The sequence below is a fragment of the Microtus oregoni genome, unplaced genomic scaffold (genome assembly GCF_018167655.1).
Source record: "Microtus oregoni isolate MIOR12 unplaced genomic scaffold, Mior012 000059F_ref0000304, whole genome shotgun sequence".
Classification (NCBI taxonomy): Eukaryota; Metazoa; Chordata; class Mammalia; order Rodentia; family Cricetidae; genus Microtus; species Microtus oregoni.
In genome coordinates, this window is record NW_024543835.1 from 589,474 (window position 1) to 733,652 (window position 144,179).

Consider the following 144,179-nt stretch of genomic DNA (forward strand, 5'->3'; position numbering starts at 1 on the left):
AGAAAGCCTTGTGACACATAAAATACACCAATAAATACACAGACTTCCTGTGGTCTCCTCCTGGGTGAGCCTGGTGTTTACATCCCTATCTGACATTTTATTTTCTGGCGTAACTAGAATGGTCGAACATCCATTGACCATGACTAGTGTGGCTATGAGTTCCTTGTACTTGATGGCTCTAGGCTTCTGCAGACTCTGGTTCCTCCAACTGACCTTGTCCTAGCCTATTCCTTTGTGCTATATCCAACTTCCATACTCTCAACTTGAACCATTCTACCTTCATTCAATCACAAGTGACATTTAAATGATTAAGCCACCTATCTTTGTCCCTAGACATCCCACATGCTTGGCCTCCAGGGTTTAGCCTAGTGAGTAATAACCAACACAAACATGAATACTTGTTTTTCCACATGCAGCCTGACCTACTAGAACCACATTTGCCTTCCATTTGCGAGCTTTAGGCATCTACAGGTTTGAATGTGTGCAGACAAGCTTAGGCCCAGCAACTTCTACTATGCTTTTGTGAACAGCTAGGCTCCCTCTGCACTCAACGTTCTTGCACACATGCCCAGACTGTCCATATCCTCCTACAAAGACTATAGAGGTATGCACCCTTCTGCAGAGATAATTGTTTTCCCAAACTAGTGGAGTCCAGACAATCTAGTGGCATCCCTAGAATAGTGCTTGTTCTCCCTCGCAATGACTTTCTTATATCTACCTATCTGTCTATCTATCTATCTATCTATCTATCTATCTATCTATCTATTTTTAATTCGAGAGAAGGCTTCTCTACGTAACTTTGAAGTCTATTTTTGCACTAGCTCTGTAGACCAGGTTGGCTTCACACTCACAGAGATCCTCCTGCCTCTGCCTCCCAAGTGCTATGATTAAAGTCATGCACCACCACCACCCATCCTTGTAGTGACTTCTAACTTTTGTCAATGTCCGAAATCCTTTGCTTCATGTTTCTCTTTGCTATAGGTAAGATCTTGGTTCCTGCATGAAGTTCCTGTTACAACACTTAGCCACAGAACACTGTGTGCTGCCTATACAACCCAACTCTGTACTCAGATTCCCCATGACCTCTCCAGAGTCAGGCCTGTTAATTATCCCTAACATACTCATCATAAATGTTTTTGCACATCCTGCTGAATCTATACCAGTACCCCAGCCTAGACAAACAACTTATACTTCAGAGCAGAGGCCTTCAGGCTTCATCATGGTCCCAAATCTCAACACCCCCAATTTCAGTGCTATAAGGAACAATTAGAGTGCCACTAGTACTTGCCCTATCCACAGGCACAGGACTAGATGTTGACTATACTACCCCTCTCTATACACAAACTTTCTGTGTTCTCTTCCAGGGGTAGTCTATTGGATATTCCACATACATCCCAATATTTCTGTTTTCATATCCTGTAGCGTGTAAATCATGAGCCTTAGGCAGTGCCACCATAGTAGCCTGAAATCTTTGCCTTGCGGTAATGATCTCTAACTTCATCAAAGTCCTAAATCCTAGTTCCCAGTTTAGTCCCAGTATTTCATCCTTTGCTCTAGCCTACATGGTGTGCTCCTGGGAGGATCATCAGTCGTCGTACCAAACTAAGAATATTGCATACTATATTAATGAACAACCTAGAAAGATATGTCCATGAATGCAATAGTGGTACAAACTTTCTGGGAATAATCAGCTCCTTAAGAGTGAATTTAAGGTCTACTCTACAGAAAGCAACACATGCCTGCTGCTGTAAGCTTTGTCGAGAACACATGGTTATGGAGATCCAAGGCCCCAGTAATGAACCTCATACTATTATTTTGTTAAATGAATGAAGTATCAAGCTTCACTCTACATTCATACCTCGATAACTACAGATTAGTGCAGTTCTCAGACCTCCTCAGAGACCTTGGTGCAGTAGATTATGTTTAAAAAAGACATTCAAAACTGGTCATCCTGGAAAAAAAATGAGAGTATGTGCAATGGGATATTTGTAGCCCTCTCTTCAAGACTCAGGTACCATTGCAGGGAGCATTTAAAAAGATTTTATGAGTCTGAGGCTGCAGATGCCAAGAGTGAAATTGTGATCTCAAGACATGACAGAGTCATTGCTCTCACAAATACAGAGCCATGGTGATTGCATGCAAAGGCCTGTGTAAGATGAGGCCAGGTCATATTCCAGTATGCTTGGTGACTAAGCACTCAAATATATGCCAGTATGGTTTCCATCCACATTAACTCTCACACTTCTCTAGAAGCCACCAACTGTCAGGAGTTTGCCAGTTAGACTCTCGAGCCCTCCTACAGTGCATCTTTGACTATGGGGGATGGCTCAGAAGTCTGTACCTCTAACTGACAAACTACTGACAGTTGGTGGCTTCTAGAGAAATGTGACAGTTAATGAAAGGGAATGAAAAACAGGCTCTCATGTACTTGAATACTTACTTAGTTACCAAGAAGTGCAACTGTTTGGGAAATTAGGAGGTGTGACCATGCTGGAATGCATATAGCCTTTGTGGATAATATATGTAACTGAGGGTGGGTTTTGAGGTTTACATTCCCACATCAGGCCTCATCTCTCTCTCTCTCTACCTACTACTGATGAATCAGTTGGTATGGACTCAACAACAGGCCCAGTGCCATGTTTGCCTGAATCCTGACATGATGATCATGAATTAATTTCCTAAAATTATAGGCAAGCATCCAATTAACTAGTGATAAAGAGATCCAGAGACCCTTTCAAGTCTCTTGCATCTTGAAGTCCTGAACTGAGATTAGAGTTTAGCTAGAGGGACAGGGTATTGACATATAAGCAGTTGTGGTCAGAGGGGGCATCTACCCTCCCTTAGCTCACCCATCATTGTCTAATTGTTAGTCTTATCTGGCAAGGTGGTTTGATAGTAGGAATTGTGTGAAATCTCTTTAAGGAGACAAGGTTTTCCTTTGGGTAGAGAACATTGCTTTACCTGGCATGAGATTTCTGTAGAAATACTCATTACGTTGAAGTCAATGATTTGACTGTTCTGATCGATCAAGCTACACAATTGTCTCATTAGTATATCCTCATTTCTGCTAGGCCTGTTATGTAAGCAGCCCATTCTAAAAGCCCTATTAAAACACAAATTTTTTATAAAGGATAACCAAGGGTAAACCTGTCACTTCAAATTACCATTCCTTTCACTGAGATGTGATCAGTAGATTTGAGTTTGCTGGGTGATTATTGCTCCTGGGGAGATTTCCTTACTTACATTGGATGGTGACGTATAAAACCAACATTCAAAAAAAGTTGCCAAACAGGAAACATAACAGCTAATTGTGGGGATAACTGTCACTCACACACTTCACCTCAGATAGGTTGAGACATTCATACTGTGAAGTTTTGCCCGGATCTTGCAAAATACATGGATGGTGGAGCACAGTCTTATTCATCCGTATCTATAAGATTAGATAAATGTAGCAATTTGGATTCAATGCTCCATAATTACCTCTATGAGTCTTACAGTGCATGTGTGGTATGACCCTCAAATCTGTGGGAACCAAAGTCCCTTCTTTGTCATATGCTAACCCAAATTTTCTTCTTTTTATATATCAAACCATATTCCTTTTCTGGCCTCTATCCCTATAGTATACAAAATGTCAGATTTTCCATCTTCAACACCAAAGAGTCTTCTGTGTCATATACCCACCTAAATCAATTTTCTAGGCCTCAACTTGAAATTTGAGTTCAAGGTGTGGTTCACACAATACACGCAATCAAATCCATCTTTATCATAAATTCATGAAAATTGTTTATCTGCCATCAAACTTTGAAAAACCATAATCTCTCCCATATCATATACCAACCCAATCTCTCTCTCTCTCTCTCTCTCTCTCTCTCTCTCTCTCTCTCTCTCTCCCCACTGTTGCTGCCTTCATCCTTATGAGACCACATCCCTCCTTTGTCATCTGCCTATCCACACTACCTCTCTTGCCATATAGCCAACATTTCTTCCCTAAAACCTTATCAGACACAAATCTCTCCCTTTCATTCAACCAAGTGAACTCCCTCTCTTGCCATGTACCCACTATTTCTGGACCCATCCTTCCAAGACACTCATTCCTCCTTAGCCATACACCAAACCTAATACTCTCTCTTATAATGTTTCCACCATTTCTTCCCCCAAACGTTGTGATGGCCCAATCTGCCCCATGTCATGTACTCACCCAAACTCCCTCGCTAGCCATATATCCACCATGTCTGCCCCCATCCTGCTGTGACCCAAATCCTTCTCTTGCCATATGCCCACTGAAAATTCTTCTATTTTCATGTAACCACACAATTTCCTGTCTTGTGATGTAACCACCATTTCTTCCCCCAAACATGTCAGACCCAAATATATCCATGTTTATAAGCCCAACAAAACCCCCTCTCTTGACATATACCCACCCAAACTCTGTTTCATGAAATATACCAATTATTTCTGCCCCAAACCTTAAGAGACCCAAACACCCCCTGGTCATACAGCTACCCAAACTCCTCTCTGGGCATATACCCATAATTTTGCCACCAGCTTTGTGAGACCCTAATCTCTCCATTGTCGTATGCCCATCCAAAGTATTTCTCCTGCTACATACTCACCATTGCTGCCCCTAAAGTGTATAAGACCCAAATCCCTCCCTTGTCATCTTCCCACCCAAACTCCCTTTCTTTTCATGCCCTCACCATTACTGCTCCAAAACTTTGGAGACCCAAATCCCTCCCTTGTCTTCTTCCCACCCAAACTCCCCGTCTTCCATGCACCCACCATTGATGCCCAAACCTTTGGAGACACAAATCCCTCCCTTGTCTCCTACCCACCAAAACTCCCTCTCTTTCCATGCTCTCACCGTTAAAGCCACAAAATTTTGGAGACCCTAATCCCTCCCTTGTCTTCTTCCCACACAAACTCGCCTCTTTTATGCACCCACAATTAATGCCCAAACCTTTGTAGACCCAAATCCCTCCCTTGTCTTCTACCAACCCAAACTCCCCCTCTTTCCATGAACCCACTATGACTGTCCCAAACCTAGTGAAGAACAAATCTCTCCATTGCCATTCACCCACCCATCTTCCCTCTCTTCTCCTATAACCATCATTTTTCCTTCCCTTTCCTGGTTTCGCCTTTAGTCACTGTAAAAGACACATAGCTTTTCAACTAAATTGAATTTATTTTCAATTTAAGAAATTTATACCAATGCAATTTTCTTTGTCATATTTGGGCATTCCCCGTCTTCATGATAGCCATCTTATTGGCTCTCCCCCTCATCGGCTGCTGCGACCACGCTTGCTTCTCCAGTAGTGTGCACCTCGGCTTCCTTTTCAGGCTCCTCCTCCTTAGGTTCAGGCATTGCAGTAACAGCTTTCACTTTGATTTTCTTCCGTTTGAGGGCAGCTGCCTCTTCGGCCTCCCTCTTTCTCTTGTTCCTCTTCTATGAGGAGTGCTTCCGGTGTTTGCTTTTCTTGTGGGCCTGGAATGGCAAGAGGTGAACACAAGAATTAGTTAATAGAGGGAGAAGTCAGGAGAGGCAAGTGAAGGACACTTTGTCGGAAGAGGTGAGAATTGATAAGGGATTTATGCCAGGAAGGAGAGAGGTAGTGACTTTAGGTAAGAGTAAATGAGTAGAGGAGGGAGCTCCAGTAGGGTTCGTCAACTCACCTTTCTGCACGACATGTAAGGTGGATACTGCTTTAGAGCTGCCTTTGTCTTCACCATAAGGACTGGCCCATTCGCTGCCATTGGAACATCACTACTGGATGTTGGGAGGTCCATGTCAGACAGTGATTCCTTAGGTTCCTTTGCTAGACTCTCCATCACCAAGTCGCGTGAGCGCGTGTTGTTTCTCCCTCGAGGGGCTGTGAACAACTGGCAGAGTAGGGAAGGCCACACCCTCAGACCTGAGTCATCATCAAGGTCTCGACCAGTAGTAGGTGAGCTTGTGCTCTGACATCACAAAGCCTGGTTCTGACCCACAAGAATGCCTGGGGAAGGAAGGAACAAATAGTGGACTGTACCACTCCTGACACTTTGATGATAGGGGGAAGATATTGAGAAGGCAAAGAGAGTTTGGGTTTAGATGGAGACTTTGTTGAATAACTCCAAGGCAAATTTTCCACCTCAACCTTTTTTACATATCTACCTTTGTTGTGGTAGAACACATGACAGATCATTTGCTTCTCCAAATTCTTCAACAATACTCTCCCTGTCAATGGTTTAGTCCAAAATGTCCGCCTCAATCTTTGGCTAGTATCTTGAATGTCTTCCCTAAAATCATTCCCAAATAACATTCCTACTCCATGGCTTAGCCTGTTGACCGTACACACACACACTCACTCACACATACACACACACACACACACACACACGAATACTTGCATCTCCACATTCCTCTGTACCTAATGAATATACGCAAACCAGTGTCCATATCTTGTCTGGCTGTGTAGCAACAAATCATGGCCTCCAGGCTTCCACCTTATCCCAAGTCAGGTGACCCAGCCTAGCCTCAATATCTCTTTTACTGTGGTGAGCATACAGCCTCCTTTAATATACTCACTCACCTAAGGAGGCTTTCTACAACCAACATAAGCCCAGTCCATAACCAGGGTTCTCCTATCTTCTGGTGTCTAGCCTATTGAGAATATCACACAGTATTAGACACTTGATTTTTAACATTCTGTTATGTATAACCTGGAAACCATAAGAAATGTTCAATCTTGGTCTGGACTCCTTGCCTTATAGTAGTGAATTTTAGGCTTCAACATGTTGCAGCCTATTTAGAACATTTTTCCTATATTATAGAGAACATCTGGGCTACAGCCAGATATAATCCTATTTAGATAAACCAACAGGGGTCTTAGAGTTGCCCATACCTCTTCACACCATACCCAGACTTCCTATGTCCCCCTCCAGGATTTATCCAGGTGAAGATATCCATACTCTGTAATTGGTTTTCCATATTCAGTGGAATTTATCCTAGATTGAATAGTCCCTGTCCCATCAAAGAATGGACCCTTGCACTCTGCAGTAGTGATTTGTGGCATGTTTTAGGGACACAAATCTCAAAACACAGCATGATCCCACCAGCTACTACTATTCTGTAGCCAACACTGAGAGTTCCCCAACACTTATCATACCTGTACTGGCTAATGGAATAACCCCACTCCTTATGAAAAGTTATCGTGTCCTCCTAAAGTTCGAACCTAGTGAATATTTCCTGTTCCAAATACTGTTTTTCCACATCCCTCCAAACATAGCTCATATTGATGTGGGATTCCCTTTTGTATATCTATGTATCATTATGATCCATACCAGTAAGGCTCTCACTGGTAGCTGCTGGTTTTCTCCTTCAGCAGCTACATGGCATCTCCCTGATTCTGCCTACTTTCTCTCTATATCTCTGTTCAGATTTCCTGCCTGGCTATATTCTACTAATCGATTGCCCAAAGCATCTTCTTGAATAACCAATGGTAATAAAACATATTCATAGCATATAGGATTCCTAGTCCCATCAAATCCTCCTGTGCTGTAGACAACATATACATTCCCACTGAGACAACCCCAACCTCATCAAACCACAGGATCTCTGGCTGACTACATAATATCACAGCATGCCAAGACTGTCCAAATCCTTCTACAATGCCAAGAGAACTAAGTGCACCTTTCGAGCAGATAATTCTTTTCCTACTCCAGTAGAGTCCAGACCTGATGAAACATCCAGTGAGAACTCTAAAAGAGCAGTTTTCTCACACTTATAGTGACTTTTAGCTGTTTGCTGAGTTCCAAACCCTAGGCTCCATCTTAGTCCTACCGTGCTTTGATAGATAGTTCTAAGCTTCTGCTGGCACTTTCCCTCCAACTGGCCTTGTCCTAGCACATTCTTTTGTGCTGTATCCAGCATCTACATTCCCAACAGTAACCATCCTACCTGAATCCATCTGCAGGATGATTCCGATGCCTAAACCACTTCATTATATAACCAGACATCCCACAACCACCAGGACCCAACTTTAGCCAATTGAGTAACCCACTACACACAAGTGAATATTTGATTTTCCACATGCTGTCTGACTTACAGCTGCCTCATGTGCCTTGCATTTGCAAATTTTAGGCCTGTGAAGGTTTTCAAAGCCTTCAGCCAAGACTAGGTCCAGCAACTCCTTCTTTGGTATAGTCAACAGTTAGGCTCCCCTAATTTAACACACCTACACGCATGCATGAAATAGTTGCCCTGCTTTCACAACTCCATTTCCAATCCAGACTTTCCATATCTTCCCCAAAGGCCAAGCCCAGAATATTTCCCCTACCAGATAGCGTTTCCCCATATGCCAACAAACAGATCATAAGTCACTACAAGTGTCCAAGTCTAGTTTTTGCCACTGATATTCTTGCATGTTGTAGTAATGCTCACAGGATTCAACAGAGTTCCAAATGCGAGGGCCGAATCCCAGCATCTACTCCTGTCGTCCAACCAACATACATTGTCCTACAAGGACCTGCGCTGCTTGAATCTACATATAGTACTCATTTTGCTATCTTACCCGAAACCAAATTCTGTATTCCTGAGTCCTCCACCATGGTATGGCCTGGTAAGTACTCACTCCCTCACAACCAGATATTTCATATTCTATCTCTACCTGGATCTAGCCTCTTTCCCAAAGTCATTATACAAATTTAGTTTGATAACCTAAGTAGCAATATCTAGGCTTCTATAATTTCGGAAATCCCATGTCTTGGCCTTCCACGTGTGCGATTGCCGACATACATGCAGCAGACAAGTTGCTACCTTCACCCACCCACAGTACCCTCTGTGTTACCTGCAGCACCCTACTCTACCACATTCCTAATGTTCTCCTCCAGGAACTGGCTTCTTATATAAGCCACCAACCAATACTTGTTCTCCATATCCATCTGCATCTAGCTTGGGTTTAACATCTAGCACCCCTGCATAATCTGGCTGTTTGCCTCTTGAGTCAAGGGTCTTCTAGGGAGAATGGTCCCAAATAACTCAGCTCAGACTATTCTCAGGAATCCTCCTTTTCTGTCGTGAACATCTAGGCTTTGCTAGCACTTACCCTGCACCAATATATGCACGGGACACTTTAAGTACAGTATAGAGCGTTATTCCTTATTCAGATTTTCTATGTCTTCCCAGGTTTTAACTTGTTTAGTTTAGTTACCCACTCAGTACTTTGTACATAGAGGGCTTGATCTACCCAAGTTGCAACAACCAGTGTCCTGGTCTTCTCCAGCTTCCTCTATAGCAATCTCCGGCATTCTTAGACCCATCAACTTTTTCTGTGCTGTTGACAGCATCTAGATTCCCACAAAGACTATCAGTCTCTCATAGAACCAGAGGAGTTGTGGCTGCCCTACATGACCATTCTATCCCCAGACTATCAGAATACTCCTCCATCGTCTAGATTTCAGAGCACTGCTCTGCATCCTATCATTGTTTTTCTAATCCAGTGGAGTCCAGACTGGATGGAACATCCAGCGTCATCCCTAGATTTCAATAGTAGTGACTTCTAGCTTTTGGTAGGGTTCCAAATCCTTTGTTCCATCTTAGTCCCACCATGGTCTCTTAGGCTGAATGCAACATATAGTGTCCTGCATGAATCTCCTGAAACAACACTTACACACAGGACACTCTAGGCTACCTATACAACACAACTTAATACCCAGATTACCCAGAATACCCATGTACTCCCCAGAGTCAAGCCTGTAGAGTAACACCAAATGTACCCATCATACATGATTTTCTACAACTTGCTGAATTGATCACAGTACTTTAGCCTACATAGACAACCTATAACACATAACAGGTGCCTCTAGGATTCAGTAGGGTGTAAAATCTCACACCCCAGCACAGCCCCTCCATCTATTCATGTGCTATAGTTAACATTTAGTTTTTCTACAATAGTTGTCCTATCTATGGCCACAGGACTAGATGTTCACTATACCATGGCACTCTATACACAAACTTCCTATCCACTCCCCAGAGTCTAGTTACTGAAACTCCAAACACAACCCAATATTTCTGTTTTCATGTCATGCAAAACATAAATCCCATGCTGCATGCAGTTTGGCACAGATGTCTGGACTCCTAGCCTTGCTGTAATGACCCCTAGAATTCAACAAGGTCCCCATTCCTTGGCCCTAGCCTATGCCAAGCATTTTGTCCTTGGCTGTAGCCTACATCTATGCTCCCATAGGGATGTACCCTAGCCCTGTCTACCCACATCTACTTTCAGAAAGCCTTGTGACACATAAAATACACCAATAAATACACAGACTTCCTGTGGTCTCCTCCTGGGTGAGCCTGGTGTTTACATCCCTATCTGACATTTTATTTTCTGGCGTAACTAGAATGGTCGAACATCCAGTGACCATGACTAGTGTGGCTATGAGTTCCTTGTACTTGATGGCTCTAGGCTTCTGCAGACTCTGGTTCCTCCAACTGACCTTGTCCTAGCCTATTCCTTTGTGCTATATCCAACTTCCATACTCTCAACTTGAACCATTCTACCTTCATTCAATCACAAGTGACATTTAAATGATTAAGCCACCTATCTTTGTCCCTAGACATCCCACATGCTTGGCCTCCAGGGTTTAGCCTAGTGAGTAATAACCAACACAAACATGAATACTTGTTTTTCCACATGCAGCCTGACCTACTAGAACCACATTTGCCTTCCATTTGCGAGCTTTAGGCATCTACAGGTTTGAATGTGTGCAGACAAGCTTAGGCCCAGCAACTTCTACTATGCTTTTGTGAACAGCTAGGCTCCCTCTGCACTCAACGTTCTTGCACACATGCCCAGACTGTCCATATCCTCCTACAAAGACTATAGAGGTATGCACCCTTCTGCAGAGATAATTGTTTTCCCAAACTAGTGGAGTCCAGACAATCTAGTGGCATCCCTAGAATAGTGCTTGTTCTCCCTCGCAATGACTTTCTTATATCTACCTATCTGTCTATCTATCTATCTATCTATCTATCTATCTATCTATCTATCTATTTTTAATTCGAGAGAAGGCTTCTCTACGTAACTTTGAAGTCTATTTTTGCACTAGCTCTGTAGACCAGGTTGGCTTCACACTCACAGAGATCCTCCTGCCTCTGCCTCCCAAGTGCTATGATTAAAGTCATGCACCACCACCACCCATCCTTGTAGTGACTTCTAACTTTTGTCAATGTCCGAAATCCTTTGCTTCATGTTCTTCTTTGCTATAGGTAAGATCTTGGTTCCTGCATGAAGTTCCTGTTACAACACTTAGCCACAGAACACTGTGTGCTGCCTATACAACCCAACTCTGTACTCAGATTCCCCATGACCTCTCCAGAGTCAGGCCTGTTAATTATCCCTAACATACTCATCATAAATGTTTTTGCACATCCTGCTGAATCTATACCAGTACCCCAGCCTAGACAAACAACTTATACTTCAGAGCAGAGTCCTTCAGGCTTCATCATGGTCCCAAATCTCATACACCCCCAATTTCAGTGCTATAAGGAACAATTAGAGTGCCACTAGTACTTGCCCTATCCACAGGCACAGGACTAGATGTTGACTATACTACCCCTCTCTATACACAAACTTTCTGTGTTCTCTTCCAGGGGTAGTCTATTGGATATTCCACATACATCCCAATATTTCTGTTTTCATATCCTGTAGCGTGTAAATCATGAGCCTTAGGCAGTGCCACCATAGTAGCCTGAAATCTTTGCCTTGCGGTAATGATCTCTAACTTCATCAAAGTCCTAAATCCTAGTTCCCAGTTTAGTCCCAGTATTTCATCCTTTGCTCTAGCCTACATGGTGTGCTCCTGGGAGGATCATCAGTCGTCGTACCAAACTAAGAATATTGCATACTATATTAATGAACAACCTAGAAAGATATGTCCATGAATGCAATAGTGGTACAAACTTTCTGGGAATAATCAGCTCCTTAAGAGTGAATTTAAGGTCTACTCTACAGAAAGCAACACATGCCTGCTGCTGTAAGGTTTGTCGAGAACACATGGTTATGGAGATCCAAGGCCCCAGTAATGAACCTCATACTATTATTTTGTTAAATGAATGAAGTATCAAGCTTCACTCTACATTCATACCTCGATAACTACAGATTAGTGCAGTTCTCAGACCTCCTCAGAGACCTTGGTGCAGTAGATTATGTTTAAAAAAGACATTCAAAACTGGTCATCCTGGAAAAAAAATGAGAGTATGTGCAATGGGATATTTGTAGCCCTCTCTTCAAGACTCAGGTACCATTGCAGGGAGCATTTAAAAAGATTTTATGAGTCTGAGGCTGCAGATGCCAAGAGTGAAATTGTGATCTCAAGACATGACAGAGTCATTGCTCTCACCAATACAGAGCCGTCGTGATTGCATGCAAAGGCCTGTGTAAGATGAGGCCAGGTCATATTCCAGTATGCTTGGTGACTAAGCACTCAAATATATGCCAGTATGGTTTCCATCCACATTAACTCTCACACTTCTCTAGAAGCCACCAACTGTCAGGAGTTTGCCAGTTAGACTCTCGAGCCCTCCTACAGTGCATGTTTGACTATGGGGGATGGCTCAGAAGTCTGTACCTCTAACTGACAAACTACTGACAGTTGGTGGCTTCTAGAGAAATGTGACAGTTAATGAAAGGGAATGAAAAACAGGCTCTCATGTACTTGAATACTTACTTAGTTACCAAGAAGTGCAACTGTTTGGGAAATTAGGAGGTGTGACCATGCTGGAATGCATATAGCCTTTGTGGATAATATATGTCACTGAGGGTGGGTTTTGAGGTTTACATTCCCACATCAGGCCTCGTCTCTCTCTCTCTCTACCTACTACTGATGAATCAGTTGGTATGGACTCAACAACAGGCCCAGTGCCATGTTTGCCTGAATCCTGACATGATGATCATGAATTAATTTCCTAAAATTATAGGCAAGCATCCAATTAACTAGTGATAAAGAGATCCAGAGACCCTTTCAAGTCTCTTGCATCTTGAAGTCCTGAACTGAGATTAGAGTTTAGCTAGAGGGACAGGGTATTGACATATAAGCAGTTGTGGTCAGAGGGGGCATCTACCCTCCCTTAGCTCACCCATCATTGTCTAATTGTTAGTCTTATCTGGCAAGGTGGTTTGATAGTAGGAATTGTGTGAAATCTCTTTAAGGAGACAAGGTTTTCCTTTGGGTAGAGAACATTGCTTTACCTGGCATGAGATTTCTGTAGAAATACTCATTACGTTGAAGTCAATGATTTGACTGTTCTGATCGATCAAGCTACACAATTGTCTCATTAGTATATCCTCATTTCTGCTAGGCCTGTTATGTAAGCAGCCCATTCTAAAAGCCCTATTAAAACACAAATTTTTTATAAAGGATAACCAAGGGTAAACCTGTCACTTCAAATTACCATTCCTTTCACTGAGATGTGATCAGTAGATTTGAGTTTGCTGGGTGATTATTGCTCCTGGGGAGATTTCCTTACTTACATTGGATGGTGAGGTATAAAACCAACATTCAAAAAAAGTTGCCAAACAGGAAACATAACAGCTAATTGTGGGGATAACTGTCACTCACACACTTCACCTCAGATAGGTTGAGACATTCATACTGTGAAGTTTTGCCCGGATCTTGCAAAATACATGGATGGTGGAGCACAGTCTTCTTCATCCGTATCTATAAGATTAGATAAATGTAGCAATTTGGATTCATTGCTCCATAATTACCTCTATGAGTCTTACAGTGCATGTGTGGTATGACCCTCAAATCTGTGGGAACCAAAGTCCCTTCTTTGTCATATGCTAACCCAAATTTTCTTCTTTTTATATATCAAACCATATTCCTTTTCTGGCCTCTATCCCTATAGTATACAAAATGTCAGATTTTCCATCTTCAACACCAAAGAGTCTTCTGTGTCATATACCCACCTAAATCAATTTTCTAGGCCTCAACTTGAAATTTGAGTTCAAGGTGTGGTTCACACAATACACGCAATCAAATCCATCTTTATCATAAATTCATGAAAATTGTTTATCTGCCATCAAACTTTGAAAAACCATAATCTCTCCCATATCATATACCAAACAAATCTCTCTCTCTCTCTCTCTCTCTCTCTCTCTCTCTCTCTCTCTCCCCACTGTTGCTGCCTTCATCCTTATGAGACCACATCCCTCCTTTGTCATCTGCCTATCCACACTACCTCTCTTGCCATATAGCCAATATTTCTTCCCTAAAACCTTATCAGACACAAATCTCTCCCTTTCATTCAACCAAGTGAACTCCCTCTCTCGCCATGTACCCACTATTTCTGGACCCATCCTTCCAAGACACTCATTCCTCCTTAGCCATACACCAAACCTAATACTCTCTCTTATAATGTTTCCACCATTTCTTCCCCCAAACGTTGTGATGGCCCAATCTGCCCCATGTCATGTACTCACCCAAACTCCCTCGCTAGCCATATATCCACCATGTCTGCCCCCATCCTGCTGTGACCCAAATCCTTCTCTTGCCATATGCCCACTGAAAATTCTTCTATTTTCATGTAACCACACAATTTCCTGTCTTGTGATGTAACCACCATTTCTTCCCCCAAACATGTCAGACCCAAATATATCCATGTTTATAAGCCCAACAAAACCCCCTCTCTTGACATATACCCACCCAAACTCTGTTTCATGAAATATACCAATTATTTCTGCCCCAAAACTTAAGAGACCCAAACACCCCCTGGTCATACAGCTACCCAAACTCCTCTCTGGGCATATACCCATCATTTTGCCACCAGCTTTGTGAGACCCTAATCTCTCCATTATCGTATGCCCAACCAAAGTATTTCTCCTGCTACATACTCACCATTGCTGCCCCTAAAGTGTATAAGACCCAAATCCCTCCCTTGTCATTTACCCAGCATACTCCCTCTGTTGCTATATATGCACCATTTCTGACCCCATCTTTCTGAGACCCTAATCCCACCCTTCATATAATAACCCAAACTCCTCTCTTAACAGATACTCATGATTTCTGCCACCTGAGTATTTGAGAATCAAATCCTTCCCTTGTCATGTACCCACCCAAATGTCTCTTATCATTTACCCATCATTACACTCTCCAAAGTATATGAGATACAACTCCCTTCCCTGGCATTACCCACCCATATTCCCACTCTTTCCAAGCTCTCACCATTACTGCCCCAAAATTTTGGAGACACAAATCCCTCCCTTGTCTTCTACCCACACAAAATCCCCCTCTTCAAGGCACCCACCATTGATGCCCAAACTTTTGGAGACACAAATCCCTCCCTTTATTCCTACCCACCCAAACTCCCTCTCTTCCATGCACCCACAATTGAGGACCAAACATTTGGAGACCCAAATCCCTCCCGTGTCTTCTACCCACCCAAACTCCCTCTCTTTCCATGCACTCACCATTACTGCTCCAAACATATGGAAACCCAAATCCCTCCCTTGTCTTCTTCCCACCCAAACTCCCCCTCTTCCATGCACCCACCATTGTTTTCCAAACCTTTGGAGACCCAAATCCCATCCTTGTCTTCTTCCCACCCGAACCCCCCCTCTTCCATGCACCCACCATTGTTGCCCAAACCTTTGGAGACCCATATCCCACCCTTGTCTTCTTCCAACCCAAACATCCCCACTTTCATGCACCCACCATTGATGCCCAAACCTTTGGAGACCCAAATCCCTCCCTTGTCTTCTACCCACCCATGCTCCCTTTCTTTTCATGCACTCACCATTACTGCCCCAAAATCCCCCTCATCCTGGCACCCACCAATGATGCCCAAACGTTTGGAGACAAAAATCCCTCCCTTGTCTTCTTCCCACCCAAACTCCCCCTCTTCCATGCACCCATCATTGATGCCCAAACCTTTAAAAAGACAAATCCCTCCCTTGTCTCCTACACACCCAAACTCCCTTTCTTCCATGCACCCACAAGTGATGCCCAAACCTTTGGAGACACAAATCCCTCCCTTGTATTCTACCAACCCAAGTTCCCTTGCTTTTCATGCACTCACCATTACTGCCCAAATCCTTTGGAGAGACATATCCCTTCCTTGTCTTCTATCCACCCTAACTCCCCCTCTTCCATGCACCCTCCATTGATGACCAATTCTTTGGAGACCCAAATCCCTCCCTTGTCATCTTCCCACCCAAACTCCCTTTCTTTTCATGCCCTCACCATTACTGCCCCAAAACTTTGGAGACCCAAATCCCTCCCTTGTCTTCTTCCCACCCAAACTCCCCGTCTTCCATGCACCCACCATTGATGCCCAAACCTTTGGAGACACAAATCCCTCCCTTGTCTCCTACCCACCAAAACTCCCTCTCTTTCCATGCTCTCACCGTTAAAGCCACAAAATTTTGGAGACCCTAATCCCTCCCTTGTCTTCTTCCCACACAAACTCGCCTCTTTTATGCACCCACAATTAATGCCCAAACCTTTGTAGACCCAAATCCCTCCCTTGTCTTCTACCAACCCAAACTCCCCCTCTTTCCATGAACCCACTATGACTGTCCGAAACCTAGTGAAGAACAAATCTCTCCATTGCCATTCACCCACCCATCTTCCCTCTCTTCTCCTATAACCATCATTTTTCCTTCCCTTTCCTGGTTTCGCCTTTAGTCACTGTAAAAGACACATAGCTTTTCAACTAAATTGAATTTATTTTCAATTTAAGAAATTTATACGAATGCAATTTTCTTTGTCATATTTGGGCATTCCCCGTCTTCATGATAGCCATCTTATTAGCTCTCCCCCTCATCGGCTGCTGCGACAATGCTCGCTTCTCCAGTAGTGTGCACCTCGGCTTCATTTCAGGCTCCTCCTCCTTAGGTTCAGGCATTGCAGTAAGAGCTTTCACTTTGATTTTCTTCCGTTTGAGGGCAGCTGCCTCTTCGGCCTCCCTCTTTCTCTTGTTCCTCTTCTTTGAGGAGTGCTTCCGGTGTTTGCTTTTCTTGTGTGCCTGGAATGGCAAGAGGTGAACACAAGAATAAGTTAATAGAGGGAGAAGTCAGGAGAGCCATGTGAAGGACACTTTGTCGGAAGAGGTGAGAATTGATAAGGGATTTATGCCAGGAAGGAGAGAGGTAGTGACTTTAGGTAAGAATAAATGGGTAGAGGAGGGAGCTCCAGTAGGGTTCGTCAACTCACCTTTCCGCACGACATGTAAGGTGGATACTGCTTTAGAGCTGCCTTTGTCTTCACCATAACGACTGGCCCTTTCGCTGCCATCGGAACATCACTACTGGATGTTGGGAGGTCCATGTCGGACAGTGATTCCTTAGGTCCTTTGCTAGACTCTCCATCACCAAGTCGCGTGAGCGCTTGTTGTTTCTCCCTCGAGGGGCTGTGAACAACTGGCAGAGTAGGGAAGGCCACACCCTCAGACCTGAGTCATCATCAAGGTCTCGAACAGTAGTAGGTGAGCTTGTGCTCTGACATCACAAAGCCTGGTTCTGACCCACAAGAATGCCTGGGGAAGGAAGGAACAAATAGTGGACTGTACCACTCCTGACACTTTGATGATAGGGGGAAGATATTGAGAAGGCAAAGAGAGTTTGGGTTTAGATGGAGACTTTGTTTAATAACTCCAAGGCAAATTTTCCACCTCAACCTTTTTTACATATCTACCTTTGTTGTGGTAGAACACATGACAGATCATTTGCTTCTCCAAATTCTTCAACAATACTATCCCTGTCAATGGTTTAGTCCAAAATGTCCGCCTCAATCTTTGGCTAGTATCTTGAATGTCTTCCCTAAAATCATTCCCAAATAACATTCCTACTCCATGGCTTAGCCTGTTGACCGTACACACACACACTCACACACACATACACACACACACACACACACACACACACACGAATACTTGCATCTCCACATTCCTCTGTACCTAATGAATATACGCAAACCAGTGTCCATATCTTATCTGGCTGTGTAGCAACAAATCATGGCCTCCAGGCTTCCACCTTATCCCAAGTCAGGTGACCCAGCCTAGCCTCAATATCTCTTTTACTGTGGTGAGCATACAGCCTCCTTTAATATACTCACTCACCTAAGGAGGCTTTCTACAACCAACATAAGCCCAGTCCATAACCAGGGTTCTCCTATCTTCTGGTGTCTAGCCTATTGAGAATATCACACAGTATTAGACACTTGATTTTTAACATTCTGTTATGTATAACCTGGAAACCATAAGAAATGTTCAATCTTGGTCTGGACTCCTTGCCTTATAGTAGTGAATTTTAGGCTTCAACATGTTGCAGCCTATTTAGAACATTTTTCCTATATTATAGAGAACATGTGGGCTATAGCCAGATATAATCCTATTTAGATAAACCAACAGGGGTCTTAGAGTTGCCCATACCTCTTCACACCATACCCAGATTTCCTATGTCCCCCTCCAGGATTTATCCAGGTGAAGATATCCATACTCTGTAATTGGTTTTCCATATTCAGTGGAATTTATCCTAGATTGAATAGTCCCTGTCCCATCAAAGAATGGACCCTTGCACTCTGCAGTAGTGATTTTTGGCATGTTTTAGGGACACAAATCTCAAAACACAGCATGATCCCACCAGCTACTACTATTCTGTAGCCAACACTGAGAGTTCCCCAACACTTATCGTACCTGTACTGGCTAATGGAATAACCCCACTCCTTATGAAAAGTTATCGTGTCCTCCTAAAGTTCGAACCTAGTGAATATTTCCTGTTCCAAATACTGTTTTTCCACATCCCTCCAAACATAGCTCATATTGATGTGGGATTCCCTTTTGTATATCTATGTATCATTATGATCCATACCAGTAAGGCTCTCACTGGTAGCTGCTGGTTTTCTCCTTCAGCAGCTACATGGCATCTCCCTGACTCTGCCTACTTTCTCTCTATATCTCTGTTCAGATTTCCTGCCTGGCTATATTCTACTAATCGATTGCCCAAAGCATCTTCTTGAATAACCAATGGTAATAAAACATATTCATAGCATATAGGATTCCTAGTCCCATCAAATCCTCCTGTGCTGTAGACAACATATACATTCCCACTGAGACAACCCCAACCTCATCAAACCACAGGATCTCTGGCTGACTACATAATATCACAGCATGCCAAGACTGTCCAAATCCTTCTACAATGCCAAGAGAAGTAAGTGCACCTTTCGAGCAGATAATTCTTTTCCTACTCCAGTAGAGTCCAGACCTGATGAAACATCCAGTGAGAAGTCTAAAAGAGCTGTTTTCTCACACTTACAGTGACTTTTAGCTGTTTGCTGAGTTCCAAACCCTAGGCTCCATCTTAGTCCTACCGTGCTTTGATAGATAGTTCTAAGCTTCTGCTGGCACTTTCCCTCCAACTGGCCTTGTCCTAGCACATTCTTTTGTGCTGTATCCAGCATCTACATTCCCAACAGTAACCATCCTACCTGAATCCATCTGCAGGATGATTCCGATGCCTAAACCACTTCATTATATAACCAGACATCCCACAACCACCAGGACCCAACTTTAGCCAATTGAGTAACCCACTACACACAAATGAATATTTGATTTTCCACTTGCTGTCTGACTTACAGCTGCCTCATGTGCCTTGCATTTGCAAATTTTAGGCCTGTGAAGGTTTTCAAAGCCTTCAGCCAAGACTAGGTCCAGCAACTCCTTCTTTGGTATAGTCAACAGTTAGGCTCCCCTGAATTTAACACACCTACACCCATGCATGAAATAGTTGCCCTGCTTTCACAACTCCATTTCCAATCCAGACTTTCCATATCTTCCCCAAAGACCAAGCCCAGAATATTTCCCCTACCAGATAGCGTTTCCCCATATGCCAACAAACAGATCATAAGTCACTACAAGTGTCCAAGTCTAGTTTTTGCCACTGATATTCTTGCATGTTGTAGTAATGCTCACAGGATTCAACAGAGTTCCAAATGCGAGGGCCGAATCCCAGCATCTACTCCTGTCCTTCAACCAACATACATTGTCCTACAAGGACCTGCGCTGCTTGAATCTACATATAGTACTCATTTTGCTATCTTACCCGAATCCAAATTCTGTATTCCTGAGTCCTCCACCATTGTATGGCCTGGTAAGTACTCACTCCCTCACAACCAGATATTTCATATTCTATCTCTACCTGGATCTAGCCTCTTTCCCAAAGTCATTATACAAATTTAGTTTGATCACCTAAGTAGCAATATCTAGGCTTCTATAATTTCGGAAATCCCATATCTTGGCCTTCCACGTGTGCGATTGCCGACATACATGCAGCAGACAAGTTGCTACCTTCACCCACCCACAGTACCCTCTGTGTTACCTGCAGCACCCTACTCCACCACATTCCTAATGTTCTCCTCCAGGAACTGGCTTCTTATATATGCCACCAACCAATACTTGTTTTCCATATCCATCTGCATCTAGCTTGAGTTTAACAGCCAGCACCCCTGCATAATCTGGCTGTTTGCCTCTTGATTCAAGGGTCTTCTCGGGAGTATGGTCCCAAATAACTCAGCTCAGACTATTCTCAGGAATCCTCCTTTTCTGTCGTGAACATCTAGGCTTTGCTAGCACTTACCCTGCACTAGTACATCCACGGGACACTTTAGGTACAATATAGAACATTATTCCTTATTCAGATTTTCTATGTCTTCCCAGGTTTTAACTTGTTTAGTTTAGTTACCCACTCAGTACTTTGTACATAGAGGGCTTGTTCTACCCAAGTTGCAACAACCAGTGTCCTTGTCTTCTCCAGCTGCCTCCATAGCAATCTCCGGCATTCTTAGACCCATCAACTTTTTCTGTGCTGTTGACAGCATCTAGATTCCCACAAAGACTATCAATCTCTCATAGAACCAGAGGAGTTGTGGCTGCCCTACATGACCATTCTATCCCCAGACTATCAGAATACTCCTCCATCGTCTAGATTTCAGAGCACTGCTCTGCATCCTATCATTGTTTTTCTAATCCAGTGGAGTCCAGACTGGATGGAACATCCAGTGTCATCCCTAGATTTCAATAGTAGTGACTTCTAGCTGTTGGTAGGGTTCCAAATCCTTTGTTCCATCTTAGTCCCACCATGGTCTCTTAGGCTGAATGCAACATATAGTGTCCTACATGAATCTCCTGTAACAACACTTACACACAGGACACTCTAGGCTACCTATACAACACAACTTAATACCCAGATTTCCCAGAATACCCATGTACTCCCCAGAGTCAAGCCTGTAGAGTAACACCAAATGTACTCATCATACATGATTTTCTACAACTTGCTGAATTGATCACAGTACTTTAGCCTACATAGACAACCTATAACACATAACAGGTGCCTCTAGGATTCAGTAGGGTGTAAAATCTCACACCCCAGCACAGCCCCTCCATCTATTCATGTGCTATAGTTAACATTTAGTTTTTCTACAATAGTTGTCCTATCTATGGCCACAGGACTAGATGTTCACTATACCATGGCACTCTATACACAAACTTCCTATCCACTCCCCAGAGTCTAGTTCCTGAAACTCCAAACACAACCCAATATTTCTGTTTTCATGTCATGCAAAACATAAATCCCATGCTGCATGCAGTTTGGCACAGATGTCTGGACTCCTAGCCTTGCTGTAATGACCCCTAGAATTCAACAAGGTCCCCATTCCTTGGCCCTAGCCTATGCCAAGCATTTTGTCCTTGGCTGTAGCCTACATCTATGCTCCCATAGGGATGTACCCTAGCCCTGTCTACCCACATCTACTTTCAGAAAGCCTTGTGACACATAAAATACACCAATAAATACACAGACTTCCTGTGGTCTCCTCCTGGGTGAGCCTGGTGTTTACATCCCTATCTGACATTTTATTTTCTGGCGTAACTAGAATGGTCGAACATCCAGTGACCATGACTAGTGTGGCTATGAGTTCCTTGTAAATGATGGCTCTAGGCTTCTGCAGACTCTGGTTCCTCCAACTGACCTTGTCCTAGCCTATTCCTTTGTGCTATATCCAACTTCCATACTCTCAACTTGAACCATTCTACCTTCATTCAATCACAAGTGACATTTAAATGATTAAGCCACCTATCTTTGTCCCTAGACATCCCACATGCTCGGCCTCCAGGGTTTAGCCTAGTGAGTAATAACCAACACAAACATGAATACTTGTTTTTCCACATGCAGCCTGACCTACTAGAACCACATTTGCCTTCCATTTGCGAGCTTTAGGCATCTACAGGTTTGAATGTGTGCAGACAAGCTTAGGCCCAGCAACTTCTACTATGCTTTAGTGAACAGCTAGGCTCCCTCTGCACTCAACGTTCTTACACACATGCCCAGACTGTCCATATCCTCCTACAAAGACTATAGAGGTATGCACCCTTCTGCAGAGATAATTGTTTTCCCAAACTAGTGGAGTCCAGACAATCTAGTGGCATCCATAGAATAGTGCTTGTTCTCCCTCGCAATGACTTACTTATATCTACCTATCTGTCTATCTATCTATCTATTTTTAATTCGAGAGAAGGCTTCTCTACGTAACTTTGAAGTCTATTTTTGCACTAGCTCTGTAGACCAGGTTGGCTTCACACTCACAGAGATCCTCCTGCCTCTGCCTCCCAAGTGCTATGATTAAAGTCATGCACCACCACCACCCATCCTTGTAGTGACTTCTAACTTTTGTCAATGTCCGAAATCCTTTGCTTCATGTTCTTCTTTGCTATAGGTAAGATCTTGGTTCCTGCATGAAGTTCCTGTTACAACACTTAGCCACAGAACACTGTGTGCGGCCTATACAACCCAACTCTGTACTCAGATTCCCCATGACCTCTCCAGAGTCAGGCCTGTTAATTATCCCTTACATACTCATCATAAATGTTTTTGCACATCCTGCTGAATCTATACCAGTACCCCAGCCTAGACAAACAACTTATACTTCAGAGCAGAGTCCTTCAGGCTTCATCATGGTCCCAAATCTCATACACCCCCAATTTCAGTGCTATAAGGAACAATTAGAGTGCCACTAGTACTTGCCCTATCCACAGGCACAGGACTAGATGTTGACTATACTACCCCTCTCTATACACAAACTTTCTGTGTTCTCTTCCAGGGGTAGTCTATTGGATATTCCACATACATCCCAATATTTCTGTTTTCATATCCTGTAGCGTGTAAATCATGAGCCTTAGGCAGTGCCACCATAGTAGCCTGAAATATTTGCCTTGCGGTAATGATCTCTAACTTCAACAAAGTCCTAAATCCTAGTTCCCAGTTTAGTCCCAGTATTTCATCCTTTGCTCTAGCCTACATGGTGTGCTCCTGGGAGGATCATCAGTCATCGTACCAAAGTAAGAATATTGCATACTATATTAATGAACAACCTAGAAAGATATGTCCATGAATGCAATAGTGGTACAAACTTTCTGGGAATAATCAGCTCCTTAAGAGTGAATTTAAGGTCTACTCTATAGAAAGCAACACATGCCTGCTGCTGTAAGCTTTGTCGAGAACATATGGTTATGGAGATCCGAGGCCCCAGTATTGAACCTCATACTATTATTTTGTTAAATGAATGAAGTATCAAGCTTCACTCTACATTCATATCTCGATAACTACAGATTAGTGCAGTTCTCAGACCTCCTCAGAGACATTGGTGCAGTAGATTATGTTTAAAAAAGACATTCAAAACTGGTCATCCTGGAAAAAAAATGAGAGTATGTGCAATGGGATATTTGTAGCCCTCTCTTCAAGACTCAGGTACCATTGCAGGGAGCATTTAAAAAGATTTTATGAGTCTGAGGCTGCAGATGCCAAGAGTGAAACTGTGATCTCAAGACATGACAGAGTCATTGCTCTCACCAATACAGAGCCATCGTGATTGCATGCAAAGGCCTGTGTAAGATGAGGCCAGGTCATATTCCAGTATGCTTGGTGACTAAGCACTCAAATATATGCCAGTATGGTTTCCATCCACATTAACTCTCACACTTCTCTAGAAGCCACCAACTGTCAGGAGTTTGCCAGTTAGACTCTCGAGCCCTCCTACAGTGCATCTTTGACTATGGGGTATGGCTCAGAAGTCTGTACCTCTAACTGACAAACTATTGACAGTTGCTGGCTTCTAGAGAAATGTGACAGTTAATGAAAGGGAATGAAAAACAGGCTCTCATGTACTTGAATACTTACTTAGTTACCAAGAAGTGCAAATGTTTGTTAAATTAGGAGGTGTGACCATGCTGGAATGCATATAGCCTTTGTGGATAATATATGTCACTGAGGGTGGGTTTTGAGGTTTACATTCCCACATCAGGCCTCGTCTCTCTCTCTCTCTACCTACTACTGATGAATCAGTTGGTATGGACTCAACAACAGGCCCAGTGCCGTGTTTGCCTGAATCCTGCCATGAGGATCATGAATTAATTTCCTAAAATTATAGGCAAGCATCCAATTAACTAGTGATAAAGAGATCCAGAGACCCTTTCAAGTCTCTTGCATCTTGAAGTCCTGAACTGAGATTAGAGTTTAGCTAGAGGGACAGGGTATTGACATATCAGCAGTTGTGGTCAGGAGGTGGCATCTACCCTCCCTTAGCTCACCCATCATTGTCTAATTGTTAGTCTTATGTGGCAAGGTGGTTTGTTAGTAGGAATTTTGTGAAATCTCTTTAATAAGACAAGGTTTTCCTTTGGGTAGAGAACATTGCTTTACATGGCATGAGATTTCTGTAGAAATACTCATTACGTTGAAGTCAATGATTTGACTGTTCTGATCGATCAAGCTACACAATTTCATTTCTGAGGGCCTGTTATGTAAGCAGCCCATTCTAAAAGCCCTATTAAAACACAAATTTTTTATAAAGGATAACCAAGGGTAAACCTGTCACTTCAAATTACCATTCCTTTCACTGAGATGTGATCAGTAGATTTGAGTTTGCTGGGTGATTATTGCTCCTGGGGAGATTTCCTTACTTACATTGGATGGTGAGGTATAAAACCAACATTCAAAAAAAGTTGCCAAACAGGAAACATAACAGCTAATTGTGGGGATAACTGTCACTCACACACTTCACCTCAGATAGGTTGAGACATTCATACTGTGAAGTTTTGCCCGGATCTTGCAAAATACATGGATGGTGGAGCACAGTCTTCTTCATCCGTATCTATGAGATTAGATAAATGTAGCAATTTGGATTCAATGCTCCATAATTACCTCTATGAGTCTTACAGTGCATGTGTGGTATGACCCTCAAATCTGTGGGAACCAAAGTCCCTTCTTTGTCATATGCTAACCCAAATTTTCTTCTTTTTATATATCAAACCATATTCCTTTTCTGGCCTCTATCCCTATAGTATACAAAATGTCAGATTTTCCATCTTCAACACCAAAGAGTCTTCTGTGTCATATACCCACCTAAATCAATTTTCTAGGCCTCAACTTGAAATTTGAGTTCAAGGTGTGGTTCATACAATACACGCAATCAAATCCATCTTTATCGTAAATTCATGAAAATTGTTTATCTGCCATCAAACTTTGAAAAACCATAATCTCCCCATATTATATACCAACCCAATCTCTCTCTCTCTCTCTCTCTCTCTCTCTCTCTCTCTCTCTCTCCCCACTGTTGCTGCCTTCATCCTTATGAGACCACATCCCTCCTTTGTCATCTGCCTATCCACACTACCTCTCTTGCCATATAGCCAATATTTCTTCCCTAAAACCTTATCAGACACAAATCTCTCCCTTTCATTCAACCAAGTGAACTCCCTCTCTCGCCATGTACCCACTATTTCTGGACCCATCCTTCCAAGACACTCATTCCTCCTCAGCCATACACCAAACCTAATACTCTCTCTTATAATGTTTCCACCATTTCTTCCCCCAAACGTTGTGATAGCCCAATCTGCCCCATGTCATGTACTCACCCAAACTCCCTCGCTAGCCATATATCCACCATGTCTGCCCCCATCCTGCTGTGACCCAAATCCTTCTCTTGCCATATGCCCACTGAAAATTCTTCTATTTTCATGTAACCACACAATTTCCTGTCTTGTGATGTAACCACCATTTCTTCCCCCAAACATGTCAGACCCAAATATATCCATGTTTATAAGCCCAACAAAACCCCCTCTCTTGACATATACCCACCCAAACTCTGTTTCATGAAATATACCAATTATTTCTGCCCCAAACCTTAAGAGACCCAAACACCCCCTGGTCATACAGCTACCCAAACTCCTCTCTGGGCATATACCCATCATTTTGCCACCAGCTTTGTGAGACCCTAATCTCTCCATTGTCGTATGCCCATCCAAAGTATTTCTCTTGCTACATACTCACCATTGCTGCCCCTAAAGTGTATAAGACCCAAATCCCTCCCTTGTCATTTACCCAGCATACTCCCTCTGTTGCTATATATCCACCATTTCTGACCCCATCTTTCTGAGACCCTAATCCCACCCTTCATATAATAACCCAAACTCCTCTCTTAACAGATACTCATGATTTCTGCCACCTGAGTATTTGAGAATCAAATCCTTCCCTTGTCATGTACCCACAAAAATGTCTCTTATCATTTACCCATCATTACACTCTCCAAAGTATATGAGATCCAACTCCCTTCCCTGGCATTACCCACCCATATTCCCACTCTTTCCAAGCTCTCACCATTACTGCCCCAAAATTTTGGAGACACAAACCCCTCCCTTGTCTCTACCCACACAAAATCCCCCTCTTCAAGGCACCCACCATTGATGCCCAAACTTTTGGAGACACAAATCCTTCCCATTTTCCTACCCACCCAAACTCCCTCTCTTCCATGCACTCACCATTGATGCCCTAACCTTTGGAGACACAAATCCCTCCCTTGTCTTCTAACCACCCAAACTCCCTCTCTTTCCATGCACTCACCATTACTGCTCCAAACATATGGAGACGCAAATCCCTCCCTTGTCTTCTTCCCACCCAAACTCCCCCTCTTCCATGCACCCACCATTGTTTCACAACACTTTGGAGACCCAAATCCAAAACTTGTCTTCTTCCCACCCGAACTCCCACTCTTCCATGCACCCACCATTGTTGCCCAAACCTTTGGAGACCCAAATCCCACCCTTGTCTTCTTCCAACCCAAACATCCCCACTTTCATGCAACCACCATTGATGCCCAAACCTTTGGAGACCCAAATCCCTCCCTTGTCTTCTACCCACCCATGCTCCCTTTCTTTTCATGCACTCACCATTACTGCCCCAAAATCCCCCTCATCCAGGCACCCACCAATGATGCCCAAACCTTTGGAGACAAAAATCCCTCCCTTGTCTTCTTCTCACCCAAACTCCCCCTCTTACATGCACCCATCATTGATGCCCAAACCTTTAAAAACACAAATCCCTCCCTTGTCTCCTACACACCCAAACTTCCTTTCTTCCATGCACCCACAAGTGATGCCCAAACCTTTGGAGACACAAATCCCTCCCTTGTCTTCTACCAACCCAAGTTCCCTTTCTTTTCATGCACTCACCATTACTGCCCAAATCCTTTGGAGACACAAATCCCTTCCTTGTCTTCGATCCACCCTAACTCCCCCTCTTCCATGCACCCACCATTGATGACCAATTCTTTGGAGACCCAAATCCCTCCCTTGTCATCTTCCCACCCAAACTCCCTTTCTTTTCATGCCCTCACCATTACTGCCCCAAAACTTTGGAGACCCAAATCCCTCCCTTGTCTTCTTCCCACCCAAACTCCCCGTCTTCCATGCACCCACCATTGATGCCCAAACCTTTGGAGACACAAATCCCTCCCTTGTCTCCTACCCACCAAAACTCCCTCTCTTTCCATGCTCTCGCCGTTAAAGCCACAAAATTTTGGAGACCCTAATCCCTCCCTTGTCTTCTTCCCACACAAACTCGCCTCTTTTATGCACCCACAATTAATGCCCAAACCTTTGTAGATCCAAATCCCTCCCTTGTCTTCTACCAACCCAAACTCCCCCTCTTTCCATGAACCCACTATGACTGTCCCAAACCTAGTGAAGAACAAATCTCTCCATTGCCATTCTCCCACCCATCTTCCCTCTCTTCTCCTATAACCATCATTTTTCCTTCCCTTTCCTCGTTTCGCCTTTAGTCACTGTAAAAGACACATAGCTTTTCAACTAAATTGAATTTATTTTCAATTTAAGAAATTTATACCAATGCAATTTTCTTTGCCATATTTGGGCATTCCCCGTCTTCATGATGGCGATCTTATTGGCTCTCCCCCTCATCGCCTGCTCCGACCACGCTTGCTTCTCCAGTAGTGTGCACCTCGGCTTCCTTTTCAGGCTCCTCCTCCTTAGGATCAGGCATTGCAGTAACAGCTTTCACTTTGATTTTCTTCCGTTTGAGGGCAGCTGCCTCTTTGGCCTCCCTCTTTCCCTTGTTCCTCTTCTTTGAGGAGTGCTTCTGGTGTTTGCTTTTCTTGTGTGCCTGGAATGGCAAGAGGTGAACACAAGAATTAGTTAATAGAGGGAGAAGTCAGGAGAGGCATGTGAAGGACACTTTGTCGGAAGATGTGAGAATTGATAAGGGATTTATGCCAGGAAGGAGAGAGGTAGTGACTTTAGGTAAGAGTAAATGAGTAGAGGAGGGAGCTCCAGTAGGGTTCGTCAACTCACCTTTCCGCACGACATGTAAGGTGGATACTGCTTTAGAGCTGCCTTTGTCTTCACCATAAGGACTGGCCCGTTCGCTGCCATCGGAACATCACTACTGGATGTTGGGAGGTCCATGTCGGACAGTGATTCCTTAGGTTCCTTTTCTAGAGTCTCCATCACCAAGTCGCGTGAGCGCGTGTTGTTTCTCCCTCGAGGGGCTGTGAACAACTGGCAGAGTAGGGAAGGCCACACCCTCAGACCTGAGTCATCATCAAGGTCTCGACCAATAGTAGGTGAGCTTGTGTTCTGACATCACAAAGCCTGGTTCTGACCCACAAGAATGCCTGGGGAAGGAAGGAACAAATAGTGGACTGTACCACTCCTGACACTTTGATGATAGGGGGAAGATATTGAGAAGGCAAAGAGAGTTTGGGTTTAGATGGAGACTTTGTTTAATAACTCTAAGGCAAATTTTCCACCTCAACCTTTTTTACATATGTACCTTTGTTGTGGTAGAACACATGACAGATCATTTGCTTCTCCAAATTCTTCAACAATACTATCCCTGTCAATGGTTTAGTCCAAAATGTCCGCCTCAATCTTTGGCTAGTATCTTGAATGTCTTCCCTAAAATCATTCCCAAACAACATTCCTACTCCATGGCTTAGCCTGTTGACCGTACACACACACACTCATACACACATACACACACACACACACACACACACACACACACACGAATACTTGCATCTCCACATTCCTCTGTACCTAATGAATATACGCAAACCAGTGTCCATATCTTGTCTGGCTGTGTAGCAACAAATCATGGCCTCCAGGCTTCCACCTTATCCCAAGTCAGGTGACCCAGCCTAGCCTCAATATCTCTTTTACTGTGGTGAGCATACAGCCTCCTTTAATATACTCACTCACCTAAGGAGGCTTTCTACAACCAACATAAGCCCAGTCCATAACCAGGGTTCTCCTATCTTCTGGTGTCTAGCCTATTGAGAATATCACACAGTATTAGACACTTGATTTTTAACATTCTGTTATGTATAACCTGGAAACCATAAGAAATGTTCAATCTTGGTCTGGACTCCTTGCCTTATAGTAGTGAATTTTAGGCTTCAACATGTTGCAGCCTATTTAGAACATTTTTCCTATATTATAGAGAACATCTGGGCTACAGCCAGATATAATCCTATTTAGATAAACCAACAGGGGTCTTAGAGTTGCCCATACCTCTTCACACCATACCCAGACTTCCTATGTCCCCCTCCAGGATTTATCCAGGTGAAGATATCCATACTCTGTAATTGGTTTTCCATATTCAGTGGAATTTATCCTAGATTGAATAGTCCCTGTCCCATCAAAGAATGGACCCTTGCACTCTGCAGTAGTGATTTTTGGCATGTTTTAGGGACACAAATCTCAAAACACAGCATGATCCCACCAGCTACTACTATTCTGTAGCCAACACTGAGAGTTCCCCAACACTTATCATACCTGTACTGGCTAATGGAATAACCCCACTCCTTATGAAAAGTTATCGTGTCCTCCTAAAGTTCGAACCTAGTGAATATTCCCTGTTCCAAATACTGTTTTTCCACATCCCTCCAAACATAGCTCATATTGATGTGGGATTCCCTTTTGTATATCTATGTATCATTATGATCCATACCAGTAAGGCTCTCACTGGTAGCTGCTGGTTTTCTCCTTCAGCAGCTACATGGCATCTCCCTGACTCTGCCTACTTTCTCTCTATATCTCTGTTCAGATTTCCTGCCTGGCTATATTCTACTAATCGATTGCCCAAAGCATCTTCTTGAATAACCAATGGTAATAAAACATATTCATAGCATATAGGATTCCTAGTCCCATCAAATCCTCCTGTGCTGTAGACAACATATACATTCCCACTGAGACAACCCCAACCTCATCAAACCACAGGATCTCTGGCTGACTACATAATATCACAGCATGCCAAGACTGTCCAAATCCTTCTACAATGCCAAGAGAAGTAAGTGCACCTTTCGAGCAGATAATTCTTTTCCTACTCCAGTAGAGTCCAGACCTGATGAAACATCCAGTGAGAACTCTAAAAGAGCTGTTTTCTCACACTTACAGTGACTTTTAGCTGTTTGCTGAGTTCCAAACCCTAGGCTCCATCTTAGTCATACCGTGCTTTGATAGATAGTTCTAAGCTTCTGCTGGCACTTTCCCTCCAACTGGCCTTGTCCTAGCACATTCTTTTGTGCTGTATCCAGCATCTACATTCCCAACAGTAACCATCCTACCTGAATCCATCTGCAGGATGATTCCGATGCCTAAACCACTTCATTATATAACCAGACATCCCACAACCACCAGGACCCAACTTTAGCCAATTGAGTAACCCACTACACACAAATGAATATTTGATTTTCCACTTGCTGTCTGACTTACAGCTGCCTCATGTGCCTTGCATTTGCAAATTTTAGGCCTGTGAAGGTTTTCAAAGCCTTCAGCCAAGACTAGGTCCAGCAACTCCTTCTTTGGTATAGTCAACAGTTAGGCTCCCCTGAATTTAACACACCTACACCCATGCATGAAATAGTTGCCCTGCTTTCACAACTCCATTTCCAATCCAGACTTTCCATATCTTCCCCAAAGACCAAGCCCAGAATATTTCCCTTACCAGATAGCGTTTCCCCATATGCCAACAAACAGATCATAAGTCACTACAAGTGTCCAAGTCTAGTTTTTGCCACTGATATTCTTGCATGTTGTAGTAATGCTCACAGGATTCAACAGAGTTCCAAATGCGAGGGCCGAATCCCAGCATCTACTCCTGTCCTCCAACCAACATACATTGTCCTACAAGGACCTGCGCTGCTTGAATCTACATATAGTACTCATTTTGCTAACTATCTTACCCGAATCCAAATTCTGTATTCCTGAGTCCTCCACCATGGTATGGCCTGGTAAGTACTCACTCCCTCACAACCAGATATTTCATATTCTATCTCTACCTGGATCTAGCCCCTTTCCCAAAGTCATTATACAAATTTAGTTTGATCACCTAAGTAGCAATATCTAGGCTTCTATAATTTCGGAAATCCCATATCTTGGCCTTCCACGTGTGCGATTGCCGACATACATGCAGCAGACAAGTTGCTACCTTCACCCACCCACAGTACCCTCTGTGTTACCTGCAGCACCCTACTCCACCACATTCCTAATGTTCTCCTCCAGGAACTGGCTTTTTATATATTCCACCAACCAATACTTGTTTTCCATATCCATCTGCATCTAGCTTGAGTTTAACAGCCAGCACCCCTGCATAATCTGGCTGTTTGCCTCTTGATTCAAGGGTCTTCTCGGGAGTATGGTCCCAAATAACTCAGCTCAGACTATTCTCAGGAATCCTCCTTTTCTGTCGTGAACATCTAGGCTTTGCTAGCACTTACCCTGCACTAGTACATCCACGGGATACTTTAGGTACAGTATAGAGCATTATTCCTTATTCAGATTTTCTGTCTTCCCAGGTTTTAACTTGTTTAGTTTAGTTACCCACTCAGTACTTTGTACATAGAGGGCTTGATCTACCCAAGTTGCAACAGCCAGTGTCCTGGTCTTCTCCAGCTGCCTCTATAGCAATCTCCGGCATTCTTAGACCCATCAACTTTTTCTGTGCTGTTGACAGCATCTAGATTCCCACAAAGACTATCAATCTCTCATAGAACCAGAGGAGTTGTGGCTGCCCTATATGACCATTCTATCCCCAGACTATCAGTATCATGGTTATCATTTTCTTGACAACTAGTATCCACTTATAAGTGAGTATATACCATGTTTCTCTTCCTGGGTCTGTGTTACCTCTCTCAGGAAACTTTTTTCTAGTTGCATCCATTTGCCAGCAAAATTTATGATGCAATTTTTAACAGATGATTAATTTTCCATGGTGTAAATGCAACACATTCTCTTAATCCATATCGGCTGTTTCTAGTGTCTGCCTATTATAAATAAAGCTACAATGAAAATGGTTTAACAAGTGTCCTTGTGGTAGGGCTGAGTGTCCTTTGGGTATATGCCCAAGATTAGTAGAGCTGAGTCTTGAAGTAAGTTCTTCTGAGGAAATACTATATTGATTTCCATAGTGACTTCACAGGTTTCTACTCCCACCATCAATTAGGGAGTGATCCCTTGATCCATATCCTCAGCAGCATGAGTTGTCTGTCACTTATTTTACTGATCTTAGCCATTTTGACAAGTGTAAGATGAAATCTCAAAGTAGTTTTGATTTACATTTGTCTGATGGCTAAGTATGTTGAACATTTAGGTGGGTTTTTTCCATTTGAGATTCTTCTATTGAGAATATTCTGTTTACATATATGTCTATTTTAAAATTGGATTATTTGTTGGTTGATATCTGGTTCCACAAGTTCTTCATATATTTTGAATATTAATCCATTAGTAACTTTGCAAATATAATGTTTTGTTACACTCAATATGTTATGTAGCAATATTGTAGCATCTGAGAATCTCATTAATCAGTTGATTCTCAAAAATATTGTTTAGTAAATTATGAAACCCATTAAAATAATTATTTCTAAATTTATTAATGAAATACAAAGAATGTGAATGGAGTCTAACAAAAAAGAAACTGGACTTTTCAAGTTAATTTTTCTTAATATGACAGAACCCTATATAATTTAAAAATCAGAGTACTTATCAGTAGAAGTACATCTACACATATATACATTTCTATGTTCCATTCTGTCAGTAAGCAGGAAGGAAAAGTGAATAGAATGATTATCTTTCTCATAGGGATTGTCCATCACAAATAGGAGTAATTACATATATGTTTTGTAAGCTTTAATGAAACATTATACACAATTTTCTATTCTTGTTGTATAACTTATAAAATTTTAAGACATTAAAACTACATTAATTTATTATCAAGCAGACCTGAAGCTCAGAAATCCAAACTGAATTCATGTGAGCAGAGACACAGGTGCCCTCTATACATATTCTGAGGGAGAACCTCTTCCTTTACTGTACTTTCTAGGTATTTTGTACATTCCTCAGGTCCGACTACCTTCTTCATCCTCCAAACAGCAGAGCATAGTCATGATCTTCCCATGATGCTATCTCTGGTTTGCTTTGTCAGGCCAAGTAGTTTTCTGTTTAAGAGCCCTGGTGATTTTATTTGTTTCACTGGAAAATTCAGGATAGTCTTCTTATCAAGAGTTGACTGATTATCAAGTCAAATTCCATACATACCGCCAATTCCCCATTTTTATGTAACATGATTTATTCAGAGATGTTAGGGATCTGGCTGTGAATGACTTTGGGAGAGATCCACTATTCTTTTTACTACAACTTAATAGAATTAATATCTGCAGAGGAGAAAAATAAGAAGTGAAAAGTAAATATGGATTTTATCATCTTAAACATCTTTATTTGGCATCAGATGTAAATTATTCTATACAAAATATGAGAAATGTAGTTCTTGTCTGGACAGCTACTGTCTTGAAAATGAGAAAGGATATAATGTTTTATGAACAACTCTAATTGCGTAATGAGTGGTAAAAAATGCATTACATTGATTACAGAGTGAATGACAAATGAGGGACCTCTTTGACACTACATTTTTTTTCTCTCCTTTGTGTGTGAGTTTAATTAGTTTAGGCCTCCTCATTATAAACTGACTACCAATGCCACTTTATGCCCTCAAAATCTAAAATTCTAAGATCAAAGGCTATTACTCAGGTTTAATGGAAAATGTTTTTATATCATTTTTCAGTCTAACCTTTGACTTGACATTGCCATTTTGTATCATTAATAACATGACAAATCTATTTTGTATATATGTCCTGAGTTTGTAGCCTTCCTTTATAATGAGTCCAAGTATTGCATAGCCTTATCTAATATTTATCATTATTTTTCATAGTTCTTATGTCTTTATCTTCCCCTCCTCCCTACTAGGAATATAGAATAATCTGCAATATTAATTGCTTTTCCACTTGACTTCATATTTCTCTTTAAATAAAATAAAATCATGTCTCTTTGTCATTGTTCACTATGTGTGTTTCTGAATCATTACTTTTTAACATCCTCTCCTATGTCTAAGTTTTATAATGTGTCACATAAATGATAGGCATTTTTGATTAATGCATTAAACAATAAACCTGTTGAATATAAATATTTTCCAGCACTAACAAGATGACTACTGAAGGGGGATATCAGTAGGAGAAGGACAGGAAAGAGGGAAGACAATAGAGGACAAATATGTTACAGATATGAAAATATTACAAGGAAACTTACTATTTTTTTACCATAAATTAAGCAATAGAAATAAACCAAATACATATAAAATGACTAACAAGGCACTCGGACACTCACACACACACATTTCTTGGCACAAAGTTTTATCTCATTGCTTTAGCATTGGGCTTAATCATGTTTGCAGAATTGTTTATTTTCTCTGTGATATTAGGTACTATTTTAGTCAGTGTTTTATTATTGTAAAAATCATCAGGAAATGTCCAGCTTTATGACTTTATCTGGTAGCAAACAAAAGGTCAGGTTATAGAGAGATCCTCCTCTATGAATTTATCATAGCATCTTGCAACTTAAGCCACTTAATTTCCCTGTTTATGAGTTTGAGTGAGTCAACATAAAATTTCATTGAATGAAGAGCATGACTTTTGATTTCTTACGGTTCTCTTCTTTGTTTTCCACTTACCAAAATTCATCATTTTCTCCCTAACATTTTCTTTTGTGTTTTCACACATTCAGCGAGACTCAAATTGAATGTCTCCTTGTCTACAATGCCTCTTCCAGTGCACGAGTAGCTCAATATCCTTTTCTCTGTACCCCCGTTAATTTCTCAGAATTATCAATTCTTGCTCTTGTAAACACTTCATTTATTTATAGTTTCTATTAGGTTGTGAACTTTGACAAAGATTGACTGTCATTTGTATTCTCAAAAACTACTGAAGAATTATGTACATTCTGTATATGACTCTCATAGAATTAAATACACGAATCATTACACAAAGTTACAGCAATGGGTCGATGATATAAAAAATAATGTCCTTATTTCAAAGGAAAACAGAGTGAGGACTCGTAAATACAAGGCCAAAATTCTAGACTATCTTTTAGTAGAAATGGAAGGTAGGTCTCCACACCTAATGCTCTTTCAGTGTGCCTCTTAGTAACACTTTCCTGCAGTAATTTTTCTTGTGAATCATGAATATTACATTGAATCTATCCGACATTTATATTCCTGAGGTTTTCAAGAATATAAAAGTTAATAACAGGTTAAAGGTTGATGCACTAATCTCAGAAGATACAAAATGCTAGATATATTGAATAAAAATGACTACTAGAAGTGTTTAATTGTGAGAAGATGTACATGTTTTATGTCATGGTAGGAAGATACTTTTATGTGAAATTTTCCCATAGAGAGAATAAAATAAAATATTGATCACTTTTAGCAATTTATGAAGTAGTAGTTCTTCACTCTCTGACATCCCCAGAGAACAGTACTCAAGTAAATTTTTTAAGAGAGATTTTCTTCTTTGCCTCTCAAATTAATATGCTCAGAAATATTTTTATGAGTGAGAGGAAGCTAGTTATAAAACTCTCAAAAGAAAAATGAGAAAAAAAATTGTTATTTGAAATGACTGAGCAGGAATGTGCACAATTACTTTTCAATAACATATTTTACTTAATTATCTTCACATTTGCTTTGTTCCTGATTTTACATTTTTATTATAGACAATATGGCAATAATCTAATAATTTTAAAATTGTATATTATAAAAATTCAGGATGCTTTCATGCAACTACAACATGCATAGAAGTTTGGGTAGCTTAAATTGAGTATCTAACTTGTGATTGTTTTGAATTAGTGTGCATCTGTTCAATTTTTTTTCTTTGATTATTACAAACTATTCTTTACAATTTGCTAACAAATTATGTTAAAAAGGTATATCTAGTCAAAATGAAAACCATGTGTAGTAGGAGCGGCAGGCTGTGTTCCTGCCGGCCCCAGCTCCCGGCTGCCTGGCTAGATTATGCCCCGAAATAATTACAGGGAAACTGTATTCTTTTAAACACTGCTTGTCCCATTAGCTCTAGCCTCTTACTGGCTAATTCTCACATCTTGATTAACCCATCTCTAATATTGTGTGTAGCACCACGAGGTGGTAGCTTACCAGAAAGGTTCTAACCTGTGTCCATCTCTGAGAGGAGAGCTATGGCGACTGCATTCTGTTCTTCTTTTCTTTTCTTTTCTTTTTTTTTTTTTGAGACAGGGTTTCTCTGTGGCTTTGGAGCCTGTCCAGGAACTAGCTCTGTAGACCAGGCTGGTCTCTCCAACTCACAGAGATCCGCCTGCCTCTGCCTCCCGAGTGCTGGGATTAAAGGCCTGCGCCACCATCGCCCATCTCCCAGCACTCTGTTCTGTCTACTCTGCCTACCTATGTTCTTTACCTATCAGCCAAGCAGTTTTCTTTATTAATTAACCAATAGACAGATGACCCTCCTCCATCAACTATGGACTTTGATTCAAATGATCATTGTCTAATTGATTTTTTATAATACCAGCTTTATTCATTCAGAATTTATCTTCCAATGTAAAAGTATTAAATAGCATGCAAATTGATTGAAATATTATTAAAAACAGTTATTGAGCAATAAGACACTAATAATCATTCACATTTTGTAGTTATAACAAAATGAATTATAATATTTATCACATTGAAAAAGCTACAATTCCAAAGTAAACCATTTGCAAGAAATTCATTGCAGATATATTTTTCTGCTACAAAAGATGATAATTGAAACAGGATATTTCCTGAAGATGTTTGTATGTTGAACCTCACACTTACTGCTATTTTTACAGTAGGTACATAACATTTTGCTCATAATGTCAAGGTTTCTGTGCTGACTCCAGTGCTTTGTATATGGAGTTGGAAATTAATTGAAAATGAAATCACAATTCTATTTTCACCTAAAAGCCTTTGGCATAACTATCATCAAATGACATATTTTAGAGATCATTTGTTATGTTTTAAAACATCTGAGTGTTCTTGTGTACTTTTGGTACATTTTCTATTGCTATAACAAAATGTATGGGATTAGGCTAGTTATTCAGAAGGACATTTATTTTTACTCATGCTTCTAAAAGTTCATCAAGTTTCTAGATTCTTTTAGCTTCTGGTGAAGGATCCATTGCAGAAATGCAAAGGCCTAACAGGTACTTTCCGAGATTGCACATAGAAGGAGTAACCTTTTTTATCATTGATGAATTGCTGCTTCTTTGGGGCATCATCATTGCTCAACCAATCACTGTTTTTGTAATCAGTGCTATAAGATCTTAACAGCATAGTAGTCATACAGCAAAGAGAAGATGTGTCTTTTGTGTATAAAATATATTTAGTGAGCAACAAAATTTATGTTGGAACATAATACATTCATGTGGCTATAGTTGGAAATGGGTTATTTTGGGGGGTGCGTTCATCTTCTCACATGGAAGGGTTATAAAGGCTCACTGAGCTATTGAACCTTCTTCTATGGATATATCAGAGGTTCTCTCACTTCTAGATGTTACAGAAGAGGTAAAAAAATGATTGCTTATGGAAACACTTCAGTGGTGTGGTTCCCCATAAATCGTGCAACGGACTCTTTAGTGGTACAGCTTATTACAATGCAGCTGTGACTCTTACTGAGGAAGCTACCATAAATTGTTTAGACAACTTCTCGGTGGTACAGCTAGCTAGCTACCTTTCAATTTCTAATGTTCATGTAATTAACCCTCTAAAACTTACTGGCTCACCAATGTGTACTAGGACAAAATCGTTTCTTTGATCTTCTAGTGACATCTGTTTCTCTAGCGTGAATAAGAACCATGGAAAGCCAGCTCTTAATGACATATTTGGTTGTTAACCTAGTTCTGTGAGAGCAAGAACCCACACCGATTAGATGGCATTGGTCAATTCGGGCAGTCTCTGTAACTTTCTTTAATCACCTCCCCCTTAAATCTCAATTCCAAATATAGCCACAAGATGTATTAAGCTCCAACATGATTTTTGTTGTGGACAAAATATATTCACTATATAGCATACTCATCTTCTCTCTGGTATGTGGCATAGAATACTCATGGATTTGAATGAAAAAAGAAATTGGAATTTCAAATAAGTTCATTTACTTTTAGGGAGGAATAGCTCTATATAACACTGAGAGATATTTGTTTAGACTTTCACGCCAAGCCAATTAAAATCTGGCATTTAAAATATTCCATTTCTTATTTTCTTGATTTTCAAGGAATGGTATATAATTGGTGGTGATAGGAATTGTTAGGTTTGAAAATATCACTCTAATTTATTCAAATATGTCAACAAAAGAGAGGTATCCACATTGTTTATTTCTGATTTGTGTGTTATCATATGGATAATGCTGAAATTGACCATATGTATAGTAGCCTATGGGAATAACATAATTAAGTAAGAATGTATTTTATGAAGGAAAATAAAATTTTCCCCTCAAGAGCTATCTGCTGCTATTTTACATATAAGTATAAAAGCTTTGTTGTGCATCTGTATTTCAATTTAAAGATAGCTATTATTTTAGTATATGAATGCATTTGTTATGAAAAAAAAATCTTTGCAATATTCTAAATATTTGAAGAAATGAATGGAAGTTTACTATTGAAAATTTTATGAGAAGAAATGTGTACACTTTGAGGTATTTTCATAACAATTATTTTGACCTATAACATAAGTAAATAATATCTGAAATATTTAGTTCTTACATATTATATAGATATACTGGTTATTGACTATTAACTAATACCAAACATTGAAGAAAATATTTTAGTAATGAAGATGGAATTTTTTTCTGTCAATTTAACTCAATAGTAATTTCAAGCTTAGAAAAGCAAATAATTCTGTAATGATGGCTTTTATAAACCTGTTTCTTTATAATTTCTCAACCTAATCCCTTGATATAAATCTGTAGAAATTTTCCCTCTGAGTTTTCATTTACAAGCCAAGAACTGCCATTTGCTTTTACAATTCCTTACTTTAAACACAATGAAACATAAGAAATTTTAGCCTTGTAGGATTGGCCCTCCCTTAAGTCATTTATGTTTGTCAAATAATGTTTTCTGAGTTCTTAGTTTGTGTAGAAAATAAAATACAAAGGTAAGTAAGCCATGCTCCTGGTAGTTAAAGAGCCTTTGTAATATGAAGTTTTTTTTTTCTGTATTAGAGGATTTAGTGGTTGTGAATGAATAAATAATCCTTTATTCATAAATGGGAAAGAAAGTACATGGAAAGGCCCAGCGTTATATTTGCTAAATAAATACTACCAAATAGTTTCCTTTAATTCCACTAGCATGACTAGAATATTAAGGGATGAATAATATCCCATTTATTCAATGAGACTGATTTAGTCAATGCTGTTGTATTTGAAAGACTATGGACATGACCACATCAATTAATTTTAGATATACTTTTCCATCAAATACCCAATACCAACATCACTTAATTCAACTTCATTTATGAATGACATTAACACTAAATTTAAAATAAAATTAGTATGTGTTACTTGAAAGTTATTTTGGTTGCAAAATATACCTATAGTTAGTTTTAACTTTTAATTTTGTTTATTTTACAAAATAGATGAAAGAGAAGATGTTCAAAAGAAAACATTCACAAAATGGATAAATGCACAATTTTCTAAGGTAAGAATTTTATGTTATATTTATTTGAAAATGAAATATTTGTTGAACTTTTAATATGTGTTCTGAAAGTAAATATTTCAAATGTTCATATTATTTTTCTTATGTTTCAAATTTTGACTGTTTAAATCTGCATATGTTACACTTTGTTTTGATTCAGTAAAATGCAGGAGAGCATATGATAAAGAGATGTGATTTAATTTACAAATGATATCTGTTTGATTTTTATATCAGCAAGTTATTACAGTAAATTCTGTCAATTATCTTTTCTATTTCAAATATTAAAATGCATGAGGAACCTTATTGTTGATAAAACTTATATTTTGTCTTCTTACTTATTTAACAAAAGCTAAAATAGCTGAATTTTGGATTATTAAGTGTCTGTAACTAGAACATATTTTAAAATTATATAAAATAATAAATTATCACTTTTTCTATAGCCATAAATATATACCCTAATTAATTTATGCCTCAATTTATATCATAATTCATAGTGTAACCCCAGATAATTATACACATAAACACCAAGGAAGATTCTAACCATAAAAAGAAGCATTTTAAGTGCAATTTAAAGGGGTCTATTTAAATGTCAAGAGTAGAAAACTTGAATTTAGATTTAATCATACTAGATTTGAGCAAATAAACCAAATGGTTTTATTTAGTTTTCTTACCTTCCATCATGTATATGTAAGTACATAAATCCCAAGGGTCTATTTAATACACCAAACTCAGAAAATGGGCATATAGAAAGATCTCTGTATGAAAATGTTTTAGGAGTGACAAAACTCTGATAATGGACGCTTTACATTTTATTAAGAAGATATGGAAGATTCTTAAGCGAAAACTTTTAGTAGATTGCATTGCCACTGTTAATAAATATGGCCTACCCTCTCCATGGATCTTTCTCCTCTTGTAAACAGTTTAGTGTTAGAACCGACATAATGTAATAGAAAGTAAAAGACCAAAATTTCTTTTCTTGCTTTTACAAAATGCTTTCAAGTATCATTATGGTATTTAAAAGCAAAACATTGAAAACTTCACTTGATCATGTAGGAAGAGAAGCAAGTTCTTGAGTTTGCACTGATGGTTCTTAAAATGTTCTCACTAAATTAAGAGTTAATTAAATTCCATTACAGAACTTTAGGAAAGAAATATAAATTAGAATATGTGTTTTAAAAGACCAAGTTTTTTAACTAAGTGAAATGCAAATGCAATACTAAACATGGAAGGCAGAGATGTAGAGGGTTATTTGAACTATGGGGGCCTGACTTAAGATGTGTCATAGGAAAAGAATTTTAATATTTGGCCTAGAAACTTTTCTTGTGATATTTTGGGAAAAAAGGTGGCTGCTATTTGCCCTTCTCCAAAAAGTCTGCATGAGGCTAAAGTGAAGAGATTTGTATTAATTCCATTGGTAGAGGAAATCTCAAAACAACCTAGTATTGACTTTGTTGTGTGGTTAGTAGTGATCTATAATGGAAAGATGCAAGCTGAGCAAGGGAAAATACAAAATTTGCAATTTGAGGAGAAAAGGAGCACCAGGAAGTAGAATAGAGCTAAGTCCTGTGTCCAAGGAGATACCATATCAAGAAATAGAATAAAGGTAGTAGTGATCTTAGGGCAAGAACCTACCCAGTTAAACTTCCAACGAGTGGGAAGGAATTAAGATAAGCTTATATCCAGGTATGGTGGTGCACTCTTTCAATCCCAGCACTACAGAGGCAGGAGGCCAGTCTGGTCCATTGATCCTGTTTTAGGATCAATAATCAGACACTTAAGGCAGTGAAGAAGCCATTGAAAACAGAAAGCTGATGAAGATGTAATTAGCAAGCGGTCCATGCTCCATCCCCAAATGTAGCAGGACTTGGCAACTTCAGCCACATTGGTATGGCTTTAGAATCAAAGATACAAGAAAAGGGGTATTGAATCTTCCTCTGTGACTAAGGAAAGCTGATGCAGCCAGAAATGTGTCAGGGTTAACCCTGAGTGGAGGCCCAGAGTCTATTGCATGAAACTGTGAAACTGAAGCTTGGATTGCCTTGGAGAAACCAAGATGTTGGAGTTACCAGAGTCATGAGATACCTGCAGAGGAAAGCTGTTAACAGGGAATATAAACAGCAAAAGACAAAGAAGTGTGTGGCAGTCAACATAGCTGAAAGGAGCTATAGATTTGACGAGCACTTTGACATCAGATATGGGTATGCAGATTTTAGAGTTTGCTCACTTGGTTTTTGGCCTCCTACTTTGATGCATCCAGTACTCCCACAATGTGCTCCCTTCTCTATGTTCTGGAAATATATATATATATATATATATATATATATATATATATATATGATGACACTATATATATACATTTATATATATATATATATAAATGTATATATATAGTGTCATCATATATTGGAAATATGTGATCTGTTCTTTTTTAATTTTGATTTCATGGAGGATTACAGTTAAGTGATTTCTTGAATCTCAGAAAAAAACTTTGAACTTTTGTCTTTTAAACATTGTAGAGACTGTGATAGACTATGGGGACTTTTGAAGTTGGACTAAATGCGTGATATGGCTACAAGCATATGCGGACCAGGAAGTATAATGTGGTAGTCTAAATAGATATGTCCCCCATAGTCTCATGTGTTTGAGTGCTTGATCCTAAATGCTGATAGAGAAATGGAAATATCATGTGAGTTATTTAAGAAAGCAGTTTTCTAACCTAGAGGAAAACTTTTAACAAATGGATAAAATATGAGTCTATTCAAGAATACATATTTTTCCTGTAATCTCAGTGTTAAATATTAGTATCCTAAATGACCAGATACTATTGCTCATTACTACAGATAATTAGTTCTATGGTAAGTTTTAAAAAATAGAAAAAATAAATAAATAAAAAATTAGCCGATGGATAGTTTGAAAACAAAAAATGGAAAATAATTGTTTCCTGTGTGTTAAATTAAATACAGTCCTGTAAATATACAGCGATACAATGAATAGAGATGCAAAGTTTCATCACTAAGGCATAGAAGTACATTTACGGGATATTAGTAAATTTTAGAATCATAACAAAGTATATCTTTGTTACTTTGTAAAGCCACAGACAGGCTGTTTTAAAGAAATACATGTGGTCAAAGATATCTTTATCATTTTGGTGTCACTAGAAGCCAGATATGTGTTTGCGGTACATCCCACATATTTTCCACTTCTTCAGTACAATTTTAAACTAAGTCCTATCTCTTTTTCTAAATAGCTCTTATATTAACCTTCGATTCCAAAAATTTCTACTAGAATGTCATTTATCGCATCCATTCTATATAGATAAGCAAACAATATTTATCCTAACAGAAACACAAAGCCATTTCAAGATAAGATTAATTCAAGGTAAATATTCTTCCCGTGTAATTTGTAGATATGTTATAATCCCAAAGAAATGTCTGGTGTTTACCCATGACAAATATAATTTATATTATAAAAAATGTGTTCATTTACCTAGGCTTATAAAAAGAAAGCACAGATTTAATGTCATCACCAAATGCAATTTTTCACAATATATGCTTTTATGCATGTGAGGACAAAAATATGGGAATAAAAAATGTTTATTATTAGGTCAATTGTAAAATATAATGGTTATCTCCCAATGAGTTACATAATAATTTTGGTTTTTCACTGTGTATAATGGCTGTCATGATATGTATGTTTTCGTTACATCTTTCTGTTTGGTTTTTCCAGGTTTAATATGCACCTTTACTTTTCACTAACACAAGCTGGGTGTATATAATTATTTTTGTCTATAAATATTTAACAGCCTGTGGAACGATAACACATTTATATCATAATTGCTGACATGGATGTCTACACTAAAAAGATATGATTCATCTTACCAGGGTAACAATATGGTGAAGTAGCATTCACTGACTTAACACGGTTCCCATGGAGATGCTTCATGATTTACCTTCTAGCCAGTATGGAGGGCATGACACATTAAAAATAACATGAAGATTGTGAATATTGGCATGGTTAAGAAGGTTCAGTAGATAAATGAGCTGTTGTCTAAGGGCACGAGCTTAAGCCAATGCAATCAATCCTCAGATCCCACGTGAAGGTAGAAGGTCAGAACTGACTTCACAAATTGACATCCACATTTTTGTGTATCAGATATTCCCTCAAAAAACACAACTATTTACTAAAATTTATATTGACAATCTACAACGGGGCTTTCACATGATGTGCTGAGGCAAAATTTTATGCGCAACTGATATTCAAGAGAAATACATACAATTTAAACTTCATTAATATTATATTCTTTATAACTTCACATCTACTAAAAATAAAACATATACGAAAAGAACATTGTAAATAATAAAACAGAAATGGTGCCACTTTCTTATTGCTGGAACAATTTTCTGAATTGAAAGAATTATATTTATGTGATTTATGTACTGACCTCGCCCATGTATTTACTTTATTTTTCCAATGCTATCATCTTGCCCTCGGGAAAACATGACATTTAAATTGTAATCATTATCCTCATAATTTTGTCATGCTCATAAAATAAGCATAAATTTTAGTTCTACATCATACTGTGTAGTGAATTCTACTTATTTGTTTCTTTAACTACAACAGTTAGTATCTCTTCCACTTTTAGTCCCACCCCAAATTGGAAAAGCACTTTGCATTGTTCTCCTTGCTTCCATTTCTAACAGAGCTCAAAACAATACTGTCCTCTTATTTATTCTTCTCACAGGAAATATGCGTAAGTTCAAACGATCGTGTCTACACATCTGATCCACATGCAATATTTTGCTCAGGAACAAAAGGTTTTGCTGTGGTTGAAAACTAAGTCCTTGGTGTCTGTTTTAGACAGACATTTTGCAGGGATGTTTTAACACATACTGTGTCAGAACAGGGTGCTGAAGTTCACACTGGAGGTTCCACACTCTTTGAGTAAGGTCATCAAATCACTCTTTTGTCTGGCTGACCTGACAGCCTTTCTTTCCTTGTTTACATTGGGAAAATTTATAACACTTCCAGAGGCAGGTGCTCCTGATCCCTGAGATGATATTCAAAATATTTCTTGGGCTTTGGAGACTTTCATTTCAAATTTTTAGATGTGAAATTGTCAACCAGTAGGATCTATAGAAACATTCCAGAATGGTAAAAATTGAGAACTTTGAAATACTTTTGATCCCAAACGTTTTGATGAAAGAGATTGAAACTCTCTGAACCTAGATTTTCATAGTTAGCAGTTTTAATTGAGAGTTGCTTAGATGTGTTATCATCTCTTTTGCTGGGTTTTATATATTTTCTTGTCATAAAATAGGTAAAATTGAATAGTTATTTATGTTTTATTATCTTGCTATCCTCTGTGTACCAATCTGTGCCCCATGTATTTATTATATGTTGCCCAAACACTAAGTTTGAATGAGTTCAAAATATATGATCAGTAAATCTACATATAAGTGCTATACAAAATATTTCTTAGGTCCAAAGTGGGCCCCCCAAACAGTAGTGCTGCTGATAATACCGTAAATGATGACGTGAGTGTAATCCAGGAAGGATTGATTGGGTAAACAGAAGCCTAAACTCAGCATTCCTCAGAGTTTCTCAAGGCTGGTTTCTGTTTACCAGAAAAACCAATACCCCCCTTATCTGCTCCCATTACTCAGCTATGTGGGGCAGGGGCATCTAGTTCCTGACTAATCCTAACAGACTGTTTCAGCTCAATGATCCCCATCTTGCTGACAGTCATATAAAATCCACTCACTTTTCCAACAAGCTGCAACGCTCTATTCTTGTAGGCAGACCAACAATTTGATTTCTTCCAGGAAACCCTATTTTCCACCCACAGAGTGGTCCAGTTCAGTGGTTTCACTGCACCCTCATTTACAATACCTAAGTTGGTAGAATTACTAGGGCAGAGTTGTTGTGTCGTGCAATGATTACCTAAGTTATAAACTAGCTTTTCTGCCCCTAGCTTCCTGTTTCTTCCTATTCTTCGTTATTGAGAAAAATCAGATCTTAAGAGAAGATGAAGGATACTAAAATGTGTACCAGGCTTTGGCAATACTTGAATATGGTCCAGTGTTTTAGGGTGAATAGTATTGGTACAGGAAGCAGAAATTCTGAGAATTCAGAACATTTTATTTCTGGATAGCTCCATATAAATGATACTGAGAGTTATATTTTTGTGGTGAACTTTTCCAGTGACCTAATGAGATGAATACTAAAGCAAAGAAAAGTGAACAATTAGGTGGCTTGTTGAACGTTTGTTGCTAGGAAGAACAAACCAAGAACTAGACTCCTGAAATCCATGATACTTCCACATAATCTGTTTTTCTGATATCTTCTCTATTATTGCAACATTGCACTTTTCTTAATGCATTATAAAAATAGTAAGATCAATGAAAACTGAGAACATGGTTAGAAGACATTGAAAACATTTTAAAGAAGATATTGAATGCTTGTAACTACTACTTTGACCCACTTTTCATTATTTAACTATTACCAAGACACAAATATTCTTCATAAGGCTTTTCTGTCGAGTACATGTGTTTGAATTTCAATATATTCAAATTAATATCAATAGAGTGATATCATTTTTCCATGCTAGTGTTTGATGAGAGAAGTAATGTAGTTTTCAGTTAAATAACTCAAGCCAAATATTTTTATGTGAATATTACATCTGATTTCTAATAGTCCCCAACAAGTTATTGTATGTGAGATTATTTTATTAATTAATATGAGTTTTATGATAAATTCAAAATTGGGCTTTTGTGTGTGCAGAGCCCACAACTGCAGTACTTATTGTTATGAACACTTGGAGAATGTGTCCAGATTTTGAATCTAGATATTGTGTTAATGGTTCAGTTCACTGAGAACCATTCCCTTTTGTATGTTCCTAAGTCTCATTTTTTTTTGCAATGCAGATAACAAACCAGAAAGTTAATTCAGTTAATTAAATAAAATAGAATTTTATAGGTCTCACTGTTTTCACTGAAAGTCTAATCTTTCTTAGAAGTATTTTTGTTATCATTTAACTGACTTTTACTGTGATCTCAATACTTTAGTTAATTGTAAAAGGGGCATAAATTTTACTTTCTGTGTTATACGTCCCGAAGTATCTTTTTTTTTCTTTTTTTATTGAGAAAAGGAGAAAAAAAAACAAGTTTCCACCTCCTCCCAGCCTCCCATTTCCCTCCCCCTCCTCCCCCCTTACGCCCCCTCCTCCCACCCTTCTCCCTCTCCTCCCACCCTTCTCCCCCTCCCCCCACTCCTTTCCCCCTCCCTCTCCAGTCCAAAGAGCTGTCAGGGTTTTCTGCCCTGTGGTAAGACCTAGGACCTCCCACCTCCGTCCATATCTAGGAAGGTGAACATCCAAACTGGCTGGGCTCCCACAAAGCCATCACATTACGTAGGATCAAACCCCCGTGCCATTGTCCTTTGCGTCTCATCAGCTCTCATTGTTCGCCATGTTCAGAGAGTCCAGTTTTATCCCATGCTTTTTCAGTCACAGTCCAGCCGGTCTTGGTGAGCTCTCAATAGATCAGCTCCACTGTCTCAGTGGGTGGGTGCATCCCTCGTGGTCCCGACTTCTTTGCTCATGTTCTCCCTCCTTCTGCTCCTCATTGGGACTTTGGGAGCTCAGTCCAGTGCTCCAGTGTGGGTCTCTGTCTCTATCTCCATCCATCACCAGATGAAGGTTCTATGATGATATGCAAGATATTCGTCAGTATTGCTCAAGGATAGGGTCATTTCAGGTTCCCTATTCTCAACTGCCCAAGGAACTTACTGGGGACCTCAGCTTGGGCACCTGGGAGCCCCTCTAGGGTCAGGTCTCTTGACAACCGAAGTATCTTAATAGAGATTTGAAATTGGCAGTTGCTATTTCTGTATAGTATGTAGTGGTATCAGTGGTAAGCCCATTTAACTTGAAAATGTAATTATTGACCAATTAGCAATATTATTGCCAACAAAGTGGGAAAAAAACATACTACTTACAGCTGATGGGTAAATGTATTGTTTATTGTGTTTATTCTTCCTTGGGGCCATATATAGCTTTCTAATTGAGAAACACAAAATTGGACATGGTGAAGATTCCTCAGTGGGTTAAAGCATTTGTTGCCAGGCTGGATGACCTGAATTGAATCACCATATCCCCCACAGTAAAAGAAGATAACTATTGCAAGTTGTCTCTTTCCTCTTACGTTATGTGCCTGTGCAATGTGTGTATTGAAACACATGCACATATAAATAAACATATCCAAACACAATAAATAAACATTTAAATTATAAAAAATAAGACAAGTTCACTTTTGTTATTTATTTTCATTTTGTATAGGATAGTTGGCACCTATGTCTCCAGAAGTATATAGTTGCTAAAATAATCCTTAATTGAGTACCATCTATGTGTGCCTGGCCTAGTATCTTATACTGATAAAGGTATAATAATATAAGATGGGCTTCCTTTAAGAGTTGCCATTAAGCAAGAGATGATTCTAGTTAATAATTAATAATAATTAATTGATAATAACTAATAATAACTGAAGAAATGTTTAAAAGGAGTAGTTTATTTTTAATATAGTAGAAGTACTGTGGGGGTACACATGAATTGCTTCGAGAGGTGGGTGACTTTGGAAATTAAAGTTACACTTGACATTGTGCGTGCAGAAGCAAAAGGAAAAGAAATGAAGGCAGATGGAAGTGTATGTAGAAAGGTATAATGATTAAAACTTTTCAGGTTAGTGGTGATGATGAAAGTTTATATGGCCAACCATTTTATATTATTTTGGGTGAAACAAAATCACAGAAGTTTTAAAGCACTAAGGCCTGATGGATTATTGAGGCATTTTTTGTTTGTTTGTTTGTTTTGTTTTTTGATGCAGCGTTTCATTGTAGCTTTGGAGTCTATCCTGAAACTAGCTCTTATAGTCCAGTCTGGCCTTGAACTCACAGAGTTCTGCCTGTCTCTGCTTCCTGAGTGCTTGGATTAAAGGCCTGTGCCACCACCACCTGCTCAGCACTAAATGAAAAATTTAGTTGGAAGCCTTCAGTTTCCATGTAAGAAATATGTGCATGCATGTACAATAAAGGGGCAAGTGGGATATATATGCTATGTAGATATATTTGATAAAATACACACTTCAGAATAATGCAACGTATGAGTCATTCCAAGAGTATTTTATAGGGTGGATTCCTGGAATTCACAGATAGGATTTCCAATTCCAGTATGGTAGCAAGTCTAGGCATTTGCATTTCTAGCAAATTTCTAGGTGATTCTGATAGAGCATGTCTAAGAACCATGCTTTGAAAACCATAGTCATTAAATCTGAGTTATTTAATCAGCTCTACAGAAGATGTTTAAAGAAATGCCACTGAGAAACTAGTGAGTCCTCAGAGGGAAGGGCCTTTCCTCGTGTTTCTGGTTGGCTGAAAACCCTACACTTGTTTGAGTTTCAGGTTTCTTTTGTTGCTTTCTTTCCATGAGTACATAAAAGATGAGTAGAAAAATTAAAATACTTATGCAAAAGGTGTGGAAAAAAGTTCAACTTATTATCAATATTGATTTAATTTGACTTATTCTGTCACTAAAATTATCTAATCTATAACAATATGATTCTTGTCAACTATTTTTTTTTACTTCGTGGCAGCAGTATCATCTCATTCAGGGACAATCCGTGGTCCTTCCAGTGTACTCTGCTTATTGAGCAGTTTATTATTGGTTTTATTTTTACCTTGTGAAGAGTTCCTTGACTTCCTCGATGCTCTATAAAATTATGATTGAATTTGCCAGAACCACAACCCACGGTTATAAATTCACGCATAGAAATATCTCACAAAGTAGGGAGAGGCCAGTTTTGTGAAGTTTTTGGTAGCCAAATGCAGCCTGTGGTTTGAAGAATGGCTTTGCTTATTCTTGGCCTAATTTAAACTAGATTTCACTACCCAAATTCTGTTTTAGGGAAAAATGACAAAATTGTGACTCATTGATGAAAGGAGACTAGTAGATTCCTTAATTTGAAGTGCTAGTGAGGACATTCCAAGGCTTATTTTTAGCTAGCAGTAATGAGAGTGAGTGAGAATTGTTTTCGTTCCAAAAGAAAAGCAGTTATGTCAATCTATATGATTCATCAAGTGTAGGTTTTCAAAGAGCTGTTTCAAAGTCACTCATACCTTCTATGTCATAAAGTGAGTATTTTAAATATGTATGACACTATTATCTTTCTTAAATAACCATTTATATTTATTCAAAATGTTTTGGTAGGTAAAGTGGCATATACTTTCAGTTCCAACCCTTGGGAGGCAGAGAGAGGTGTACCTTTGAGTTTGAGGTCAATCTGGTCTACATAGCAATTTCCAGGTCAGTTGGAGCCAGGTGGTGAGACTCTAGGTAAAAAAGAAGGAAAAGCAACAGAGAAGAAGAAAGCATATTTTAACACAAATATGTGTAAATTATACAACACCATGTAATCTGCTTTGTAACTGCTACATCTCAGGTGTTCTATCTTTTATTGAAAGAAGTTTTCATGCAATATATTTAATCATGTTTTTCCCCTTGCTCCTTTAGTTTTTCCCCAAACACTCAACTTTATGGCTTTTTTCTTTTCTCTCTTTAAAATACATAAAGCAAAAACAAAACTAATATAAACAGAATCACACAGGCAAAAGCCCCACAAAACCATAAAAAATGAAAATCAAAATAAATAAACAAAAGACAAAAAGAGGGGGGCAAACAATACTATTGAGTTCATTTGGTGATGGCCAACTACTTCTTGATTTGGGGTCTGCCCTGCCCTGTCATTTGGTTAAAATACCCTGTAAATCTATATAGAAAAAAAATGATTTCTTTTACTAGTGAGTATTAATTGCAGATAGCTTAATGGTTGGGTTGGAAACTAAGTCCAGTTCCTTCTTTCAATGTTGGGATCTGTTCTTCCTTGAACCTTTACAGGTCTTGTGTGTTGCCACAGTCTCTCTGAATTCATATTTGCTTCAATCCTGCTATGTCTCAAGGGCATTGTTTCCTTGGAGTCAATCACAATCTCTGGCTTTTATACCATATCTGCTTCCTCTTCCACATAGATGCCTTAATCATGATGGGGAGGGTTTTAATAAAGATATCTCATTTTGGACTGAGTCTCTCACTTCATATTTTCCAATTGTGGATGTCCGTGTTTAATTTCCATTTACGGCAAGAAAAACCTTTTCTGATATAAGGGCAAACAGAGATACTGAACTATGAGTAGAGCAGTGTGTCATTAGGGATCGTTTCTTTGCTTTACTGTCCTAGTCACACATTGGGGCGACATCTGTCAGCGTCCAACCTCAATGGGTTCATACATTCCAAGGTAGGGGCTTGTGGAAAAGAAATGTTAGGCAGAATAAACAGAGATACAAAAGAAATACAGAGACATAGGATACTGCTGGACTGCATCTCAGTGAATGCTGAAATCTGCCCATATTTATTTCTTGTGATCTTTAAATATCCCAATCCAAAAAAATGTGAATAAAGCAAAGGACATTTTTTATCACAATACAAGGAACAGACAAAGTGATTGCCATCTTAATACTCAAAACATCAAATACTTGACCTTAGGTCAAGATATCTTTGTTAGTAGTCACACCCTAAGTTACATCTACTCTCTATAACCTTGAAGGAGCAAGAATAAACATTAACTCTCTGACCTTTAGTCAAGGTGAAACAGATCCATTTCTGTGGGCCCCCATAGTTTATCAGTTCTCAACATGTGGGTTATGACCCCTTTGGGTTCGATAGACCCTTTCACAGAGTCACCTAACACCAACAGAAAAGGAGATATTTACATTATGATTCATAACAGTAGCAATATTACAGTTATGAAGTAAGAATGAAAATAATTTTGTGGTTGAGGGTCACCACAGCATACTAAACTATATTAAAACTTTGCAGCATTAGGAATGTGAGAACCATTGCTTTAGCAGAATAATAGTATTAGGTTTTCCTCTATTCCCCTGTCTTCATAAGCTGTCTAGTTCAGGTTCTTGGCCACTTTAGCAGTATTAGATAGAGGCTCCATCTCATGGCTTGAGCCTTAAATTCAATCAGAAAGCAAGGAACTCAGGACCGCAAGGGGTGCACCCACACACTGAGACAATGGGGATGTTCTACTGGGAACTCACCAAGACCAGCTGGCCTGGGTCTGGAAAAGCTTGGGATAAAACCGGACTCTCTGAACATAGTCGACAATGAGGACTACTGAGAACTCAAGAACAATGGCAATGGGTTTCTGATCCTACTGCACGCACTGGCTTTGTGGGAGCCTAGGCAGTTTGGATGCTCAACTTACTAGACCTGGATGGAGGTGGGGGTTCCTTGGACTTCCCACAGGACAGGGAACCCTGATTGCTTTTCGGGCTGAGGAGGGGGGGGACTTAATTGGGGGAGGGGGAGGGAAATGGGAGGCGGTGGTGGGGAAGAGACAAAAATCTTTAATAAATAAATAAATTAAAAAAAAGAAAAAAAAACGAATGTTTAACAAATTCAAATGTAAAAATTAAAAAAAGAAAGTGCTTAATTACTCCTATAACATTTGTAAAACTATTTCACCAGTATATGTTCTAGACATATCAGTGACAGGAGATCTTGATGATTAACTTTCTCTGCCTCTTCCTGTAGCTTTCAGGGTACCTCCAGTGTCATGAGCATTGGCTGGTAGTGGTTAAGCTTTTAAGTTATTTTCATAGTAGGCTCAGTCTAGTTCTGAGGACCTTGGAGTCTGGGAAGATGATTCAAATTTTAGTTAAACAACAAAAGACAGAAAGTTCAAAAGGTCATTTATGTAAAACCTACAATACTATATAGCCCAAAAGCCTAAGGTATCAGAACAAGTTGTCCCAGCTCTTGGGGAAGACAGGCAAATTAGTCTGCTGTGTGTGTTCTCACTTGGTTCGCAGGTGATTGCATTAGACTGACCCACATAAAGGGAGGATTGTTCCCAACTTAATTCATTCAGACTCAAATACTTTTCATTGTTGGAAAGTCTGTGACTCTAAGTATTTGTTTCTTAATATCATCAATCTGGCATCTAAAATTAAGTACCACAAGGTCTGTGATCCATTTTGAATTATGCTTTGTAAAAATTGAAAAAAACTACACCTGGATAATTTTTCTTTTTGAATAAGGATATCCAGTTGTTCAAGCACAATATTTTTTTGCTTAAGTCTGATGCTGTCGTCCTTTTGTCAAAGATCAGCTAACTGTTCATATAGGTCTGTTTTTTTTTGCTTCCTATTCTGTAACGTTGATCTATCTGTCTGTTGTTTACCAATATCACAGTGCTTTGATTATTTCATGGTAATACTTTAAGTCAACTCCTGTAAGCCTCCCAGCTTTGTTTTCTTTCATTATTATGTGTGCTATTCTGAGTCTCTTACCCTCTCTCTCTATAAACTTGAAAACCATGAATAATATATTAGCCTTTTGACTGGGGCTGTGCTTATTCATTAATTTGAAGATAACATGTTGAAAATATTGAGTCTACATTTCCATGGAAATGGAACAAGGGCCATTTATTTTATTCTTTGTTTTCTTTTACTGTAATCTTCTAATTGCCTCAATCATATCTAATTTATTTCATTTGTATCTATAGTAGCTCATACTGATATCTTTAAATTCCGATTTCACTTGTTTACTGTTGACATGTACGAAAGTGACTTACATGATTATACATATTAGCTCATATTGTAAAGCTTCTACTGTTTTCATGAGGTGTTTTATTGTTAGTCATTTCAAATTTTCTATGGTTATAATCATGTCATCAGTGAATAAAACGTATTAACTGCTTTAACATTAACATATGTGTTCTCTTTTTTCCTATTGTGTTAAGGTTTAAAAGTCTTAGTGAAAGACAACATTGTTACCTTCTTCCAAATATTGATATTGTCAGTAGGTATGCTGGTTAGTTTGTGTCAACTTGCAACAAACTGGAATCACCTAGGAAGGGGGAACCTCCACTGATGAATTGCCTCCATTGTATTTTCTGTGGGCATACCTAGGGGAATTTTTCTTAAAAAATGATTGATGTTGGAGGATGCTGTCCACTGTGGACAGTACCACACTGGAAGTGTATGAGAAAGCAGGCTGACCAAGCTACTGGTATCAAGCCACTAAGTAACATTCCTCCACAGACTCTATTTCAGATATTGCCTTCTGGTTACTATCTTAGGTCCTTACCTGACTTCCCTCATTTATGGACTATGACATGTAAGGTGAAATAAATTATTTCCCTTCCAAGATACTTTTGGTCAGTGTTTTACCATAGCAATAGAAAAGTAAGCTAGAACAGTATGCTTCTCTTGTCTCACCATTTAATATGACATTGAGTCAAGAATATGTATTAAATAATTACGTACTCATCATCTTGTTTGGAATTCTGCAGTCACTCTTCTTTGCTTTTTGTAGATTTTTCAATAATTGATGGCATTTATTGCTGTTTTATTTTACAAGTGAATGGCAATTTGTTCATTCAGTTGCTAGTTAATAAAACATTGAGCTGTTTTCAAGTTAGAGCTGTTACAAATTTAGCAGAAGTGAAAATTTGCAGTCAAATTTTAGAGTGAACTTGTTCTCTACTTTTTTTTCCTTTATTTATTTTTATTCATTAGCCTTAGTTGACAGTCTCTTACATGTATATATAACATGCTGATTATTCTCTGCTCTTCCCTTCTTTATCTTCCCCCCTCTTTTTATCTCTCTTTTATTCCTATATGTACCTTCCCTAGATTTATGTCATTTTCTTTGCTGACTCACTGAGGTTAGCCAGGCCATGCTCACATTTTAATTCCACCAGCAATTCTGCATAACTCTTGCATTGGATATATTATCTAAATTTCATCTTTCTTGTGTATTTTTGTGTTATTTTCAGGAACTACTTTCATGTTGTGTGTTATTCCCCAAATCATCTAGTAGTCATAGACTTTTGGTTACTTTCAACTGTGAAGTATTAATTTTTGACACAATGAATCAACGTTTCATGTTTAAAAAAAACACCATAATAAAAAAGAAGCCCTGACCACTTTAATTTAGCATAGTATAATTTGTATTACATTTAAGATTAAAAATAGGTTCAATGTCCTTTATTTATTTATGGCTAGAAACCAATTATAAGTGAGTACATCCCATGTTCCTCTTTTTGGGTCTGGCTTACCTCACTCAGGATAGTGTTTTCTATTTCCATCCGTTTGCATGCAAAATTCAAGAAGTCATTGTTTTTTTTTTACTGCTGAGTAGTACTCTAATATATATATATATATATATATATATATATATATATATATATATATTATACTTTCTTCATCCATTCTTCCATTGAAGGGCAACTAGGTTGTTTCCAGGTTCTGGCTATTACAAACAATGCTGCTTTGAACATAGTTGAGCATATACTTTTGTTGTATGATAGGGCTGTACCCACACACTGAGACAATGGGGATGTTCTATCGGTAACTCACCAAGGCCAGCTGGCCTGGGTCTGAAAAAGCCTGGGATAAAACCAGACTCGCTGAACGTAGCGGACAATGAGGACTACTGAGAACTCAAGAACAATGGCACTGGGTTTTTGATCCTATTGCACGCACTATCTTTGTGGGAGCCTAGGCAGTTTGGATGCTCAACTTACTAGACCTGGATGGAGGTGGGGGTTCCTTGGACTTCCCACAGGACAGGGAACCCTGATTGCTCTTTGGGCTGATGAGGGAAGGGGACTTGATTGGGGGAGGGGGAGGGAAATGGGAGGCGGTGGCGGGGAAGAGACAGAAATCTTTAATAAATAAATAAACAAAAAAAGATTAAAAATAATCTCGTTTTTGAATGAAGGCACAGATAATATTTTTATACTATAAATAAAAAAGCAAATTAATCCTCTAGTTGTGTTTGCTTTTATATACCATTGTTCTAGATATACTAGAAATAGCAACCTGATAAAGTACAGTAATACTGCAGAAGATAATTGCAGAGAGAAGTAGCAGTATTCCAATCACCATGTATGATATTTTTACCGTAGACAAAAAGAAATCCTAACATTAAAAATATATACATTAGTAGAAATTAATATCAGTGAGATGCCTCAGTAAATTAGTTGAATACAAAATTTCTATATTCTATGCATACAAAATAAAGAACATTTTTGCATATAACTTATAGGGAACATGAAGTAATTAGCTAAGTATAGTAACACTCACAGAACAACAAAAGCAAGAAACAAGCTTAACTAGGATTTTTCTTTTCTACCTGTGTGTATGTGTGTAGCATATCATCTCTGCGAATAAGCATTTGTATGTGTTTGCACATTAGCGCACACAAGTATCTGCACACATGAATTTTGATTTCCAGAGATCAATATTAGGTTTTTAAATCAGTCTTTAGTTTCTTGAGACAGAGTCTTTCACTGAATTCAAAGCCCATGGCTTCAGCTACATTGGCTGGCCAATAAACTTTAGCTATTTGTCACCTCTGACTCCCTCCCTGCTGCCCAATATCACTAGAGTTACAGACACATGCCACCATTCTCAGCTTTTACATGGGAAACCCTGTCTTAAAAAAACAAAAAAGAGCACCAAAAGATACAGGAAATATGCTACTTGTTTTAAAAGAGCATGGCATCGTACTATATAGTCAGATAGTATTAAATGGCGAAAGATCTAAGAAAAGAGTGTGAAATATTTTCATGAACCTCATTTAGGAAAAGAGATATAATAAAAAGAATAGTATATAAGTTTAAAACCATGTACCTGTTAGTTGCCAAATCTTTAAAGAAAACTCTTCAAACCTTGTACCTATTAGTTGCCAAGTCCATAAAGAAAACTCTTCTTCTCTGGACTGTAATCAAGTATGAATAGCTCCTCAGCCTGGGTTGGAGCAGTGTGCCCCATTCCCATACTGGGAGTTTGCTTTCAGCCTTTGCAGGTCTGTGTGTGCTGACACAACATCCACCGTGGGGTCATAAGTACAAGTGCCTCTCTGTGTCTGGAAAACAGGTCCATTGTATTAATCCACTACTTCTGGCTCTTAAACCCATCTGACCCTCTTTCTTGATGATCCCTAATCTGTGAATGGAGGGGATGTTACATGGAAGTCCCATTTAAGATCGAACACTCTGCAGCCTCTTATATTCTGCACCTGATGCCGTTATCAACCTCAGTTTGTATAACTATTTACTCAAGACAAAATGGAGGCTTAAACTTTGTTAAAATACCTAAGTTTTCAGCACGGGACTAGATAAAGTAGACAGTGTAATCCTTGTAATACTTGAGAGGCTAAACTGAAACCCGAAATCCTAAGTTCAAGGCTGGCCCGGATACACAAAGTGATTAAGGGGAGCTGGAACTACATACTCAAGACCCCATCTTAAACAAAATAGATCAAACACAGAAATCAGCACATATTTTCCCCAAATCTGGAAATAATGGACATTATTGGACAAGAACACAAGCAATGAGAAACAACAGAAGCTATTCGTTCACACTATTCATAATTTGGGGGGAAGAATTTCATATTTTCACTTATGGGATAACAATTCAATAAACATATTTGGTCAAGGAAAAGAAAATAAATTTCTCTCTGTTCTTTTTTATTGTTTTTATTGACCTATATACAATTTTCCACTCCCTTTACTTCTTCCCAGCTCCTCTTCTGCCCAGATCCCCATGCTCCCAGTTTACTCAGCAGATCTTGTCTTTTTCTACTTCCCATGTAGATTAGTTAAATCCATGTATGTCTCTCTTAGGGTTCTCTTTGTTGTGAATTGTAGGCTGGCTTTCTTTTGCTTTATGTCCAAAAGCCACTTATGAGTGAGTGCATATTTTATTTGTCTGTCACGGTCTGGGATACCTCACTCAGTATGGTCTTTTCTAGATCAATCCATTTGCCTGAAAATTTCAAGATGTCATTATTTTTTCGCTCTGTAATACTCCATCATGTAAATGTACTACATTTTTTTTATCCATTCTTTGGAGGATGGGCATTGGCATCATTATTTGTAATACCCAGATCATGGAAACAACATAAATGCTTCTCTTTGGTCTTAATTCTTACCTGGCAACCTTATAACCGAAGCTGGGATGACAAGTGCAAAACAGAACAAAAGCTCATTAATATTACTAGAACTGTGCAAAATTCAAAGAGGTACATTAGAGCTACAACTTAAATACTATCTTCTATGGAAAACCATGTTTTCCATGAATGAAACAGTATATGGAGCTTGACTCTATAATGGTGGCAAATAGAAGGAAACCTGAGAGAGTACGGTGGATGGGAGCTAGATGGTTCAGTTTATTAAGTACACTATTCTTGTGTCATCTCCAGGCACAAAAGGAGTGAGCATTTTTCTCTGGTAACCAGACTGTCCTTTCCTGTAGAAAGGAAGAACACCTTGTAAACTTATGTCTAGCATCTAGACAAATAAGAGAATGGCTCCTTCTGAATTGCTTTTGGCTCAAACCAACCTTTGCCTTGGTGGCATATTTTAGAATGACATATTCCAGTATTCTATCGTTAGATGACAACCTGATAATTTATTTTATTAATTTGTTATTTATGATTGTTTGAAAAATTGGTTTTGATGCTTTGGAAAACAACCTTAAGTTTTTCTAAATTAATAAAATGTTGATTTAGTTATATTGATTAGAAAAGCATGGTTCACTGTTGTTTCTTTCTGTTAGGAATCTGTCAAATATTTGTCATTGATCTTTGAACAGATTTCCTCATTATTTTATCCGAGAATTTCTCCTGAAAGCTTTTTAAAACTCATTTTGGAACATCATGTAAAATGTGAATTTATGCTCCTTGTCATTATTTAATCTTTGAAATGATACTTTATCATTGCTGAAATCAGTGTGGGTACATTGAACAAGTTTTGAGAGCCACTCTGTAGGACTGAATCATTAACTGGTAATTTTACAGTGGATCAAGTACTATATTTTCATTACTTTGAAAAAAATAATGACCTTGCAATTGACTCTTGCATTTAACATTTTTATCTTAGCTTTCCTACTATTAAATGCAACTGTTTGCATTGACCACATAAGTCAGAAAAATCAGTGGGTGAGAGTTTAAACTAATTCAGTTTAATTCCAACAATGATAGCCGTAACTGGCAATTTACCAAATCAAAGGCCAGAGTTGCAGTCAAAACTCTGTTGGTTTGTAGCAATTGGCCTTCAAATTTAGAGTATTATTTTGGGCTTGCTATAGCGCTCATAAGAACTCATTAATATGGTGTTGGTAAAAAAAAAATCAGTTCTCAGTGATTTAGGAAGTCAAAACAGCTGTGTAAAAACCAGTACTGTCATTCTACCTACTGTACAATTTTCTATGAATAGTTATTTTATCATTTACTGATTAGAGCATTTGAGTAACAGTTTTCTTCAATGGGAAAAAATATTCTCGTCTTGTATGATCACACAGAACTCCTTAGTTCTCAATGGCCACATACCCATCTTATTTCTATTGAAAATAACTACATATCTTAGAAGCAGATCAACACTGAATTGTCTGTGGCATTTCTAGAATACAACTTTCCATATTAGAAAAATGAACAATTAGGGATTGCTGCTCTGTGATGATGAAGTTGCAGAAACCAGACCGATGACTTAGGCAATGAACATTTGCTAGTAAAGCTGACTGGACAGAATGGTATACTATGTGGTGAACCAAGGCCCCCAATAGCACCAGGATGATTGAAGAGGAGTTGAAGAGGTGGAAAACATAGAGAAGCAAAGGGATGATATGGTGGGACAAGGAGGTGAACAGAATTAGGGTGGATGATGTGAGATTCCCAAACAATAAAGAATTATGATAAGTAGAAAAGTGTTAGCTTCATGAAAATAGTCCTATTAAGGAAAAAAATCATCATGCAACTAGGCATTTTGATAATGCTGACATGCTCACTTTCTCAAAACACAGATCTTCATATAGAATTTAATCTAAACACAAAGACAGTTTATTAAATCATTGAACCTAAAATCTAAAGTAGCTCAAAGACTGAAAGTACAAATGAATACTAATAACTAGCATTTATTAATGTCAGGCATTATCATAACAGATTTGCATGGATTATTTAATTCATTATTTTAATTTAGTTACTTTTAGTTGACAAGTAATAATTGTGTGTATTTATGAAGTGCACTGTGATATTTTGATCTGTTTTACATTGTGTGATGATTAAATAAAGCTAATTAGTGTATTTATCACCAATATATCTTTCTTTTGTGATAAGAACTTAGACACTCTAGTAGGAAAGAAAGTTAGGAATCATTTTGGAAATTGAGCTGGTTTCTCAAAATTAAAAATACAATTATCATATCATCCAGTAATTAATTGCTCTAGAGGATGTCTCTTTACTGTCTCTCTGTCTTGTCTCTATCTATGTATTCATATATCTCTATATCTTTCTATGTATCCCTCTATGTATGTACATAAGTATGTATCAATATATCTCTCTATGTATACATGTATATACATACATATGTACATATATCTCATCTGTGTATTAATGTGTGTATGTATCATCCATGAATCTATATGTCCAGCTATCATCTATCTATCTATCTATCTATCTATCTATCTATCTATCTATCAATCTATCTATCCATCCATCTATCTAACTAATTATCTAACCACCCACCCAAATTAAAATGTCGAGCAGATATAATAACTTTCATTTAATTCCTAAAGAAACATTTTGACCTAGACATTATATTGTCATTTTCTGAATAAGAGGAAATAATAGGCAAATAACTCTTTCAAAGATTAAACCAGAACAGATTCTAAATTCTTTCAATGGTTATAAGGGACCAAGATACACATTAATATATAATCTATTGTTTCATTAAGCTAGGAAATTTTACTTGTTTTTTCTATATTATTGATGATGTTCAAGTTATATTATGGGCTACCCAATGCATTAAAGAAAATCATGGAGGCAATAACATCCACCTGACCTTTCCTATTTATCTCCCATGAAGCACTTTATAAGATATTTTGACCTTAATGATAATATGCACTTTATCTTCAGAAATGACTAGGCTGAAACAACACTACAAAATATTTTAAAATCATTTAAATTATATATGCAGACATATTCACAAGCAAATCTGGGTCACCAACCATTTCCATGTACGTGAGAGACATATAACAGTATTTATTATATTTATCATAGTTTTGAAGGCATCAGGTTGTCTTGTTTCCAACTGTTTGGACTTTTAAACTGATAGCTAAATCCATTGTCATTACTGCTGTTTGTATTATAGATCCTCAAGGCAATAAGTTTCTATTAGAGCAGTATATTAAATAACTTGAAAAATATTTCTACCAATCAAATCGTTCTAAAGCTTTTGATTGTTTCTTTCTCATTATTAGATTGACATAAGTTGTTTTAATGGCAAATAAACCATGCTGAGTTTCAAAAGGATGCCAAATGAGACCATATTCTGGTTATAATTTGTAATAAAGTTCCAAAGAAGAAAACAAATAATACCACTAACAACAGGCAATTCCAAGCTGTTTAATAGCACAGGAAAACTAAGGGTGAAGGTATTTTTGTAGTTTATCTTTGAAAAAACAATTCTGATCTTGCATAAGTATCTAATTATTTGGATATAGTGGATATCTTGTCCAAATTATATTTTCAAATTATACTAATAGATGCCAGGGTTCCTATTATTCACTGAAATGACCATATTTGTGTTACTTTGAGATTGAAGAAAGTTTGATTTGGAATTTTAGTCAGCAATAAGTGGCCATTTCTATGTACAGAAGTATGTACTCAATAGTTGTTAGCCTAGACATTGTGGCTACAGAACATTTTAAGATCACATAAAATTGTAATGTCATTCTATTTCATCAATACTGTGAATTGGACTTTAGAAACATTTGGGTTTTGATCAACACAAACTTAAGATGTTCTTAAAGCTCAGGTCATGTTATGAAGAAACACAGTTCATTTTTATACACAGTGAAAATACTTGCTTTATTTCCTAAGCAAAAGCCAAGAATCTAAAATGAATTATTTAATGAAGCTTGTGTCATACAAACATCTTTAAAGAAAAACAGACTAGGTAAGCCACAATTTCTAAACAAGAAGAAAATGGGAGTATGCGCATTACATTTGTACTGTTTGTCAATTTCATAGATAAATTAAATGAATAATGCATTTTAACAAATGGATAATTACATCAGGCTTCACAAATCCCCTCAAATTGATTAATGAAATACAAAATGCTGTGATCTTCATTGGTTTTTTTTTCATACAGTATATTCTGATTGTTTTTCCCCTATCCCAATTGTTCCTATCTCTTTCCCACGTTCCCACCCACCCAACTTCATACCTTCTTTCTATTTTAGAAAACAAAAAAGGCAAACACAATAGCAAATAAACCAGAATAAATAACAACAACCAAAACAGAGAAAGTGGGAGCTGGAGAGATGGCTCAGAGGTTAAAAACACTGGCTGCTCCGAGTTCAATTCTCATCAACGATGGCTCACAAAGATCCGTAATGAGATCTGGTGCCCTCTTCCTGCCTGCAGGCAGACAGCAGGCAGACATCCAGATAGAAATCTGTATACATAATAAGTAAACAAATTTTAAAAAACAGAAAAAGCTCAAAAAACCACACATGAAAATAAAAAAAAAATGGAACCAAAATACACTAACAAAGACTAGTAAGATAAAAATGCTCAAACAAAATGATAAAAAAAAAGTTTACAAAAATACCAGTGAGTTCTTTCTGGGCTGACCATCTACTGCTGGACATAGGACTTGCCCTTAAGTGTGGTTAATGTACCCAGTGAAACTCCACTGGAGAAATTAATTTTTTTTCTTTTGCAGGCAGATGCATGTTGTTTTAAGCAATCCATTCTGAAATGTCTAGATCATTCTAGCCTAGCAAATAGGATCAAGATGGGTAGTTTCTGTTACTTTTACTGCATTGGCTTGTAGAACAAAGACATAAATTTTCTCCTTTTTATTTACTATATGAAGCTTTTAGTCACACTTTCAAACTGCATGTAGCTCTAGCTAAAAGCCTTCTCTGTAGGTATTCCTGAATACCCAGGGTTAGAGCCATAGGCTAGGAGCTCCTGTGCAGATGTCTAAGTGATATGATGTGTTTATAGGTAATGGCTGCAGTGATGAATTATGTCTTATGTAATGAATGCTTTGGATGATCACTTTCTAAAATTAATGTTATTTATAACGCTAGCAAATTGCAGTTCTGAAACTGAATAAATGCACCTTAACATTCACCCCAGATGTGGTGGTTCAACAAAGTTCAAGGCCTGTCTGAGAAATATAAAACCCTCTCTCAGACAGGCAGTGGTGGCACATGCCTTTAATCCCAGCACTTGGAAGGCAGAGAAGTGAATCTCTGTGAGTTCGAGGCCAGCTCTGGTCTATAAGAGAAACTTTGTCTTGAAAAAAAAAAAAAGACCTTTTTAAGAACTTTTCTGAAAACAACAAAAGCAGCCACAGAATTACACAGCATTTGCTCAGTTACATTCATTATTTTAGATCAGTATTTTCAGCTACTCCCCTCCTTTTTTGAAAAGAAAAAAAGAGTTATTGGAAACAATTGAGTCAGTCCTAAATAAATCTAGAATATGATTTTATCAATGGCTGATGAATTACACTTCAGTGTGTTGATAAGGATATCTGTCTTCTAAGGAGCTATGCATTTTCCTTTCACTAATTGCACTAGAGGAAAGTCTTTTTCCGAAGAGAGTAATGGTTTATAAGAAGACATTTTTAATTCCCCCAAGTGTTGAAAGGAAAAAGAAATACCTCAAACTCTTAACAAGAAAGAAGATACTTTCAAACAATTTAGTATATGTTCAGAAATAATAGCTAAATTGGTGATTTTTTTGTTTTGTTTTTTTTTGTTTGTTTGTTTGTTTTTATTTGGAATCTTAGTGATTCCATGCTTGGCAATGGGCTCTTCAATCAAGGAGTTAAATCTCTGGGCGCAGTATCATTGCACATATCCAATTACTGTAAAAACAAATGTGTACATACACACATATTAATTGATGACAGATGTTCTTATTTTCACACAGAATTATGAAATCTTCAGGCTATGAAAAATAATAGCTAAAAATTAGACAACCATTAATAATAGAATTAATTAGATTCTGGTCCTATAGTTAAGAAAATGAAGTGAGAGTTGGAATACCACCCGAAGTTTTGTCATTGTCCAAGTAGCAAAATGCATCTAATTAATACTAATAAGCTGAATAGAATACTAACTAGATGCTATTTATATGCTACTTTACACATATGAGCCAAAAAAGAAGAAAGGATATGGCCTTTCAGAACTGTATTAAAAAATTCAGTGTCATTACCCATAATACATGATTTAAAAGATACTTGTACCATCTGAAAATATTGACCTTCATCATAAATACATAACATTTTCTCTAAACTGAATATATTCTATAACAGGACTTTGGAAGAGGAATGGCTTTGTTTTCATACGTTTTCTGTGAAAAACAAATCAGTTTATTAACTACAGAAATTAGACTTCTGTTCTTTTGCCACAGTAATTGTGATCTTTTCTGGTCCATGTTGAGACTCTGCATATCTCCTTAGGGCATCTGTGCTATCAAGATGAAAGTAGATCATTTTCCTGCATTTACTTTGATGTTAATCAGAGTGGTCATTCATGTTGCTTCATGATTCTCAGAGAGAACTTTCAAAATGAAATTGGTGGCTGGTTCCCAGCCCAAATCAGAATAGTAGTGTCAGATGAGAGGTATTTTTTAGTGTTTTGTCACATTTCATTTTGATTTTTACTTCTTTGTCTATTTGACATATGTTCTTAACTGGAATACTATAAAATTTTTATCACAGCAAGTTTGAAATGACCACATTACTCATGAGCTTGAGAGTCAGAAGTGAGATTTTAGCTTCTCTCAAAGCTGTGAAAATGGAACTTTATAGTACTCTACCCTGGTATATGTTGTTTTATGAGGCACATTTTATTCCACTTTACTCTTTTTTTCATTCCCATTCATTATTTTCATCCTGCATTATAGAATTTGTATTATAGATTTTCTAGTATATAATACTTTGATTTAAGCTCTAATTTTGTGATAGCTTCTGCAATTTTTCCAACTGATAATGTCTAATTTTTAATTACCATATTTTTCTGTATGGTATTATTTTTCAAACTGTACATGCTTGTATGTATCAATATACTTGCATACACTAGCATGTGTGTGGATGACAAAACCCCCAAGTATCAGTCCTCACATTCTGCTTTGTTTTAATCAGGGCCTCTTCTTTGTCATTTTGTACACTAGGCTTGCTAGTCTCCAGGCTTCGAGGAAGCATCCTGTGTCTTCCATCCTTCTCATAATACAAGTACTGGGATTTTAGACTTGAGCTACGGCATCTGGCTTTATCTAGATGCTTGAAATGTGAACTCAGATCCTCACACTTATATGGAAGATACTTTAGTGACAAGGACATGCTACAAGCCCCTTTTCTAAGTTTCAAATTGACTATTTAAAAACATTGTTTATTATAGTAAACTGTTGCATTTCATTGCAAAAGAGACAATATTGGATTTCAGAACAAGCCGAAACTATTGCTTGATTGAAATATGAAAAAGAAACATTTGGTACTTCTTTAAAAAGTGATTAAAACATTTTTTTTTAAATTTATTTATTTATTAAAGATTTCTGTCTCTTCCCAGCCACCGCCTCCCATTTCCCTCGCCCTCCCCTAAATAAGTCCCCCCCCCCGTCAGCCCGAAAAGCAATCAGGGTTCCCTGTCCTGTGGGAAGTCCAAGGAACCCCCCACCTCCATCCAGGTCTAGTAAGTTGAGCATCCAAACTGCCTAGGCTCCCACAAAGCCAGTATGTGCAGTAGGATCAGAAACCCAGTGCCATTGTTCTTGAGTTGTCAGTAGTCCTCATTGTCCGTTATGTTCAGAGAGTCCGGTTTTATCCCAGGCTTTTCCAGACCCAGGCCAGCTGGTCTTGGTGAGTTCCCAGTAGAACATCCCCATTGTCTCAGTGTGTGGGTGCACCCCTCATGGTCCTGAGTTCCTTGCTCGTGCTCTCTCTCCTTCTGCTCCTGATTTGGACCTTGAGAATTCAGTCCTGTGCTCCAATGTGGGTCTCTGTCTCTGTCTCCTTTCATCGCTTGCTGAAGGTTAATATTCAGGAGGATGCCTATATGTTTTACTTTGGGTTCTCCTTATTTAGCTTCTCTAGGATCACTAATTATAGGCTCAATGTCCTTGGTTTATGGCTAGAAACCAAATATGAGTGAGTACATCCCATGTTCCTCTTTTTGTGTCTGGCTTACCTCACCCAGGATAGTGTTTTCTATTTCCATCCATTTGTATGCAAAATTCAAGAAGTCCTTGTTTCTTACTGCTGAGTAATACTCTAATATGTATATATTCCATACTTTCTTCATCCATTCTTCCATTGAAGGGCATCTAGAGAGGCCTTATCATACAACAAAAGTATATGCTCTACTATGTTCATAGCAGCATTGTTTGTCATAGCCAGAACCTGGAAACAACCTAGAGGTCCTTCAGTGATTAAAACTTTTAACATATCCATAGTCATGGTGGACACTTTATATAGCACATACATATTAGTTGAGCTTGAGTCTTTCTTTTTTTTATTAATTTATTTATTTATTAAAGATTTCTGTCTCTTCCCGGCCACCGCCTCCCATTTCCCTCCCCCTCCTCCAATTAAGTCCCCTCTCCAGCCCAAAAAGCAATCAGAGTTCCCTGTCCTGTGGGAAGTCCAAGGAACCCCCACCTCCATCCAGGTCTAGTAAGTTGAGCATCCAAACTGCCTAGGCTCCCACAAAGCCAGTGCGTGCAGTAGGATCAAAAACCCATTGCCATTGTTCTTGAGTTGTCAGTAGTCCTCATTGTCCGCTATGTTCAGAGAGTCCGGTTTTATCACAGGCTTTTCCAGACCCAGGCCAGCTGGTCTTGGTGAGTTCCCAGTAGAACATCCCCATTGTCTCAGTGTGTGGGTGCACCCCTCGAGGTCCTGAGTTCCTTGCTCGTGCTCTCTCTCCTTCTGCTCCTGATTTGGACCTTGAGAATTCAGTCCTGTGCTCCAATGTGGGTCTCTGTCTCTGTCTACTTACATCGCTTGCTGAAGGTTAATATTCAGGAGGATGCCTATATGTTTTTCTTTGGATTCTCCTTATTAGCTTCTCAAGGATCACTAATTATAGGCTCAATGTCCTTGGTTTATGGCTAGAAACCAAATATGAGTGAGTACATCCCATGTTCCTATTTTTGGGTCTGGCTTACCTCACTCAGGATAGTGTTTTCTATTTCCATCCATTAGCATGCAAAATTCAAGAAGTCCTTGTTTTTTATTGCTGAGTAGTACTCTAATATGGATATATTCCATACTTTCTTCATCCATTCATCCATTGAAGCACATCTAGGTTATTTCCAGGTTTCTGGCTATCACAAACAATGCTGCTATGAACATCGTAGAGCATATACTTTTGTTGTATGATAAGGCCTCTCTTGGGTATATTCCCAAGAGTGGTACTGCTGGGTCCAGGGATAAGTTGATCCCGAATTTCCTGAGAAACCGCCATACTGCTTTCCAAAGTGGTTGCACAAGTTTGCATTCCCACCAGCAATGGATGAGTGTACCCCTTTCTCCACCACCTCTCCAACAAAGGCTATCATTGGTGTTTTTTTTTTATTTTAGCCATTCTGACAGGTGTAAGATGGTATCTTAAAGTTGTCTTGATTTGCATTTCCCTGATCGCTAAGGTAGTTGAGCATGACCTTATGTGTCTTTTGGCCATTTGAAGTTCTTCTATTGAGAATTCTCTGTTCAACTCAATGCCCCATTTTATAATTGGGATGGTTAGCCTTCTAAGGTCTAGTTTCTTGAGATCTTTATATATTTTGGAGATCAGACCTTTGTCAGTTGCGGGGTTGGTGAAGATCTTCTCCCAGTTAGTGGGTTGCCTTTGTGTCTTAGCGACAGTGTCCTTTGTTTTACAGAAGCTTCTCAGTCTCAGGAGGTCCCATTTATTCAATGAGGTCCTTAATGTCTGTGCTGCTGGGGTTATACGTAAGAAGTGGTCTCCTGTGCCCATGTGCTTTGCCATGTTATTCAAGCCAGCTTCAGTACAGAAAGAAGAATACAAACTAAAAAGTGATTCTAGAATTAGTTTATATAATTGCATCATATTCCCCTTCTCCCCCGCCAAGTTTTCACATATACCTCTCATTGCTCTCTGTAAAGTTCATGGCTTCTTTTTTCATTAATTGTTGTTACATACGTGTGTGTGTGTGCGTGTGTGTGTGTGTGTGCATTAAACAATGACACGCTTTAAAAATCTCTTATTTTAGTCAAAAGACTGACATCTCAGTGATTAAAGTCAAAGACATATCTACATGGCTGGCTTTCACTGAAAACATTTTAGTTCCTTTTGTAATACTTTTTTTTTGTTTTTTTTTTCTTTTTTTTTTTTTTCGAGACAGGGTTTCTCTGTGGTTTTGGAGCCTGTCCTCTAACTAGCTCTTGTAGACCAGGCTGGCCTCGAACTCACAGAGATCCGCCTGCCTCTGCCTCCTGAGTGCTAGGATTAAAGGCCTGTGCCACCACAGCCCGGCTCCTTTTGTAATACTTTAAAGATGTAAATAATTAGGGTTAGGGTTAGAGTTAGAAAAAAAAATAAAGATGTAAATAAGCAAAACTTAAAATTACTTCTGAAGTACTCAAGCAATTTTATTCATCCATGATTTTAGGGTCAAAAATATAGCCTCTTCAAAAATACGGGAAAAAATTACTGAATATGATGGAGAAAAAAAATCCTATTTTTTAGAATGTGGCAGGGAAATGACAATGAAGATATTACTGTGATTTAACATGGAATAAAATCAACTCAATAAGACCAAACATGCATAGGTGCATAGGTGTGGAAAAGAGTCACCAAAAACTGTAACTCTCTTAACAGAGTTCTGAATCTGCCTTTGTTTTGTCTGGCTGCTAAGCCCGGTATGTGAGCCATCTGGCTCCTAGTTGAGGTTAATGTTTGCACACTCACACATCAATCAGAACTAGTGCAGGGTCTATTAGGAAGCACCAGCCAGTTAACTGACATGCCAGGACTACAAAATAAGCAAGCAAGAATGCCAAGTGGGAATCTCGCAGATTTGGCAATGATAAGGGCATGGGGTATCTTCTCATTCATCTGACTATGCAATTGATGTCATGGTTCAGGTATAGAAGACCTGTAGATATCAGGTCCCATAAGGCTTTAATTATATCATTTATTTTGCTTGCATAATTCAAATGGAGCAAAAAACAAAACATAAAATGATTTTAAGCCTTAGTTCTCATGCCTTTTGGACATAGAAGGGTTGTTGGCCTGAACTTGTCACACATTCTTGACTAGTAGAAAATATCAGAATCGGCTTAGCCTATCTTGATCCAAGATCTGTTTGACAGTATTAGGTTTTCACAGCAATAGTAGCCATTTCAGAAAGAACTACTTAATAATTTCACATACACAGAGACTTGCGATAAAATATATTCCAATTCCCTATGACTTTTCACATGTGTTTGTTTACCTTAAAAATTTATAGGGTAAAGTGATCTTTAAAATGAATTGTACACCCTCTCTTAGTACACTGAAATGAAATAGAAGACATGGATATATTTCTCTTTGGAAGTCCTAGCATTCAGTTATGTAAACTAATGGATACTACCATTGTTCAGACTGGGCAGTGAATCTAAACCTTCTTCATGCTTCGCTTGTTGTGTACTATGGAACCATTCACCTAAACCTCTTACTATTTTTCTTGAAAATTGTTTGCATTCACCTATTACAAATCACACAGTATTTGTTTCAATGCTGAAACTAGGGGAAATTAAGTGAATATTGAAACAACACCTAGAGGATTCTTTATTGTTTTCTTCCCCCAAGAACTTGAGTTACTTTGATGATGCTTGCTTGACTGAGAAGCTATGCCATTACATGTTCATCATCTTAAACATTGATGTGACTGTAATGTGTTGTGCATAAACAAGATTCCTTGCCAGGGAGCAGAACTACTGTTCACCTAGAAAGTTCTTTAAAGTGACAATGAGAGGTTTCCTCTTTGAAAATTATTTCTTGCTCTCAAAGCTCCAAAATTATCAAATATTGAAAGTGGTATTTTATATTTCAAACCTATTCACCAAATTAAATTTCTAAATACTTGCTCTAATTAAACAAATGTCTAATAAAGATCTGTGGATAAGCCTTAAAGTAATTTGATTTAGCTATCTTGGTGTAATCCTAGAAATATTAATGGTATAATAATAATTTTAAGTAAATACTTAAATAATTCAGCTTCAATATTGCTGAATATTTGAAAATATTTATTATATCACATGCTATGATTTTACCTGTTTACCTTAAACTAGTACTAGCTGGCTCCGTTGTTCAGAGAGAAAAAATTAAGGCATAAAAGGGACAATCACAACTTACAAATTTATAGGAATTAACTATTTATATTGCAGTGTCTATTTGTGCATGCATATGTTTTTTATAGTTATGTGAATGTACAGGTATATGTGTGGACACCAGAGCAGGCTGCCAGTCATGTTCTTCTACTGTTCTCAACATTATTGACTTGAGACAAGGTCTCTTACTGAACTGAAACTTTCTTTTATCTGCTAGAATGAGTGTCCAGGGAGCTCCTATGATTTCACCTGCCATTAGTGGCTTTTTACTCAGGTGCTGCGGATTCAAAATGAGATGTATGTGCTTAGACATTCTTGCCACACAGCCATCAACCCAGCCAAACTACAGCTTTTAATAATAAATAAATAAAAACTTGCTCTATGCTGGAGGAACGGCACAGGTTCCTGGTATACATTGCTTTTCTTTTTTTTTTTTCTCTGGGAGGGAGGTTGTTTTGGTTTTTCAAGACAGGGTTTCTCTGTGTAATCTTGGCTATCCTGGAACATACTCTGTGAACCAGGCTAGCTTTGAACTCACAGAGTTCAACCTGCCTCTGCCTGCTGAGTGCTGGAATTGAAGCTGTGTGCCACCACTACCCAGAACAATTTTACATACAATAGTACGGTATGTTTTTTTTTTTCTTTTGGTTTTTTGAGACAGGGTTTCTCTGTGGCTTTGGAGCCTGTCCTGGAACTAGCTCTGTAGACCAGGCTGGTCTCGAACTCACAGAGATCCGCCTGCCTCTGCCTCCCGAGTGCTGGGATTAAAGGCGTGCGCCACCATCGCCCGGCAATAGTACAGTATTAATATATGTTTCCAAGAACAACAATATTAAAAACAAATCGATGGTGCCTTTTGTATACAAGACAATTCTGTTGTCAAATGCAGGAAGCATTTGACCTTTATACGATTCAACAAACAACCCATGAAGAGACAGAAATCTTTAATAAATAAATTAATTAATTAAAAAAACAATCAACCCAAAGGGGGTATTTCTCTGCTTTGGGATCTACCTCTTTGGCAAGTCCCACCCCAATGGTATTGGCAGCTCCACAGTTGCAGCCACCTCTGGTTTTGCCACAGTAACTCCCTAGAGCTCATCTCCATGGACTGCCTTATTATTCTAAAAAATTGTTTTCCTCAACTCTAACAAAGATAGTTTAATAGGAATTGAGAATTTCCTTGATATTTGTTTTAGAAACGTCAACAACTGGTAAAGGTTTCTCATGGTAAACAGATATTTATTAAGCATGTATGTTTTCTTAACAAGTAAATCTATGTATCATGGTAGATATTAAGGAATGCCACCATTTATGGCAGTTCTTCATTGTAGCAATTATAGTATTTTTAATCACTTCTATTTTGAGATGAAAAATAGGCCAAAATTCAGAATGTATTGTATATAATTAGGTATGTGTAATGTCTAAAATATTAAAAAACCACATGGTTTTAAGCAAGAAGCATAATAGAGTTTAAGGGATTCATTTTATAAGGTCATAAAATGATTAAAAATTAACCATTTATATTTGTATGTAGCTGTGCATAGGCACACTCACATCAGAGCGCAAAATGTATATATCCAGATGCTTGTATACCAAAATGCTATCTCCTTAAAGGATGTAGAGCTTAGTATTTCCTTATCATTGTAAGCTAGAAATCACTAAAGCATAAAAATGAAATGAAGCAGACTTCCTTCATTCACTTATCACCACTTTTCAGAATTAGTTGCCCTATGGGCACCTTTTTAATTATATTGCACATCTTTCCATTAGATATTGGGAGGTTGAAAATTAAGTGACAAATCTAATGTTTTCTGCAGAAGACCTGAAGCTATGCTTTTTAAATAGCTAGTAAAAGAAAAAGAATGCTATTTCCTTATCCATGGAATTAATTATACTAGTACACTACATAAATTCTATGGGAAATAGTGACATAAATGCTACTTTAAAGGTTTATAGTGATAAGCAATCATTTATATTAAGAGGGAATTCAAACTGCTGCCTCCTTTGCTCCTACAAACTGTAATGAAATTAGATTCATGTTCTTTGCAAAATAATAATATTTATGAAAGTGCTTAGTTTATGCCTGGGCCTGTATTTAGGGCTATACAAATTACATAAAATTGCCGCCGCCTTAATTTGAAGGAGCTATTATCTCTTCTCTTTAAATACATAGGAAGACTAAAGCACAGAGATTAAATAGCTTTCCAGTACTTATTCATTTGTGCCTTTAGTGATCAATAGACTCAACTTATCTCGCTTATCCTCTTCATATAAGAGTGTTTTAGCATTTTGAAGCCAGCATGCTATTGGACTGTTTGTACCAAATATTATCCTGAGTCAACTTATATAACAATTTGGAATTTTTACTAGTTGTTTGTAAAGGAATATATCCAGTTTCAAAGAAAAATAAGAATCCCAGAACTATAAATAGAAAGGACACTTTCAAGGTTATCTCACTTTTGTAAAATAAGGTCCATTCGAATAAGACAGAAAATGGCTCTTAAATTCATATCATTTGACATGCTTTTTCCTCTAAGAATGTTGGTGACAATTGAGCTTTCTCTGAATAAACACACAAATGCAGGATCCTCAGTTATCTAATGAATAAAATAAATAAATGCAACCATCTGATTGAATTGAAACAAAAAGAGCGAATCAAAATTATATTGATTAACAACTAAATTACTTACTGAAATAATTTTAAACGTACACACAGTTAAAAGAAACAATATAGCGATGTCGATGTGTTCTTATCCTATTTTTCCCAGTGGTAATAATTTATACAAGTCTAGTACAATATCACAACCAGAATAGACAATGGTGTAGCGCTCAGAGTATTTTCAGGTTAGTACGGTTTTATTGAAAGTGTAGGTTTGTGGATTATAAGACGAAACTTAGGCCCATCTTGACAGGTAATTCACCTGCCTATTATTGCGTTTATAATTCCTATCATTATCTACTCATTGTTATCTGTTATCTAGATTGTTGTCAATTCATTTTGACTTAGCAAAAAAAAAGACCTTGATGAATTTGTCTCCTATTAGTCCTTGATTGGACATATCGGATCCAGGTCACTTTCTTCTATTGGGTAAAGAGAAATAAATGTTCTAAACTCTGTACAACAAACGTCTGTTATCAGGTATATACTGCCATACAGAGGAGTCTTTCATCGTTATTGTTTGCTGCTGGTGTGTATTGTTAAGTTAATAAAGATGAAGTAGGCATTGTCTAACCTAGCTTATCATGATGAGAAATTTCCAAATTGAGTTATCATGAGGAAAGTATTTTTGAAATATTTATTTGTAAAACTTACCATTTTTACATTTCAATCCTTCGAATTTCTTAGAAGTTTGATAGCAGTTATAATAAAACTATTATTTATGAAAGTGTTCTATCATTAACTTGGTAGGTCTCTCTAGGCCTCTCTTCTGCAGCAACAGGGGTAGCATGATACTAAATTGCATTTGATGCTATAATGTTATGGGGGAAACCAAGTATTATATGTACGTATCTGTGAGAAATCAAACACGTCTCATTAGAGAGGTAACATAGTTATAAAATCAGCTGTTATTACTAATAGTTGATACTTAGTGACAAATATTTTCAAATAATATGCACAGTTTGGCTTTCCATAAAAAAACATGACTTTTACCTACCGTGAATATTTTCATTTAAATAATAATCTGTAGGTAGATTTCTATGTATTAGATTTTTAAAAATGTAAATCCTCTTTAATTGCTTCCATCAACCTGAGTTTCTGATTGTGCTCTAATACCAATGAAATCTGTTAAAGAAATAGCTAGAACATTGCTTCAATTATTAACTCACTTTGTGCCTATTTTATATTTTTTAAGATTTATTTAGTATTATTTCACATGCATAGGTATTTTGCCTACATGTATGTCTTGTGCCATGTGTTTATAGTGCTTATGGAGGTCAGAAAACGGTGCCAGTTTCTTCGAAGCTAAATTACAGATGGTTGTAAGCCACTACATAGGTACTTGGAATGCCAACATGGTTTCTCTGGAAGAGTATCCTGTGGTCTTAAGCACTGACACATGTCTCTAGTACCTCTTTGCATATTTTACTTTAAATTGAAAGGAAAACATCTATTCAAGAAGTTTTCTTTTTACAATAACATTTATTTGTATGCACATAAACATTATTTTCAACTGATAAGGCTTAGAGTCATTGGTACTTTAGTATATGTTGCTGTAGTTTTAAAGATCTTTTAGTAAATACAATCAGTTAAAGGAAACATCTAGTTATAATAATAAAATAGTGAATGGTAATTGTATTCATAAACTATATCTTAAAATGTTATGCAAATAACCCCTGAAATTTTGTCTTGGTCTCTTATCAGTGAAGAGAGGATTAGTATGAATGAGGTCATTGTCCATAGAGATTTCTAAAATAATTTTTATTAGCTAGCAAAGCAAAGAATTAGGATTTCTGAGTGCCTAAATGTTATTTTGCAGTAAAAAATCACAATAGGTAAAATGGCTATGCCTAATAATTCCCATAATATGAAAATTTTCTCAAAATCTTTCAGATAATTATGTCAACCTTGGTTAGCTATAGCTATAGAAAAAAGCAAAAGGCAATAATAACACATTTTCCTATAGTTCTTTACTTTTGATATGGACTGTCACTCAAGCCCATGCTGGCCTTAATACACAGTTATCTTTCTTCCTCAGTCACCTGGGTGCTGGCATTACAAATATGAAGCCCTCACCTGGTTTATAGGAAGCAAAAAAAAATAGACAGCACAAGGGAAACAATAGAAAAGAGACTTCCTGATGAAATGGCTGAATGTTTGCTTAGCAAACTCTTTTGGACATTGAGAATAAGATAAAAAAAGTTCAAGTTCCAGATAATTAAATTTTGGTATCCTCATCACCTGGGGATGCCTATAGCCATTGTCCAGGAAGTCTCTTTTGTCATGTAGTCTAATATATCATATTCTTTCCAACCTTGTTTCCCCTCGGTTATCCATGTATTATCAAACCATTGCATGAAAATACATAGTCCTCCCTGGAGCTCCAATCTCAAGTTTAGTTTCCTAGATCATATAAAATTATTATCAAACTTTTTTTATGTTTTCCTCTTCTTAACCTCTTATATAAGTCAGTAGGTATAGCCATTTAGAACTGGCATAGAAAGGGTTCATTGCCACTTTCTGCCCTTGTTCTTGAGACTGGGCTGGTTAGAACTAAAAATCTCCCCATGGAAGCTGTTTTGGTAGACAAGAAGCTGAGAGTGCGGGTGAAAACTGAAAATATTGCACTAGAACAAGGTATTTGATAAGATTATAAATTGTTGATATTTTACATTCTTGGATAAAACTTCTATTTGTCTATCATATTATATCTTTTTCATAGTTATAGCCCTCTGTATTTATTTTCATTATTTTGTATAGAAACTTTCCACAACTTTTACTTGTTTATAATTTTTCATATCTGTCTATTGGTTTAATGTGTATATAAAAATCTTAATATGACTAATGGCGCTCATTATAACTTTCTTATTCTTTAACAATCCGACTTCTATATTCCAGTGATTCTTATCTTTTTTTAACAAAAAGTAATGATCCACTGTCTTTTAAGTAAGGGCTTACTGTTTCAAGAAATGAACATTCTCCAAATAAGAGACTGACTCTCTTACTATGTATCCTCAGAGCATCTTGTACTTCCATTTACAGCTAGTACCATGGATCAATACTATTTGTTGGTAAAAGGAGGGAAACATCTATAAAGTTTATTCTTATCATTGTCTCTATGACTGTTTATTTTTCTATTTTCATTAACAGTCCGGTCATATCTATATATTTCCCCATAAACACCCTAGTCTTCTGCTTGTTCTTGTCCTCGTGTGTCAGGACAATGATAACTATATTCTTTTAAGAACATTTTTACCTTCAGTAGTTTTCATGGAATTTTGGACAAAAGGAAAAATTGGTTTAAGTGCCAAGAGGGTTACCACAAACAAACATATATATATATATGTATTTGACTAGACAAACAAGCTTCGATTACTTAGTATTAGAATTGCTTCAATAATATCAGGGGGATATGTTGAGTGGATTAGTTTCAGGACTCTGGTAAATTCGCCTTTGTTTCTCTGTAAAGTGACTCTAATTCAGGAAATTAAGCTTCCTCCTGTTGACTCAAACCATAATTCTCACCTCAAAGGGCATAAGAGAGAGTTTCTAATGCCATATTTGAATGAACATGATCCAGGAACAGAGATTTAGAGTACTCCAAGATGCATGTTCTGCTATAAAAGCAGTTTCATGGTGTTTTTCTGATAATGGAACAACAGATGTCATAAATAAAGGTGTTTTTCAAATACTCGGTGGAAACTTTAAGTTGGCAGTTGCAATGAAGTGGAAAGTTTACTGCTGCATATCTCAGATGCTATCTGATGGCTCTTTGCCTTTTGGCCTGTGGAAGCTGGTTTTGTTCAGTTAATACAGTCTAAAAGGTTTATATCTACTAGTCACAATATATTAGGTTTGAGCCAAATGTGGGGAAACAATGACTATTTAGAGGGCTAATGATAAGCCAGAATTATTATAATTAGGACTTTCCGTATTGCAACCTCTGTACACCACTGAGGTTCTAATCAGGCAACAAGCCTTTGTAGACACCGATTCCTTACAGGAACTCTTGTTTATAGTATCTGTATCCCTGCTCTGAATGCGTAGATCATTTCCTCATTTTTGCAAATCCAGCTCTACTTGAAATGGGATAAAACTGTCATTTTTAATTTTAAATAGGATGGAAAATAGCTCCTGATATAAGACTTGGTAACCCCCCCCATATACACTTGTACAAAATTGCAAAATGATTCTCCAAGACAATATAAATTACAAAATCTTTGTTAGCTCACTGACTTTAGTCTAATCCAGAATTTTTGTATAGAAGAAATATTTTTCAAAGTGTATTCTACCAGTAATCTCAATATCAAACTGGAAGACTTCTCCCTGAGACTGTTCAAAATACTGGTTCAGTCTTGCTGCAGTTAAAATAAGCAAAATTCTTTGTGGGTCATGTATTTGTGAAAAGTACTTGGGTGGTAACAGATGGACATTTAAAAGCAACCGAAATGATAAAACTGCCTCTGACACCTTGTAAAACAAATTGTACAAAAAGCATGCCAGTTGTGGGAGAGAACATAAGCTTCTTATTCACTCAGAATTTCCTGAGATAAAGGGAGAAATGGACTTGGAACAAAATTTAATATGAATCTGAAAAGATAAGGCATTTGTCTACAAGGAAGTTTCTAAACAAGGAAGGTACAGAGAAAATAGAGTATGAATCCCTGCCTACCCTTGGCACAGACCACAGATTCGACAGGGTCTGTACTGGCCCCAAAGTTTTTCAAAGATAATTGTGCTCTTGCAGCATCTCTCTGTATAAATGCACTCTTCCTGCCCTATAGCAGCCTGCCTGGTCTGGGAACACCATAGGAATTGACCCTTTGAAGATATTTCTTTTAAAGAGGTTTGTTCTGTTTATACAAGTTTTTCTGAGTAAAGGTCGGCTTTAAGTGGTAATTGTTTTGTCAATGTTTCCATACTATGGAACAAAGTGTGTTCTACTTTTACTGTACATGTGGATAATGTTTTCATGCAGAGTTTTTCTGTGTTCCTTATAGGTATTAGGATGCCTTTAGTTTGGGATATTTGATATTTTATTTGCAAAACACAGGTTGACAAAGTAGCTATTTGTTTATTGCTGCAATAACTGTAAAGAACTAGTCAGCTGTTACTCAGCTTGACATTTTGATTTTTTTTTATCACACCTTACACATATATACATTATATTAGTCATCTAAACAATTCTTTTAGAGCTGGGCAGTGGTGGCACACGCCTTTAATCCCAGCAGTTAGAAGGCAGAAGCAGGCAGAACCAGGATGGTGTTCGAGGCCATCCTGGTCTGCAAGAGCTAGTTTCCCAGACAGGCTCCAAAGCTACAGAGAAACCCTGTCTTAAAAATAAATAAATAAATAAATAAATAAATAAATAAATAAACCGAAAAGATCCGTCTCAGGCTTTTATTTATTTTCAGAATACAAAGCCCTATAAGTATATCTGTGCACATTAAGGTACAATAACCAAACCAAGGGGTACAGGAAATGGGAAGGGCTATACGGAGAAAAGGGAAGGGTCAAGTGATGTAATAAAATGTATCTTGAAAGTTTTAAAATAAAAATATCATATAAATAAACTTGACAGAAAAAAGTAGAGTGATATTTTTGGAAGTTATCATGATTCCATTTGTAATTTTTAAAATTTGATTTTACAGATCAGTTGTTGATACTTTTGGATGACTATTTCATTGTTGGGTTTATTAGGTATTAGAGAGTATCCATTATAGTAGCAACCACCACTATATGTATCCAGGAAGAAATTTCCAGAAAAAGTCATGTTTTAAGATCCAGATAAGCATGTTTGCTACCAATTTGATTCCTCATTGTGCTAAATGTGACTTTGGGCCCATTGTTTATATTTTAAAGGCATTAAGGAAGGTGCCTGAAAACCATGTCATATTGAGTTAATGTTTAGAGTACTTATCTTTCCTGTGTTCCATTTATCTCTTTTTATTCGGATAAATATTCATTATCATATTTATCATTAAGTCATTAGTATATGACAACCTTCGCCAGAAGCTTATGTTAAATTCAGAATTGCTATCTTAAGAGGCAAGAAAAAGTAAAGGATGTTTGTCTTCTGTGAACCACATATTTTTGACCCACAAATGCTTACTTAACACATTCACATGACTGTAAACAAGGAGGAAAACTAATGCTTACCATCTGCACATGAAAACCTGTCCAATCATGGGAAATTGGAAATAATACATTTCAAAGATTCAATTGAAGAAATACTACAGAGGATTTGGAAGCAGGGTTAATACAACATCCAAAATAAAATAACAAAATAAAGCTAGCCCAAAATTCTTCCAAAATGCCTGAGCACAACAAAACAAAGTGGAAAAGTTCTTCTGAAGACTCTTAGGTGTATGTGCCATGCTTTGAAAGAAAATGGTTCTCAAAGGCTTACAGGGAGTAACACTATTAGATGTAGACTCATTGGAGTTGGTGTGACTTTGTTGGAGGAAGTGTGTCATAGGGGATGGGCTTTAAGGTCTCAGATGCTCACAGTCTTTTCCTATTTCCTTTGGATCTGGATATAGAACTCTAAGTTATCTCTCCAGCACTATGTATGCCTGTGTGTCATCATGCTTCCCACCATGATGACAGTGGACTAAATTTCTGAACTGTAAGCCAGTTCCAGTTAAATGCTTTCTTTTATAACAGTTGCCATGGCCATGGTGTCTCTTCACAGCAATAAAAATCCTAAGTAAGATGGGGGAGTTACATGTTGATTCAGAAGCAGAATATCATGAGGGGGGTAACAGTGGAAATATAATTTAATATATAATAAATAGAGTAAAAATGGAATTATTATTCATCTACCATAAGAGCCATCTTTCATAATTTAGTGTTTCCATCGTCCCAAAAGAAACGTTACAAATTACAGTCCTATTCTTGTTTTTCTCCTTCTATCCCCTGCCGTCTACTAATCTTTCTTTTTCTATGAATATATCTGTTTTGAACATTACACAAAGTAGTCTGGTTAACTAAACTAGCCTTTAGTTTCTATTTACTTGGTTTATATAAAATGGTTTTAAGGTTCATGTATGTTGTAAACTCATCACTGCTGATTAAAATTTCATTGTACATGCATACACACCCCACACACTTTTATATGTCCTTTAGATCATGATTATTTATTCATTTCATATTTTGTTTCTAAGAGATTCTTCATGTGTGGGAAAGAGCCATTGCTATGTTTATACCATAAATAAAATATAATTGTCATTCTATTAGTGCACATGTCTTCTTTTCTGGAATAAGATTATATTTTCTCATTAAATAACTAATACTTGACAGCATAAGATGATTTTTATGATGTTCATGGATGCTGAAAGTCCATATAGTACATAACAGAAATGACTTGTCTGCTATGATCTGAGGTATCTAGAACTCTATGCCTAAAGTTTTGAAAACAGCTAGATAAAATTCTAAAAAACTACATATAGCTGTTTTGTCATTTGACATTCTCATTTCATAGGGTCTTGGAGTAACTACACTTCTTATACGATACTTCCTGATTGTGAGCAAAAGGTATTGTAGCAAAAAGAAAAAGTTGCCTGTTGTTTTATGATCCAGCCATAGAAAGTGCAGAGTATCACTTCTGTGATCTTGACTTCACTGAAAGCTTTTAAACTCATAGTGTAGACAAAACAAAAAGCTTCCATTTTTAAGTGTCAAAGAGTTTTGAGACTGATTTCAAAACCATCATAATACAAAGGTTTATTTTGTTATGGGTGTAAACTTGCATCTTGAAATTTATTAGTAATGATTAACAGAAGTGCTTCCTGGTTATGGATATTTCTTCTTAACTTTGGTTGTTGCTAACTGTTGATTAAAAGACATTGTAATAACTGTCATTTTAACAAGTGAGAATTTATATGTAGCAAACCATAGTCCTTATCCCCAGAAAAGAACATTCTGCTTCTCATTCCTTTGTTGTCATATTTCTATAGATAACTGTCACAACAGTTGCTTTAACTACTACGCAAGGATTTATATATTTTTTCACTAAATCTTACTTTTCCTTCCCTGAGCCTCTAAATATATAAGCCAAATGAAATTCCTTTAACATATCCCAAGACTTCATTGATTGTTGATAAATTAAATATTTTTGATAAGTAATTTTGTCCAATCAAATTGATATTATATTTCATTAACTGTTTACATAAATATATACAAATACACACGTACATACACACACGCTAATGCACACAAATATGCACACAGAAAAACACATGATTCCTAAAGTATTATTTAAAAAAATCCAGAATATAACAAATGAGAATGAAAGTTTAACAGTGCATCAAAATACTGTGAGAATGGGAAAATAAGGTTTATTGGGCTGAAAAAAGAAATCATGAACAGCTTGTTGAAGAACGTAATTCACATAATGTATATTCACAATTTATGCTTACTGAATTTAGTAGTTAGCATAGAATTTCAAAATTATTATTTTCATATAATTTTAATTTTTTCATTCACCACCCACCCATATATACACTCTTTTTTTTCTCTCTCATTAGAAAACAAACAGGAAACTAAAACAAAACAAATGAGAGAAGGACAAAACAAACAAACAGGAAAAAGAGCCAAAAAATAAAGCACAATGAAAAGATACAGGTACATGGACACACACTTTTGCACACAGCAATCTCATAAAAACAAAAAAAAATGAAAAAAAAAATATATATATATATGCAAAAGATCAGTGAGGTAAAACAAAGAACAAAAACAAAGAAGAAGAATTGCAAACAAAGCATTATGAGAGAAAAAATACACTCCAAAAATGCCATTGAATACATTTTGTGTTGACATCTACTGCTGGGATTGGGTCCTGTCTCTAAGGGGGGTTTGTATCCCCGGTAAGATTCCTTCAGATAAAATAAACACTTCCTCCGGTGGTAGGTCAACTGGCAAGAGCTCCTGGATGAGGGATGAGGTTTGGATCCACTTCCAGTCTCAGTGCTGCCATCCCATCCAATATGGACCTGTGCGTGCCCTGTGCATACTGACATGCATTAGTCCTGCGGTGTCCAGTAAACCTTGTTTCCTTGGTGTTCTCCATCCACTCTAGATTTTACAATCTCTCCACATTCACCACTTCTGGGTTCTCTGACCCCAGGCAGGAGGAATTTGATGGAAATATTCCATTTAATACTGAGTGTTTTTTGGCTATTTGAACTTCTTCTGTTGAGAATTCTCTGTTCAGCTCAGTGCCCCATTTTATAATTGGGTTGATTAGCATTTTACGGTCTAGTTTCTTGAGATCTTTATATATTTTGGAGATCAGACCTTTGTCAGTTGCGGAGTTGGTAAAGATCTTCTCCCAGTCATTGGGTTGCCTTTGTGTCTTAGCGACAGTGTCCTTTGCTTTACAGAAGCTTCTCAGTCTCAGGAGGTCCCATTTCTTCAATGAGGTTCTTAATGTCTGTGCTGCTGGGGTTATATGTAGGAAGTGGTCTCCTGTGCCCATGTATTGTAGAGTACTTCCCACTTTCTCTTCTATCAGGTTCAGTGTGTTTGGATTGATATTGAGGTCTTTAATCCATTTGGACTTGAGTTTTGTGCATGGTGATAGATATGGATCTATTTTCCTTCTTCTACAGGTTGACATCCAGTTTTGCCAGCAAATTTGCTGAAGATGCTCTCTTTTTCCCATTGTATACTTTTAGCTCCTTTATCGAAAATCAGCTGTTCATAGGTTTGTGGGTTAATGTCAGGGTCTTCTATTCGATTCCATTGGTCGACTTCTCTGTTTTTATGCCGATACCAAGCTGTTTTCAATACTGTAGCTCTGTGGGAGAGTTTGAAGTCAGGGATGGTAATGGTTCCAGACGATCTTTCGTTGTATAAGATTGTTTTGGCTATCCTGGGTTTTTTGTTTTTCCATATAAAGTTGATTATTGTCTTCTCCAGATCTGTGAAGAATTTTAATGGGATTTTGATGGGGATTGCATTGAATCTATAGATTGCTTTTGGTAGAATTGCCATTTTTACTATGTTGATCCTCCCAATCCAGGAGCAAGGGAGATCCTTCCATTTTCTGGTGTCCTCTTCAATTTCTTTCTTCAAAGACTTAATGTTCTTGTCAAATAGATCTTTCACATCCTTGGTCAGAGTTACCCCAAGATATTTTATGCTATTTGTGACTATCGTGAAAGGTGATGCTTCTCTAATTTCCCTCTCTGTTTCCTTATCCTTAGTGTATACGAAGGCCACTGATTTTTTGGAGTTGATCTTGTATCCTGCCACATTAGTAAAGGTGTTTATCAGCTGTAGGAGTTCTTTGGTAGAGTTTTTGGGGTCGCTTATGCATACTACCATATCATCTGCAAATAACGAGAGCTTAACTTCTTCTTTTCCGATACGAATCCCCTTGATCCCCTTATGTTGACTTATTGCTAAGGTCATGCTCAACTTCCTTAGCGATCAGGGAAATGCAAATCAAGACAACTTTGAGATACCATCTTACACCTGTCAGAATGGCTAAAATAAAAAACACCAATGATAACCTTTGTTGGAGAGGTTGTGGAGAAAGGGGTACACTCATCCATTGCTGGTGGGAATGCAAACTTGTGCAACCACTTTGGAAAGCAGTGTGGCGGTTTCTCAGGAAATTCGGGATCAACTTACACCTGGACCCAGCAATACCACTCTTGGGAATATAACCAAGAGAGGCCTTTTCATACAACAAAAGTATATGCTCTACTATGTTCATAGCAGCATTGTTTGTAATAGCCAGAACCTGGAAACAACTTAGATGCCCTTCAACGGAAAAATGGATGAAGAAAGTATGGAATATATACATATTAGAGTACTACTCAGCAGTAAAAAACAAGGGCTTCTTGAATTTTGCATGCAAATGGATGGAAATAGAAAACACTATCCTGAGTGAGGTAAGCCAGACCCAAAAAGACGAGCATGGGATGTACTCAATCATATTTGGTTTCTAGCCATAAACCAAGGACATTGAGCCTATTATTAGTGATCCTAGAGAAGCTAAATAAGGAGAACCCAAAGAAAAACATATAGGCATCCTCCTGAATATTAACCTTCATCAGGCGATGAAAGGAGACAGAGGCCCACATTGGAGCACCGGACATAAATCTCAAGGTCCAAATCAGGAGCAGAAGGAAAGAGAGCACGAGCATGGAACTCAGGACCTCGAGGGGTGCACCCACACACTGAGACAATGGGGATGTTCTATTGGGAACTCACCAAGGCCTGCTGGCCTGGGTCTGAAAAAGCCTGGGATAAAACCAGACTCTCTGAACATAGCGGACAATGAGGACTACTGAGAACTCAAGAACAATGGCAATGGGTTTTTGATCCTACTGCACTTACTGGTTTTGTAGGAGCCTAGGCAGTTTGGATGCTCAACTTACTAGACCTGGATGGAGGTGGGGGTTCCTTGGACTTCCCACAGGGCAGGGAACCCTGATTGCTCTTCGGGCTGAGGAGGGAGGGGGACTTGATTGGGGGAGGGGGAGTTAAATGTGAGGCGGTGGCGGGGAAGAGACAGAAATCTTTAATAAATAAATAAATTAATTAAAAAAATACTGAGTGTTCCTAGGTCTCTCAATCTCTGTACATTGCCTAATTTTGGTTCTCTGTATTTTCACTCATTTCCTGAAGGAGGAACCTTCTCTGAAAAGGGTTGTGCTAGTAATAAAGCAGAATGTCATTGCAAGTCATTTTACTGCTATGTTTCTTTAGCAAAACAGAATTTTGTATCCTAGTTTGATGGGTGATCTGGTCTCTGGTTCTCAGCTACCTGAGCACTGTCAGGCATGGGTTCAGTCTAATGGTGTGAGCCTTAAATACAAATAGTAAAAACAAGAAATAATTTAGTACTATTTTTTAAATCTAATAATATTTTAATTGATAAATTACTTTCCTTTGAAATTTGCCGCACAAAGAATAAGTTCTTTTCTCAGATACCACTTTGTATAAGTAAGTCTTAAATGAGTTTTAAATGAGAATATCAGACACATGTTCAATGAAATATGATTATCTCATCCCAGCTGAATGCCCATTATCATGAACACAAAAAAATATAGCACAGATGTGGTGAACTACCATTTATATTGTTAAAATGCCCATTTGATTTTAATATTATTGATACCTTCAGCAAAACATTCTTCTAAAGAGTATTCCTTACACCACTAAAATAATGTCAAACAATGTCATTTAAAAATAGTATGAAGATGAGCTTCATAATCATAATCATCTCATCTCCTCCGAGTTATTTATAGTTGAATGTTATTTTTACCTCTGAGGGAATTAAAGAATTTCTTTGGGAATTAAATGTACTGAGGAAGCAATAATCCTGTAAAGTAGGCTACTAAATTAGTTAGCATTAGCTTGCGTTTTATAGTTCAATATGGCACTCAAGAACTGAGCAATATACATATTTGAGGATATACATAACAACAGTAGCAGATAATACATAATGCTCTGGAAAATTTAGCCTATATATAAAATTAACTGATTGAAGCAAGTAAAGCCAAGTATCTTTAGAATTTTAAAGATTCAACAAATATTCTATGGAAAATACCATTTTATTAATTGATAATAGTTTACTAGCATATCACCTTGTTATTTAAAGCATTAACAATTTTTCTAAAATTGGCAGCATTAATACTAGCATTCTCATTTTGCCACAAAGCAAAAATAAAAATTTTTCTGTAAGGTCCTGAGTTCAATTCCCAGCAACCACACTCACAAGCATGCATAATGAGATCTGATGCCTTCTTCTGGCCTGCAGACATACCCGCACACAGAATACTGTATGCATAATAAATAAATAATTCTCAAAATAAAATTGCTTATTAAAAATCTTTTCTTTAAATCTGATAGTTAAGCAATAGAGAAAATACCATTTTGTTTTACAAACTTTGTAAACTGTTTGCAACAAAATTTAGAACTTTTGAATACTATGATTTAAAAGTTAGTGAAAAATTGGTAGAAAACTATGTAAAATAGAGAGTATAAGAAAAAAGATAATATATATTTTGCTAAGAAAATAATTGTTCAGGAATTTAAATTATCAGTTTCAGCAACTTAAGAGGTGGCAGGGGTGCAGAAACTGAAGCAAGGTCCTGGAGCAGTTTGCTGGCTTGCTCTCCATGGCTATCTCAGACTTCTTATAGCATTTAGTACCACCAGCCCAGAGATGGCACTGCTCACGGTGAGTTGGGCACTTCCACATCTATTATCACTCAAGAGAATACTCCACGGGTTTGCCTAGAAGCCAATCTGGTGGGGCATTTTCTTAATTCAAGGATATCTCTTCCTATCTCTTCCCAGAAAAGTCCATCTTATGCCAAGTAGATGTAAACTAGTCAGCACACCTCTTTTGACCTCCTTTTCAAAATTAAAGGTAAAGTCACATGTGTATGTGCATATTCTTCAAGAAGTGTGTCCTTAAAGAAAAATAATGAAAAGTAGAAGTGTGTTCTTTACAAATGTTTTCACTGTAACACACACACACACACACACACACACACACACACACACACACACCCTATATCTAGGAAGTGGGAAAGCAAGAAAATGGAAGAAAGGTAATCTAAGTGTACATAGGTAGATGGTAATACATAATACAAAATTTCATATATTTTAAAGTATCCCATATTGAAATGTGGCCACTCTGCACCATATATTGCTTTAAAAGTAGAAGATGTATGGACATGTAGATTTTAAAAATATGTGTAAACTGTCTATTAGTATTAAAATCCTATAAATCAGTCAATACATAAATGAATAAAGCAATGCATGCTTGAGCTGAAAAACATAAGACTGTCTTGCTTGGTTTTGTATATGCTGTTTAGTAGTTTCATATATAGGCAGTAAAGTTTCAAGGCAGTTTCAAAATCTATCAAGTACATGAATCCATTCAAGCACATGAATGTATTTTCATTTTGAAGTTTGTGTATACCGTTTCATCTTAAGAACCAATGAGCTAAATGTAGAACATACCAATATTTATGAGTATTCATTTATATATATATATATATATATATATATATATATATATATATAGTAAAATCAAGTAGCTTCTATACAACATAAAGTTCTACCATCCAAGAACTAGATTTTTTGAGGTTATGTGTGTGGTATGCCTGCTTTCCCTTGACAATAGTCTTTTTGTTGTTGTGTCCACACAGAAGAAAGGGCATTCTCTCTCTCTCTCTCTCTCTCTCTCTCTCTCTCTCTCTCTCTCTCTCTCTCTCTCTCATCTATCCCTGGCTAATATTAAATTCATGATTCTCCTGCCTTAGCCTTAAGGGTGTCCAGTGCATGGGGTATCTATTATACTGGTATTATTCCATTCTCAGGGGTCATGCTTTCAGTATCTAATCACTTCTTTAAGCCCTCACATTTTAGTGTTGATTTGGTGGTTAGGAATCTGGGGATTTTTAACATAAGAATTGGAGAGAGGTATATTCATTCTGCATCAGTGACCATTTCCTGTTCACAAATGGCATTATTTTCAAAATATTTGCTCACTGAATATAGTATTATCTCTATAGCACACGGAGGTTAATAATATCTCTTGAAGTAATATCTGGGGAACTCTCTAGCTATTAAGGGTTTCATTCCTCCTCATGCAGAAGCAATTTGATTCACTCAAAACCCAAATTAATGAGGATTTTCTTCTCGTCATTATTTCTTTTAATCAGAAATAGCTTCTTCTTTTTAAAATAATGCAAAGGCATCTGAAGAACAAAATAACTGTCAGAAAACAAACTCTCTTTCAAAATCTGAAGAAAATTAAGTAGAGGCATTTAAACTGACTAGTAGAAGAAGATTCTGCAGGTAGCATTGAACAGAATGATTAATGTCAATGAAAATATTGATATATATTCAACAAATAGGCATTTGATGGGTATTTAATGAGTCTGGTAGGTAATAAGTAATACCTAAAATAAAGATAGTCAATTATGGTTCACAATAAAGTGATAATATGTTATAAATCATATCTTTTATGAAATTAATTGTACTGAGATGTTTGAAGAATGACACAGCAGTAAAATACTCAAACTACTAAGGGGACACAAAAATAGGGAAGTAAAAGCTAACTTGGCAAGTATGAACAGGTCACAAGGCACCATCTTAAAACATGCATAAAAGTCTCATCTAATTAGGAACTTCTTATTCCCTTTACACATCTCCATGTTGCTCATTCAAACTAGTTCACATTTTCAACTTTATTTCTAAAACAATGTAAAAAGATGAGGCACTAGCTAAGGAAGAAAAAGCAACAAAATTGTAACAACTGTGGTAGACAGGAAAAGGGGCCCTTAGGATTGGTATAGAGTAATCAACATCCATCTAGCAGACTGTCAATGTTCCTTCTGATGTCCCATTTTGCAGGATGTTTTCTACTTGTAAGCACTGATACATATGAAACATATGTCTTCCCTGATACATATGAAACTATGGGAGAAGGTTATACATTGAAATGTTGAATTGATAGTGATTTTCTTTGGTTATTGATAGATGAGAATGTAAAAATAAAGCTGCTGAAATTTATCCTCCAAAAAGGACTAACGTGGTGGTCATTTTCAGAGGTCACAAGTATCTTTGAGTCCCAGCTTTCCATATTCAATACTTTCTCATTGTTGTGCCTTGTCTTGCTATCCCCCGCTTCTCGATCTTTCTACTTCCTTGTTGATGGTTTCTATGATCACTGAGACATTATTGTCCATAGATTTAAATTTTTACCACATATCTGATCCTGGACAATCCAATATAAGACATTAAGTAATTCACTACCTTTAAAAGAAATAATAGGGTTTTATGTTGTTGATTAAAGAGATACGGATCAGAGAATCATTCCTTAATAAATAATGCATTAACTTTTATTTGTTTAGGGATTGTTTTTAGTAAAAACATGGAAAAAGCCAGTTTCTGAATAGTTCATGAATGTTATCATGCTACCTGCATTTGGCATTCAAAGCCTGTATATAGGTTATGTTGGCTTCAGCGCTGTAATTTTGATAGCTTGTTAGCATTTCCGTGTGTATCTGTAAGATCCTGGCAGCAATCACCTACTTCCCGATCCACTTTGTTTCATTGTCTCTGTAGGACTTCTATCATTCATGCAATATCTCATTTGAATTGATACTCAAATCCCTTAATTCTGCTGTTGCCTGCTGACATCAGGGCCTTTTACATCTCTGTCGGTTATACTACAGATACTCTACACTAGATAGTTGCTACACTAGATAGGAACTTCACCTCAGTCCTGTATCCTGCACCACCAGCAACCTCTATGCCACTATCTGCTCCTTTTCCTACTCATTTTCATGGGATAGCAATAGAGCCATGCCATCTTTTTTGTCATATTGTGTTATAAGAAAGGAATAGAAAAAAAAAACTCAGTCTCAAAAAATGAGAACGGTTTTAATAAGGCTACTGCAAACTTATACATGGATCTTGTTCCCCAAGAGTCAAATGTGATACCAAAGTAGCTGCTTTCTTGGGTTTTAATGCAAATTCCACATAGTACTGAACTTCTGCTATAAACACTTCAGCTGCTTGCTCTATAGGAAATCCTTTTAATCATGCCCACTGAAGCTGTTGCCAGTCCAAGAATAATAATATAAGCACTGTATTTTTATGTCCTAAAAATGTTTCAAAGGTCATTCTATTGTATTCACCTCCCCCGTTTCTCATTTTTTCCTTTTTCTTCTTTTTGCTCGATGTCTTCTTACTTCTGTTTGTTTCCTCTCATTCAAATTACTATTGACGAAATAGGATCTTCTAAGTTGTGTTCATTGTATCCATATGGCACTACTGAACATGGCATTGTATTTACTATACTGATATTTATTGGGAATTAACAAGGAAACAGAAAATATTAACATGTCTATATTTGTGCTAAAAGTTAATCAAAACAACATTTATTGATAATTTAATATGGAGCTAATGCAATTTAAGATAGGTACGCAGTAATGAAAAAGGAGATTAAACAAGATGCTAAATCCGAACCTATTTTGTATCTGAAGAAAAATTTTAATTCTGAAAATTTTGGTGTCTAAGTTGTCCTCATTAGAACTTTCACAATTATTGAATGATCATATATTAAATGGAAATGAACTATGACAAATTTACTTACCCTTAGGTAGTTGAAGTTACATTAACAATGAATATGTCCAATCATTCCCAGATAAAAAAGACAAAATCATATGCCTTGTGGTCTATCATCATAATTTATCATCATCCTTATTTTCCACTTGTGTATCTTTATAAAACTGTGTTGATGCTCTTATGTGTCAACTGTCTTCACTTTTGACACAGATTTTTTAGTGTGTATGTAAATTTCAAAGTATAGTGAACATATATGTATTTTTAGTAGTATGTGCTGTGTGTAGTCATATATATATATACATACATACACACACACACACACATATATATGTATATATATATATATATATATATATATATATATATATATATTCTAAGTTTGGTCCAATATAGCAGTATAATTGTTTTAAACCTCCTTAAAAATGCTATATAAATACATGTTCTAAGAACACTGATTTCTTTTTTTGGAAGAATGTCTTTTCAGAGATGTTATTAATCAATGGAGGACAACTGACAGACTATATACCATGTCATTACCATTCCCTTCTCACTCAGGTCTTAGGTTAAACTCCTTAGAATACTGTATAAAAGATTCATTGGTTCTAATACATTTTGTCATCTAGGATTACTTTTTACACTAACTCAACCATAGTGGAACTGTTGCTGGCTGCTACTGAAGTAATATTGCCTTCAAGTATATCTAACACAGGAAATTAATTCTGATTTGTTAATAATGGATATGACTAATATCTGCTAAACAGTGTTGTAAGATGTGTTTTGTTTGAATAAAGTAATAAGTTTATAAAGTTTTCAACCTTATTGTATGAGTAAACAACTAATATTTTCCTACTATGAACCACCATATTTCCCTGGTAGTAAAACATTTTATTTGATATCTGTTATAGTCTAGTATTTTCTGAAGCTCAAGTGATAAACAGGGTAATTTGCACTATCTTTCTAAAAATAATTCTCATTTAAAATATGATAATTAAAATTATTGTCATTATAAATTACTCGCAAAAGCACTAATATAAGACCAAAGGCTAACTTTTTGTGCATAAAGAACAAATAAAGCATTAAATATTATCTGCAAATTAAGTAAAATGTAAGTATGAAATACAATACAATGTACCACATTAGTGTACTCAACAAAATTGTTTAAGAGAAATTGTGTTCTATGTAATGTAAATATAAACTATCTGCAGTTGTACATGGATTTAGAACAATGACATACTTTTACTTTCAGTAAATTTGTGTTATAAATCCACTGTGAGAACTTAATTATTCCACTGATTTTCTGTATTAAAACTTCACAAAACACTAACGTGTTAATTATAATCATACATTTTCCTTCATCTTTGCTAAGTTATCAGCATTTTCCAATTGCAAAAATATAGAAATCTGTTGTAAACAACCTGTTTTCATTATTTATTTTTCCAAATCACAAATTATTCAGTATATAAAAAGCACCTGTAGTCTAAAATTTTATTGCCATAAATTATGCACCCACCCACTGAGACAGTGGAGCTGATCTATTGAGAGCTCACCAAGACCAGCTGGACTGTGACTGAAAAAGCATGGGATAAAACTGGACTCTCTGAACATGGCGAACAATGAGGGCTGATGAGACGCAAAGGACAATGGCACGGGGGTTTGATCCTACGTAATGTGCTGGCTTTGTGGGAGCCTAGCCAGTTTGGATGTTCACCTTCCTAGATATGGACGGAGGGGGGAGGTCCTAGGTCTTACCACAGGGCAGAAAACCCTGACTGCTCTTTGGACTGGAGAGGGAGGGGGAAAGGAGTGGGGGGAGGGGGAGAAAGGTGGGAGGAGGGGAGGAGGGGGAGAAGGTTGGGAGGAGGGGGAGGGAAATGGGAGGCTGGGAGGAGGTGGAAACTTGTTTTTTTGTTTTTTTTTCTCCTTTTCTCAATAAAAAAAAAATCAGAAAAATGTGGCCTTCTAAAGATGAACAACTACTAATCCAAGTAAATTTTCACACTTACAATGGCTTTCTTCTTTTCAAACATTACAGGCATGTTTTAACAGCTGAGGGATTTTAGACACAGATGTAAATGAGCCTGGAAATTATTAACAGTCAAGGTACATGTGTTAGTCCATTTTGTATTGCTATGAAAAATTACCATCTGTTGTATAAATTAAAAAGAAAATAAGTGTATTTTTTCAGAATTCGTGTAATGGAAAGTTCAAACAGCAATGCATCTAAAGCGTAAAAATGTTCTTCTGATTGTATCACCAAATTGTATATAGCATTTCATGCTTATGCAGAGGGAAGAAGGAAAAATGCTAGGAGAAGAGATGGGGAGAGACTAGGGGACAGAGAAGTATGACAAATAATGAAAGCAGAAGGAGATATGGCAGGGATTGTGCTGCTCTTTTATCATAATTCGTAGTTAGGAGATTTTATCCATTCTTTCAAGATCTACGTCATTCTAAGTGATCAATTTTAATCTTCTCTCGGCAACCACGTTCCTTCCAATCATTTTTCACTATGTCCCAGATCATAGTAGTTCCCCTAGCTTTCAATATCATTAAACTGAGAGCTACTCCTTTAGTCATGAACCTTTGGGGAACATGCTATATGTATACCATTCCATTTGTATATTCATATAATTCGAAAGTGACTCTAAATAATAAACAAGAGAACATGTCAATTGTAGAGCCATTATAACATGACTCACTCTTTATTATAAATAAAAAAAACAGGGCTCCTGAGAGTCTTCAACTGAGAAAGTACTTGCTTCACAATCCTGAAGACCTATATTCAATTCCTGAATCCAGTTGACTCAGATAAATGTAGAAGAACAGAATCATCTCCACAAAGCTCTCCTCTGACTTCTCCATGGATTTTGTGGCACATTTACCTACACAGACACATGATGAGCACATATACAATATTACAAACAAAAAATAAACTAACAGCAATCTATGTTCCATAGTCTGATATTACATGTGTGTGTTAACATTTCATTCTATAATTAACAGAGATTCATAACTTCTATAAGACAAGCATTGCCCCATTGTTTTTTTGCCTTATCAGAATTTTCTAATGGACTTAAAATGTCAAAATGTTGATCAGAACATAAAGTGTTTTAGGCATGCTTAACATATGGCAATGAGTGCTCAATGAAAGTAGACTGGGTGAAGCAGCTACACCATCAAGAACTTTTATTAGGTAGATAAAAAATTCAACACACACACACACACATGCACACACGCACACACATATAGTTTCCTTATATACAAAACTTTTCTTATAACAAAACTTTCCTTATAAGAAGAAAACATGAGGCATAAAGTAAATAAGTAATTAAGTAAATGAGTATCTCCCATGCTCCCATGAAAGATAAAATAGAGCAATAATAAGAAAAGTCACAAACTAAGGAAACCAAACTAAAAATAAATAAATCTGAGATGGAATAACTTATGTTTACACTGGATTTTTGAAGAAGAGAGGTGAATTGCAATCTATTTTACTTTGTGTAGTTTCCTACATTTGTTATTATTACAAGTAATTTCATGAAAGAAGTTGTGTTATTTAAGAAATACATGAGGTTCAGTTATATGCACTTAAACAAAAGGAAGCATTGAAATAAAATGTCATATTTCCCTGTGGCATGCATGCTTATTGTATTTGGTATGCAGGATTTATATGCCATGGCATTTGGAGTCCACACAATAGATAAATAAATGTAACTCTGAAAGAAAGATTCAGCTGTACTCCTGTCACTGATTGAGATCATTGATGAACTCGAAGGAAAAGTCTATAAATGCATTTGTCTAACCTGAGTGGAACCCGGGGGAAACTGCCTATTTAGTAAAATAAATGAAAAAGATTTGTGTGGGGGTATGGTGCCAAAGGTTAGGTTAAAAGATTTATGAGGAAGTTTGTCAAAATGGAGAAAAGGTAATTGAGTCTTAATCCCATTACTTCGAATGTAGTCTGTGTATTCAAGCAGCTCAAACTCTACATTTGTGGGAATAACACCTAGAGTAAAACGATCAAAAACATCTGTAAGTTATGAATGCACCCAGCCCATATGCTGTATTTTAAATCCAGACTCATAGAATATTGGTGTATTTATCAGTCTTACCACATTTCTCAAAATTGTGACTTCTGAGTATTTATTACTTTTCTCTATTTGAGTATAATGAGAACTGATCAATAATATCTTTAAAAGATATTTTGCTTGTTTTTAATGGACATGTGGCCCATCATTCTGTTCCTTTAAAATAAATTGACTAAGCAATGTAGTAACCATATAAACTGTGGCATTTTTTTCCAGCCCTTGACTCATAAAAGGTAGTAAAACTTGCCCTACTATTTAAAAAGGTATTTAATAAAACATGCTATATTCTAGAAAAGATGAATAGATAAATTGGTTACAGCTAGGGTCTTGAGAAATGAGTGCTGATAATCCTGCAATCTTGACAACCTGAAACCAAGTAAGTCGGCTACAAATTAAGGACCAACTGCATGGGAACATCAGTTAAACTAGTGAGACCAGATTTCACTCAGTCATATTAGCCCAGTATGGAAACAGAGGCCAAAGCGGAGTGAATTCTACTTCACTTTGTAAGGATGGCATGGTGTTTTAAAGGGAGAATGAAGGATCAGGTCTGAGTGGGGATCATTAGTGTTATGGAATTAGGGATGTCCTGTTTGTTCTCACTACCTGATACTTCAAGATCCAGGGCATTGTTTTGGTTGCCTTTACTTTATTCAACATGCTACCTAACATCATTCTTTATCATTTACAAAAAATAAAAGAAAATTGATAAAAAACAAAACTCAACTTTGCTCCTCAGTCTTTCCTGCCTCATATATATATACTTTGTTGTAATGGCTTTGGGAGCTACAGTTTGTTACACAGTATATTCACTTGCTCAAACAGCTTTCCTTGTACACATTCATTACAATGAGTTGTTGGTCTTATTCAAGGGCTCTGGCTTCTGGTACAACATCAATATTAGACCCTCACCAAAACTCCTCTTGGATATCCTATTGTTGCTCCCAGTCATGAGAATATTGTAGCTATGATTCCACAGTACCTTCATACTCTCCAGTAGATAATAGGTTGTATGTTGAGGTGGGTCAACTCAAAATCATGGATGTTGGCCTAGGTGGTAATTAAATTTGTTAACCTCAGACTATTGTAAAGAGGGGCAAACCCATAGAATTGTGGTTGACTTATATTACTTGATTGGTTTTCCAGAAATGGAAAATATAGAATGAGATAATATTGCTTTTTATATATTTGGCACAATGCTCATTTTTAACTAAATGATGAATTCACTAGAACCTTGTTTGGTAAAAGAAAAAATTCATTGTTTGCTTGTAAATATGACCATTTATTCTGAAACAATTACTTTACCTTTTAAGTTTGAACTAGAAATCTTTACTGGTGTAGTACCATGAAATTTCAAAGCTTTTTAAGAAGATTATCTTTCTGAAACTTAATGTATAGTGAAAAAGTAAAGGTTTTCCAAGACTGGGATTTGTAGCCAGAATTGACAGTCTGAAAAGTACATGAATTCACTTATAAAAGTTTGATTTTTAAACTCATATGTCCAAATTTTAGAAAGACAATGCTGATTGTTTTTCTTTCATATAGAAGATGCAATCATGGGAAAGTGAATTACGGGTTGTGAAAAATATTCCAGCCTCTTAGGAGACTAAGGCTTTTGACTGAATGTGGGATAAAATTGATCTGAACTTTAACTCAGACACTTGAAACATATGATGACCTGACATTTCTCTGAAGTAAGCTGAAGACACAGAACACACATAAGCCTCCATAAGTGACTTCAGCAGTACCTCTTCCTCATTTAGAGGAAAGTCTGTTATTGAATACTCTCTCGCCACAGAAGAGTGCCTTGGGAAAATGGTTTATCCTAACACATTCTGAAAATTTTCCTAAAGGCTATTTATTCTGCATCAATATTTGGATGGAGGTGGTTTCAAATGCAAACATGCAAGATGTTCCAAGAGCTTAGCATCTTTTTTTGTGTTAACGTTTCTCATAAATAATTTTATTTTGGGCATATAGGTTCTGCTACATATGTAATAAATGTGACTCTTTTTAATATCAGAGTTACCCTTAGGGCAGTAAGTACATTTATTTCAAAGAAATATAAAAATAAAATGAATAGAATACATCAGGTACCTCTCAGATCATTACAAATGAGTCATCAAGCCTTTCTAAATTTCCTTGGGTTATATGAATAATGCCTTGAGATAGACTGCAACTCACTAAACTGTCTTTCTGAGGACTGGGGGTGGGAAAGGTTTTAGAAAGGGGAAACCCCTGGGAAGAATTGTTCTAGTAACTGTCACGTAATTCATCTCAACAGAAGAGAAGCTGATTTTCAATCAGTCTAAGGTAATAGAAGATGTCAGAATTCTAGAGATTATTTTGTCGTCAGTAGTCCACTTACCCTGCTTGAGAACACCCTAGGAATAACAAATGAATCATAAGGTAGAATCACATACAAGCACATTTATTTTCTTCAAATATTGATATTTTCCCCTTTGAGTTATATGTCTAGAGAAATTTGTTCTGTAAAGTAATCCATTAGGGTCAGAGACACGAATGTGTCAAATATGAAGTTTGATGGCCTTCTAAGATTTTAGTATGTCCTGGACTGGGAAAACTTTTGATTATCCATCTGTGTTCCACCTGAAAGAAGATGGGGTATAGTCTAAAGCTGCAGATTAGTGGAAATGCTTGTAGCCGTTTTACCTCATTGCCTGTCAGCTAAATCTTGCTGACAATATAGGAATTCTTCACTACTGAAGGAACGAGCCTCCCTGGACTGATAATTTTCTCAGTTTATGGTGTGTGTGATGTTTTTGTAAAGTGGGAAATAGTTGAGAGTGTGAGTGTGATAATCCTAGAAGGTAAATTTAGGCGATTCAACCAACCGAATACCACCTGAAAATTGGATAGAATTTAACGGACAAAAGCAAACTCAATTGTATGCTCACTTCTCTTGTATTCCCAGGATTTAGCTTATAGTGTATGGCTAATAAGAGACTATATAAATGATTATTAAATGTATGAATAAATGAAAGTGGGCACAAATGAATATTTTCCTGGGATTTTGATGGACATCTGGGTTCTTTTATCATAATCATAGATGTCTTTAGTCATTATCATTCCTAATACATGATAGCTTTATTTATTTTCTTAAATGTTTGATCCTATAAAACTGGGATAAGTAATTACAATAAAGAGAAAATACAATGGATGTATGAAGAATGATTCATTTTTAATAAATTATTTTATTACTTTAAATAATACCAATCCAAATTCCCATTCCCTCCCCTCCTCCCTCTCCCTCCACAGACCCTCCCCCCACCCCTCCAACCCTAAGAAAGTAGTACCATGAACCCTGCCCTGTGGAAAGTCCAAGGCCCTCCCTACTATGTCTAGGTTTAGCAAGGTTTACATCCAAAGAAAATAGGATCCCATGAAGCTGGTATATGCAAGTAGAGACACATCCCAGTGTCACTATCAGTGGCCCCTCAGTCTTCCCCAGCTGTCAACCCCATTCAGAAGGGCTTAGTTGTTTCCATGGTCGTTCATTCCCAGTCCAGTTGGAGTTGGTGAGCTGACATTAGCTTAAGCAAACTGTCTCAGTGGATGACCCCCTCATGGTCCTGAATTCCTTGCTCATACTCTCACTTCCTCCACTCTTCAACTGGATCTTTGGAAGGAGCTCAGTCTAGTGTTCCTATATGGGTCATTGCCTCTGTTCCCGTCTGTTGTTGGACGAAGGTTCTATAGTGATATTTAAGGTAAGGTCAGTTCAGACACCCTCTCTATTTTTTAGGGTCTCAGCTGGGTTCATCCCTGTGGGTTCTTGGGCATTTTTCTTTTTTAAAATTTATTTTTCCATTCAAAAATTTCCACTTCCTCCCCTCCTCTCATTCCTCTCCCACCTCCCCACTCACCCTCCTCCCTCCCCTCCAGTCTTAAGAGAGGGCAGGGTACCCTGCCCTGTGGGAAGTTCAAGGCCCTCTCCCCTCCATCCAGGCCTAGGTAGGTGTGCATCCAAACAGGCTAGGGCCCTTGGGCATTTTTCTAGAGGTAGGCTTTTGCTAACTCCATAATGGCTCCCTCAATCAGAAAACTGGGAATCAACCTACCTCAGGTTTCACTCTTGGGAATATATCCAAAATATGCTCAATCATACTACAAGAGTATTTGTTCAACTATGTCCATAGCAGCATTATTTGTAATAGCCAGAAATAACCTAGATGCTCCTCAATGGAAGAATGGATAAAGAAAGTGTGGCACATCTACACATTAGAATACTACTTAGCAATAAAAATTAAAGACATGCAAATGGACAAAATTAAACATCATCCCGAGTAAGGTAATCCAGACTCAAAAGAGCAAATATGGTATGTACTCACCCATAAGTGAATACTAATCATAAACAAAGGCCAACGAACCTATAGTTCAGGGTCCTAGAGAAACTAAGTAATAAGGTGAACCCAAAGAAAAACATATACAGACCCACCTGGAAATTGGAATCAGACAAAAATTTGCGAGCAGGGGGGCAGGGGGGCAGGGGGTAGAGGGAGGAGAAGGGGAGTTGAGGAGAATTTGAGGGAATGGGATGGTCGAAATGGGGGAAGGAGAGATATGAGAGCAAGGAGAGAGATATCTTGATTGAGGGAATGATTCATATGCCTGAATTTCTTCGGTGAAGGAAACCTTCACCAACAGCTCCATCAAGCAATAGAACTTGGCAGCTTCAGACACGTGGTGCTTCTAACTTCAGAGCCAAGGATATAAGAAAGGGTTTTTGGAATCTCCCCTTGTGTCAAAGGAAAGCCACTGAGGCCAGATGTATATCTGAGATGTCACTACATAGAGGTCTGGACAGGCCATTGCCTGGAACTATGAAGGTGATAAGTGGATTGTCTTGGAAACTCAAAGATGTTGGAGGTGGCAGAGTCATGGGATACTTGCCAAGGAAAGCTGCAGACCAGGTGTGAATCAGTCCAAGAGAAAGAACTATATTGCAGTCAGCAAAGGTGAAAGGACTTGGAAATCTGAAGAGCTATTTGCTATCAGATGGAGATGCAGAATTTAGAGTTTGTAGTGCTAGTTGTTCTTACTTTGGTGCAGTATTTCCTCACTGTGTACCCTTTCCTGCATTGTGAGATGGTGACATAAGTTCTGTACCATTGCATGTGGGAAGTATGTGACATTCTTTTTGATTCTTATTTTATGGGGGATTACACTTAACAGATTGCCATATATCCCAGAAGAGCCTCTGGACTGGAAAACAGTGTTGAGATGGTTACAAACTATAGGGACTTTTGAAGCGGACTGAATGCATCTTTGAATTATGATATGGCTACACGCCTATGAACATGAGGAATACAATGTTGTAGTTTGAAAGAGAATAGCCCCCATAGGCTCAGATATCTGAACGCTTGGTCATTAGTCAGTGGTGCTACTAGACAGGGATTAAAGGTGTGGCCTTATTGGAGTAGGTGAGGCATTGCTGGAAGAAGTGTGCTATTGTGGGTACAATTTGAAGTTTCAAAATCCTATGCCAGGCTCATCCTCTCTGCCAGCAAATCACGATGTAGCTCTCAGCTACTGTTCCAACACATGTGTGTTACTATGCTCCCTGCCATGATGGTAACGGACTAAGCCTCTGAAATGGTAAGCAAGTCACCACTTAAATGATTTCTTTTATAAGCGTCCCTTCATAGCAATAGAACAATGCTTAAAACATACTTTCATAGTTTACTTAATGTGGCTTTTGCAATAGAAACATGTCTGAAAGTATTATTTATATATATGCACAAAAATACACTAAAGTCCAATTATTACTACATTTTTAGATGAGTGTATCCATCCTGTTTAGCTCTTAAATTCCAGTAAGTATGGTAATAGGCCAGAGACATAGGATTTACTTTCATAAATAGCAGATAAATTGTACCATGTAATGTCTCAAATTCATTACACTAAAATTTAGAGATGTTAGTTTGCCCTCTTCATCTTCCTGGGAAAGATTGCTTTTTCGTTTGTTTTGGTTTTCAAGACAGGTTTCTCTGTGTATCCTGGCTGTCCTGGCTACACAGAGAAACCTTGCAGACTGGGTTGGCCTTGAATTCACAAAGGTCCACCTGCCTCTGCCTCTCTCATGCTGGGAATGAAAGCATGGGTTACCAATGCACAGCAAGATTGCTTTTTTTTTTCATTTCCTCTACCTGGATCTTCTGTAGCCTTCATATTCCTCTTAGCTTGGAATCCTCTTTATAGGACCAGGATTATATTGATTTTCTAGTTGTACAGGGTACTTAAAAATGCTATAGTAATATATGAAAAATGCATGGCTTTTACTTGTGAAAAGATTAATAACAATTGCTTTTATCTTTTGACAAATAAGTTTTGACAAATTAGTAATAGACTAGTTTTTAATTCAATATCTAAATAACACTAAATTGGATCGTCATTATTTTAATGCTGAAGTAAACATTCCTGGGCAACTCAACCAATTTTTTTAAAGTTATGACTCCATGAATAAGTAAATGCAGAGTGTGAATGAAAACAACTTTAAATTATGCTATGCAGACAACTTTAAAAGAATTTTAGAAGAAAAGGAGAAGATAATGAACGAGCAGAATTTAATTTTGAGGGTTTTTATTTCAATTCTGCATTGGGCTGGAGGCCAGATTCCTAATTACTTCTGTATATACAGTATAAAAATTGCTTAAGGGATGCTGGATGAATTTTCCAAAAGACAATTAAAGATTCTCAGTTGAATAAAATAATTTTTTTCCTGATAAATTTTGTGAGTGTGGTGGTTTCCCTGAATGGGTGACATTCTGGACAATCTATTGAGAGGTGCAGTTCATGACAAAAGTAAATGTGCTTTTTGAAGATACTGGGATTAACTTATTTAATTATTTGTTCAATTAGCTACATTTGCAAGATTTATAAACCTTAAATGTTAATCTTAAAGCCTTCCCTTTCTGCATATTTTAATGGCTCTGGTGTTCCTGTGGCTTTGCTGAACTCCTCAGCTATTGCGACTTCATAAGAGCCTTTAAAATGCACAGTTGCCCAGGTCCTGCCTGAGAAGATTCTGATTTAATTGGTTCAAGAAGCATTCTGATCATTGAGATGTTTAAAAGCTCCCCAGGTAATTATAATGTCAAGGTAAGGTTGCAAACCACTGGATTTGGGGGAAAAATACCAGCTCCTATAGAAGAGTCAGTAAATTCAAATTAAATCAGAGTGAAGCAAAGGCAAAAAGGAGAGAAAAGTCCATGAAGCATGCACTTTAAAAGCATGTATTGTCAGTAACACATCACTGAGCAAGACTGCTAAACTCACTAACCTGTTTTTGTTACAATGTTCCTGGTGCAAAAAAAATGAATTATATTGTAATAAGAACAGAAATCCATTTTACAAATTTTGAGATTTTTAATAAGTAGATATTATATAATCATATGATTCTCTGAGAGCATAAGAAACTATTGATTTATATTAGATTGGCCAGCTGTAAGTCAGCAGCAGGTTTTTTTTTTTCTTTTCTTTGTCATTTTCTTTTTGAAAATGCGTTATTTCGACTTCTTTTTTTTTATTGCGAAAAGAAGAAAAAAAAACATAAACAAAAAACAAGTTTCCACCTCCTCCCAGCCTCCCATTTCCCTTCCCCTCCTCCCACCCTTCTCCCCCTCCCCCCACTCCTCTCCCCCTCCCTCTCCAGTCCACAGAGCAGTCCTGGTTCCCTGCCCTGTGTTAAGTCCTAGGTCCTCCCCCCTCCGTCCATATCTAGGAAGGTGAGCATCCAAACTGGCTAGGCTCCCACAAAGCCAGCACATTAAGTAGGATCAAAACCCCCTGCCATTGTCCTTGGTGTCTCATCAGCCCTCGTTCGCCATGTTCAGAGAGTCCGGTTTTATCCCATGCTTTTTCGGTCACAGTCCAGCTGGCCTTGGTGAGCTCCCCGTAGATCAGCTCCACTGTCTCAGTGGGTGGATGCACGCCTCGTGGTCCCGAATTCTTTGCTCATGTTCTCCCTCCTTCTGCTCCTCCTTGGGACCTTGGGAGCTCAGTCCAGTGCTCCTGTGTGGGTCTCTGTCTCTATCTCTATCCATCACCAGATGAAGATTCTATGATGACATGCAAGATATTCGTCAGTATTGCTCTAGGATAGGGTCATTTCAGGTTCCCAATCCTCAGCTGCCCAAGGAACTAACTGGGAACCTCATCTTGGGCACTAGGGAGCCCCTCTAGGGTCAAGTCTCTTGCCCACCCTAAAGTGGCTCCCTTTACTAAGAATTGTGTTTCCGTGCTCCCCTATCCACCTTTCCTTTATCCCAATTCTCATGTTTCCCAGGTCCCCCCTCCTTCCCTTCTATTAGTGGTTTTAATTCAGTTTCTTTCTCTTTCATTTTTTACTTTAACTGATTATTTGTGGATTTTCACATCATGCATTTTGTTACCACTTACCTCCAAGTCCCCTCACATCTGCCTTCTGCCCTTGCACCCTCCCCCTAAAACAAAACCAAATTTAAAAGAAAAACCAAAACAAAACAAAGAAGCAAAACAAAAAACAAAAGAACAATTTTGTGGAAGATGCAATGTAGCCTGTTAAAACTCACAGTTGACCCTTTAGTCCAATCATCTTTAACTGCAAATGGTCATTGCCAGGAGTAATTGGTCTGACTCCAGGCTTCTGCTTTCTGCTACACAACAGATAATGGTATTTCACTTCCGCTCCTCTGGGATATTCTGTTATCCCATGTCATGGAGAGCCTGCTGTTTTGGATCTGTAGGTAACTCTCCTTCACATGTTCCAGCAGTTCATAGGTTCAGGGGATGCCAGGATGGACCAACTCATAGCCCTGGTTCTGGCCCTGGCTGGTAATTAGGTTGGTCAGCTCACTAGCTTTCTCTCCTAGTCAGTTACTACCAGGATGAGCTCTCCAGCACTGCCTTGATTAGCTCACCCAATACAGCCTACATCAAGGAGCTGGGCCAGTTCTCTTGTTCTCGGGCCCTCATATCCAGGTCCCCCCGACTCACATTGCCAGGAACAGATCGACTGTTTAGCCCAGGCAGGGTTCAGGACCCTCTCTCCTGATTACTGCAGGGAGAATATGAGAGGGACAGGGGCAGGGCGGGACGGGACGAGCAGAGTCTGCTGTCCTGCTCTCAAATCCTCAGGCCTGGCTCACCTGTGGACCTGACAACTAGTTCAGCTCTACTGAACTGCATCTAGTGTAGGGCAGGGCTAGTTCTCACCCTTTTGACCTCTGGGCCAGCTCTCTTGCTTGCCACAGGTAGCAAGTGATAGAGGGGGAGGGTGTCTTTCCCTTGCCCATGCCACCAAATGGCAGATTAAGGGGACAGTTAAACTCTGTTGTTCTCACACCCTCAGGGCTGGCTCCCTGGCATCACAGACAACAGGGTCAGTTCTATTGTGCTGCTCAGGCAGGAAGCAAAGTTTGCTTTCTCATGCACTGCAGCCAGTGAAGGTCAGGGCCCAGATCTCCTACTCTTGTGACCCCAGGGTCAGCTCCTTCACCCACTGAAGGTGGTAATAGATGGGGGACATTTTTCCTTTACCAATGCCACCACATGGCAGACAAGAGGGACAGGGTCAGCTCTCCTGCTCTCATGCCCTCAGGGTCCACTCACCTGTGTCCTAGACCACAGGATCAGCTCTAATGTGCCTGCCTGGTAACATGCATGCCTATGGAGAGGGGGCAAACTCTCTCCTGAGGGGTTGGGCCAGCTCCCTGTTGCAATATCCAGTGAGGAACAGGACCAGCCATTCCAGGCCAGTGATTGGCTCAACACAGCATGGTTCCAATGATCCCTGTGCTAACACTGGTCATGGACATCCACACAGACGTGGACCCAGAAATGGTCCTCAGCAGCAGCTCAGGTCCAGATGCCACCATGGCCCCAGTAGCAGCTCTGGCAGCAGCATGTCCCCCAGGGAATCAGCATAGTCCCAGGTGGCTAGCCAGAACCCTGGCATCCTCAGAGCCCTTGGTGGCAACCGGAGTCACGGACAGGACCACAGACCAAGACATGACTCTAGGTAGCAGTCATGTCCTGGACATCCCCATGGCTTGAGGTGGCAATACCAACAACACAGATCAGCATGGCCTTGGGTGCCCCATGGTCTGTGAATACAGACATGGTCAGAGGTAGATGAACAGACCGTGGTCCTCCAAATTGGCCCTGGGTGTTGACAACAACTCAGATCAGTACTGCTGTAGGGCAACATTGATTCTAGTTTTTGGTTATATGTATATATATATGTTATTTCTTAAACAAAAAGAGTCTATCTAAAAATTAATGATTTCAGAAAGCAAATTTTAAATATCTGGGAAAACAAAGCTGCAATAAAAGAAGATTCATGGTTTTTTACTAGACATAAGGAAAACTAGGAGAACAGATACTTAGCTTCATGATATATTTTTTAAAGAGTAAGAGAAATACCATTAAGAATATTAGACAGATGCTACGTGTGGTGGTGAAAGCCTTTAATCCCAGCACTTGAGAGAGACAGAGGCAAGCAGATATCTGTGTATTGGAGGGCAGCCTGGTCTATATAGTGAGTTCCAGAACAGCCAGGGCTGTTATGAAGAGAAATTCTGTCTTACAAAACAAAAGCAAAAAGAAAGAAAGAAAAAAGTATTAGCTAAGTTCTTTCAAATATCAAATTATGAATTGTTTCTAAAATTTCGAAACCACAAACATAGATTCAGAGCTTCTACATTGGTATTCAAAAGCCCATATATATCTTATTATGATACTAAATATCTCATAAACAAAAATAATGACTAATAATAAGAATGTACATGTCTAAGCGCTATGATAAATTAAACCAACAAGAGGCCACTAAATCTTCATGCTGAAATTAGATTTGTCTTATGAAAATAGTCAACTGTCTAAAGTCTTATCTCCAAGGTGGAGTAGAGACATCAAGAGATACCAAACCAAAAGTAAAAGTTCTCTGCAGCAAAAAAAATAATAGTCATAATAATCTATCCCATGCATGTAAGGAGGGGTCATAAAATATTAAAGTAATAAAATATAAAATATTTCTATATTATGAAAAATATTGGTGAAATTAAAAGAACTCATTCACAATTTAGAAGGTTGAAATTTCATTTAAGGTGGAAGAGAAGAGAAGTTAAAAATATGGCAAATAGTCTATTTAAACCTAAAAAGAAGTCTATTAACATCAGAAAAAAAAGTAGAGTGCTCAAACATAGTACTCTTAAAAATGCCATCCTTTGTAGTCCAAATGCAAAAATATGCCAAATATTATAAAAAGTCTTACAGAATGCATGTCCAAAACCAATACTATTATCCAATTGATATTAAGAAAGATCACCTGTGACAACAATATAACTTATTCTTGCAAACCTCATATTAAAAGTGACAGAAATAATGATACTAATAAAATATAACCACTGCTCCAGCCTATCACTCTTTAAGTACCTGGTTAGAAAGCAAAGCTCTCATTATCCAGAGATGTTCAAAATCAGAAATTTCTGTGAACTAACTTAGCAGGAAAGTCAATGAATAAACAAAAAAGATATTTAAGTATATTTTTAGATACCTAAATTTTGGAAGGAAATTTTACTTGGGTATGTATGTTCTTCTATAACCTATGGTATAATCAAACATAAAAATTAACTAGAGGGCATATAGTTGTGAGAGATATTAATCTGAAGTTAACCTGATAGCAGTATAGATGGTAGTGTTTAAGAAATATTGAATAACTTGTCCTTTCTCCTTGTATAGTTATGACAGGCAGACTTATGGTCTTTTGTCCATTAGATTCTAAATGTGCAATGCTTCTACCCAGATAATACACATTTCCTTTTTTTTTTCCTGAGGAGAATGAGCTATTATAGCTGTGCATTTTTATGCTATAGGATAAACAATAGTAAACTCTCTTGGCAATGGTTTGTTTCAAGCTGTAAAATGTTTACATTCTTAGTTCTTTGCTGTTCATTATTACTGTTACAGAGCCAGGGAGCCATACTGAGCCAGAAGAATTTTTGGAGGACATTTAAAATACACATGTTCTATTCTGAGACATGGAACCCTTATTGTCGTTAGAGTAAACTCTCTAAGGATAAACAACAAATAACCCTTTGTCAATGTAACTTATATCACAATCAGACAGATCTGTGGAAGGGGAGAGTATACCAAAGTAGAACTTAAAAGCAGTATCTGAAATGAGAGAGTTAAGTTGCATTTTGAAAAAAATAGTTTTGATAATTATATTAAAAAGTAAAAATCCAACTTCACATAACACAAGATATTAAAATTTAGCTTTATATAATGTTCCAGTGTAAGCAATTTCAAAAAACTCAAAGAGTAATATTAATGCTATTTCTTTTATTATTATTATTATTATTATTATTTTATTACTTTAAAAAATACCAATCCAAATTCCCACTTCCTCCTTTCCTCTTACTTCCCTCCCACTCCCTCCACACAACCTTTCGCTAATCCCCCTCCAATTTTAAGAGAGGGCAAGGCACCCTGCTCTGTGGGAAGTCCAAGGCCCTCCCCACTACATCCAGGTTGATCAAGTTATATATCCAAAGAGAATAGGATCCCAAAAGGCCAGTACATGCAGTAGAGACAAATCCCAGTGCCATTGTCATTGGTCCCTCAGTCTGCCCCAACTGTCAGTTACATTCAGAGGGAGTAGTTTGATTCCATGCTTGTTGATTCCCAGTCCAGTTGGAGTTGGTGAGCTTTCATTATCTCAGGCACACTGTCTCAGTGAGTGAACCCCTCATGGCCTTGACTTCCTTGCTCATACTCTCCTTCCTTTCACTCTTCAACTGGACCTTAGTAGCTCAGTCCAGTGCTCCGATGTGGGTCTCTGTCTCTGTTTCCGTCTGTTTTAGATGAAGGTTCTATGGTGATATTTAAGATAATAATCAGTCTGACTACAGGGTAAGGCCTGTTCAGGCTCCTTCTCTATTGCTTAAGGTGTTAGCTGGGGTCATCCTTGTGGATTCCTGAGAATTTTTCTAGAGCCAGGTTTCTTGCTAACCCCAAAATGGCTCCCTCAATCAAGACATCTCTTTCCTTGCTCTTATATCTGTCCTTTCTATTAATGCTATTTCTACAATGCACGTGATGGCAAAGGCCTTTGCCATGTCCAACAGAGAAAAATTATTAAGGTATCCCTCATGTGTATTTCCCCCATTGACTAATTTTTTTTTATTTTCAATGCAATTTTTTTTGAAGTTTAGTGGAAAAGTAAAGCCATTTCAGTAAAATGCAATAATAAGTTTGTAAAGAAATGCCTTAACTGTACTCTAAGTCTCATGGAGAACACCTATAGAAAGAATAAAATTAAATCATGCTTTTTCTACAAAGTGTGAACAGTAGCTCCTAAACCTTTATGTGCAGAAATGGGGATTTTAATGGGTTTCCATGTATCTTAATTTCTCCTATCAACTTTCTTCTCCAAAATTCTATAAATTCTATTTTTAATTTTATGCGGACATATTTTTCTTTGTTCTCTATATATAATTAGGTTTCTAATATTTTGTCAAAGATTATTTCTAAAATGTGAAAACATAAAGACCATGTATATTATTATAAAATTATAAGTATATTTTACTGTAGAACCAACTATGATGTTGGATTTACATTTAATTTCATATTTGTTCACCCACAAGGTACCTCTGCTACATTAAAGGAGAGTGTTCTGGTTTAATATTCAAATGCATTCTCTTTTCTTATGTTCCACTGATGTCTTAACTTCAAATAACAATATAAAAATTAATAAATTTCTTGAGTTTTCAGTCATTTCTTAAATCTCTTCCTAATGTAAAGATCTGTTTATACCCCCCCCATGTGAACACATAGCCCCTCCAAATGTAGTAGAAGGCAGTTCAATCTGACTGGTAGAAAAAATGAGAAACTTCTCTGCGAAGGATCAAACTTCATTAATGTTTTTCTTTATTCATTTACTTTATATTTTATATAAACTTATATACCCTGTGCTTTACTTATATTCCCTTCATGAGAATCTTTTGATAGATTTGAGATTTTTGTTTTGCTTCGTTTGTTTTCTGGAGGTCTTTGGTACAGAAAAAAAGTAAGGGGAACAAGCAACTTGGAACACTAAATTCCAGTTGAAAGAAATATTGGAATGACAGAATGCAAAAGGAAAGCGAGAGTAAATTTAGATATCAAGTATATTGCTGCTACCGACACAGGTGAAAGGCCAATATAGTATAAATAGCTACTCAAAAATATTTCATTTATTTTAGCAAAATGCTTACATGTACATGGGAGAAACTAATAAAAGATCAATTTCACCATAGAAAAAGGCAAAGCTGAGATTTTATAGGATAAAGCAGATAGAGAGTGTTTGAAAAGGAAAGATATTTTAAATTTTTTCTTAAAGATATTGCTTAATCAAATGGCAGCAAGATGGGTGGTATTGATGTCTAGTAACTGAAGAGAACCACAATTGGGGCAAAAAAAAAACCCACAAACACTCACAATTATAAATGTACACAAAAGAAACTTTACAATTTGGCAGGGATAACTGTGGGTTCTTTCACTTAAAGAAAACATATGTGTGGCCAAGAAAATAAAAATTGAGATGGTCTTCTGGAATTCTAGTAAGGGCTTAGGAAAGCAGAAGCTAATTCTGAATCCTATGTTATCCATAGACAGATAAAATGCAGTAATTCGCTATTTAATTTTTATTTGCAGGGAAAAGGAGAGTAAAAGGAAGCTGGACATGCCATTGTCTAAGCAGAAGTGATAAATCCTATCCATCAAAAAAAAGTGAACAGAGAATATCTTAAGGGGAAAAGAGGGCTTTGTGACTAATGTTCTTAATTTCCTATCGACCTAGGCATGTGTAGCAAATAAGATATGAATCTTCAGTAGGCCGTGTCTTGGTTTTCAATTGATAGCTAAAGAACTCAGACACACTGAGAGTAGCTATTCAAATCATAATGCTTAGCTATTTTTGTAAATGAAAATGAGTTTTACCTTTCTACCATATGAAATTTGAATGACAATGATGATTGAGGTTGAAAACGAAGCAGAGAAATGTGTTTGAATTTTTTTTTCAATAAAATACTCAAGTTAATATCTTAAGCCAGGCATGAGTGGCTTGACTTACCTTTGATGACCCTCGCTTCATATACATCTTGTGTTAGAATTCTCAGCATGTTCATAGTGGATTCTAAATGTCAAAGACCTTACAGCTACTATTATACACATTTTACAGCCAAACAAAGTAATCAAAGATAGAAATGTTTAGAAGGAAATGAACTGATAGTCCTGCCATCATCCTGGAAGTTTTTCCATTTTTCAAACTCAGAGAACAGGAATTGAACTGAACCTATTCTGTGATCATCTAGGTCTCAGAACTTGAACTCCATTTCTGAACTTGTAGAAGCCCTCAGCAAGTGCATCTTTCCACAGATCAATACCACTCTTGGTCTAGTAATGAGAATGTAACAAAGAAAGATGAGAGACTAGATTTGTTCTCTTCCTATTGACACTGAGTAGGCTATGCACTGTCTTGGCGAAGCTGCTGTCTCTCTCTCTCTCTCTTTTTTTTTATCAGAAATAAAGCTTTGGTTCTCGTGGAAAGCATGTCTTTTCACAGTTGTCTATGTTATACACACTTTTGGCTTGTATGGAGTCTCTGGTGATTCCAATAGAGTTATGTGCTGAAATAGGAATGGATTACAAATATTGATATCTATATCTTCCATATATATATGGAATCGTATCGTATGTATTGCTCCTTTACATGTCCCATTGCCTCATATGACTTTACATATGAAGCTCAAATTCAGCAATGAAACTACTTAAATTTTGCACAACTTGGATACTGTAGTATTGAAATGAGGATGTGATTTTTTTGAACTCAGAAAGTTGTGTGGTGGGACATGACTCATGCTGATAAAGCTGGTCTGTTGGACATGTCTAATTCTATATGTGAAATCTGATCAGTAAAAACAAAAGAAGAAAGAAAAGCTTTTCAGGTCTTAGGCCTAAATGCTTTAGAATCAATAGGAGTAAGAATACGTGCAGGGCGGTCCTCTCCCCTAGTTAATGTTTTAGCTTTGTCAATATATACAGCCGGAATGCAGGCAAAGAGTTTATATTCATCTATCTTCATTTAAAAATCACAGTATATGAAGGTTTTCTATTGGTTAGAAATTTTGTTCTTCAGAATAGCAAGTTATACCTACCTCTTCTACACGTGCCCCCCCCCCCCCCAACACACACGTGTGCTTGTGAGAGAGATGTTTGACTTCCTCAGTGGATATTGAAATTATTTTTATCAAGTTATTTGGTGAATATATCATCAAAACAAGTGAAGAAAAATATTTATATCGGGTCAGAGTATTCCCCAACTCAGAAGCACGATGGCTAATAGATTATTATATTAAATTACCATATGCTTATTATAGACATTATGATAGATATAAAAACCACCAATAACCACACCCCTTTCTCTGCTCTGTAATAACCATTTCATTTTTATTGCAATGTTTTAAGTGTTAACACTTAATATTTTTATAGGAGTAATATGATATTCTCTTATTTTGGTAAGATTCAATTTTGCAAAATCATCTATTACTATAAGAAGAAAATAATTACTTAAGCAAAAAAGTACCCTAGAAAGTATTTATTTCCTGGCCTATGATCTGCTTTGGAGCTACATTGTGATCATGAATGAAAATCAAAATAAATAAATAAATGAATAAATAAATAAATAGTCTACCAATTTTTGAAAGCTTTGAGTATTGCTTAAAAGAAAACCCTCCTTGCTGTTTTTTATTTTAATTGTCGTGTAATTGACTAATTCTACAGTAACTAGGATTGGGAGTAACTAAAAACCCGCTATGTTCCTAATGATGTTCAATGAGGCACAGGAAATGAATAGATGGATATGGTCCAGTTGCTAGAAAATAGTTGTTTGTTACTGACTTGTCTGAGAGGAAATGAACACTTTCATTTTTCAGTGACAGAGTATAAAGTGTTCCTCACTAGGGCTGTTCTAAAAGCTCCATGCCCCTTTGAATTCTGATAAGGAGGCAGTAAAGGAAAGCATTCAAATAATCTCAACTAACACAGGTTATTTTACAAGCTGGGTGTTTTTTTATTCCTTTATATGTAAATTTTCCCCAGACTTCAAACCAAAGAATTTCTGCAATCTGTATCACATATAACATTATCAGCAAGGTGGCATTTAGCTTCCTTTAAATGTTAATTACTAGGGGGACTAGAAAATTTGTGGACTTTGTAGGGATAGATCTCAGGGAGAGCAAATCAGTAGTTCTCAAACTTGGCTGTGCTTTGGAACTTTGACAAATAGTCCCCCCTCCCCCGGGTCCTGTTTTCAGGAGTTCTGACTTAAGTGGCCTGTGGTCCCAGTATCTCAATTTAAAAGTCTGCTTAATGACTCTATTATGCATTCGTGGTTATGGTCACAGAAAAGGAAAGGAATTATGGAGATGCAGTAAAGCAAACAGTTCCATTTCTTTCCCTGTTTTTCATTTTAAATAACTATTATAATACCCCTATTCAAATTATAAAGACTTGAACTATAACTGTTTGCTACCAATGTCAATATGAAATCTACTGCTTCAGTGTTGGCCCTTGCCCCCCCCCATAGTACAAAGATAAAGAGAGACTTCATGTTCAAGTATGTATTTATGATAATATAGAAAGTTGGCTGACTTCTTCCACCTACTAACAATCTGTCAATACATCCATCTGTCTATCCATCCATCTACCAACCATCTACTAGCTTGCTCAAGGTATCAGGACTCATGGAGAAATTTACTAACTCCTTGGTAGTATTATTAATAGATATCAATAGATTTATTTTACTAAAGAGGCAACAAGCAACATACTAGCTAACACGAAAGGCAAGTGTTTACTCTTAAACTATCTCCTTCTGTATTATCAGATCTCCTCTCCATTCTTTTCCACCTTGCTTTGTGTCTTAGCTTAGGAATTCCAATTGAGAGAGAAGGGAACAGGTGCTGAGAGGAAAAGAAATGATAGTATTTATTTCCTTCCTTTTTGTAAGACCCCACTGATTGCCACTGTCCCTTTGCAAAGACCACATTTTTTTTCTTGCTCTCTCTGGTCTTTCTTTTGGTTTTCTAGTTTTGGTAAATGAACCTCCTTTCCCCTGATCCTTAGGGCTAAGTGAGCTCTGTATTTCTCATAATCTTCTCTGGATTTTCATAATGCTGACCACATCTCTGTTAATGATTTATTTAATAAACTGTACTTATATATTCCAGATAGGAAAATATATCCTTTCTTGGCAAGGAGAGTTGAAGTTAAATTGGTAGATCATGATTCTAAGCAAACTTAGCCAGGCAGAAAGACAGTATCACACTCAGATTTTGGAGTTTCTCTTTTTAAAGATAGGAAAGTAGAAGGGGGTGCTCTTTGAGATATCTGAAGCATAATAAAGGGATCATAAGGGTAACGGGAGGATGATTATAGAGGGTAATGGGAGGATGAATATGTATTAAAGTGTACTATCTACATGTTGTGATGATTAATATTGATTATCACCTCCACAGGGTCTAGAATTCCTAGGAGACAAGCCTCTGGGTATACCTGAGAGGCACCGTCAGTATTTGGTTGGCTTATGGGTATGCCTGTAAAAGATTATCTAGATTAGGTTCATCGAGAAAGGAAGACCCACCTTATCTTTGGGCAGTACTATTCTGTGTGCTGACATCCTGCGCTGAATAACAGAAAGTATGCTGAGTATCACCATTCATAGCTGTTTCCTGACTATGGATGCAACGTGATCAGTCATCATGAGTTTTTGCCACCAAGATATTCCTGGTATAACAGATTGTGACATCAGATTAGGAGCCCAAATAATATTTTTCTCTTTTTTCTTCCTTTTGCTACGTCATTTTATCTATATCCCAGAAACCAGAAAGGTAATTAATACATGTGTGACAATATCTCTTTATGAAATTCACTATTCTATACAATGAGTACATGATAACAAAATAGCTAATAATAGAAAACTGTGCTATGCTCATTGGTGATATGCGATTAAAGAATTCATATAAATGTGTGAAATCACCTGTAGTCCCTAGAGAGATCTTTTTCACAATCTTAAATAGACTGTATATGCTAAAAATTCGTAAATTTTTCAAGGACGTAATAAAGTGATTTAATCTTGCTACTTCCTCTTGATTACTATTACTACCTGCCTCCACACCCCACTGATTATTTATGTCTAATGATTCCTAAACTAGCAGTTCACTTATGATGGACAGGACGTATAAAGAAGTAGAGGAGATAGTGATCCATTCATTTTTATTTTAAATGAGGAATTTCAAAGGTGAAAAGTTAAAAGACCTAGCACAATTAACTCTGGTGATCTAGGAAGCAATGATATTGATTTTCCTTCGGTATGCTACATAGTTCTTTACTGTTTTAATGAGTATCTATAAATTTAAAGTTCATCAAAAACACATTATAAAACTAAATTAGGAAATTGATTTATTTGGAATCCTTCGTGCCAGGGTAAGGGGACCAAGTTTTTCAAGCTACAATGAATTTTCATTATCTGAGAGATAGGTACCTAATGTTGTTCACCCAAAAAAAGTGTCCCTCAACACCACTGCCACACTGCTCTAAGTACATACCCATGAATGCACACAGAACTCATATGCATGAACATGCTCTTGCATGGGAATCAGGCTCTGACTTCATCTTCATTTCTTGTTGGTCTGAGCAGTACCAATTTAACATTGGTTTGCCCTGGAAGCAAAGCATAGCTAATTGAGACTCAGAGACATTGTTTTCAGGAGGGGAGAAGTTCAAAATTCTGAGCTTCCTAGCCTTGCCACCCTGAGAGCTTTTGCAGAAGGTTAAGCTTTGTGTTCCTCTAAGGAACCTGGGCTCCTTATTGCTCTAGGCAGCTATGACCAGTCCCAGTGTGGACAGACTAATGCTTGTGTTTACAAAGATGATCTCACTCTTGAATCATCTCTTTGAGGTAAGCATGCGAAGTGGTGTGGTCTTTATGCAGATCTTGTCTAGGCTACAATAGTGGGTGGAACTCCCCGATCATGCCTAAAGACATTATTTAACAGCACACATTCTGATCCTCTGGCTCTTAAAATCTTTCCTTTCTTTCTTGAATGACCTCCCTGAGCCTTAAGATATATAGGGGTTGTGTTGTAGTTAGGCTAAATGGAGTTGGACACAATAGGGTCACTTATCCTTTACATTTTGACCAGGTTTGAGTCTCTGTGGTAACTTCTCCATCTGCTACAAAAAGAAGTTTCCTTGATGAGGTCTCTGAACTATAGTTAAATGTTGTATTGACTTAGATTTTGAAAATGGCAGTACTAGATTGTTCTCTAGGATCCATGTTCTGTCAAACCATTGGTAGTTGGCTATATTTACAGTACCATGCATGAATTCTTCCCTATTGAATGTAGCTTAATATATATATATATATGTATATGCCACATTTACACAATTAGGAATGCATTATTAGGCTAGCAACTGTTGTGATTCACAAGCTTTACACTACTTTTCTCCCTTAGTACCTTGCCCAGTTTCTTCTGATACTATGAGAGTTTGCCCTCAAGAGGCGGCTTCTAAGCAGTACCTGCTAGAGTCCTCCAAGTTCTGTGTCTCTATCTACATGTCTTCAGCAACAGTGTCTTATCTTTAAGTTATGTGAGACCAACAAGAACAAAAGCAATAGTTTATATTGCTTAGAGGGTTTCTAATCTACAACTCAAAAGGTTTACCTTGCTTAGCGTTGGAGTTATTGTTAGTCTCTGGTTCCTGGAGGGGGATCATTATGAACTTGTATCACATAACTCAAACTACACACACACACACACACACACACACACACACACACACACACACCTATGTTTTAAGAAAAACCATGAGATATTATTTCCCTATGCCTTTAACAAAAATCTTTAGTGTTACTTAGCTCTCTTTGCTCCTTTCCTCTCTGTATTACACTCCTTCCAAACTCAATCAAGCTCATTTAAGTATACTAATTTTGGTACCAAACCATCCATAACTAATAACATAGATCACCATGAGTGAGCTAGCTGCATTTGAGTCTAAAAATATGTTGTTTAACAAACATATGATCTGGCCCATTTGTTGTAGCTTGTAGATTTCACATCAATGGCATCACTGAAAAAGAAAGTATAAAAGAACCAAAGGAAAATATCATTTGAAGTAAAAATAAACAGGCTATACAAAATAAATATCAACAAAGCCACAGAAATGATAGGGTGGTGGTTTGAATAGGTATGGCCCCAATAGACTCATATTTTTGAATGCTTGATCCATACATAGGAATTGTTTTAGCTAGGGTTTCTATTGCTGTGAAGAGACACCACGACCATGGAAATTCTTGTACAATAAAATATTTAATTGAGGCTGGCTCACAGTTTCAAAATTTTAGTCTTTATCGTCATGACGAAACATGGTGGCATGCAGGCAGACATGTGCTGGAGAAGAAGCTGAGGGTTCTACTTCTTGATCTGCAGGCAACAAGAAGCAATCTGCCTCCACAGTGACATAATTCCTTCAAGAATGCCACAACACACAAAAAAAAAATCCAACAAAGCAACACCTTCACATAGTGCCGCTCCCTATGGGTCAAGCATTCATACACATAAATCTATGGGTGCCAAACCAATTGAAACCGCCACAGAGGATGGCTATAATAGAAGATGTGACAAATAGGAAGTCATTACAATCCCCAGATTCTGTGGGAAAAGGAGCACTCAATTGAGGCGATATGCAGCAAAGTGAAAGAGACAAATAAATGACTAAGATAAATTTCTTGCTAATATTGAGTTCTCGGTAAATATTTTTATTGTGATAGTAGTATAATTATTTCAGGTATGTAATTTATATGTTGCATTCATTATTTTAACCATAAAATATTACATCAGGAAAAGGAATAGAATGATTGAAGTTTAGTTGTTAAAAAAAGAAAAAAGAAAAACCAGAAACAAGCACAGGACTTGAGTCATAGTAGAGCATGGTTTCTCTAACCTTATTAAATGCATCTTGGAAGCTCAGTGTTGAGTACTGCTTTTCTGAAACTTGTTAATCTATTTAAATTGTATTTATAATGTGTTATAAAGGATGCATTGGTTTTACTAAATCTGTGAGCTTATCAGTGTCCTAATAGCTTCCACTATTCCTTAATTCGCTAGTAAGATTTATGATGCCTGTCCTACTTTGTTTTTCTATAGTGAGATAAAATAGACAAACACCAACTTGAAGAGGAAATGGTTGGTTTTATATTACAACTTCAGGGGTGCCTAATCCATCACTGAGAGATGTCAGGACAGGAACTCAAGCAGGAGCAGAAGCAGGAATCATAGAGAAATACTTTGTGCTCAGTTGATTCTCATGGCTTGCTCAGCCCGCTTTCTTATAAAACCCAAGACCAACTTCCTAAAATGACACCACCCACAGTGGTTTGGATCTTCTCACTGCAATCATAAATCAAGAGAATGACCTCACAGACTTGCTTGTAATCCACTCTGATGGAGATATTTTCTCAGTTGCGGTTCCCTCTTCCCAAATATCATAACTTGTGTCAATTTGACAAACTACCAACCAGGTAATGGCGCTGAATGCTACACAGAGTGTAAGATGAAGCTTACACTGCATCTGCATTTTAAAGTGGATGTAATTATTCATCTGTCTTTCAATAGTGACAGAATCAGTCTCAAGTACATTCCACCCAGAGAAATAAGGCAAAATGAATCAAAGTAAGGCAGGTGTCTTAGGCTTCTATTATCGTGAAGATACACCGTGACCACGGCAGCTTTTATAACTGAAAACATTTAATTGGGGATAGCTTACAGTTCAGAGGTTTAGTCCATTATTGTCATGGTGGGAAATGATGGCATGCAGGCCAACATGGTGCTGGAGAAGGAGCTAAGAGTGCTACATATTGATCTGCAGTCCTCAGAATTAACTATGTCACTGTGCATAATTTAAGCATGTATGAGACCTCAAAGCCCACCCCCACATTTCTTCCAACAGGCCATACTTCCTAATAGTGTCACTCCCTATAAGGGTCATTTTCTTACAAACCACCACAGGACAAAGAAAGCATGCTGAGTAAGAGTACACCTAAAGCTATTTATATCAGCACCCAAATCCTGACTCACCCCTCTTTGTTCTGGTGATATGCCCCACTGCTGTTCTCCTCCCTAACTTGATGTGCATCTATCTCCTTGACACCAGAGAGGTATTTACCCTGTAGTGGGTTTTCTGGCAACATGCCTCATTTAAGCTGCTTCAATTATCAGGATAAGATCCTCATCACTGCCTCTCAAATGGTTCCCCATTCTGAAGCACTTCTTTAATCTCTTTTCTTCAGTTCCTCCTTTGTGTAATTAAGTCTCTCTCTCCCTCTGCCTCACCAATCTCTCTCTGCCTTTCCAGTCTCTCTTTCTCTGTCTCTGTCTCTCTCCCCCTCTCTCATGCATACACACACACACACACACACACACACAAACACACACACACACACAGACCACCCCTCCTGAAAAGATCCATTTGTGGCAGACCTCTTCTGCTGCCTGCTGAAGTTAGCACCATTCAGTTATTTTTAGTGTTATCTCTTTCCTTTAATTAGCACAGCCCTAAATTGCATATTTTGTTCTTAAGTTTTACACAGATTAAGATCTCCCAGTTCCTTAGTCATTGATTTTGGATGTTGCCCCGAGTTTCCTGCAGTTCATTTAAATTCAGTTCACTACAATATGCCAAAAATAAATAAAGCACAGTTTTCTAACATCTAATCACCCAGCTCCACCTGTGAACCTTTTGAGGATTCTAAACCTCTGAGAAAAGGGGGTGGGAGGTAAAGGCAAAGTTAGCATACATTTTCTTGGTAACCCTATTCCATACTACTGCTTCCCTGTCATTATGATCCCCATAATTCTTTCAAGAGAATGTTTGCTATGCATCCATGAACCCCTTTATTTTTGCATCTATACATTTAAGTAAATATTTTTATAAGGATGTGGAAGTGTCTATAACCAGTCATTTTTTCTTTCTTTAAAACACATTTTCATTTCAACACAATTATCTCCAATTAAATGGAAGAGATGGGCATGTTGCCCTTCATGGAAACTTTACTCGTCTGTTTGGATAAAATTCATTTTTAAGTACTGGAAATGGGTTAGAGTGCTGAGAGGTTGCATCCGGAAGGATCACAGTTGCTTGTTCCACTCTCCCACTCTCTCTCCCTTCCTTTGATGTCAACTTGGTTCTCTTGATAAATTAAAGGGTTGGGAATCCCCTATTTCAACTGTCAGGAAATCACTTTGCTTGGCGTTTTGCATTTTAAAAGATACTTTCTTTCTCAGTTCACCAGTTGTTTTTCTCCTCAGTTCCAGAACTGGAAGATTCCAGCATCCAAATTCTACATAATGTAAAGTGGTTTTCAAAGTTTCTTTTCTTTAGATTCAACCATTTATTTTACTATTGCTCTCAATGTGTGCCCACAGCTCACTGTTTTGATTCCTGTAACATTATACAAATATTTTGTCTTTTCCTCCTTATTTCCTCCTGTAGTTAAAATACCTTGGGTTCCAATATAGAAACTAGTTGTATATCCCGTATTTTTTTAACCACACAGGATGGAAATGTTGATGAGTTAAGATTGTTTTCTGAAACTGGAATATTACGACCCTTTTAGCATCATTCCTTTTAAGAGATAAGTTCTCATTTTTTTTTCAAACACAAGCCTGTATATTTGTGTGTTTCAAATCAGTTGTCATCAGTAGTATCTGAGTATTAAATAGATCTAAATTGGAGATCATGCCTTAGAAAATATAATTCCTTATTCTAACTGAATTTCCTTTAAACATTCTGTTTGAGCTATCGCAATAAGATACTTGAAATATCAGATAAGCTAGAAAAAATAGGAAGTTCCTTTCTTTCTAAGAAACTGGGTGGTCTAGAAATTTGAAACCTTTTTTGTTTGTTTTGTTTTGTTTTGTTTGAGACAGGGTCCCAAAGTGTACCTCAAACCTGTCTGGCATGAAACTGTCTATGTAAACCAGAATTGCCTTCAACTCACAGAGATCTGGTTGCCTCTATCCACTGAGTGCAGGAATTAAAGCCATATACCACCAGACATTCATTTCTGCACTACTAATGACTGAGCCTAAATAGACTTTTGAATTGAACCCAATAGTTACAATCAAATTTGTAACAGCAACCACTGGAACCATTCACCTTATGAATTCTATTTGCATTGATATTGCAGGCATCTTAGTGTCAAATTTTAATATGAACCACATCTTTACGATGGAAGAGAAATTGATATGTGAGCAAATATATAACTTCTCAATTGGCCAATTGGTCCATATTATAGCAATTGGTTGCTACTTATTCACATTTGAGTACTTACACGTTTAATAATATGTAGTCTATTTTTCATTAAATTAGAGTGAAATATTTTAATATATTAGCATATAAGAATATGCCTATGTAAATATACAGACACATACATATATACTTAAATCACAGTTGTTTCAATCTATTGCTTGAGAAGTGAGAATATAATTATAATGATAATATTTTCCTACTCCTCTTGCTTGGGAATGGATTAAACATCTTAAAATAATACAATTTCTTTATCTATTTATACTAAATTTAAAGTATCTTTACAATATGCATATTGCAATGTGTGTATATGTTGCTTATATAATATATAATGAGTATTATACAATAAATAATAAAAAACATGCATTATCCCCACAGCAAGTAGAAAACAGTTCATTTGACTACATGTCTGACTATAATAAATTTAGGATGATATCCTTGTTAGGATTCCATTAGCATTTTTAAAGAGAATTATTTGTATTTTATGTGTATGAGTATATGCTTGAATTTAATAAAGTGTGCTCTTCTCACGCCAATTGTCCAAGGAGACAAAAAGAGGATAAGCAGACACCTTGGAACTAGACTTACTGAGGGTTTGAACTGCTATGTGAGTGCAGGGAAGTAAACCTTGCTTCTCTGCAAGACCAATAATTGCCAATAACCTTTGAGCCATCTCTTCAGTCCCTCCATTTGCTTTCTTCACACATCATATTTATATCATCATAGATAATTATTAAAGTTTAGTATTACATTGTCCTCAAAACTGATGGTTTAACCATTCACTTAAGAAACTTCTATTAGTCACCTATTGTATGCCTGTGTTTGAATTAGGTGTGGAGATAGGAAAATGATAAAACAGATAAAACATTTCATGAGCTCATAATCTAGTATAGTATGCAGTATAAAACATTGAATATCCTACTTGCAGTAGTAAGTAACCTTTACAAATTGGATTGTGCTTACTGATCTAAACTGGAAAGTCTGTCATTTAAGGAAAGGAACAGCTTTCCGTATAGTAGGAAGTAAGTGGGTAATGTTTCAATGATTAACAATAGGGTTGATGGTAGTGAAGAGTAGGGTTTACATTGCAGTTGAAAGGGATTAGTATGTGCTAAAGTTTAAAGGGATGCAGCTGAAAGATGACTTGATAAATACTAGGGCAGTTTTATATTTCTGAAATGTTCAATGCTTAAGGGAAAATTCCAAAATTCGGGCCAGAAAAGTAGCTTATGATTGAATTATGTGAGTATTTAAAAAATCAATCCCCAGGAATCTAATTTTTCTATTATCTTAGCTACATATGTACTCAAGGCTCTTTTTTACTCAGGGATTTAGCAGAAGTTCATGTTTTTGAAAGTTGTAACATCACAGAATCATCCATTTTTTTCAACAATTTTCAATCTTCTATTAATCACAAAGTTGCAAAGAGAAAGACCACTGACCCAAATCATCATGACCAAATTAATTCAAGCAAGCAATTAATTAAAGCAAACATTTTTATTCGGGTACATGGACTGTCTTACACTAGAAGCAGTGTTCAATAGATCAACACTGGACAAAGAAGACAGGGATATTTTGGTTTGTTTTTGTTTTTTTTTTTGTTGTTGTTGTTTAGGTGTAGGTAATTTCTAAATGAAGAATTTGGTGGTCAAAAAAATTGGTGTTACTGGAGGAAAAGAAGTTAGCCATAATGGCCTGCTGTAACAAAGACATGATTGTAAAGTGATCATAACAAGGTACACATAAAAAGAGAAAGAACAACCTTTTGAAACAAAGGTAGTGTTGTTATAATAACTTTTTGAAACCGAGAAATGGTCGCCATTTCCTGGAACAGGAGTACAGATCTATTTGTATTTAAGATTACAGGTGGGGCATAGTCTAATCCTTCAGAAACAGAGGTTTGATCATAAATGGGAATGACCATAGTTTGTTCTTGATATAATACAGCTTTTAAATCTAAGATGGGGGCAGACTGGTTCATCACTTCCAACTGCTTTCATGTCTATGATGTATTTTAATATCTGTAGTTACCATAATAAATCACTTGCACATGAAACAGTCTCATCAATTTGTAGAATGAGAGCCACAAGAACAGTGAGACAAATATGAGCGAGAACTCATGTACAGCCTGATTCTGCTATGTCATCCTTCATATTTTTCACCAAAGCAAACAAATAAATTATAGTTGAAAGAGAGGTTAGGCACATGCTTGTCCATTACACTGCACATCAGCTATGCACCCAAGCAATCAATATGGTTTGGACACAGCTGATATAATTTGGCGGAGTTATAATTGAATTTTTCCCTCTTAATATCATTACACCTACAGAACATCTCCCATTATGTGTCCCTCCCCATCATTCTCCAAATTACATGTTCCAAATGGAACTAATTATCTACTCCCATATAAAGCATCTCCTCATGACTGCTATCCCTTCTCTATTATAGGCACCAGTGCTTTCATGCTCCTAAATTTGCTTTCGCTGCAGTATGTTTCTTTTATTCATTCTCTTATTCCTTCCTAAATATAATCACTGAATGTTTATTTTTTGAAATTACTTGTATGTATAAGTCCATTTATATTACAGATATACATTGTAGAGTTCATTTGAATATAATAAAGACTCAGTGAGCAAATGAATGAAATATGAATAAGTGTATGAATAGACAACTGTTCTACCTCAAGTAACTTAAAGCTATAGTAATGAAAGATATCTCTTCTTATATGAGAGAATGTCTTTAAAAAGTCTCTTTAATTATATTATAACATTTCTTAATTTAAAAAAAATATTCTCAGCTGATTGCTTTGAATGATGTTTGGTGGAGATATACCTGGTAGTTGTAGATCTATGAGATCACCTAAAGATATTAATGGACAAATTGAAGGAACACATTGACTAAGGTACTTCTTGAAACAGGATTTTGGATTTTTGATATTTGTTGGATGTTATTGTCAATGAGAGTTTTATAGTTCAGACGTATACATATACATGCATAAAATATTACAGAGTCATGTTATTAAATTGACAAATCGCATATAAACAACAAGGGGGAAATAAAAACAGCAGTTTTCTTACTAGCAAGCAAATAAGTATAGCATAGGATAAAATTTTAATGAATAATATAAATAATCAAGGTCCTTTATCTCAAATCCTGTAAGTGGAAATAGAGATGGTGTGTTCTAAAGTGAGATATTAGATAATGTAAACATATTTTTAAAACAAAGAAGAAAATGGCATCTCAACTATTTAAAAAAGAATGACTACAGTTATTTCATAAACAGAAAAACCCTCTTCATTTCTAATATTTTTAGCTACAATTTATCACATGTAAAAATAGCTTGAAATTTCTTATCATGTCATAAAAGCATTTTTGTTTTGTTGACATAAGGTCCGAAAGTTTTATGTATCCACATTTGTCCTTCAAACTTTCCTTGGCCGTGCAAGCAGTATATTTTCTCTTTGGGAAAATGGGGAATAACTGAATTCCTAGGTTAATTTTATAGGTCATAGTACTGTATTTTAACACCCATGATCCCTTTTATGAGGAATCAGGGAAATAAATATGTGTGTGTACATATATATGTATAAATCTGTGTATATATATTGTTTCTAAACCAAATAATATCATTTCTGCACCTTGCTGCTGTGAATATCAGATTTATTGTCCTAATTAGGGAGATAAAGGCTCTAGAAGGATATAAGAACAAATTTTCAGGAAGATTAATGTGGAAATTAAGGATTGAAAGGATGTGTTGATTAGGTCCAAATTCAGCTTCTGGGGATTGGTAACCCAATTAAGAAATCAACATAATTACCTGAATACCCCAAATTATATTCATTTGACTGATAGTCATTTTTTTTCTACAATTTGTGTGTGGCAGGGTAAAGACTGAAGTTACCCTTCAGTTAACAAGGAATATTTTCGTCATTTCTTCCTAATGTAGTAAACAAATAATAATTAAACATCTATCATGTGCATAGTAAAAGAAACAAGTGTTCTTCTAAGCCAGAATACTTGTAGAGCAGACTAGAATGTTTACAGAGAAGGCATTTGACAAAGGATAAATGAGCTGAATATTTCTCTCACATAAGCAGATTGTCCAAATAGAAATAGAGACTCATGTAATTTCCTGATGGGTTCTGCAATATACATAACTTAATGATTTCATTTATAAATAATTAAAAATTAATCTTGTGGAAGTATTATGACATGGCAAACATTAAGCCAAGAATTTTCCATACGGTATCACATTTAGACTTTAGATGTGAATTTTGATGCACATTATTAAATAAAATAAGATAACAAAACATTCCTGCTAATAGGGGCACATCTTCTGATATAGTCATCCCATTTCCCCAAAATAAAATACTGAAAATGGTACAGACTATGTACCATATGCCACAATTATGACACTAATTCATTTCATTAAAGGAGTAAGTAAAGAACTCAAAAGGCCTGCTACTGGGAAATGTTTAGACTATGAAACTACAATTTGTGCATCTGTAATGATGCAAATATCATCAAGCTGTTGACTTAGAGTTACTTTTTATTTCAAATTCCCAAATTAATGTCATATTTGTCTGTTTTTAATATATGGGATAGATTTCTCCATCTCATCTTGATAAGCAAATTTTGCAAACATATTTTTGATGTTTAAAAATGATTGCACATATGATAATGAACTTTGGGGGGTTGGGTTTTGACTACTGATATGCTTTTTGCAGTATTTCATTTTGTGCAGTAATGTGTGTAGCCTATCACTTTCGTCACAGCCTATATACAGATTCCCCTGACAAATTATTCACATCCATTTCACAGGGTGTAGTATATATTTTGTATCACTGAAATTTTATTTTTTAGATTTTCATTGGCTGATGAAAAGTTTTAATAAAATAAAACTCCTCAGTCCAACCACTTTGGAGCTATCTATGCAAGCAGCTTGTAACAGGTTTTAATCCATTGGATGAACTCAGGAAAAACTAGCAAGCTGGCTAACATTGCATTATCCTAATTTTTATTTCATAAAGCAGAGATTTACTTTAAAATCAAAAATATATGAACATATTGAGTCCAGATGTCTGAAGGGATTGCTTCTGTTTTCCAATGCCAAAAGAGTCTTCTGTAGGTCCTACTTTGATAATTTCCGTATTTCTCTTTTGACAGTTCTCCTAACCCTTCATGCCAGCAAACCGCAGTACTGATATATACATAAAAGTACTCTGGTATTTGGGTATTTAAATATGTCTATAGATAATTTTAAAAGCATCATTTTGTAAAACAAAAACTCACTTTTTAATCTAATGAACTTCTAATCTGAATGTATTTTCCAATCAAATTTTAAGTTTAGTGTTAATACGAGATTATATAACCTCATTATATTTTAATAAAACAAATAAATCCAAGAAATCCTTACAACTACTGTAAAAAATTATTTTAAAATACATAACAAATACACAGGAAGAACAACTATACTTTCCTTTAATCATATGGTAAATTTTCAGTTTTTCTTCTTTAAAAATTAATTTGAATGAATTTATTCATGCAGTACCAAAGACAATTATTGTTAACATCAGCAGAAAACAGTATTTTGCTTTATCTTTGTCTCATTCTTGTAATGAAATTTGACCTTTACATCTTATAGCATTAGTCAAGTGTTAGTGAACAAAATATATTTCCTAGCAATTATTGGAAATTACAACTTAAAATGGTGAAATTGGTTATGAAATAATAACAATTATTGTCTGGACAGAAGCAACATAGACATAGAACTATTTATCTACGTGAAATTTCATACAAAGCGTGTTGAAAATACTTTAAAATTTTATTTGGTTTTCATGCAAATTATATACTAGTATTTCTGATTTATTTTTGTAATTCAACTATGAGAAATTCCTTCATAAAATGCAAAATAGGTTAGTGTGTTGTATGTGTGTATTTGTGTGTGGTTGTTGTATGGAAGCAGAACTCAGTGCCTCAAGCATATTTGTCTGGTGATCTATCGCTGAGCAGCACCCACAGATCCAGTATTATCATTGAGACTACAATGTGATGTATAGTTTCCAAAACAGAAAAAATCAGGAGCAAGCTTAAAAATGTCTTTTTGTTTTCCTTCCTTCCTTCCTTCCTTCCTTCCTTTGTTTCTTCCTCCTCTCTCTCTCCATTCCTCTACACCCCCATTTGCCTCACTTTTCTTTCCTTGTGTGTGTCTGGCAGCTAAACCCAGGGCATCAATAATACTGTGAAAGTGCTATAACCTTGAGCTATATCAACAACCCTAGGAATGTTTATTTTAATGTTCTTTTTCTTCAAGCTCAGAGTTTGTCTAAATATTTTCTTTAGAATATTTTAAATGAATACATTAAAAGCAATTTTTATTTTTTTCCTTTTTTTAAAATTTATTTATTTATTAAAGATTTCTGCCTCCTCCCTGCTACCGCCTCCATTTCCCTCCCCCTCCCCTGATCAACCCCATTGAGGAGTCTTTTAATTGTCCCCATCCTCTTTATCTGCTTTCTCAATATGCTGTTTGTATTTACCACCATGGACTAGCTTTTCTCCCAAACTGTAAATTTAGTGATATAGAAAACTGTCTGATGTTGTACACTCTACAGGTCCTCTTTGGACCATGCATTGAGTCTAGCTGCTAAAGAAAGAAGACTAAATATGGAGGGTATGGATGGATAAATGGTTGGTGTGTGTATTTATAATCCTTTTGTATAAAGGATTTTTCAGGAATAAGAGACAAATGAAGTGCTCTTGAAATTCTAATTATCTAACTCATTTTAACTCATCGTTGATCACATACAAGTTAAATGGGCAAATGAAAGTTGACATGCAAGAAGTTTCTTTAGTATATTAATTTATACCATTTCAATTCATAGATGGAACTGATTTTACAATCTTTTTGCTAATATTTGATTTAGTTTAGTTTACCTTGTGTTCTGGTGTGGTTTGAGGCAGAGTCTAACTCAAACCCCAGTTTCCCTGATGTGCCACACCAGGCACTTGCTCTGTTTTGAGCTAAAAGCCCATGCAATGCAGGCTGGTACTGAACTCGCTCTATAGCTGAGGACACCATTGAACCTCCAAGGACTGAGATCACAAGTTTGTGTCCCCCTATTTTTTTTTAATTTTAGCAGTTTTTTATGTGTACTTTAAAAAATATGCTATTCATGCCAGGCGGTGGTTGCGTATGAGTTTAATTCCAGTACTTGAGAGGCAGAGACAGGCAGATCTCTGTGAGTTCGAGGCCAACCTAGTCTTCAAAGTGAGTTCTACAAGTCTCCAAAGCTATAGAAAAATCCTGTCTCTAAAAACAACAAAAATGCATTAAAATATGCTATATATGTACATAAGAATCCATAGGGACAAATATAAACATAGTAGCATATTGTCAAATCCCATATATCATGAAGCTATGAGCAAGTTTTCTCTTAACAGCACAGTCTATTATTAAGTTCCTTATCTTTGCACAGCATGTTGATAGGGAAAAACTGTGTCTTACAGTTTTCGTTACAGAACAGAAAGGGAGGTCAGATCTCATCTCAGGAGATCTCATTAGAAGCTTTTAGTTTTGGATAAACAATGCTCATTCTATTGTAGGGTTGAATACTTTTCCTCCTACAGTTCCCAGTTTTGTTGAACTTTCACACAGATTCTTACTTGAATTAGGAAATCCAAATATTTCTCTTTTATTTTCTGTGTATTCTGTGCTCTGTCTATATTAGTGTATTTTAAAATTCTTTCTATATCACATATATTGTGAGGTTGTTTTTTTTTCCATTTCCTATACCCTGTAATAAACTGGAGGATCCAGGAGAGCATTTTCATGTTTTTCTTGTCTACTGTTTTGATTCTATTGTCTCGTTAACATCATTGCATAAATAAACATTTCACAAATATTTGTGGACGGAATATGGTTTCCTTCTCAAAATAGCAGTTGCTAACTTGAAACCACACCAAATATTATTTTCAGTACACCGAATTGAACTAAGTTGGATTCTGACCAAGTGTGAGAAAAGAGAAGAATAGGGAAGGGGAAATGAGAAAAGGAACAAAGGAGATAGGAAGGGGTAAAAAGGGAAGTAGAGAGAAAATCAGTCCCATACTGGGCCTAAGGACATTAATTCTGCACTTACTATTTATCATGAGTAGGTTTCATATATAAACTGCAAAGTTAGATACTGCATGGCTTTTAGGACAATGCAGTCAGATAGTGCTTATTATTCAGTATTAAAAAAAATAAAAGCAAATCTAAGGAAATTATTAAAAATTATTTTGAAAATGCTTTTTCTGAAAATAATTATAAAGAAAATCCATGTTCTCATTATATGTAATAGCTGACCATTACACCATATATGTTAATTAAAATCAACAGAATGTATTTCAAAAGATCACACATACCAAGCCCACATGTATGATTTTGCATTCTATTGACCACTGTGAAGAAACTTTTAAACACCTACTACTTGAGTATAGGAAAGTAATTGATATCTAAGGGTAAACTGAATAAACAAAATGCTGAATTTATCTCTTAAAAATATTTGAAATTATAATTACATCCTTCCCTCTTTTCTTTCCTTTCTCCCAGTCCTTTCATGCTTACCCCTTGCCCTCTCTCAGATTCATGGCCTCCTCTTCATTAATTGTTATTACATATGAATACACACACACACACACACACACACACACACACATTCCAAAATATAACCTGCTTGATTCACATGATGTTCCTGTGTATATATACATGCTTTCAGAAATGATGGACTAGTCTTAGATAACTAATTTGGGCACTGTTCCCTAGTAAAGACCATTTTCTTTCTCTCGCATTCATCAGTTGCCTGTAGTGAATTCCCTACGGTTAAAGCCTCATGAGCTTTCTCCCTTCCATAATAACATCATCGTTGGTATCTTGCTTGTTCGGGTCTTGTCTAGGCAGCTCTGTTGATGAGACGTAATGGGTGTCGTTTGTTTGACATTTCCAGGAGACACAATATCACAGGAAACTTCCTGTTCCTCTGGTTCTTAACACTTGTCCCACCTTCTCTTCTTCTATTTTTTTTAAGGCTTGTTTTATTTTAATGACTGATCCACCTGAGACCACAGGCAGCCCACTCTGTACAGACTCGAGGGAAGCTCTATTTCTTGGTCTCTTCCTCCTTGGACAGAGTCTTGATGATCTCCTCCTTCCTGGCATGGGGGCGCTCCTCCTGGCGCTTTCTTGCTTCCTTGGTCTTAGACCTGCGAGACTCAGCCTGGTCAGCCAGGAGCTTCTTGCAGGCCTTGTCTGCCTTCAGCTTGTGGATGTGCTCCATGAGAATCCGCTTGTTTTTGAAGACATTCCCTTTGACCTCCAGGTAAAGGTTGTGATACATATGGCGATCAATCTTCTTGGATTCACGCTATCTCCTGAGGAAGCGGCGCAGGATCCGCATTCTTCTCATCCAGGTCACCTTCTCGGGCATTCTGGCATTGGCAGACCCTTCCGCTTTCCTATGCCCATATGCCTGCCCTTCCATCAAGCCAAAGTGCTTTTCCGGCATCGAGTCTGGGAATGGACAGTCACAGGCTTCCGGATGATCAGCCTATCTTTAATCAGCTTCCATATCTGCTGACCCACCTCTTCTGCAATGATCCCTGATCCTCAGGTGCAGGAAGCATGTTGTAAATTTATCAGTTCGGTTAGATACCACATGATCTCTTGTTCTCTGCATCCTAATGGGTTTAGAATGTTTGGTTCATTCCTCTATTTCATTTTATTTTAGTTGGTTACCAGTCCTGTTTGGAAGTTAACGATTCTGGCCTTTCCTTTATACAGACACTTTAATTCTCTTTTGAACCATGAAATGAGACATTCAGTTTTTAAGGTTTTTTTCTTTAAAGCCCTCCGAGAAACAGGAGTATTTAATAAGATTAGATAATTCCAAATAAATGGGACAATGAAAAACTATATAAAATATAGTTGATTAATGATTTGAAACTTGTGAATACTTTGGTTACCTGTTTCATGGTGATAAAACATATTAATATAGAGGGTTAGAACAGAAAACTTGTACAATGGTGATTGTAAATTAGGTAGTCTCCAAAGTAAAAGTGAAATAGCAGTAGTCAGCAGATATAATGTCATTGAATGAACTGACAATAGAAAGTAGAAGTAAAAATTTAACTTAGCACATGTGTAGGTTTGTATTCCTGTATGTGTGACAGGAGTGCAAAGAAAGTATCAACATATAAGTAATTATTTATTTTATATTTAAATGGTGAAAACATTTTCTCAGGTGTGTCCTATAATGGGTAACCTGATTTTTTTTATAGTGTCACGTGTAATATAGTCCTTCTCATATACAATCCTTTTGTTCAAACAATGCTATATGTCATTGACTTCTTTTTTAAAAACAAGCTATTATTTTATGTGTATGAGTGTTTTGCCTGCTGCATGTGTGCATATGGACGACATGAGTATTTATTTTCTATGGATGCCAGAAGAGAGCATCAGATCCCCCTAGGACTTGATAAATGAATGATTATGAGCCACTACATTGGTTCTGGGAATTGAATCCGGGTCCTCCACAAGAACTGTAAATGTTCTAAATCATGGAACAATCTCTCTTGCCCTGTGATAAACTTTATAATTCTGTATTGAACCCTGCATGCTTAAAACTCATTCTGTTATCCCTTTGTCTCAAGCTTAATTTCCTTAACTTGAACTACAAGGATGTCTGCTTTTAGTCGTTCTCTTTCTTCTACTGATTCATGTTCTCATCTCCTTCTTATACTTTTAGGTGTTCTTTGTAGACTTTGAATGTTCCTCCCCAGTGTTTCAATCTGCCAAACTTTTGATCATCATTTGGAACCCATAGAAAATTTGATATCCTATGTGATACATTTCATAAAGTCTCTAAGGTAGAATTACTCCTTACTTTGATACTCTTACAACATTTTATACTAAACTATCCCATAGACTGTCAAATTACATAGTATTTTCAAATGTACTTCAACTATATCCAATTATGAACATGGTCTTGATTATTATATTGCATATATCCCATGGTGAAAATACATCCAACTTCGGTAAGAGTTTTCAAGAACACTAGTGTGGTATGTTCTTAAGGTTCTGATGGAAAAAAAATCCTTATTCTCTTTAAGTATATATTTAAAAATACTTGGAATACATGGGAAAATATTTGACACAATAAGAACTTGAATTACAAAAGTCAATTTATCATTTGTACATCCAATCACTCACTGTATATTCCCAAAAGCCACATAGACCCTTAGAATATAAATTATGGTATTTGTGGTGTGTGATCAACAGAAAAACTATACATTACTTCACTAGTATGTTATACTATAGCTTATTTTATTAACAAAGTTAAAAAAAACCCTAATCATTTTTAAGTGAAGTTGAACCATTATGTGAATGTGCTATGTGCTAATTTACAATCTTGTTCCCCATTACAGTGAGCCCTCCATTGTAAACCTTGTGCTTCTACTACAGAGTGGTATGGAAATGAATCCTGCATGCTTGAGAGAGTGGAAAGGGAAGAGGGTGAAAAAGAGGGAAAGAAAGAAAATAAGAAAGATCAAGAGAGAGACTTTATTGAGTCATTATATCATGTTCCATATGAAGCATCTGCTTTTGTGGAATCTGACAGATTCTAGGGGAGGCTTAGAGTAACATAAAGCCACAGGATGGAGTCTCCCAGAATCTAATAGGACAGAGGGAGATGCCTAGAGCACTCCCAAAAACCTGAATGCAGTTTTTTGAAATGTAAAGAATTTATTCAGCCCTTCTGAATGTAAACTTGAAAATTCAACAAGTAAACTCTAGTGAAGGATAAATCATGAAAATATGTTATAAAGGGTAGAATACAGCCAGAAGATACAGCTCCTTTTCATCTTCATCTTTTTCCTAGAGCTGACAACATAAGGCTAAAAGGAAGTTAGAATAAGGGAGAAGGAAAATTTGTAATTCAGAGTTTAACACTTACTATCAGTTGAAGAAGATCAAGTTCAGGACATGTTCTTACTCCTTTGATTTTTGAAATCAGAAAGCAGTTCCTTTTTGTGAATTTGCAGGAGTTATGCAATAAATGTTGTTGCAAAGTGTTTGAAAAGCATGTAACACACACAAAACAAATTTCTTCCAATTCTGGTCATAGGCCTTATGAAATTTACTTTTTATGCCTAAGACTTAAAGGGCAATACATAGATTAAAAACAAACATTAAAACAAAGCTTACATTGTACCAGCAGTCTTTGATTGAAAAGAAATAAAATATTTCTTTCATTGTAAATTTAGCCAATTGTTTGTTTAACATATCTTGACATGAATGTCATACCAGTGAAAGAATTTCATGGTCAGTGATAAAGATTATAAATGTAAAAATATAAAGGTGAACAGAACATCCAGTTTATATATAAATACTGAATGTACTCTTCCACTCAACAGTCACGTTCACTGACTGGCTCTGTCTTAATTAGTGCCCACCCAACATTTCTAATAATAGAACACTGGAGAATTATTTATATGGTCTATTATCCTTACTACTAATACTTTCTAGCACTGGGCAGCGTAAACCTGCCTACATTTGTCGTGATCTGGATTTTCCCAATGTTTTATCCATTATACATGTTTCAGTAAAGTTTGTTCAAGTTCAGCCTGGTAGTTAGAATTGTGTGTATTGGAATTCCACTCTCTAAATTTGTATATTTATGTAAAGGTTATGGGATATCTGACTTTAAGATTCATACTTAGATTTTTATGAGCCTTGGCTTTCATATAAAGTAGTCATAACTGTAATATGCCATAAGCCTATTGTAAACAAGAAAACCCTTCAGTGTGTTTACCAACACCTTCTAAGTTGTTTTTGCACATAAATGTCATTAGAAGGCTATTAGAAGTCAAATGTTTTCCTGTAGCTCCAATCTGAAAATTTATTCTGATTACTTGGTGTAGCATCCATTTGTTTTGAATGTGTCTTTTGTTTTTCCAGAAAGCATTTAGACTACTTAATTATTTGATGGTTTTATTCTTTGGAGCATCATTTCTTCATTTTCAATGGTTCTGCTTTAATCACTGAAGTCAAAGTCTATAGTCCTAGTCTGTTCTTAGTCTTCCCCAAATTACTAACAAAGTCAAGCTGAAAGAGATTTTCGTGGTTACTGAGTCACTAGGGTAGTCCCTCTTCAGTTGTTTTTCAGTGATAACATTTATTATTTCATATGAGACATGGTCTCATACTGTAGTTCAGGATGGTTTGAAACTCATTGTAGACCAATCTGGTATTGAATTCTGGGCAATCCTACTTTCTCAGCTTCCGATCTACAGGCATAATAGATAAAAATCTTCATTCCCAGAAGGTAATGATATTTGATGATAGGCTATGCACCTCTTTCAATAAAAAGACTCATTTTTGTTGTAATTTGTCATTATTTTATTACTTATGTATTTATTCATTTATTTAATTTAATTGTTCCTGAGGCAAGACTAGAGAGTGCCTAGCTCACTTGGTAGCTGATCACCAAAATCACTAGTAGGAAAAGAGACAAAGAAGAAGTGGGGGAAAGGAAATAATGAGTTTGTTACTAAGCTGGATATTGGCGTAGAAAGCTGAGCTCAAAGCTATGGACCTCCTTAGGGGAATATTATAAATAAACATAAATATACCTCTGAAGGACAGGACTATGGGGAAATCTGTCTTTGCTTCTTATGTTGCCAGGAACATAGAAACCTTACATAGGAACATAGGAGTGTTACCAATAACATCAGATTTTTGGCCATGTATAGGATGAGTAAGTTTCCATGAAATTGGAAAAAAAAAAAAAAACAAACCCTTGAAGCAGAAACAGTAAGACATGCAGTGGCGCTTGACCTAACAGACCTTCAACATGCCCAGGGACTTTCCATCACAGAGATAATAAATTCAAAAGTGTGTCTGGTGGGATCAGACATGTCAGCTACAGAGCACAAATTGAATTTCCCAATTATCTGATGCCATGATCTTGTTTGACAAGGAGATGAAACGGGCTCTGTCTCATTGTTGAATTCTTCACATCTGATACATGTGGTTTAGCTTCATTTTGCTGTTTAGTATTTGAAAGCTCTATAGCCTATTTTCCATAATCTAAACTGTGATGAAATCAGATGCATTTATTCTAAATTCATACCTTGATGTTGTGTATGTAGCAAGTACTCAAAAATGACTTCTTAAAGGGATGATTTTCAAATGATTTTCTGATTTATGGAGAAGCATAGTGAGTGCAATAGAGCCCCCAGCAAAGAAAACGATTCCACAAAGTTTCACAGGGCCTGTCAATGATTTGTACAGTAGAAGTGCCATGGAAAATGTTAACAGAGGTCACTTTTAAACTATGTGAACAATTATTTTTTATAATAATAATTGTATTTCCTCCCTGGTGAAGCCTCTGTCTCCTATGATTATTAAATTTCAGGACAAAATAACCCTTAAATACTAAGAGAGCAAGGCTTTCTAGTGAAACAAATGTCCTGTTTCCTTTGAGTTGACTTGTCATTCATTTGAACACACACACACACACACACACACACACACATATATATCACTCAGATAAAAATATTTTAATCTTTCTATTTTATATAATAAACAACTATGTTTACTAATTTCCATTGATTAGAACCCACTATACACCCTTCCATGATTTCATTATTTTCACAAGGGATAGCCACAAACCTTAATTTGCTTTTCCTGATCTTGGCACACATGAATGTATTACTAAATAACTTTTTTCACAATATTTTTCACTTCTTATAATTAGAATCACATTGTATCTATTCTTTTGTGACAGATTTTTTTCCACAGTCAGCATTAAAGTGCCAAGCTTCATCACTGTCATTGGCTAGGTACATTTTATTAATTTTTAGTGCTATTTTCTATTATAGGAATAAATCTACAATTTATACATTTTTGTTCTTTGTTTGCCTCGTACAGATACTACTTCTTGTAGAGGACTTTGGGGAATGAGATTGTTGAGTCAGTTGTTAAAATATGTGCCCTTGGTATCTCCTTTTTCTGTACTTTGGAAAGTTGACCATTGTGAGGTACATGTACCTGACTTTCACTACAGCCGATGTTATCTCTTGGACTAATACTGTACAACTGGAATGCATATTTAGTGGAAGAAGACAGGGCACATTTTTACTAGCCCTTTGTTCCCCAATCACTTCGATGGGCAGAAGCTGCCTCAATTTTTTTGTTTGTTTGTTTTGGTTCCATTCAGACATTTCTGGTTTTGAATGAATATCCCCAAATCCACATTTATAAAATGAAGTAAGGCTGTTTTTTGTTCCATTTTCTTCCTTCCTTTCTAACCTCTACTTGTTTTTTTTGTTTTTTGTTTTTGTTTTGTTTTTTTAACTGTTCTGCTTTTATTTGAAGATTTAACACATACAGATTCATGTAGCCTTTATGCTGATCAGGAGGCAGGAAAGTTCTGTCACCTCAAGGAACTCAATGCAAACCCACTGTTATCACATCCTGGGCTGTAATCTCTTTTTGAGAATGCCATTAATAAAATTGTCCACATATAACCTTTGCAGTTTGATTCCTTCACTCCTGAGTATCTGTGAGATGTGTCTATTGATTACATCAATACCCATCATCTAATAGAGAATTAAAAGAATTATTGGAGGTAATGAAGCAAATGGACTTAACAGACATCTATAGAACATTCTACCCAAATAGGAAAGAATATACCTTCTTCTCTGCAGCTCATGGAACCTTCTCAAAAATTGACCACATACTCGGAAGCAAAGGAAACCTCCACAGATACAAAAAAATATCAGTGTCCACCTGTGTCTTATCAAATCACCACGGATTAAAGTTAGAAGGCATCAACCACACTACCCCCAAAAAAACCGACAAACTCATGGAAACTGAACAGTCAACTACTGAATCACACCTGGGTCAAGGAAGAAATCAAGAAAGAAATTAAAGTCTTCCTCTACTTGTTTTAAAAAATAAAGTGACATTCAGTTTCTTCTTGGACAGTAACTGAGAGGAATATTCATATATTTAAAAAAGTGATTTCAAACGATCTCCAAATTGGTTATACCAACTTAAATTCTCACTAACTTCACAAAATTCAGTTTACCCAAATTCTCACCAGCACTTGATAATGACTCTTTCTGTTATTCTATTCATTATATGTCCAATTATGGTTTTAATTGGAATTTTAATCATTAAAAATAAATTTGAATGTTTTTTCATAGTTAATTTTTTAATTCAAATTTCAAATTCAAATAATTCATTATCCAATGGAAAATGATAACTTTCTTTTATATATAAAACTCAGATTTAAATTTCTAATTTTTACATTTATTTTTAAATAAGATGTGGATTTAACATATGCAAAATTTATTTTATGATATTTATTAATTTATTAATTTGACATATACAGATAAAATTTTACATGTTTAATCTTATTATATATGAAAATAAAGAATTGGAATGTTGTAGAACTAGAATAATTGAGGAATTTTACCCTTAGAAAATTAATTAGTCTTAGAAACTTTAAAATATTTTTCTCCTCACTTACCTTATTTCACTATTATCTATAGATCAATTACCAAGTTTCCATTAAAATACATAGTATGTCATTACTTAGAAACATTACTGGCATTCATTTCTTGTCACTACTATCAGGACTATTCATTGTCAATAAATGACTTTAATCATACCACACCTTTGAGAAAACCTACTTAATAAAAAAATTAGAAAACTTTTAGAACAAAATCTCTAAATTGATACTGGATAATATATAGGCATAATATGGAATTTTTCCCTTTATTCATTAAGTGTATGGGTGCAAATAAATGTTAGTCTCCTATACATATAACAATATATCTTTAAGTTAACCACTATGATGTTTAATGAGAACATTAAAAGTCCTTTGGTGAGCTCCCATTAGATCAGTCCCACCGTCTCCGTGGATGGATTTACCACTCGAGGTCCTGACTTCTTTCCTCATGTTCTCCCTTCTTCTGCTCTTCATCTGGGCTTTGGGAGCTCAGTCCAGTGCTCCAATGTGAGTCTCTGTCTCTATCTCCATCCCTCTCCAGATGAAGGATCTATGGTGATATTCAAGATATTCATCAGTGTGTCTATGGGAGAAGGCCAGTTCAGGCACCCTCTCCTCTGCTGCCCAGGGACCTAGTTGGGGAAATCCCCTTGGACACCTGGGAACCCCTCTAGAGCTAAGACTCTAGCCAACCCTAAAATGGCTCCCTTGGTTAGGATAACTTCTTCCCTGCTCCCAAATCCACCCTTCATCCATCTCAATTATCCCATTCCCCCAAGATCCCCCCAATCCTCCCCTTCTTCCTTCTCTTTCCCCATCTCCCCTACCTCCCAATCCACCCCAACCCCCCTGCTCCCAACTTTTGCCCAGTGATCTTGTCAACTTCCAGTATCCAGGAGGATAACTATATGTTTTTCTTTGGGTTCACCTTCTTATTTAGGATCACCAACTATAGGCTCAATGTCCTTTATTTATGGATAGAATCTGCTTATGAGTGAATACATACCACATTCCTCTTTTTTAGGTCTGGGTTAGCTCTCTCAGGATAGTGTTTTCAATTTCCATCCATTTGCATGCAAAATTCAAGATGTCATTTTTTTTTTACCGCTGAATAGAACTCTAAAGTATATATATATGCCACGCCTGCTGTATTCATTCATCTATTGAGAGGCACCTAGGTTGTTTCCAGGTTCTGCCTATTAGAAATAGTGCTGCTATGAACATAGTTGAACAAATGCTCTTGTGGAGTTGCTGGATCCTGAGGTAGGTTGAGTCGCAGTTTCCTGAGAAACTGCCACACTGATTCCCAAAGTGGTTGCACAAGTTTGCAGTCCCACCAAAAATGGAACTCACCAAGGCAAGCTGGACTGGGTCTGAACAAGCATATGATCAAACCGGACTCTCTGAATGGGGCTAACAGTGAGGGCGAACTGAGAAGCCGATGGTAATGACACTGAATTTTGATCCTACTGCATGTACTGGCTTTTTGGGAGCCTAGTCTGTTTGGATGCTCACCTTCCTAGACCTGGATAGAGGGGGGGGGGGGCTTGGACTTCCCACAAGGCAGGGCATCCTGACTTCTCTTAGGACTGGAGAGCAATGGGGGAGGGAAAGGGAGGATGGGAGGATGTGGAAATGTTAAATAAATAAATTAAAAAAAAAGGAAAAAAAAAGTCCTTTGGATAGGAAAAAATGTGAACATAACGACAATGATGGTAGGCAGAGGCTGCTTGCTTGTTTCCCGGCCGCTCAGACCCGAATAATCACACAATCACTATATTAATTATAACACTGTTCGTCCAATGACTCAGGAACATTTCTAGCTAGCTCTTACATCTTGAATTTACTCATGTCTACTAATCTATGTATCACACAAGGCTGTGGCTTAATGGTAAGAATCCAGCGTCTCTCTCCTTCAGCAGCTGCATGGTGTCTCTTTGACTCTGCTCACTCTCTTTCTACATCTCTGTTCAGATTTTCTGCTTGATTTTACTCTGCTAAAACATGCCCAAAATAGCTTCTTTATTAACCAGTGGTAATAAAACATAATCACAGCATACAGAGGGGAATCCCCCATCATCTCCCCTTTTCTGTTTAAATAAAAGGAAAGTTTTAACTTTAACATAGAAAAATCACATACACAAACAGTTATCAAGCAAGAATTATAGTTACAATATTTAGCCTGTTTACATATAACAAATTAAAAAAATACTCTATAATCTATCCTATCTTTGTGAGTCTAAAGTTTTATATTTAATTGTTCTTTTATCATTAACTATGGAAAACTATAACTATCTGTCTTCAATCCTCCAAAGACCCCACAAGGATATAATATTACCTAAGTAAACAAGAAGTGTATTGTAAGCAACTTCTAAAACTCTAGAATTGACAGAGACATCTTGTTGCTTGGACAGTCACCCAAAGTTCTTCTGTAATGTTAGGGCATCCATCTTCAACCTACAGGCCCATAGTATCCAGCATACTTTTCCATGAAGCAGGATACTTGAAGATGTGTTCTTTCTTGTAAGGACAAAGTTCATCAGTTGCTTTCTTCTGTGTCATTCAGAATGTCTAGCAGACACTTTCATTAAGTAGGAACCCTGAAAAACCATCCCATATTTTAGAAAATTTAGCAGTCACATTTATGTGGGTTCTGCATATCCAGTTCATACAGCATACCATCAAGCAATCCAGACAAGAGTAGGTTCTTGCCCAAATGGCTAGCCTTGTAACAATGAAGGCAAATTCCATAACAAGTTCCTTAAATACTCATCAACTTCTCTGAAGTAATTGATGCTGCCAGATGTAGAAATGACTCACTGTTGAGAAAAGTTTAAGTCCTTAAAATATTTTAAATGCCATATTCTGTGGTTCTTTGAAAGGGCTGAAGAATTCCTATCCACCTGAAATATATCTCTGTACATCTAGAAAACCTAACTAACATGACTACAGTTTGACTTTTATATATGATCATCTATTAATACACATAATACCTTAAACAAGAGTAGAAATACATATACACAGTATAACAAAATCAGCCTTAATTATGTATTAACAGACCAAGATCCATACCAATGCAAAGTATTCATCTTTATATCATATCCCCCTTATTGTATATTTTATATATTTACTATGATCATAAATCACTTATAATCAAGCCCCTTTAAATGAAAAAATAATATATTTTTTCATAAATAATTTGGGAACATGGGCAAAGTTTTTTCCAAACTGTTTCTGCTTGTGGGCAAAGTATTTTATGGTTCATGGAGACCCTTTGTGGGATCTTGTTCCATCAAACCACATTAGCCAGGAAGCAATCCACAGGTTCTCATCCTCTGTGGGAACAAAAGCAAAATCTCTTTCCTATGCAACATTTACTTAGAACCAAATTGTAAAGTCAAGATACCTTTATGTTGGTTTAACATAGCAGTCCCGAGAATCAAATGTCTCTTTGCAGTCAAAAAATTCAAACGAAACACAATAATATACATAATCTAGACTTTTCTGTATATCATCCATCTTTGAATGACTAATTTTTCTTTACACCTTTAATCTATGACTGTCTGTACTCTTTTATATAACTTTTACTATTTCTTTAAAGACTTTTATTTTTTAAACTATTTCTTTTTATAACTATCTATACACTTTTTCTCCTCTCTCCCAAGCCATGATACTTTTTTTTTAAACACACTGTGTCTCATTTAGATGTCTTTTATATCTGAATTTGTCCTATTGTATATCTGAAATCCTTTCTGACAAGGAACATTTTAAAATGGTAAGCAGCATGGTTGAAGCAGCCCTGAATGTTGACTCCACCTCTCTTGGCCTTTCAATATGACAGAGGTAAGTTTACCCCCAGCTCTGGGACTGCTGGGTGGAAGCTGTGCTCATCACCTCAATTCTGGGAAGCACAGCATAAACCCTTTTTGTCTGAAGAAAAGGTAAATCTGCCATGCAGCATGCTGCAAGGCATGAAAATATCTCTGTGTATGGTGGCAGGAATCCTCCATGCTCTCCTGCTTGTACATGCCTAGCAGACCTGATCCGGCAAGTTGCTTAAGCAGAGAGTGCTGAGGGTGGTGGGCTCTCAGCTATTTTCCTCCTAATCCTGAGCAGATGGACAAGAACCCGGACCCGAAGTGGGTGACGGGCCATGCTATCTAGTTAGCCCAAGTTGATAGGGCAACATTTGTAAGTGGAAACTGCTCTTTCTTTCCTGGCTGTCCAGACCCGAATAATCACACAGAAACTATATGAATTATAACACAACTTGGCCAATAGCTTAGGCATATATCTGGCTAACTCTTATATCTTTAAATAAACCATTTCTATTATTCTGTGTATCACCACCAGGCTGTGACTTACTGGTAAAGATTGGGCATTTGTTTGACTCTGCCTCCTCTCTTTCTATATCTTTGTCTGGATTTTCTGCCTGGTTTTACTCTGCTAAGCCATCTCTTATGCCTGGCTATATGCTGCCTTACTATAAACTGAAACAACGTCTTTAATAACCAATGGTAATCAAACATATTCTTAGCATACAGAGGGGAATCAAGCATCAAATGACCTCAATATTTAATTCTACGAATCATTATTCAGGGTTTTTATAACATGAACAAGGTATGGTAGTTGACACCTGTAATCTCAGCAATCACAGGACTGAAACTGGTGAAGCCAAAATTTGATAGCCATCTAGATTACATGGTGAGCTCAAGGCCTGCCTGAGTTTTGTAAGAGACACTATCAGACAAAGAAACAAACTCTACCAAAGGTAGTTTTATCTGTATCCCAAACTAGTATATCTATAGACTGATTTTCATGTTATAATCATAATAGTAAATCATCAAGATTAAGATATGCTAAATATGTTGTTCTAGTCCTACATGAACATTTTCATTTAAGCAACCATTGAGGAGGTGAAGTATATTTTTGAGTTAGTCTAGAGACTAACTCACAGCTGTCTGATAAAGCTCCCTTAAACAGAATGACACTTGCCTTGATATTGTTTAACTTTGGTTTTATCTTGGCTAAATGAGTGTATAATTTGAGCACTTATATCTATGTATTTTTGTGTCTGTAAAATTAACAGTCCCAAAATACAGGTTACACAAAATTCAAAGAGGAAGAAATGTGGTGGTGGTAGGGCTTACAGTAGTGAAGAAGAAAGGTTTGCAAAAGAATTGCAGAAGGCCAACAAAATGTTATGCACTGCTTGGTAAACAACACAAAAGGCAGAGAAAATTTTGCATAAATTTCCAATTCAACATTTTTCTTTACTTTTTGTGGTGGTTTTTATTATGTATGGCCCACAAAGTCTCATTTGTTTGAAAGCTTTTTCACCAGGGAATTCGGCTATTTTTAATTGATTTTATTGAGCTATCCATTTTTCTCTCTGTTCCCTTCCCTTCATCTCCCCTCCCCTTCAACCCTCTGCTACTATTAGGAGGTGTGGCCGTGTTCAAAAAGGTGTGGCCTGTTGGAGGAAGTATGTAACTGGGAGTGGGCATTAACGTTTCAAATGCTCAAGTTAAGCCCAATGTCTCTCTTTTCCTGATCCCTGCTGATAGAGATGTAAAACTTAGCTATTCTCCAGCACCATGCTTGAGTGAGTGATACCATGCTTCCCATAATGATGATAATGGAATAATTCACTGAGTCTATAAGCCTTTTAAAGTGTTGCCATGGTCATGGTGTCTTCTCTTTGTAACAACAGAACACTGACTAAGAAATTGTCTATTTTCAATTTTTTATTTGAAATTTATATATTTAACCAAGATTCTCTATAGAGGACTGAATAAGCATGGGATAAAACCGGACTCTCTGAACATGGTGGACAATTAGGGCTAATGAGAAGCCAAGGACAATGGCACTGGGTTTCGATCCTGCTGCATGAACTGGCTTTGTGGGAGCCTAACCTGTTTGGATGCTCATCTTTCTGGACCTGGATTGAGGGGGGAGGACGTTGGACTTCCCACAGGGCAGGGAATCCGGACTGCCCTTCAGATTCAAGAGGGAGGGGTAATGGAGTGGGGGGAGGGGGAGAGGACTGAGGGGAAGGGGAGAAGAGTGGGAGGAGGGGGAGGGAAATGGGAGGTGGGGAGGAGGCAGAAATTTTTTCAACAAAAAATAAAGAAAGAAAGAATAAATTTAATTGCTTAGAGGTGTTTATTGCCTTTGCATTACATACTTAGAATATATTTTGTTGTCGTATTTCTACAGAACTTTTGTCAGTTAGATATGTTTCACAGTGACCGTGTAGCAAATGAGTAAGATAATAAATCCATGTTTACACTTTGGACAAACTATCTTTTGTCCTACAAAAGTCTGACTTTCTATTACTACATCAAGAAAGTAATGTGCTGCCAGGTATGGTGGAACAAATTTGCAATACGGAATCAGCAAAATTAGTTGTTGAAGATCAGCCTTGACAACATGAGGCCATGTCTCATAAATAAATAAGCAAAGAGATAAATGGTATGAAAGACACAGGAAGAATGTAACTGTGTTTTCCTTAAGAAACTAGGCAGATCCAGTATTTATCTAGTGAGATCTTTGCATTATTCCCACCGAAATAATAACTAGATTATAAATTCCCTCATGGAATGACTATGACATTGTAACTTGCCTAATATATATTTCATTCAAAGTACATTGAGTTACTTGTATTCGTTGAATATGGTGTAGCTTTTCTTGCTAGAAATTCTTATGGTACCAAGCTAGTCTTTGTGGCAGATAAATTATATGTAGATACATTGAAGTAAATTTTAGCATCAGAGTTATATTCAGGCTACTCCTTAAGCAATATTACACGGTTCTGCTTGAAAAGGTCACGATACTGTTTAGAAAAGAACAAGTAGTTCAGTGAGTCTATAAGCCTTTTAAAGTTTAGGGGACCATAGCTCCCCTAAATTAACTAATAGATTCCGGAAATAGGAATGTTAGCTGTGAGTGGGCTGTGGTGGTACCCGTATTTATTCTCAGCACTAGGGAGACAGAGGAAGGCAGATCTCTGGGACCTTGAGAGGTCAGTCTGGTCTTTATATGAGTTCCAGGACAGCAAGATCTACACAGAGAAATGCTGTTTCAAGAATAAATAAATAAATTAGAATGTCAGTTGCAATTAATCCTTTAAGCCAATGAGTTGTTATGTCTATAGCCCAAAAATGTTTCAACTGCTTATGTAACAAATAGCAACAATTTGAAAGCAATTCACAGACGATGACAATACATGTTACATATTCAGACTGAATCTAACGAGCTACCATAGATACACAGAATTGATATGACTTGTAATTTTTCAAATATCAACTATCATTGGAACTCTTGTGGTATTTAAGATCTTATTGTTATCATTTATTTAAAAATGGCAGGAAGGAGTCACACCATACAACAAGGTACTCATGAGAATTTTATATGAAAAAGAGAGAGAAGAGGGCAGAGAGGGGGTTCAGAAACCAATCTCCGGAGATAAGAACAGCAGAGGAGAAAAAGAAAGAGAGA